General features: G+C 33.8%; 18 protein-coding genes, 1 long non-coding RNA gene and 1 other non-coding gene across 24 annotated transcripts in view; 10 read left to right on the top strand and 10 right to left on the bottom strand.

Moving 5' to 3' along the window:
* LOC126666805 (beta-amyrin 6-beta-monooxygenase-like) overlaps nucleotides 1-1323 on the top strand; it is a 2756-nt gene extending 1433 nt beyond the window's left edge. Inside the window, exons 2-3 of the mRNA XM_050359680.2 lie at nucleotides 382-569; nucleotides 885-1323. Coding sequence (XP_050215637.1) covers nucleotides 382-569; nucleotides 885-1178 — 482 coding nt within the window. The 3' untranslated portion in view covers nucleotides 1179-1323. The remainder of the gene's footprint in view (nucleotides 1-381; nucleotides 570-884) is intronic.
* Nucleotides 1324-1857: 534 nt separating this feature from the next.
* LOC126670257 (uncharacterized) lies at nucleotides 1858-8639 on the top strand. The gene is made up of 13 exons (XM_050363948.2): nucleotides 1858-2118; nucleotides 2201-2285; nucleotides 2360-2430; nucleotides 3248-3362; nucleotides 3519-3598; nucleotides 4145-4229; nucleotides 4325-4405; nucleotides 6265-6359; nucleotides 6496-6546; nucleotides 7170-7250; nucleotides 7546-7618; nucleotides 7699-7776; nucleotides 8279-8639. Exons 1-13 carry the CDS (start codon nucleotides 2009-2011, stop codon nucleotides 8324-8326), a joined length of 1053 nt encoding a protein of 350 aa, XP_050219905.1. The 5' UTR covers nucleotides 1858-2008; the 3' UTR covers nucleotides 8327-8639.
* Nucleotides 8640-8927: 288 nt separating this feature from the next.
* On the bottom strand, nucleotides 8928-12327 carry LOC126670422 (uncharacterized). Its single transcript, XM_050364144.2, has 4 exons — nucleotides 12175-12327; nucleotides 11973-12090; nucleotides 11732-11884; nucleotides 8928-9335 (listed from the first exon to the last, which is right to left on the bottom strand). Exons 1-4 carry the CDS (start codon nucleotides 12180-12182, stop codon nucleotides 9180-9182), a joined length of 435 nt encoding a protein of 144 aa, XP_050220101.1. The 5' UTR covers nucleotides 12183-12327; the 3' UTR covers nucleotides 8928-9179.
* A 314-nt stretch (nucleotides 12328-12641) lies between these two features.
* LOC126670421 (pentatricopeptide repeat-containing protein At5g61990, mitochondrial-like) lies at nucleotides 12642-16818 on the top strand. Of its 3 annotated transcripts, none has more exons than XM_050364142.2 (4): nucleotides 12642-14289; nucleotides 16112-16226; nucleotides 16381-16444; nucleotides 16533-16818. In XM_050364142.2, the coding sequence occupies exon 1, from the start codon at nucleotides 12830-12832 to the stop codon at nucleotides 14282-14284; it is 1455 nt and encodes a 484-aa protein (XP_050220099.1). In that variant the 5' UTR covers nucleotides 12642-12829; the 3' UTR covers nucleotides 14285-14289; nucleotides 16112-16226; nucleotides 16381-16444; nucleotides 16533-16818. The 3 variants fall into 3 exon arrangements, with proteins under 3 accessions (XP_050220099.1, XP_050220098.1, XP_050220100.1); XM_050364141.2 differs by having other exon boundaries at nucleotides 16525-16818; XM_050364143.2 differs by having other exon boundaries at nucleotides 12792-14289; nucleotides 16051-16226; nucleotides 16525-16818.
* Nucleotides 16819-20498: 3680 nt separating this feature from the next.
* Nucleotides 20499-22130, top strand: LOC126666916 (U11/U12 small nuclear ribonucleoprotein 25 kDa protein). The gene is made up of 4 exons (XM_050359833.2): nucleotides 20499-20915; nucleotides 21009-21114; nucleotides 21201-21300; nucleotides 21619-22130. Exons 1-4 carry the CDS (start codon nucleotides 20699-20701, stop codon nucleotides 21712-21714), a joined length of 519 nt encoding a protein of 172 aa, XP_050215790.1. The 5' UTR covers nucleotides 20499-20698; the 3' UTR covers nucleotides 21715-22130.
* Nucleotides 22131-32101: 9971 nt separating this feature from the next.
* On the bottom strand, nucleotides 32102-32738 carry LOC126670446 (ethylene-responsive transcription factor ERF022-like). Its single transcript, XM_050364179.2, has one exon. The coding sequence runs from the start codon at nucleotides 32664-32666 to the stop codon at nucleotides 32133-32135; it is 534 nt and encodes a 177-aa protein (XP_050220136.1). The 5' UTR covers nucleotides 32667-32738; the 3' UTR covers nucleotides 32102-32132.
* A 21486-nt stretch (nucleotides 32739-54224) lies between these two features.
* LOC126668624 (ethylene-responsive transcription factor ERF021-like) lies at nucleotides 54225-54756 on the bottom strand. The gene has a single exon (XM_050361813.2). It carries the CDS (start codon nucleotides 54754-54756, stop codon nucleotides 54247-54249), a length of 510 nt encoding a protein of 169 aa, XP_050217770.1. The 3' UTR covers nucleotides 54225-54246.
* Nucleotides 54757-59420: 4664 nt separating this feature from the next.
* LOC126668623 (mitogen-activated protein kinase kinase kinase 17-like) lies at nucleotides 59421-60851 on the bottom strand. Its single transcript, XM_050361812.1, has 4 exons — nucleotides 60829-60851; nucleotides 60631-60772; nucleotides 60008-60097; nucleotides 59421-59969 (listed from the first exon to the last, which is right to left on the bottom strand). The coding sequence occupies exons 1-4, from the start codon at nucleotides 60849-60851 to the stop codon at nucleotides 59421-59423; spliced, it is 804 nt and encodes a 267-aa protein (XP_050217769.1).
* A 1031-nt stretch (nucleotides 60852-61882) lies between these two features.
* Nucleotides 61883-69843, bottom strand: LOC126670061 (uncharacterized). Its single transcript, XM_050363716.2, has 13 exons — nucleotides 69505-69843; nucleotides 69276-69416; nucleotides 69157-69183; nucleotides 68848-68938; nucleotides 68095-68138; nucleotides 67666-67764; nucleotides 66537-66594; nucleotides 66399-66451; nucleotides 65289-65390; nucleotides 63826-63891; nucleotides 62704-62822; nucleotides 62433-62604; nucleotides 61883-62284 (listed from the first exon to the last, which is right to left on the bottom strand). Exons 1-13 carry the CDS (start codon nucleotides 69634-69636, stop codon nucleotides 62216-62218), a joined length of 1173 nt encoding a protein of 390 aa, XP_050219673.1. The 5' UTR covers nucleotides 69637-69843; the 3' UTR covers nucleotides 61883-62215.
* A 536-nt stretch (nucleotides 69844-70379) lies between these two features.
* LOC126668365 (pentatricopeptide repeat-containing protein At1g71490) lies at nucleotides 70380-76575 on the top strand. Of its 3 annotated transcripts, XR_007638345.2 has the most exons (5): nucleotides 70380-70605; nucleotides 71194-73887; nucleotides 74644-74687; nucleotides 75001-75066; nucleotides 76005-76575. XR_007638345.2 is itself a non-coding variant. In XM_050361570.2 (2 exons), exon 2 carries the CDS (start codon nucleotides 71406-71408, stop codon nucleotides 73590-73592), a length of 2187 nt encoding a protein of 728 aa, XP_050217527.1. In that variant the 5' UTR covers nucleotides 70380-70605; nucleotides 71194-71405; the 3' UTR covers nucleotides 73593-74566. The 3 variants fall into 3 exon arrangements, 1 of the variants encoding a protein (XP_050217527.1); XR_007638346.2 differs by lacking the exon at nucleotides 74644-74687; XM_050361570.2 differs by lacking the exons at nucleotides 74644-74687; nucleotides 75001-75066; nucleotides 76005-76575 and having other exon boundaries at nucleotides 71194-74566.
* On the bottom strand, nucleotides 75824-77844 carry LOC126668366 (uncharacterized). The gene is made up of 5 exons (XM_050361573.2): nucleotides 77333-77844; nucleotides 76656-76770; nucleotides 76498-76579; nucleotides 76188-76239; nucleotides 75824-76061 (listed from the first exon to the last, which is right to left on the bottom strand). The coding sequence occupies exons 1-5, from the start codon at nucleotides 77717-77719 to the stop codon at nucleotides 75996-75998; spliced, it is 702 nt and encodes a 233-aa protein (XP_050217530.1). The 5' UTR covers nucleotides 77720-77844; the 3' UTR covers nucleotides 75824-75995.
* Nucleotides 77845-79180: 1336 nt separating this feature from the next.
* On the top strand, nucleotides 79181-84410 carry LOC126668965 (uncharacterized). The gene is made up of 2 exons (XR_007638403.2): nucleotides 79181-79790; nucleotides 84030-84410. It is a non-coding gene; the product is annotated as an uncharacterized LOC126668965 (long non-coding RNA).
* On the bottom strand, nucleotides 79998-84173 carry LOC126668964 (TMV resistance protein N-like). Its single transcript, XM_050362228.1, has 5 exons — nucleotides 83689-84173; nucleotides 82484-83579; nucleotides 81996-82370; nucleotides 80787-81887; nucleotides 79998-80679 (listed from the first exon to the last, which is right to left on the bottom strand). The coding sequence occupies exons 1-5, from the start codon at nucleotides 84171-84173 to the stop codon at nucleotides 80095-80097; spliced, it is 3642 nt and encodes a 1213-aa protein (XP_050218185.1). The 3' UTR covers nucleotides 79998-80094.
* Nucleotides 84411-89574: 5164 nt separating the features above from the next.
* On the top strand, nucleotides 89575-91896 carry LOC126670752 (pentatricopeptide repeat-containing protein At1g71460, chloroplastic). The gene has a single exon (XM_050364572.2). It carries the CDS (start codon nucleotides 89639-89641, stop codon nucleotides 91727-91729), a length of 2091 nt encoding a protein of 696 aa, XP_050220529.1. The 5' UTR covers nucleotides 89575-89638; the 3' UTR covers nucleotides 91730-91896.
* A 5832-nt stretch (nucleotides 91897-97728) lies between these two features.
* LOC126668622 (uncharacterized) lies at nucleotides 97729-112778 on the bottom strand. Its single transcript, XM_056104684.1, has 9 exons — nucleotides 107729-112778; nucleotides 106610-107593; nucleotides 105954-106235; nucleotides 104387-105858; nucleotides 102976-103072; nucleotides 102793-102865; nucleotides 98300-101705; nucleotides 98081-98096; nucleotides 97729-98016 (listed from the first exon to the last, which is right to left on the bottom strand). The coding sequence occupies exons 1-9, from the start codon at nucleotides 112352-112354 to the stop codon at nucleotides 97729-97731; spliced, it is 11244 nt and encodes a 3747-aa protein (XP_055960659.1). The 5' UTR covers nucleotides 112355-112778.
* Nucleotides 112779-113402: 624 nt separating this feature from the next.
* LOC126668621 (uncharacterized) lies at nucleotides 113403-117250 on the bottom strand. Its single transcript, XM_050361810.1, has 4 exons — nucleotides 117108-117250; nucleotides 115528-115543; nucleotides 113538-115348; nucleotides 113403-113457 (listed from the first exon to the last, which is right to left on the bottom strand). Exons 1-4 carry the CDS (start codon nucleotides 117248-117250, stop codon nucleotides 113403-113405), a joined length of 2025 nt encoding a protein of 674 aa, XP_050217767.1.
* LOC126670805 (small nucleolar RNA R71) lies at nucleotides 114834-114940 on the top strand. The gene has a single exon (XR_007638801.1). It is a non-coding gene; the product is annotated as a small nucleolar RNA R71 (small nucleolar RNA).
* Nucleotides 117251-118564: 1314 nt separating the features above from the next.
* LOC126666913 (mitogen-activated protein kinase kinase kinase 17-like) lies at nucleotides 118565-119646 on the top strand. Its single transcript, XM_050359830.2, has one exon. The coding sequence runs from the start codon at nucleotides 118633-118635 to the stop codon at nucleotides 119635-119637; it is 1005 nt and encodes a 334-aa protein (XP_050215787.1). The 5' UTR covers nucleotides 118565-118632; the 3' UTR covers nucleotides 119638-119646.
* A 1775-nt stretch (nucleotides 119647-121421) lies between these two features.
* On the top strand, nucleotides 121422-122841 carry LOC126666912 (signal recognition particle subunit SRP54 3-like). Its single transcript, XM_050359829.2, has one exon. The coding sequence runs from the start codon at nucleotides 121464-121466 to the stop codon at nucleotides 122799-122801; it is 1338 nt and encodes a 445-aa protein (XP_050215786.1). The 5' UTR covers nucleotides 121422-121463; the 3' UTR covers nucleotides 122802-122841.
* Nucleotides 122842-128820: 5979 nt separating this feature from the next.
* On the bottom strand, nucleotides 128821-131738 carry LOC126666865 (uncharacterized). The gene is made up of 3 exons (XM_050359747.2): nucleotides 131398-131738; nucleotides 130391-130616; nucleotides 128821-129402 (listed from the first exon to the last, which is right to left on the bottom strand). The coding sequence occupies exons 1-3, from the start codon at nucleotides 131629-131631 to the stop codon at nucleotides 129035-129037; spliced, it is 828 nt and encodes a 275-aa protein (XP_050215704.1). The 5' UTR covers nucleotides 131632-131738; the 3' UTR covers nucleotides 128821-129034.
* Between the last annotated feature and the right edge of the window lie 9605 nt (nucleotides 131739-141343).

The following is a 141343-nucleotide window of genomic DNA, read 5'->3' as shown; positions in this document are numbered from 1 at the left end:
TAATCGTTTTGTAAACGTGCTATAATTCGGTAGCCGTTTTATATCTTTTTATAGCTTGGTAACCGTTTTAAAAATAATTATTTCTGTAATCATTTTATAATGTCTAACCCTAAATATTCACATAGTAAATCGACTGAAATATATTCTTAAAATATATATATTGCTAAATCTGTTGTCATGTTGAAAGCCACTTTAAGAAAATAATAATATGACAACGGATATGTTGTTATATTTTTAGAATATATTTCAGTTAATTATCACATCAATTTAATTTAAACGGAAAATGTTGAGATACTTTAAATAAAAATTGAATATATCATAAAGTTTAGGTACCACCTTCATTTCACATAAATCTTAATTATTTATCTTATCCTCTCGTAGAGCAAATGGAGATTGCAGGGTCGAAAGGGCCAGATGAATTGTTGAATTGGGAAGACATTCAGAAAATGAAATATTCATGGTGTGTAGCTTGTGAGACAATGAGACTAATGCCCCCATCTCAAGGAGCATTCAGAGAGGCCATAACTGACTTCACTTATGCAGGTTTTACAATTCCAAAGGGCTGGAAGGTATGTAAATACATGAGCATTCAGTTCGAACCAAATTGAATCAAATTGAAAATTTATTTTTTTAAATCAAACCGGACCGAACTTACAAGAATATAAAAAGAAATTGAACATGTCGGTTCAGTCGATATTTTGGTTAGGTTAAGTTTGTACTAAAACTTAACTGTTTAAAACCGAACCAAACAAAAGTTTTTAAAGCATCAAAATGAACCAAACTAAACTGGTTGATTCAATTTGATTTTCTATTTGGTTCGATTTTTGCACAGGCCTATGGACAAGTGTACTCATTAGTAAATGTTTTGGTATTTTGATTTGCAGACTCACTGGACAGTGCATTCAACTCATAAAAATCCAAAATACTTTGAAGATCCAGAAAAGTTCGACCCGAGCAGATTTGAAGGAAACGGACCAGCCCCCTACACTTTTGTACCATTTGGAGGAGGACCTTTGATGTGTCCAGGAAAAGAATATGCTCGACTGGAGATTCTTATTTTCATGCATAATGTGGTCACCAAATTCAAGTGGAAGAAACTGATTCCAAATGAAAAAATCATTTATGATCCTTCTCCAGTTCCAGTCCATGGATTGCCAATTCTGCTTGAACCTCTTTAGAACTCCATTGCTTTCTTTATGTTATATTTTGTAGAATTTCTTGCATGCAAATAAATTCTCAACTTGTAAGAAAATGCTTCATCTTTTTTGCGTTAATACAAGTGGTTTGGTGAGGAGGTCAGCCAGCTGATCTGTTGTACTGATATGAGAAACTGTTAGAACCCTTTGCGACCAATGTTGTTACCGTAAAGAGTCGATAACAACATTGGATTCTTCCTTCTAGTCTCGATTTTTCGTTTCGTACAGTTTGATATGGTTTTTGTTCTTCTTCATCAGTTAAAGAATTTCGAACATCAAATATGATTTAAGCCGATTTAATAGAAAAGGTGTTTGTTTATATAGATGTAAAAATGGTTCGATTTTCAGTTCAGATTTGGAAATTTGCAAAACTCGTGCACATTCCTAGTTTAATGCAGTCCTTTGTATTTTGGCCCGTTTCCTTGGGTTATTTTCTGGTGATAATAGAACCGGATTGGACCGGCCTGTTGACCCAGAACTGGCTTACCGTATGGCCCAAAAATGCAAAAATACCAAAAATTTGATCAAGCCGAATTGAAGCGGATCAATTCCGCAGTCAAACCAGCAACGAAACTGGTTAAACCGCCAATTGAACCGGTTAAACTGGACGAAGAGAATTGGTACGGATTTCTGGCTAAATTTTTATTTTTCCAAAATTTTACTTAAGAACAGGTTAAACCGGAAACCGGTGATTCGGTTTCTAATACAATTTTAGTTTGTTTCAATTTGATTATCTGGTGGTGCTGCCGCTGAAAGTGTAATAAAATGGCTGTTTTAAGTTGAATTGAATGGATTGATTGAAATAAAGAAAAATGGATTCATCGGAAAACCTAACCGCACTTCCAGAAGAGGATCTTGAAAACGAACAAGAAGTAATTTCTGCTTTCAACTCAGTTCCTCAACGCCCTCCTCCGCCTGCTCAGTTGAGTTACTTTATCGATTCTCATTAACCTGACTCATCAGCCAAATTCGCTCACTTATTGACTTTTTTTTTGAAATTGCAGAAGCTCATTGCACAAGTACTCTCCTCTAGACTGGAAACAGTACTTTGATCGAGAGGAGGATATTTCCATCCCTGATTCTAATGACGTTAGTGTTTTGTTTTTTGGTTCTTTAATGATTTGATCAGATGTTGTGTTTGAATGTTTGTTATTGTATTATAGGTGTTTCATGTGTATATAGCAGGAACTGAAGGCCCTGTTGTTTTTTGTCTTCATGGTGGTGGCTATACTGGGTATGTCTTGTTGTTTTCTCGCCCGGATTTTATGTTTTGTACAATTGTGTTTTTCTACAAGGGAATTGAACATGTAATCCTTGATAATTTTTATTATAAGTGCAATCGTTATTTTTGTTATGGCGTGTGATGCCGGAATTCGAGTTTAATGATGATAGTAATAGTAATACTGGTTTACTGTTATAAAAGAGGATTGAGAAAAGGCAAATGCCTTTTGAGTGTTTGCTGCTGCTGTCGTTATTGTCATTTATTCTTCAGCCACCATATTCTTTCTCAAAGCCTGTAGTCACGGCCTTTTCAGTTTAATTTCATTATTTTGTGTAGTCACTCAAGAGTTGATCCAGGTTCGAAGAGCTGCTCATTTTCTTTTCTATTTTTCCATTGTCAATCAAGCTGTTAGGACAAAACAGGCTCAGTATAGAAAGACTAATGTTACTAGGATCATCATGCTTTCTGGCAGGGTGATCCAAGTATGATCTAAATTTGCCAATTACTGTTTGCGGTGGAAGCATTATATGCAAATTTGTCTTTGTAGCTGCATGGGATGCTTTTAGTGAATTGTTTCATACTTCATAGGTACATCATATACTAGAAACCATTATATGGTTGATGTCGCCCCTAGAAGCAGGACTAAGTTATACAATATTCTTCTGTATTAGTGTGATATGTGCTAGAACTTTTTTGCCTGGTATTTTGATCAGCATTATTCATGTACGAGATCTTTCAGAATTTACATCATTGTGGACTTCATAATAATCAAAACAAAATTCAATCTGTTTTAAGGTATTCAACAAGTTTGAGTTGCATACTTTGTCAGGCTATCATTTGCACTTTCCGCGAGTAAAATGAAGGAGAAAGCCCGGATAGTTGCACTCGACTTGAGAGGACATGGAAAAACGTCCACAGAAAATGATCTTAATTTATCCATTGAGGTACTTGATTTGTAATAGTCTATTTAACTTAAAGAGGTTGCTTCTTGCTACAAATATAATTTTTTCTCCCCAGTTATTTTCATTTTTCAATTTTTTTTCTTGTGAATGACAAGATTTTGTAAATGGTCATCTGTAAGTGTTCTCTTACATGTGCAGACCATGTGCAATGATGTTTTGGCTGTACTGAAGGAGATGTATAGAGACAATTTTCCTGCAATTGTACTTGTTGGCCACAGGTTGTATTCTGTATGCTAACTTTCTTAGAAGACTGTTGTATGCTAGAAGTCTTAGCTATGTCTCTATTTCATATGCATGCTCTCCTTTCTTTCTTTCTTTTCCTTTATCTGGATGATTGTGGCTTTGTGCGACTATGGGGGAGAGGAGCTATGTTTAGACTCTAGATTATCTTCTGAATGATATAAAGGACTCTCGATCTTTTACAAACTAAATATTTTTGTCATCTTTTTGAGCCCTATCTTGAACTTGACATTCAACAGCAACTGGTAATGAATGCTATGGTTGATCATGAAGTAATGCACTCATAGAGCTTCTAGCTTCTAACATAGAATAAATTATGAATCATTTTGTTCAGCCATCTCTATGTTCTTTTCCTTATGTACACGTGGATGCAAGTTTTAGATTGTGGTTTTTCTATTTATAGTCTGCTTCATTTTAAGAATATAAAAAAAGTTGATTCTTTTATGCAATCTATTTTTCTGTTTTTGTATTTTTCTCTGTCTGTTCTTCTGTTTGCTGACTGAATTCATGGCATTGTAATGCAGCATGGGTGGCTCAGTTGCTGTCCATGTTGCAGCTAAGAAAGTATTACCTAGTTTGGCTGGGCTGATAGTTGTAGATGTTGTAGAGGTTTGTTTTTATATAATTAACTTTTCTTCATTACTCCGAACATTTGTTTATTAATGATATTTATAGCTCTTATTTGGTATGTGATTGAATTTCAGGGAACAGCTATGTCTTCTTTGGTTCACATGCAGAAAATCTTGTCAAACAGGATGCAACATTTTTCAAGCATAGAAAAAGCGGTATATACACTTCCTTTTGAATATCAATCACTTCTATATATTAGTTCTTTGACTGCACTTCTTTTACCTGCTTTTTGTCATACTCTGTGAAGAATCAAATTCAAATTCTATAATCAACTGATTCGGTGCAAATTTCAAATTCAATTAGTCACTTGTATTCTTGTAATGTTGTATGCTTATACATGTCATATGCATTATCAACATTTTAATTAATTTTTAATAGATATAATTAAACTATGCTAGCAAACATATAGAGATGAATACTCGAGGTAGTTTGATACCAAAACTTTTTTGCTTTCATTTTACAAGTCATGTATGCATGTGTAGGCAACATCAGTTTATTACAGTAAGTTTCCTTTTTTTACGGGTCGCCAATCAATGAATTTTCGCGTCTCTATCAAGCACTTCTATCTTGATACTCTATGTCTAGTATTAAGATAGTGGAGCTTTGTATTTTATGTGTTCGTCATCCTTATAATACGTTTAAGACCAAAGTACAATATACTTGTAAACACTATTGTTAGACTCGTACTAGTCACGAGTTGAGTAACGAAGGAAACGAGCAGACTCCATAAGGGGAATCAAAATTAGTGCCGAATCGGTCCTGAATCGTTGGAATCAGACTGACTCGGTCGATTCAGTGGTTCTTGTAAAAAGCTTTAAAAACAATATGATTCCAACAAAAAGAAGATCGAAAGGTGAATATTTGCAAAATTTAAAGGTAGAAAACGTAGAGAAAAGAAAAACACAGAGCATGGTTATGGAGGTGAAGTAGAGGTTGAAGATGAGAGGAATACGAAGAGAGGGATAGGAAAAGTTTTAAAAGTGTAAACCTTTGGAAAGTAAGAAACATATCATGTGGATCAATATTTTAGAATAGTAAAGTTTTATAAAGTTGGGACTTGGGAACATATCACTGTCACGTGGGCGAATATTGTCTTGTGTGCGTATAGTGCCGCGACTCATTTTACCTTTTCAAATTGTAAATAGTTAACGAATCCATCTTAAAATGTACTCCTAATTTAGTTGGGTTAGGTTTTTAAATTTTCTATGAGAACTCAACTATAAGATTTTTTTCTTTTTATGTTTATTATTTAATACCTATTTCTATAATTTATTTATTATTAATATTTATTAATTTAAACCAAATCTTATGATTCTCGATTCATGATTCTAAAAATTTAAATATCGATTGTCGATTCGGATTTTGACAATTATGCTTATAAATCCATAGTAGAACTATTTTCTTTAAAAGGAAAAGAAGAATGAATAAACTAATGGAAATGAGTGAGTTTATGGAAAATAAGGGGAAAGAGACATTGGGCAGAATAATCAATTTGGATAGAGGATATGAAGAGAGTGATCAACAAAGAGTGAAAATAATTGGAAAAGGATAAAGATGTCTATTGCATTATTTATTTAAAACTGTGTGAATTTAAAACTGAATGGAGTCTGTAATTCATCATTTTCATCTATGACTTCTCTTTTTCCTTTTCCAAGCTTGATACAAGTAGTTTGGTTGCTTCAATTGAATTAAATGGTTCACTTCAACTTGTAAATCAAGCAATTACTTACCTAATCGATTGTTTTATTAGCTGACACATAAAAATATTTTGATATTTCGCTGTTCTTGCAGTATTGTGAACTATTTAAACAGTTTTTATATTGCTTAGTACACTGTATTACTGGTTTATGCACCATGTTCATTCATCGGTTACGTGGATCGTTTTTTTTTACGTCTTGATATTCTAGGTTCTAGTTCTGACTCTGGGAAAAATAAGTTTTATGATGATAATTTCTCAGTGAAGCATACTGGTGATGTTTTCAGGCCTTTAGTGGAAACTGATGCTTTTATGCAGATAGAATGGAGTGTCAAGGGAGGTACTTTAAGAAACATTGATTCTGCTCGCATATCTGTGCCTACCACTTTAAAGTATGATGACTCAAAGAAATGGTAAGCACTTCTGCCAGTTTTTCAAATATTTTTCTTGAAACTTTGTAGTTGCTGTAATTTAATGTTCTAGAGCAGCTACTGCTTTTAGTAGTAAGCAAGATAGTCAATCACTGAAATTCGTTAATTTGTGTTGCAGCTATGTTTATCGATCACTTCTACAAGAAACAGAACAATATTGGAGAGAATGGTAGGGTTAAATCTGGAAGTAACATTTACTTCTTTAATGGCACTATGATGAGGATTTACTTTTTAATTCTTACATTAGAATGAAGCCTGTGCAGTACATGATCTGATTGCGCGTAATTGATTCTATTTCCTCGGATACAATTTTATCAGCAACCTGGATGCTCCTTTCTAGTTTGTGCACTTGCTAATTAATTATTGGACATGCTCAAAGGTTTCTTAGATCGCAAACCACTAGTATAGAGGTCAAAATTCGGCTGAAGGAATCTCACTTTTTCTTGGGCCTGCTATTTGTTGAACCAATTGGATTTCTCATTGTCTCATGCTCAAAAAGGTTATTTGCTTAGATGTGCAAACCACTAGTATAGAGGTCAACATTCAGCTAAAGAAATCTTACATTTTCTTGGGCCAGCTATATGTTGAACCAATTGGAATTTCACACTTTCTCAAAAGTCATCCTTGTCGATCTTTTGAAACATGCTTCCTTTCAGATGATAATACGAGGACTATAACAGGAAACCCAAAAGAAGATAGATAGACTTGAGAAAGATGCTTTAGCTCTTTCTTGGTTTATTGCTAGCAGACATTGATTTGTACAAGTTACTTACAACTATCTATTACTTGTAGGTATGAGGGCCTTTCAGAAAAGTTTCTATCATCTCCAGTTCCAAAACTCTTGCTTTTAGCGGGAACAGACAGACTGGACAGGTCATGTTCATGAACTTGCAGATTATAGAAGATTCCAAATAGTTCTGTTTACACATCGCTTCATAATACTTGGCAGTGAACCGGTATTTGAGATTTGATTAATGAAGCCATGTGGTTATGCAAAGATTACTTCATCTTTTTAGCTGCATTTAGACATCAACTTGTCAATTAATAGTATCGTCTTGAAACCTGGTTTTTTAGGCATTTACTCTTCAGTAATGACATGTATTATGTGATGTGTTCTGGAATTATTACGAATTTTTTCTGAGTTTTTTTGTGCTCTGTTTTGCAACAGAACTCTTACAATTGGCCAAATGCAAGGCAAGTTCCAAATGGTAGTTGTCAGACATACCGGGCATGCTATACAGGTGGCGATATGTTATGCATTCATTTTGAATTTTATTTTCTTCTGTCTATTTTATAAAAATTGAAACTGGTGCATTTTCAGGAAGATGTACCTGATGAATTTGCAGCACTTGTTCTTAATTTTATATCTCGCAATCGCATAGGGCCTCATGGAGTTGAGGTTGGTATTTGTACACCTACTTGCATGAAATAAATTTATAGTAGGTTTATAGCAATGTTATTAAAACAGACATAAATGATAATAGGTGAAATAAATTTTCTTTGGTTCAACCGGGTGAGCTATTGATCAAAGGTTGAACCACTCGTTCTTTTAATAATAATAAGTAATTATAAGCATAAAGCTGTTTGTAGATATTTACATTAGATGCATCTGTAACTCGTAGTTTTACATTTCAATATGATGATAAATGCTTTCATTTCTATAGAAAGTCAGACATAATTCTTTTTCTTTAATTTGAAATTTTATTAAAGAACAAAAGTTTGTAGATAGTCATTGGTGCATTTTGTGTGTGTCAATTGCAGGTCATACAGCTTAACTGCTGATTTGTTTTATTTTAATTACCAACCTGATTCTTTTTTTCGGCCAAATTCAGAGTCACTCTGCTTTTGATAACAGTGGCTTATAGTAGCACTATCTTATATGAAAATACTATCTGTTGCAGATACCTGGACTCCGTCGGCCATCACAGACATCACAGCCACAGCATTGAGTAATATGAGGACTCGTTAGTACAGAGGCCTGTCTATTTTTTAGGATACCTCAGATGCCAAATCTTTAGTTAATGTGTAGAGGATGTTTGTGGGCTTCCTTTCTATAAGCATGCTTAAATCCTGTAATCCAGGCTTCTGATTTTGAAAATTATGTTGAAGCTGTCGTATAAAAAAATGGTTTTTTTTTACAGTAATATGCGGCGGCTAAAGTTTGTACAAGTCAGGTTTTTGTTGTTGATCTGAATTTAGAAGGATGCACCTGTAATAGATATGGCATAACCTTTAGCATTCAACCTTTTTTACATTTTTGTCCTTGATTTTGCCAATTATATATTCTTATTTTAACGGATTACAAAATCGACAATGATAATGTGATCACCCTACAATTTGATAGTAACAATATAACTTTAGGAGACACCATTTTGCTTAAATGTGTAGAGGGTGTATTTTTGAATAGGCAAAAGCCAAGATCCCAGTCTAGATTTTATAGGTTCAAGGTCAGATTCAAGGTCAGGTTTAAGGTTGGGAACAAGAGCAAAATGAAAATGAAAATTATTAATTTTATGTTGTTTGGTTGAATAAGAGAAATGATGGTGAAAATTTAAGAAAAATGAGAATGAATGACATTTCTATTTCTGATGTAATTTTCCCCAATAAAATACAATGAAAATCATTCTCATTCTTACAAAATTTAGTAAATCAAGCGACTTCTAAACGAGTATTTGATATAGCTTATCCCTTGCTATGCACAGAAGCGAGATAATAATAAAAAGAATCAAAAGTTATGAGTGCCTCTCTCTCACCGTTCATCTTCGAAATTGCAGTGCGAAATGAGGTCTAAAGCTCTATTAACTATGACTCATCCGTTTGATCTTGTTCCTCATGTCCATTTTCTTCATTATTCGTATTCTCTTCCTCAGCTAGCGGAGGAGGTGGAAATACATTGCTAACCAAGACTGTTAATTCTTCCAGCTCCTCTCCATAACGAGCTTCAGGGTTCTCTATAATCTGTTCAACACAATAACCTAAACTGTGAATCATGCATTTTTCTTAACCCAACATTAGACTCATGATATTTAATTCAGTTTCAGGCTGACCAATTCAATAGTGAAATTCTTTTTTTATTTTTTCATTTCTAACTAATGTATGCAAACAGTAGATCCGAATTCTCTTTAAATTAGTTGTAACAGCTAAATTGCAGTCTCTCAACAACTTCTAATTCTTTGAAGATCAATCTTAATCGTTTCCACCTTTGAACTTCAACATTGCTTAGAAAGTATAATAGTGTACACAACAGCATTTAATGAAAAGATTACAGAAAAACTTTAGACCCTGTTAATAGTTTTCAGATTCAATAATAACACATGGTAGAGGGATCTTAGTAACTAGTTGAAGTGCAATGATAAACTGAAATAGAAGACAAAAAAAACAGACAAAAATATTGAGATTTGAGACTTGCGAGTGGCCGTGTGCAAACATCGAACTAAACCGAATAACCGACCAGACAAATTAGTTCATTTTAGATTTATACAAAATTCATTTTTCAAGTCCATTCGCTTTAGAAGTAAAACCATTTCAATTCATACCAAATATAACCAAAAACCAACCATATTAATTAGCTTGGTTCAATTTAAAAAAAAATCAAAATTTTAATTCGCTTCGATTTGGACTGAGTGCATACCCCTGCTTAAGAGTAAGAATAAACAAAATTGAAAGTTGAAAACCAAAAAAGAGAAATATAATGAATATAAATGACCATAACCATAAGAGTGCAAAATGCAGAAGGCCAACGAAGGGACAAAAGGATCACAATGCTGATGCCGAGACTTGAAAAAAGCTTTAAGAGCTGAAGTAGTTCAAAGCAAAAGAATGATGTATGATTCTCAAATGGAAAATGTAATATTTTTAAACAAGATAAAAAAACATAACAGAAAACATCTTAATCAGTTCTTCAGAGCCTAATAGCATTATTGGATATCAAGAAATTTGCTTGCTAATCTATATTTATCACTTTTTTTCCTGCTTCCTTGAGAAACATTTTGCAAAAAAGAAGCTTAGCATTCTCTGAGTGGACGTTCCCTAAATTTTACATATTTTAAATATTAGAAAAATAACAGAAAAGGAAAGCACGTGCAGCTTCCGACACCTTAGATTTCTTAACAGATGTAAAATCATATATTCGTGTGTCTATAAGTGTATTATGAATTAACATTTCTATCAACCACCCTCCTTTTTCAACAACACATGACCCCATGGTGGACTCAGATCTCACAGGGTTAGGTGATACCATAATTGCAGTAAAGCTGAAGTTCCGTGCCATTGGTAATACATTGAATATCATATGTTAGAAAGAGGTCGATAATTCAAGATGAATGCCTATTTTGAACTTCTATTACTAGATAAATTAATAAACACCTAAATAATAGTTTTACACCTCACAAAATTCATACTAATCTTCTTGTTTAAATCATGCACCATCATCATCTGAACTATTCCATAACTCTTCGGTTCAAAAAGGAAAAAAGAAAAAACTATTCTATATCTTGACACTAAAATGTATCAAAATCATGAATAATTAATTGATCAAAAACATTCTACTTGGTGAAAAGTGAAACCACTTTTTAAACAGCACGACAGAGATCAGAACTAGTTATTGGCCCCCATCATCAATTATTAAAAGTTATCTTTTCTTTCTGCCCTGCCATTTTCATAGTTTTGATAGTGTTAAGAGACTACTTATGATTAAGGTAGTGTTTCTATCATAAAACTTAATTAAGTTAATGAAGGCAAGAGAAGATACATATATCTCTCCTTACGGAAAGTCTAACACCATTTGCAGATTAAAGTCTAAATTATTTCTGGCTCCAACCAAAGCACCTTGTTTGAAATGATAACAGACAACTAGATCATAAAGGCTATTCTAAAGTGCTTAAGACAAAAGTCTCCCCAGACTCTAAATAACTGGGAAATAATATACTACAGGACAACCGCGAACTTAAATCTTAAACCATGTCAGCCAAAGCTCTGACCCGCAGAAGAATAAAAAATAAATCACATAGTCTTCGACTAACCAATTTTTATAAGATGGGAAAAGCATTTATCATAACTTTCATGTTGCAACGCACACCCATCTACAGATTTGTACATAACTTTTACCATTTATAACCAATACAAGGGTAGGTTTCTATTCTTTCTACGATCCAAAATGCTAAATCAAAACACACTTCAAAATATAGCTTCTCGCAAAATGTAATGAAATAAAGCACATACTTAACTGAGAACTATTATGAAGAGAACGACCAAGTAAATCGGGAAGGTCACACAAAATGAATCACATGCCTAGGTATTAATTTTAAGCTAACAATTGGAGAAATAGGAAAGAGACGAGATGGTAATGGATTTACCGGGTCAAGTTCCACTAATGCACGCGGAGCAAGGTTAATAATATTGAGGATCTCAGCTTTCGCAAGATTGTACGTCTTACACTTCCCCATAAACTCGTTTATTTGCGCTTTGGTTTGCCTGCAAGCCGGAGTCTCCATTATATAATCAAATACCTACAACAGAAACAGCACATTTTATCAATACCCACAACAATCTTAGACTTCTTTAATCCATTAAAATCTGAACATTAGACAAAACAACCTTGTACTCCGATGGTGCCACGGGAGCAATAACCCTGGAATTATCCTTTGCAGCACCTCTTGATTTCAGAAACTCTAGTACTTCAAAATTAGTAAGTGGCCCAGCATTTGGATTCTTTCTGCACATTACATTACCCCAAAGTATTATTGCACATCCAAGACAAGATTTTCATTAAATTAAAAATAGTGTGCCAAGTACTTACATCTTCATTTTATTATGATTCCTGAATTTGCACAAACGAGTGCCAATTCCGATTCTTTGTAATCTACTTCTCTACTAAAACTGCAAAAGAGTATAGGTAAATTCAACCAATCAAAAAACTGAGTAACTTAAACAATTACAAAAGAATTTGGTACCAAAAGAAAGCAACATCTACAGTGGTAAAGAGATCACATTAAGTAAGTCATATAAAAACGTAAAATAAATATCAGTCAAGAACGAGAAAGAAGTATGATGAGCACAATAAGAAGACAGCGCTGTCAGCTGCAGCGACGGAGACGGAAATCAGCACTGGCGGCTACGGTTGGACACAATATTAGCAGCGGCGGAGGGAGGAAAGAACATTGGCACCGGCGACGAGCGGAAGATCACTGGAAGAGGAAAATTCTTGACTCAAATAAAGGATTATAAATTAGTTATTTATTTTAAACTATTTATCTATTTGACGATGGAGGGAATAAACCTCTGAAAGAAAACATAAAAACTACTGCATTGCAAGGGTTTAAGGGGTTCTGTAATCATTTTCCACAAAAGCAAAGCAGTCTTGTATCCAAAACGACGTAGCTTTAAGACCGGTCCGGTCCAAATTTGCACTTTAGTCTAAAATAGAGGCGGTCTCTGAAAATTTGGAGGTGACGATGAAAACCTCAAATCTTACAAAGATTAATGTAAGGTACCTCTCAACTTCCTGTATTTGCCCCTGTTCCCCTCATGCTCAAACCCTAATTTCATCATCTAGGCCGTTATTACACAATCGAAAACTTAATTATTCACATTCTTTGATTTCATCATCTGGGTCTTACTCATATTTTCACCACAGTTTTAGAAAATTTTCTGCTTGTTCTATATCATGCCCGTGGACTCAATCTTTAAATTGTTTAAGTTTTAGTAGATTTAGTTTAAGATTCTTTTCTCTGTCTGCTTCTCAGTGTAATAAATTGCATGCTCATCACCTTAGACCTGAAGCAACTCGAAACCAAGTGTCTGTTATTATTGGTTTACTCATTACAGAAGATAAAGATTTGAAAACTAAGCTGAATAGTTTGAGTTTTGGATTGTCTATTGCTGATGTGAGTTGGGTTTTTAATTTTTTGGATAGTAAGAAAAAACCCGCGTTGGATTTTTTTCATTGGATTAGGCGTTGGCAGCCGGAATTAGAACGGAATTCGCACGTTTGTAGTATGGTTGTTCGTAACTGCGGTTGTTTAAATGACTATGATGCCATGCGATGCTTATTGAAGGATTTTTCTTTGAATGGATTGTTTATAAGTAAAAAGGCTTTCGAGTATTTGAATGTTATATCTGCAAATGAGGATTTGCTTAGGAAATGTACTAGTGATGTGGTTGGTATTTTGCAAGAAGTTGGGGGAACGTCGTATGGTTCCGGAGTTTACTCATTGATTGAAATGTTTAGCGAGTTGGGATTTTTTGACATGGCATTGTTCGTGATTGGGAAGACGGAGAGAAAGTTATCTTACTACAATGTCTTGATTAAAGTAGTGTCGCAAAGATGTGATGTGAAAGCAGCGAGAAATCTGATGGATGAGATGAGGAAGGAAGGATGCAATCCAAATGCACAAACTTACAATTATGTGATTAGTGGTTTGCTCAAAAATGGAAAATATGGTGATGCTTGCAACGTTTTTAAGGAAATGAAAGAGAGAGGCTGTCCTCCTGATGCATTAACTTTTGAAATTTTTATTTATAAGTCTTGTAATGGTGGAAAGTTGGATAAGGCTTGTGAGTTTTTGAATGAGATGGTGGCAACGGGTCTTGAACCTCGGCTGTTAACACATGCTGCTTTCATCAAAGGGTTTGTTAACGCTCAGCAATATGAGAAAGCATATAAGTATGTTGTGGATTCAGCTGATAAGCACTCAAGCAATGTGAATTACAGTCTGCTTGCAGACCTCCATCAGAAAAGGGGAAATTTGGTTGATGCTGTTAATATTCTTTCTGAAATGATTCAGAAGGGCCTTCGACCGAATTTGAAGGTGTATATGAGAGTTAAAAACCATATTCAGAAGTCAGGCAACACAAAGTTGGCATTAGATTTACAGAAGAAGTTTCACCAGCTTGATTTTAGAGCTTAGAACAGGTATTGCTTGGACTTCATTTTTTCTTAGTCTTTTTTATGTTGTGCTATCTGCTACTTCTTTTGAAATATGTACATTTCTAACCATCTAAACCAAGCATTTAGGACTCGGGATAAATTCTAGCTGAAACAGCTATTGTGTTTTGAGATATTTAATTAAGGGAATTAAGCAGAAAAGCTCCTTTCATCTCCTTGGCTTTTTGCTTGTGAATATTGTTGATTATCATGTTATTTTATCTCCCTTCGAATATGATGATTTAAGACGTTTTAAACAATTAAGTAATCTTCTGTTTTCTACAGTGAGTCTCACCATTTTAGATGAAGCTTTCTAGAGATAATTGAGAATAAGAATGACACTAATGGGATCAGTTGATACTTTCCTTTTGGATTAGGATGGCCGTTCTTTCTAGTTTGAAGTTTACCTGCAAAATGTGTGTGTTGTTTGGTAATTTTTGGCAACTGATCGATTAAAACTTGAATTGATTTGGTTACAGGTGTCTAGATGTGTACTGCAATTGCAACTTAATTTTCAATAAATTTGATTGATTGGTTCAATTGTTCTTCTAAAGCTTGACAATTTATTAACACAATTGTATACGTTCCAATAATTTGTAACAACCACTATTAATGTGATTGACCAATTTGTACCGAGATTGTTTACATACTAATGAGATACGGTTTCCAGTGTGCTTTTATGCTTTTTTATCTGACGGATATCTTGAATACTCTGGCTGAGTTTTGATTATCATATATACACTAAGTCTCAGCCAGAGCATCATTAAGTTGATGCTGTAAAAATAACATCACCTGTAGTTGCTTTCTTTCTTTTTTATTTTTTTTGTCTAGTTAAATTCTCATAATGACATACACCGGTTACCAAGTAGAGAATGTTTTCTGTAGTTCTACCTTTTCGGCTGCCAAAACAAAATGAACTGTGGGAAAAAAGGATGGAGTAGGGGTAAAGAAGGATGGGAGTATGTAGTGTCTGAAAATCTCTGATTCTTTGTTTCTGAGTTATTGTGAGAATTGTGATAAATCCTCTGTTCAGTTTATATATGTTGCTTGATCGTTCTTTTGAGGTCTTTTAATCACATCTTTTGCGCAATCAATGATTAATAGCATTTTGATTTGCATTGTACTTAAAGTCATTCATGAAGTTTTTATTTTTGCTTGCATACTATTAATATTGGTTTTGCTGACATTATTTTGAAATATCAGAGTTCCAACTTTATACATTCTTATTATATTCCAACGGTCATTAATCTCTTAAATTAGTTTTGTGGCCTCACTATTGTCATATAAGTATAATATGCATAAACGCGATTTTATCTATTTTGTATGATCTATTTCTATTGGAACCATGGAGACAATGGACTTTAATTCTTTGTGGCGTTTGAACATTTTATCTGCAAATTGATGAATGTCTTCGAGTTTTCAAGTTGTTCACATAGGTTTTCATGTACATGTAGTGTGACACTTTCACATTGATTCAACCAAAAACTGTAACAAGTAGATTTTAATTCCTCCGATAATAATTTTTAGTCATATATTAATAATGAATCTTGACGCATCTCAGCCTTTTCCATTCTTCCAAGTTCACTACTAGAATGAGTTTCTTTTCCTGTAGGAATTAATGAGTTTAAATTATTAATTGTAGCTGTACTTTAAATTTATTTAAGCTACTATATTGAATTATTGTTTTAGCTAGCATCTGTCAGATTATCTGCATACTTTATAATTATTCCTAGTATTTTTTATTTGTAGAAGTGCATGTTACACTAAGGATGTCAACAGTTTTGTGAGTATCTGACTGGACATGATGCAGGGTGGAGTAAACAAGAATAGGACCTGGTGACATGGTTGGAACTCGAAACAGTCGCACAATTCCTTGAGAATGAAGCAAATGGCTTTTATCATCTCACAAGTTTCTCTAATAAGAGGTGGTTTTGTTTTCTTGATAGCAGTACTCATCATTTACAAGAATGAGGAAAATTCAACATCAAGAAATTAGAAAGCTGCTTGTGTGCACTATAATGTTCTCTGTCTAGCTTTCGGAATAATTAAAAGCTTATTAATAAAGGTTGTTTATTGCAGCATTACTGAACTGTGAAAGCTGGAGGATTTTGACATGGGTGCACAAGCTTGGTAGTTAAAGGCTGTAAGTTTTCCCTCAACTTATGACATTTGTTATCTCAACAGAAACAAACTGCCAAATACCTTACTGATGTACTTCCTTAGGAGTGTAGCTGAGTCTAGAAACAACAGCAGCTGTGAAGGGAACAACGCCGACCTGAAGTCTGATGACAGTTCCTGGATCAACAGTGGCAGGGCATGATTATAACAATTTACAAGTTCCAGAAAACGTAGACTTTAATCAATATATGGAAGACTTGAAACAAATAATCGAAAAGATGTTGATGTTTATGCCATTTGAGTGCATCGATAGTGCTTCGGCCGGATAAAATGGTTTTCTTGTTATAATATTTTAATATTAGTTCAATTAAAATGCTACAAAGGCAATTCTCTTTTCAATTATTAAGTTTTGATATCAAATTCTTTTTATGCACCAATAGAAGTTGAATAGATATACGAGTGCACTGGTTTCATTGATCTATATGTACTCATCAAAAGTGTTAGCTGAAGCTTTATAGCTAATTGAGAAATAGTAGCAGTGCACTCTTTAATCGGTGAAAGTCCGCTTTTTCTAGTCGTATCAACCTTCACCTAGAATTACTCTGAGGCCATGTTGGTTCATGAAATAGGTTCGGAATATAATAGCTATTCCATAATGATTAATTATACCTCACTTTAGTTCATGGAATAGTAACTCCATGGAATTGCTATTTCATAATTTTGTGGAATAACTACTCCTTTTAAAAAGTAAAGAATAGCTATTCCATTTCTCACGGAATAGTTATTCCATTCCATGCTATTTCATTCTATAAATCAAATGATTTCGAGAACTTCAACAATACAAAAGAAATAACTCTATCTGCTTTCGAAGTCTGATGAAATATTTTTCATGGATAAACTGGTTCGTTGAAAATAATTATTGAAGAGTTTATCATGTCGCATTCCGAGTTTTTATTTAAAGTACTTTTGTTGTTAGGGCATCTCCAACCCAACTCTAAAAAAGAGTTGGGTTCCACCATTTAGAGTTGGGCAACTCCAACCCAACTCTAAAATCCCACTTTTTTTAGAGTTTTTGAATAGTAAACTCTACATGTAGAGTTTCACTATTAACATCTCTATAAGGACTATTTTGTACTTTTTCATGTTTACCAATTACTAGTTTAACCCATTAACTTTAATTTATACAATTATGTCCTACTATATTCAAATATTAAAAATTTAAGTTTTTATTGTTATAATTTTTATATGATTTCTAATAAAATTATAAATATTAAAAAATCGCATATATTATAAATTAATAATATATAAAATTAACAAAAAATATATTTTAATAAATAATACAAACAATCATAAAAATAACAACAACAATAATAAAAAAATAATAACCACCATAATAATAATAATAGTAGTAATAATAATCTAATTTTCGTGTGAGCCACTTCCGCCTCCAACATTAGTATAGTATTCACCAAAAAAATGGGGAACGGAAAATTATCGTCGAGATTGTTGGGCTCTTTTTTCTAAAATTCGTGCTTGTTCACTTTTAATATGAGCACGAATTTTAGAATTTTAAATAGCGTTCAAGATATATATTATTAAAAATATTAATACTTTATTCAATTTTATTTAATAAAATATTTATTATTATATAATAAAAATATTTATTTAAATTTTATTATTTTACTATTGATAAAAAATATATTTTTTTATTTTTAGGATGAATATGTAAAAAAAGTTTTAATTTGAGTTAAGTTGTTAAAATAATAAAAAATGTAGTTTTAAAATATTGTTTTAGAGTTAAAGATAGAGTTTGTGGTTGGAGAAAAATTTGTTTAGAGATAGAGATAGAGTTTGTGATTAGAGAAAAACTTACTCTATCTCTAAAAAATAGAGTTTCAATTATAGAGTGGGTTGGAGATGGCCTTAAATGCTTCACCTTATTGCCTACTTTTCCACTTGTGTAATATTTTAAACATTTCATCATTACTATTATCTATTACATTAAAAAGAGAATAAAATTCATTAAGAAATAAAGTCAACGCTCCATTAGATAAAGACAAGTGTATATTTTTATAAAATTATTTATTTTGCATAGATTTATAAAATTTCTTAATGTATGCTATCAATTAGGGACGGAAAGAGTATATAAAAAAAAAGTTGAAAGAAAAGAAAAAAATAAGGCACATTATACTATACATTAAAGCTAAGAGTCATACGACATGAAGAGTCAAACGGCAGAAGCTGAAATAGCAATATCAAATTGATAATGGCTTGGGCAAAGAGTAGATGTAGAAAGTAGAATAAATCAAATTATAGAGTGTAACCGTAGTTAGTACTAAAGTCAACAAAACACACTAGATAATGATTATTATAATATTATCTCTACTAATAATGCCTAATAAATCAAATTAGATGGAGAATAATATATTTGGTTCTTTTATATATTAAAAGTTACATTTTAATTCTTAAATTCTATTTGTTAATTATTTCATTTTTAGAAAATTAATTACTTAATATTATAAAATCTTAGTAATATAATACCAAATAAATAAATTCTATTACTGTGGAATGATAAAATAATTATTATAGAAAATGAATGCAGCAGTAAATTTAAAACTTAAAATTTATAAAATACTTAATTTTAATTTTGAACTTTATAATTTTTTTATTATATAATTATGATAAAGTGATGAAAGTAACTAAAATAATTTCGGCAAATAACGGGCTTAACGAACTTTTCATGCATTTTATATTTTCAAAATAATAGTAAAAGTATAAATTATAATAAAATTGGAAGTGCAAATATAACTAGGAAAAACACATAAGAAAAAAGATACACGTATTAGACATATACTCCGTCCCAAAATAATAATCCTATTCTTAAAAACAAACATATTAAAAAATATGATTGTTATAGTTTTAACTTACAATGGTGCAATTTTTCAATTTTCAAAAATTCAAATATTAAATAATTATTAAAAAGTACAAAATTAAATTAATAATTGTCAATATCAATAATTTATAACCATTTTTATAGTTAAAAAAATCAACAAAATGAGTTTTTGAAATATTTTATTTAATGCATTATGTTTTTCAAGTATTTCACTTAACAATATTCCAACAAAAATAATATCATAACTAAGGGCAATATAAAGGTAATACAAGAATAATTACAACAAAAAGTTAAATATGACTATTATTTTGGAACATATGAAAATGGCAAATGAGACTAATGTTTTCATTACCTTTTCTTATAAATTAAAATTTCACAGTAATTTGTCTTTTTCAGCTCATTTTTATCATAATTTGTTAATTTTAAAGCTCTTTTAATTCATGAGTGTTTTCTATCACTATTTAATTGTCAAAAAATAAAAAACTAAAGTACAATTTAAATTAAATACAAATTAAGAATAGAAAAAAAAATAACTGTGACCAAAATGGTTCAATTTGATATCATTCTATAATATATAAATATTAATTTAGACAAGTAAAGAATAAAAAAATTACATGTTGCTGCTAAAATGTAAATTTTTTTTTTCACAAAAATAAATGTAAATAAATTCTTATATTAGAAACTTTATTTCTCATATTAGTTAAAAGAATTTAAAATAAAATAAATATTCTCTACATAGTAACATCAAATATCAATTTAAAAAAAATTTCAACACCATAATTAAATTATTATAAACAAATAATATATTATTTTCCAAAAAGTAATGCATTTTTAATGTATAAAATTTTACAAGTTAATAATTTTTTACTAATTAATATTTTGTGAATATAATAATATACATTTTACAATACTTTTATGATTTTAACTTCTTTAATATGTAATTTAAATTAGAAATTTTAAACATGATACTCTTAAATAGATTTTGTAGTATGCATAATTTTTTTTTACTTTAATTTAATAATTTTTTATTAATGCAACCCTTAACGATGTATTTTTTTTTAATAAAATGTGTTAAAAATTCAAATGTTTATTAATAAGAATTTACTTAAAACATAATATATTAATTCAATTTTAATTATTTGATTAGTCGGAAAGAGTCAAAGCAACGCTCGACCATTTTTGCTAGTTTACATGAGTTGAGTGAGTGGGAGTGTAGGGTGAATTTTTTTGTTTTATGAAAAGATCCCAGTTTTGAATTGTAATCGGCGGTTCCAGTTGCGATTCCAAGCAATGTGTTAATAAACTTCAGATTCTATCAACAGACCACTCAACATCCAGCAGCTCTGAAGCTAGTTTCTGTGGATCAAACAAGAAACACAACAAACAATGGAATCAAATCCAAAGGCCGAAGATGAAATTGGGTACAACAGTAGCAACGTTAAGAGAGCAAAACTACTGTCAACACTCACAGCTCTCTTAGACGATCCAATTCTTGCCGATGTACCCAAGAAACCAACTCTATCCGATGTCGACACACTCATCAACCTTGAATTCGGCAGTGCCATGCGAATTTCTGTCCTCAAATTAGACGGCACCTCTTTTGGTAAGCCTTTTACTATATATTTTCTCATTGCGGCATTTTCACATACAGGTTATGTGCATTGTCTAACTGTGGCTAAATATTTCTGCTAAAAAGATGTGGCCGTGATGAATTCAGCAAATTTCAAGGATTTAAAGATTGCAATCAAGAACAAAGTGACTGAAATGGAACAATCTCAGATGGGTCATCGCCACATTTCATGGTCATACAATGTTATTAAAGATGTATGATTGTCTGGTTCATGTTTAAAACTATTTGTTTAATTATTTTTTCTTTTTGAGTTTACAGGAAGCATGTATGGGCTAATTTTACTCTGTCCTATCAAAAGGAAAAGCTCCTAGATGACAATACCTCACTTCAGGATTTCGGCATACGAAATAATTCTCAGGTTTTAACTAATTCTATTTCTTGAGTTTAACATAGGCTAAATGTGCTTGTTCACCTGGTTTTCAGAGCTTTCTTTACTCATATTATATAACTCACGATTCATTATATATAAAGAAATGTTTTACCTTCACAGTTTTCACCCCTCCGACGATTTAGCTTACTGATTGAGAATCTTTTTGAGGAACATTACACTGCACCATCCACATTTTCTAATCCATTGAAAATTATTCCTTGAATGACCTCTCTTTTGATGTGGATACTGCTTTATGTTGTATTTACATTTAATATAACTATGATGGTATATCTGGCTCCTATGCAGGTGCAATTTGTGCCCCACGTCATGTCAAAGAGCTTTGGAGGGCATTCCACGCGGAGAAAGCACCGTTTCTTTCACGGCCTTAACAAACGTGCTTAAGGACTGAATTCGTACAATTTCATGATAGGATATTGCAGCATGGGAAACTATGAATCCCAAAAGTATGTGATAGTGTGCCTTTATTTGTTAAATTGCAGTATAGTTGGACTCGGCATGGTTGATTATCTAACTTGCTTATCCATGATAGCAAAAACATTGCATAATTGTAAAGATTTCCCATTTAGATTAATTTTAACCTTTTACATCTTCCTACATTTTCACTAAGTACCTGGTGTACTCTAAAATCTTCAAGTGACCATCCTGTATTAGATGGCTTAGGAGTTCTTGTGTTAAGACAACTGTTTAAAGCAGAAGATATAGACAATTTGCCTGTTTGCAAACTGCAACCATCTTTCGAAACAAGTCTAGCGCTGTATCATGCACTAGTGTAAATGATAATACTGCGTGTTTATGTTTGTTTGCGCTTGTACAGTTCTGTGTTTGAGTTTCTGCAGACTAAATTTACTCTTGATTCTTGTAACACCTATATCATTATGGTTTTTGAGTGTTCTTAATTTTTCCATTACGAATACTTTTAGTTTGTCATGGAAGTGAAGTTTTGATGTTTGTGATAAATCACTGTGGAACAGTCGGTGGGCAGAGTTCTTCTGCTATTGCGCTGGTAATGGTACTCGTTCCCTTATGTAACTTTTGACCGTGCGAACTCTTAATATTTTTGGGCATTTTATCTAAATGCCTTCAAACTCCGGTGATTGTAAATTGCTCTCTATCATCTGAAATCATTGGCTTGGCAGAAATGTTTGCCATTCGTTTACATTTTCTTTTTCGGCTTAATACATAGTTTGACCCCTGAACTTGTACCCTTTTACCCATTTAACCTCCAAACTTAACGTCTCACCTATTGAACCCCTGAACTTGTTAAATAACTCGATTTGACCCCCAAACTTGATAAATACGTAAACATTGAACCCCTCCGTAAACAATTTCTTCTAGAACGTTTCAAGTGACAGGTGGACACGAAGGGTTCAATATTTGCATATTTATCAAGTTCAGGGGTCAAATCGGATTATTTAACAAGTTCATAGGTTCGATAGGTGAGACGTTAAGTTTAGGGGTTAGATGGGTAAAAGGGTACAAGTTCAGAGGTCAAACTATGTATTAAGCCTTTCTTTTTCCAAGAGCAGAAGTGAACATTTATCCCAAGTTCTCAGCACATAAGATCAAGACTAATGTATTTTTACTGCCAATCTAGTGACTATGGTGCCTAGCTTTATGCTTTCTCCCACTTTTAGACCTGTCTTTATTCTAGGACTTAAGTGGTAATAGGCCCCCTGAACTTGTAAGCAATGGGCAATTAACACATATATTAACTTTGTGGGTAAATTAGTACGCGAACTTGGTGATTATGGACAATTTGTCCCATTTTGGGAATTTGCCCTCTCAATTTGTAAGTTAATTGTCTCTTAAATTGCAATTTACTCCTTAACTTGTAAGTTAATTTGCCAAAATGGGAATTTGCATATAATCACCAAGTTCGTGTACTAATTTGCCAACAAAGTTAATTTATGTGTTAATTGCCCATTACTTACAAGTTGAAGGGGCAAATTGCTACTTAAGTCTTTATTCTAGTGACTATGGTACATATGTGTATGTGTACGTACATATGTATATATATATGCGTACATATATATATGTGGTATGTCCCTGAATGTTAATTATTTAATCCATCATTGATTGGAATGCATTATAGAAATTAGACATCCAAACAAATGTTGATTCAATTGACTGCCGAAATTGAAAAATAGAAGCAAAAGTTTTTCTTTATCATTCAAAACTTGCTTATCAAAACCTTAAACTTATATATAAATATCAAAATTAGTGAAACATGATATGATTAAAAGGAAATCATAGGCGGAAATTATTAAAAATAAACATAGCTAGTTTAAAATATAAATCGCAGTTTTAAAGGTGTAAATGATTAAATTTGGTTCAAAAGCAACGAACATCATAAGCGAAGGTGATATATATCGATCACTGGTCTGTTTTCAATAATTTAGGTCCATAAATTATCTAAATTGTACATCTCGAACTTGGACAGAATATAAAACTGTCATTATCCCGATTTTCGATCCATTTTTTTTCCTTTCAAAAACTCCAATTCTGCAGACACACTTGCATCACAAAAGGAAATGTGAAACCAATATATACGAGCAACATCTTGGCCATCATAGATACAGGATGAATGATACCAAAAGTACCATAAGCTACACGAATTTGGCTCGGAAATTCAGTAACCGTTGTATTTTTTAATTGCTCAGCTTTGATAATTAATTTTAGTTTTTAGTGCTATATTATGCTGATGAAATTTTGGCATATATATTAGTACGTTGGAATGCACGTCCAAGTACTAACTAGTCCAAGCAATGATGAATTGCGGCAAATGCTCTAGTCCTCTAATAAGCTCAATATTGTGCATCGGCAAGGAGAAATAATTCCAGTAGCTTTGAGTAATATTTGGTTCCTCATTTTCTTCGACCATTATTTCTCCTTGTAGACTGTTATAACTCTAGTTTTGACTTTATTTTGTTTTTCCCAACTGCATGAACTTTGTTTATGACGGTTAAAAATAACGTGGATATTTTTTAGTTTAAAGAAAAAAGATTATTCATGTGTATAAAATCTTCACTTTTAGAGGTTGTAACGATTTTAGACTTTACATTTCATAATTTATTGCCATTTTCTGGCTGTTGGAAGCATATGTGGCAAATAAAATTGGGCAGGATTTAATATGTAAATAATCTCGAAAAGAGATGACAAAATGTTGCAGGGTTGACATGCGGTTGTTGCTCTATTTTACCACATAGGCTTCGAACAAAAGAATAACAACAATGAGCTATACAATGCTAACTTTAAAAAGCTTGGAATGTAAGATGACCTATATTCTAATTAAACATAAATGTTATTAAATTTACAAAAACACCATCTCTTTAAAAAAAAATCAACTAATTATAAAAAATTAAAAATCCCGAAAAAACCGTCGTCCGCCGCCGCCGCGTGTTCCTCCATGGAAAGAGAAACACTGTTCCTCCTTCCATGGAGGAACAGATGTGTTCCTCCAAAATGGAGGAATAGATTCTGTTCCTCCATTTTGGAGGAACAGCTATTTGTTCCTCCATTTTGGAGGAACAACGAACTGTTCCTCCAAAATGGAGGAACAGCTATCTGTTCCTCCATTTTGGAGGAACAGATCAGTTCCTCCATGGATGGAGGAATAGTGTTCCTCCTTCCATGGAGGAACATGAAGCTCCTCCTTTTCCGGATGGGGGACGGCGGCTCCGGCGAAGGTGTCCAAAAATAAAAAAAAATTAATTTTTTTGTTTAAATTTAGTGACGGATCGGAGAAGTATGATGGTAGATCGAAAAGTTTTTTTAATAATTTAATTTTTTAATAAATTTTTAAAAGTAATTAATTATGTGGACTTATTTAAACTTTTTGAAAGTTGAAGGACTTATTTGTATTTTTCCAAATATGGTAAAATCCTTCTATTTACACTACTAGAAAACAGTCATTTAGCGACGGATTTTTCCGTCGCTAAATGACCAAAATCCGTATTTGCGACAGAAACAGTCCGTCGACGGGAAAAAAATTTTGCGACGGATTTTGGTCTCCGTTTTAGCGACGGAATTTTAAATCCGTTGCTAATTAGTGACGGATTTAGCGACGGATTTAAATCCGTCACTAATTTTAAAAAAATTTAAAAATTTAAAAATTACATCGTAATTTTTTTTTTTTATTTAATCAATCCCTCATCCGCGCCCTCCGTCACTCACCCACCCGAGTTAAATCAACCATCCGCATCCACCTGTTAATTTTCGCTAACTTTCCAGTAGGTCACCCATCCTTCCATTACTCCCACTCAAGACTCTTTAACCTTGTAGTTCTCCCGCGCACAACTCCATCTTAACCAGCTCATATTCATGTTATATATTTATGTATATTATAATTAAATGTTAACTAAAAACAACAAATATTTGTTTTCATAATTTAAACCCGCATTCTAAGATAATTTTTTTATAATTAATAATTTTATTAAAATATTTATATACTTTAAATAAATAAATAATATATAATTATTATTTCATAAATAATATTTAATTATTATTTTATAAATAAAAACGTTATATTATAATAATATAAATTTAATTAAAAAATTAATAATTATTTTTTATTAAATACTATCCTAAATAATATTAGATGCCTTTTAATTTTTTTTGACATTGAAAATTAGCGACGGATTTGAAATCCGTCACTAAATTCCGTCGCAAAAGGCATAATTTAGCGACGGATTTTAAAATCCGTCGCTAATTGCGAAAAAAATAAAAGGCGGGAGTATTCCCGCCAGTAATTAGCGATGGATTTTAAAATCCGTCGCTAAATTTTATCAAAACAATTGGCGGGACTACTCCCGCCAACATTAGTGACGGAAAATCCGTCGCTAAAGTTGGCGGGATCATTCCCGCCAATTTAATGTGGTGTTTAGCGACAGATGTTAGATCCGTCGCTAAATCCGTCGCTAATCGAAAAAATAGCGACGGATTTTAGATCCGTCACTAAAATCCGTCGCTAAAACGCTGTTTTCTAGTAGTGTTAATTGTTATTAACGTTTTTATCTTTAAAATATTTAAATTATTAATTGTACCCTTAGTTGGGGTAGAGTTGAAAACGAAAAACCCAAAATAAGGTACAATTGAAAATTTTCCTAAATCGGGGTATAAACGAAAAAAAATTACAACGTGGGGTGTTTTTAAGTAATTAGGCCTATTTTATAAGGCTGTTTAAATGAGGTACAAATTTAAGATTTCAAATAAATTTTGAATATTAGAAATTATATTCATATTCTAAATAAAAATGATAAAGGAATTAATTAAAAAAAATTAGTCTTTTAATTTATTTTTATAATAGTTGTTAGTGATATGCACTAGGTCATTCATGTTTGACCATGTTTTGACTTTATCATTTTGTTATTTATTGATTGACAGTTTTTATCATTTTATATTAATGATTAAAATACTTGAATGATTAATTATTTCTAAGGTCATCAAGTATGTGACTTTATATTAGAACCCTTAGGTTTTGTAAAAGAATTATATTCCATCTATCTCTAATCTTAATGGAACACTGAGACTAGTATGATGTTGACTGTTGATTATGTTTTACTAATTATGTATATGAGATATTAAGTCAAATCATAGGTGCTATTTGAGAAATAAGGCACTGGATGGCCCACTATGAGAATACTACATAGATCACATTCATAAGTAATTCTCATTACAGTTGTATTAGTATAATCTTTTGATCTTGGAATCATCATGGATTTCTACATAGATATTTCATATTTTGATACAATCTTCCATTATCTTTAACAGGATAATGGAATAGATTGTCATTGGATATGAAAGTAACTATGTGAGAAATGTGAGTGACTGAGAAGAAATTTGTCCCTCATTTATTTGAGAAAGATATCTATGGGCCCCTTGAAGAAGATAGACTGAAGGAAATGTATGTCCATACTAAATGAATTGATAAGGAGTTATCATTTTCAGTCTACTTAGAATCATGAAACTAATGATTGAATATTATAAGGATGACAAGACTATGCTTTATATTCAATCTGGATATCGAGAGACAAATGGATTAAAATATTATTGTAAATGGTTAAATCGGATTGTCGATATTCGTATAAATTGGGTAGTCATAATGTCTTGCTAGAGGCCACTTATGACTTGTGGGCTGAAATAGGGATTTCGGCCTACTGCCAGCGTTATATGAACCTATAGGGTCGCACACTAAGAACAGGCCCAAAACAGTTATGGGTTGTACAAGCCCAATGTGATTAAGTGATTAATTATTATATATATATATATATATATATATATATATATATATATATATATATATATATATATATATATATATATATATATATTATTAATATATATATATATATATATATAAAATTCGTAATATATATATATATATATATATATATATATATTAATTCAAAATTTAAGGATAATTATTTTTCTTAATTTATTATTTTTGAAGATAATAAATATAATAATTAATATATATATGGATGATTATCAAGAAGGAGTTTTTGATAAATATAAACTTGTAAGAGTTGCAATGAGATTGAAATACGAATTTGTCTCAAACCCTATTGTTATTGTATGACTATAAATACACATTAAGGAATAGGTTTGAGAATCACGAAATTCATTATTGACTAAATCACTAAAATTCGAAATTGCTTGTGAAGTAAAAGTGCTAGCACACAAGCACTAATTTTGGCTAAGGTGTGTTCATGTGGATACTCGTAGAGGACGCATTCTTTTGGAGGCGTTTCTGATCCGAGGCCAGGTATCACCAAAAGTGCTTCCTACATTGCTGTTGAATTCGACATACAAGTAAGTATTAATTCTGTTGTTAATTTATTTATTCGAATTACATGGATCTTGGTTTGAGTTTTAGATAATTTTTTTTAAAATTCCGCTACGTTATGAACCTAGAAAACCCAACAATAGCTTGGTTCATAATTGAGGAAAGAATCATCTTGTTTAGAAAGCATCTATTTAATTTTAGGCCTACTTAAAAACCATTCACGCTGAAACTTTTTTTTTTATACCCCGGCGTAGGAAAAAGAACTGTTTGTACCCTTTTTTGGGTGATCGGTTTTACCTCTACTCAAGACAAGGGTACAATTAACGATTTAATTAATTTAAGGATTAAAATATTTAAAACAACTAAATAGAAGGATTATATTGTATTTATTTCTATTTAAAAAAATACAAACAAGTCTTTTAACTTTAAAAATGTTCAAATAAACCTAGTAAGTAATTAATTATTAATTTTTTATTAGATAAATTAAAAAATTATTTCCGACCAACCCCACCCTGCCACACCGAAAGTGCTGCCGTTACTGCTTCTCAGATCGAAGAAGGAGTTGCTCGCTCCTTTTCCAGATCTGGAGAAGGCGTGAGCTGCTCCTTCTCCTTCTCCGAGCAGCTTCTTCTTCGGAGGGCTTTCATAATTAATTTTTTTTCTGTTAAAATGTGTTTTTTTTGGTTTTAATTTTAAAGAATTATTGATAATTAATATAAATTTAAATAAAATAATAATTATTGTTTTATTTTTTTTAAAAAAGAAAGTGTTATTATATAATTAATAACATTAACATTTAATTAGAATATGGGTTAAAAATAAAGGATTATTTTGAACTTTTTTTCAAATAAAAAAGATCAATTTAATGCTTTGGGGTAAAGGTGAAACATAAAAATCCAAAAAAGGCCACAATTGTTTTTTTCCCCTACATCAGGGTATAAATGAAAAAAAAAATAGGCGATTTTAAATGATTAGGCCTTAATCTTATGAAAACTTGTATATTATTAATAAAATAGTTTTATTACTATCAAAAACATTATACATATATCTTCAAATATGAACAAAATTATTGTAAAAGTAATTTGAATACTGAATTATATTTTATTCATATTAGTTAGACTTTTTTTTGATATAATTTTTATAATTTGTAAAATTAAGGGTTAACATGCAAATGCATACATCAACTTTAGCATAATTTGCAATTACAACATAAACCTTTAAACTTGACAATGTCGGTAATGAACTTTACACTTTTGACAAACCGATACACCAATATTTTTCTGGGATATTTTTTGCTGAGTTGGAAGTCGCTATTTTTTATTTTATTTAAAAGATCCTAAACTTTGCCCCACGAAAAAGGCGATGACTCGCAAACTAAAAAACAATCTCGTTTGTCAAAATGAGCTCGAGATGTGCAGCGTCCTGTGACGCAAAAAAAAAATTGACAGGGAAAAACCAATATATAGCAGTCTCAAACAAAGGAGCCGGACTATGTAGGCACCTTGCCGTTCAGAAGTAGTGGAAGCTGGACTAGTAAAAGAGGAGAGAATTTACAATTTTACATCGTTTCTTTTGTCTTATTTTTCTACAATTGTTTTAATGGAAAATACCTTCTTATTTTTTTAATTTTACAAATACCTTTTCACTTTTTAATGATTTATTTTATTTTTTAATAGATTTTTTTTGCTATTTTTATTTTTTTATCGTGTTTTTTTAGTGTAATTATGGTGTATTATAGTGTATTTATTGTGTGTTTTTAATGTAACCATGGTGTTTTTATAGTGTAACAATAATATATATATAGTGTATCTATGATGTTTTTGTAGTTTTTTTATAGTGTATACCACAAAAACACTATAAATACACCATAAATATTGCAAATACACCATAAAAATATAGATACACTACAAAAATATCAGAATTACACAATAAATACACCAGAAAAATATAGATACACAAGAAAATATTAGAATTACACTATAAATACGCCAGAAATACGCTACACTATAACAACAATACAAATACACCACACAACAATTATTTTTACAAAATCAGTAACAGCAAAATAAAAGAACAAATCTATGAAAAAAAAAGACAAAATAATTCGATGAATAATAGAAGAATTTTATAAACACAAAAATAATAGATCTATAACAATCTCTTTACAAAAAAAATCTAATTTATCACAAAAAAGCCACAAAAATATAAAATATCTAAAAACGACGTTGAGGAATCCATCAAAAGAAACATGGCGACGAGAAAATTATTGAAAAAATCGCGACGATGAGAAATTGAAAAAATGCGACGGAGATAAAAATATGACGGAAAATCCACCGAAAGACGTGCGACGGTGAGATGAAAGAAAGCAGCGATTGGAAAAGAAGAAAAGAGAAAGAAAAAATTTGATAGGGAGAAATGTGAAAAGAAAGAAGAATTAGAGAGAAAGAGAAAATTTATGTGAGAAGATAAAAAAGTATGTTGGATATGAGAATTAAATGACCTAAAATGAGGTAAAAATCTAATATATAATAGAGTATTTTTGATATTATATTTTAAATAAGGATAGAGAGGGAAATTATAAAAAGATGAGTGAGAAACTATAAATGCATTTTAAAATAAGGTATTTTGAAAATGAGTACACCTTAAATATACAATTAGTTTTCACTGTCATAGTATCCGCTCTCAACCTTTATAATATTTCACTTGAAATAATAACAATAACAATAATAACGATAATAATACTAACTATTATACCAACCATAATGAATTGATTATATTGACTTTGAGGTCAAACTTTTGGTGGTTACTATCTAGCTATCTGCAACTTTTAATTATTTACTAATAATGATAATTGCTTCTAATAAAAGCACCTCTAATGGACTTTGAATTTAGATTGAATATTTTAATAAAGAGTATATATCAAAATTTCAATGTGTTGTTTTATTAATTTAATATGCATGTAGAGCCGAGCTTTATTATTAATTCTATTTTATATTAACTGGTTCGATATGCTTTTTAATCCGGAGATGATTTTTAATTTTGATTAGGGAACATGGTTTTTTTATTATAATTACAACTTAAAGGACTATTTAAAATATTTGTTAAAATATTGAAGTGTTGAGAAAGAGGCCAATATTTGGAGGTTAATTCAAATCAAAAGGTGTAAATTTTAATATTTGAGGGTGCAATTGAATTAGAAGGTGTGCATTTAAATTTAATATCGGCGATTTTACAACGTTTAGAATGCAAATGAAAAGAGTTTAAAAGATAGAAGTTTTTTCAAACCATTTTTAAATTGACTCATTTAGGCCTTCAAACTTAGCACGGTTAGAGACATATATGACTCTTTTCCGAAAATATTAGTGATTTAAGTGAGACTTTAGAAACGTTAGGAGTATATAATATATATGCACTTTTTCAAACTATAAGGATATAAATGAACCCGAGGCCAAACATTAGGGATATATATATGTCCCATTTAGATTAAAACTTTTACAGTTCATAATAAGAATGGTTTTTTTAGAGAAAAAAAAAACTATCTAAAATAAAGTGTAACATTAAAGATAGTCTAACAGTTCTTAAAAAAATGCTAAATATTTATCAATGTTCAAAATATTTTTTTTTTTTAAATTAATGTGGGCTAATAATCAATTCAAGTATAATTCATAATTTGAATATCAATTGAGTTCAATGCACACAATATATCTTACACCTTTTAAAAATTTGTAAATGTACTTAAACAGTAAAATTCTTTTATATAGAAAATATTGTACAACTACTTCAATTATAAAGACTAAATGTAAATAATTTCATTAATAGAAACGGTTAATACAGAAAGGTCATGGGTTCAACATTCAAATTAGTTTTACCCCAATAACCCAAAAAAAAAAAAAAACAAGTGCGAATGTTAAATTAAATAATTAATTTACCGCAAACGATCAAAAATTGTTTGATTTAAAATATTTTATTAGAAAGAATTGTATGATTGTATAACTTCTGTACCTATAAACTTTGTCTAATAGTCCCAAATTGAGGTGTCTAGATCAAAATCTTCAAACTCAAAATCATCTGTAGTTACCATAGGCTCTGCCAACAACAAAGCCCCAGCCAATTCCATCCACATCTTTGGTGAATCCAACGGTGTCTCATTAATAGCTTGAATCTGACTAGGTGACAGCCCAATTCTGACCGGACCCAAACCACCACTGGAGCCGCCGCCTACGCTCGTCATGTCCGAACATTTGACGGGCCCTCTAAAGCGCGTAGCCGCCTCCTGCGCTGCCATTTGAACATCCTCCGCACTAGAGGTCGCGGGGCGAGGTAAGGTATGGGCTAATTGAGGGAAGTTCAAGTGAGGTCCATTTCCTCTGAAATGAAATGCAGCTACATCATATGCAGCTGCAGCCATCTCTGCTGACTCGTAACTTCCGAGCCAAATACGCGTTTTCTTGCCCGGTTCTCTGATTTCGGATACCCATTTCCCCCATTTTCTTTGACGAACGCCTCGATAGCGTTGAGGAGCTATCGTCATGCTTGTACTTCCCTCCATGACTCAATCAAAGTAATTGGCTTTATAGTAGAAACTTATATTGCACGAAAACTTCTCGAGCGTTAATTCGGAGCTTTATCTCGGGTAAGCGAGAGAGTATGTATGAATGTGTGTGGTGATTTATATAAATATAGAAGGAGAAGGATGGATATGTGGGGATTATGGGAGTGAAGCATTGAAGAATGGAGAGTTTTGTATAAAAGAGAAGCAGTTTCCAAGTAGCTACGTAAGTGGGAAGACGCTGGCAATGCATTGCATGTACACTTTTTTCTCTTATTTTGCTCACTCTTCTATCTCACTATTATTATTATTATGTCTTGCCACGTGGTTTCCTTTTCTTTTTTTAATATTTGGAAAATACATAAAAAGATTTAGAGCAAATTATTTTAAAATTTTCCACATATGTTATAATTCATATTTTGATCCATTTTATTTGAAAATCAAATGATTTGATTCCTCACTTTTAATTTTATCAACTATTTAATCCCTTTATCTATTTTTGGTGTTAGTCAAACAAATCAAAAAACTTAGGGTAAATTAATTTCAAATTTAAGGAGCGAAATTATAGACAAAAATAAAAGTGATGGACTAAATTGTTTTTTTATTTAATCCTTTAACTCTGTTGACTAACATTAAAAATAAGTAGAAGGATTAAATTGTTTACAGAATCAACAATGAGGATACAATCGTTTGATTATTAAAAACAAGAGACTAAAGTGTAAATTATAATAAATATAGGCTTCAGAGTAATTTGCTCAAAAAATAATAGTGGCGTCTAAAATTTTATAAATATGCTGTTTTAGTATGGAAATTTTTGCTTTGTTTAATTACATTAAGAATTCAATTTTTCAAAATTCCTTACTTTTTGCTATTCGATCACACTACAAATTCTAGAAGATTAGTATGATTATCTCCGATTTAACCAATTTCTAATTCTAATTAGTTAATTATGTAATGTCTCTTATAATTATGGTCTAATGGTAAAAAAAATCCAAACCTTTACGACTTGTTGCAATTATATCCAAATCTTTTAATTTTGCAATAATATCCAAATTGCATTTTTTTTGTTGCAATAATATCCAAATTGCACTTTTTGTAGCAATAATAGTCAAATTGATGGCTAAACTTGTTGTTTTCAATTAAGATATTAAGCTATTATTATGTTTTGATGTATAATAATATAGTAAAAATTCCAAAAAAATGGCAAAAAACTCAAAAATATTCACATAAAAAGTGCAATTTGGATATTATTGCAACAAAATAATGCAATTTGGATATTATTGCAAAAATTAAAAGATTTGGATATAATTGCAACAAGTCGTAAAAGGTTGGGTTTTTTTTGCTGTTAAGCCTATAATTATTTACTCATATGTGTTTCTTAGACTTTAGGATCAAGTTTTAAAACTTCTTGAAAAGGCCATGTACTCGTCTCTACAAACTAATATACAAAATTTATGTTTTGAAATTGTATCATGATATTATAGCATATTGCATATATTTACACAAAAAAATTTCAATATGAATAAGTTAGTATGTCATTTGAAACTGTTGATACAGATTGTAAAAAGGATAGAATTACCGAGCGATGTTACTGCTGAATCGCAAATTATGTAACTTTTTTACAATATTTTATGGTTCTATTTCTTTGGTGCAAGCAGTCGTATTATCATATCATTTTCAAAATAAAACAAACTGTAACCCCCTTCTCGAAAAAAATATGAAAAACTATATATCATAAAATCATAAATTAAAATGAAATATCAAAAATATATTTATTTTATCATTTATTTAAGATCTCAAAATAATACAAATTCATTAAATTTACAAATGTCAATTTAAAATCAGAAAGCCAAATGTTAATTTCAAAAACAAAACTTAATTGTTCGAATAAAATTTAAAACTTAGATTTACGGTAAAATCTAAACTACGATGACATTGTTGACCCCACCTAACCAAACCAACTGATTGATTGCACGAACCTAGATGGATGAGTCACTGCAGTCTATACCCTGAAAAATAGGTGGCAAGGGGTGAGCTGCCTACTCAATAGAATATAGCTAATTATATTTATATATATATATATATGACAACAACAAACGGAACAAACAACAGAATATCATTTAATCAAACCATAAACCCATCAACTCTCATATATCCTCCCAAATATACAATCAGACAAATTAAATCATTATATATTTTATTTCTTTAATTAGGGCCCTGCTTAATCTAGCTGAATCATACCCAATGGTTTGCCGGCCATCACAATCACATTAATAATATATATCGCACAAGATACCAAATACATTAGTATCCCGACACCACCCCAGTGTCTAGCAAAACGCACAGGATATTCTATGCTTCCAAGAATATCCCGGCACCGAAGTGCCTAGCAAAACTTTGATCACATCCTTTATCTCATCATTTGACAATTTAATTGTCGCATCTCTAAACCATTGGATATAATCAGTTCTAGATAAGCAAACTGTCACTTTCTTAAATCAAAATTTATTTATAACTACCTCATTAAACATAACCAATTACTGACAAACACATATCCAGCCTTTTCATACTTCTCAAGTTTCACAAATGTATTTCATGAAAACAAAACAAACAGACATTCCTATACTCGTTCAGACCACTAACATATAATAATCATGTACCACAATAAATGACAGTCACATAGTAAAATAACTCACGTTTAGCAACCAATTAATATACATAAATATAATTAACTATACTTACCTCAATCGCCCAATAAATTACTTTCACGATGGTGCTATTCAACAATCTACTCTATTTTATCCACGTCTCCTAAAAATATATAGTGCGCATATAACTCATTAATTTTATATTCTAGAAAAATAATATAATAAAATATACATTATTATTATGATTATTATTTTAATAAAACATATATTAGCTATAATATATTTTGTCAAACGTTTTAAAGAAAATATACATAATTACTATATTAGAATGTGTATGAATTAAAGTGTTAGCTTTTGAACTTTAAGAGATAAATATTTTTCTGTAAAAAGAGTTGGATGTCCATAAAAATTAAATCTTATAAATTGAACCCAAATAAAAAGAAAACTATAGCATCGTAAAACGTAAAAATAATAGGCTGATTTATGTGTAAAGTGGAGAAAATTATACTTTCATTTGGTATCATCAATATCAAACTTCCATCTCAACTATCCACGTCAAATTCCAAAAGAATTATTCCCGTATTTAAGTAAAACTTCAAATTTGAACAATTTAAATTGTTCGCAGCAGAGTACACAGTAAAGAAACAAAAACGTTTTCAATTTTTTTTTTTTTTTATATATATAATTTAGTGCTGAGTATAATTGAATTACACTACCAATAAAGAAAGATAACAAAAAAATAAGTGTTGAGAAGAATACCTTCAATGTATATTCAGAAATTTCATTGAAAATCCATGTATTGTGAATTTTAAATCTTTAAATGACGGCTAAGCTTTTGTTTTTGTTATAACTTCAATTAGTATTGATCAGCCTCTTTTAAATAGGCTGAGATTAGCTTTAGGGTTTTATTTAAGATAATAAAATAAAATTACTACCTTGCCCATGATGTCATAATTGTATTGTTTTTTTTATTTATTTATTTTTAAATCTCCGGATGTTACACAAACACTCTCTGCAACGAATATTAAACTGTGCTAATCGGTATATTATTTTTTTTATTGCTCAAGAATTCAGGTTATAATTGTGTAAGAAATTATACATCGGTTGATGTTCGTAGGGTTTGAAATCGTATTTGTCAAATGAGGAAGACATACTGTATATAAAAAATTGCAATTAACCCCAAGGCGTAGATGAGTTGGTAAGGCACTCTTCTAGCTTAAGTGAGGTCGCGGGTTCGAACCGTACTCATGTATGCAGCCGTTTAAAATTTGGGGCCAGAGCTTTGCCTCCCGAAAGGGACCTACCCGGCTCGAGTGGGGATTAGTCTGAATGTGGAAGGCTTAAAGGTGCAGTCTCATAGTTGAGACCCGTTCAGGACATCTCATGTACCCTGTACCAAAAAAAAAAATTGTAATTAAAATGGTAATATGAATAAAGGCAGTAAATTCATTTCCAAAATTAAACATAATCAAAATGTTTTCAAATTCAAAAGTGGTGGAGGAAATTAAGAGATTATGTTGAATTCAACAATCCCCACTTGATTTTTTTTTAAATATATTTCTCGATCAATTAGATTGAGTATAAAAAATAGGTATCTTTCGACTTTTGAATCTTTGCCTTTTGCATAAGATTCTGATTCAACAACAATGACTCGTCGTCTTGAACTCTATCTCGAATATCAAATCACGCACAATCTTTTCATAATGGTCCTGCACCTCTATCCTAATTTAGTGAACGTTCTAGACATTTTGCCCCAAAATTCATAAGAAGTGGCTTCACTTCCACATTTATAAAAGTGAAACTATCAAGATTATATCTTTAGATAGGTACTCCACTCCATAGGAAGTATAGTCACTTCATTAATCATGCTTTTTGGCTCGTATTTCATAACTTTTTATTACTCATTGAACCTATTTCTTGTAATCTCCAGTTATTTATGTTGGGTTCTTATTATAAATGATTCATTCTATAAGAAATAGTCTCATTCCTTCAAGAATTCAATGTATTTTTTCTCTAGCCAATCCTTTCGTCAAAAGATTTGATAAGTTATCATTAGTGCGTACGTAATCCACTCCAACAACCCTTATTGAGATGAATTCTCTAACAATGTTATGTTTACGATGTATCTGTCGTTTCTCATTATTATTGTAGCAATTTTTGATTTTTGCAATAGCTGCAGTACTATCACAATAGATCAACACATCTGTTAGTAAAAACCGCAAGTAATCGTATCGCGCAAGCAGTAAACTTGGAACACCAAGTATTGATCCCATAGAGACTAATAGACTTAATCACTAATTTCACATATTCTTTAATTGGCTAGCTAAGAAAATTTTTTTGGAGTTGTATAACTAAAATTTAATAATTAAATCAAACCAAACTAATAATTAAATTTAAACTAATTAAAAGGTACAATTTCAAAACAAATGATAACTTAGGATTTAAAACAATATAATTAAAATGTCTAAGGGTTGATATTTTCACATAACAAATAAAAATATGGATAATGAATTTCTTAGTAGTTTTATTGAGAATCGAATTTATTCTAAACCACCGAATCTTGCTCTCTTAAGTCTAGGAACGATAGAATCATAACCTAATCAATCAATCAATAAATAACTAGCTCTCACGACATTAAAATCTAAATTAATTAATTAAATCTCTGAAAGAAAATCCAACTATTACTGTAATGCTTCGTATTTTTAGGGTTATTAAGTGGTGTCGCGTGTCCTAAATTGCGATGATTAAAGTCAAGGAGGTTGATAATAAATTAAAATATTTTGGATTTAGACCGAAAAAATATCTATATAAATTATCAAAAATTGATAAGTTAAATTGGAAATTTTATTGGTAAACTGCGAAATTAACGGACTCAAGAAAAATTGGAAATAAGAGATATTAAAATAAAATAAATTAAGATTTTGGGCTAATTTTTATTATGCCAAATTCGGTTAATTATTATTAAAAAAATATCGTCAAAGTTTCGTTAAATTACAAAATTAGTTTGGATCAAAGTGAAAGAAAAGTTAAATTTTGGAGTTAGTTGAAAAATTTGATTTCTTTAGTCACTTACATGTAATATTAGGACACTCAAGATTACCTATAAATAAGACCCTCCACTCACCTCATCTCATCTTCTTCATTTCTTAAGATAGAAAAAAATTAAACCTAAGCTCCTCAGTCTCACCATTACCGTGCACCTCCACTCCATAACCATTAAATCACCATTTTTCTTAGAGCAATAAGGACGGCGGAGCTCGGTTCTTTATTTTTCGACATCCGCTTTCGGTAATTCAAGCTCGATTGGGGAGCTAACTCACTCACCCTCAAGGTATAATTTATGGATTTGATTCTGGTTTAGTATTTAGTGAGTTATGATTAAATTTAAGTGAGTTAATTTTCTTGTTTTGTGAGTGAGATTGAGCTGAATTTATATTACGTTTGGAGGTCCTTTTATGGCGTTTTCTTGTCGAACATTTGTCGGGTATGGCGTGAACACGTTAGGATAGGTCCCCACAAGCTCGGTTCTACTACGAGGAGCAAAATCAGGCTTGTTTGTTGAGCTGGTAGCAGCCCCGTTTAGGGACTGTTTGTGCAGCCCCTAAACCAGCCTGAGGAAGCGGCTTCTGTGCTAGTTTCCGACATCTTCATGTGCTATTTTCAGTTCGAGGTCTAAACAATTGTAGGCGACGTTCTGAACTATAAAAATGTCAATTTTATTTAGTATTTGGATTGTTTTATGTTAACGTTTTGATAGTCCAAAGTTGGCTCAAAAACAGTTTTCGAAAAGTTAATTTTTAACTAGGAATTTTATTAGCTCAATAATTTATCGGTTAATCAGACGTTTTGAGATAAAATTAATTATAATAATAGGAAAAATAGTTTAATAAATTAATTATCGTATTAGCTCGATAATGAATTTATTTTAACTAATTTGGATAGCTAATTAGATAACATTCGGAAAATATTATTTAACGACATAATTGTTATAATTAAAGATTATCGATTTATATCGAGGCGAGTACGACGCAATATAATATAACTTATTTGTTATGTGTTTTGTGACTAGAATGTTGTTAGAGAATCAATTCTAATTACATTTTATTATTGTTTTCTATCTAGATTCGACGAGACAACTACCGGCGGAATCCGGAGTTCAAGGAGTTTTATGGAGTTGCTTTACGTGTTTGGTTTTGGATAAAAAAATCGCGAGTCTACTATTTACTTTGCGTATTATATTTATAAGTTGATTGGTGTGTTGCTAGTTTGATTAATTTAAATGCATTGGATATAAAGTGGTTTTGATAAGATGTTCGTGATATAGTAGATGTTTGCAAAGTGTGATGTTTGGCTTAGCGATCCGTAGAAACGAGCTACCAATTGGGCGTTAATAGAAATGTGTCATCACCAATGTTGTTAAGAGTCTAAATGTTTATATTTAGAAATGTTTGGTTTGAGCTTGTTATATGCTGATTATGTTTGGAAACGGAAACGGAAAGGAGGTTTATGTTTGGTAGATACGAAGTTAAATCGGTGGAACTATCTCGGGACCATATCTAGTGAGTTAACTCAGTTCAACTATCTCGGGACTCCCACCTTGGGTATAAGATGTGACATGAGTTAATTCGGTGGAATTATATCGGGACTAGTCACATGGTAACGATTAACTCAGTTGAACTATCTCGAGACCGCACGATATGAATTTATTTCGATTAATATGTTTTGATACAAATTTATATTTTGCAGTAAGTGTTCTTAAGATTAGGTTTGGATCTGATCGAATTGTGGATTTGCTTTGATGTTTGTTTTCGGATTGGCTATTAGTTTGCGTTCTATTTATACAAATTATATTTACAATACCTTGTGTAAATACGAACTCACTCAGTGCCGACTGATCTTTCCATAATGTGTCTATTTCAAGTTTGCTTTGGTGTTACGTGGTCGAGCTTTCATTTCATATTTTGAAAATCTCACTGCAAATCATTCATGGAAAGTATTAAGTTTAAATATAAAAATAGATTTATTTTAATTCAAAAAAATATAAGTAAATTCTTTATTTTTTTGAAACTAACTAAAAGCCATAATCAAATTAAAGCTAATTTAAATTCTTAATTAATTTAATTAAATTTAAATAAATTTTAAACACATACAATTAATATATACTAGACATTAAAAATGTTTTTGAATTTTTTTTAGAAATAAAAAAGACGTTAATTTAATATTTCAGAATAAAATCGAAATATAAAATGTAAAATAAATAAAATTAATCAGTTTTTAATATTAAAAAAAAAATTAAAAGAATTTAAGAGGTCGGATTTTTTTAAAGCATAATGCGAAAAAATAATTAAAAAACAACGCAAGAACTTGAGACTTAAATTATCATGATGTTGATTTATTTTTTGGCAGGGTTGTTACGTTGACCAAATAAGTAAAGACGCACGTGGTCCAATGACAGTGGAGTACCATAATATAAGGTGTCTTTTTCATTACGCGGTTTACTGCCACGTGGTCATCAGGTGGAAGAAATAATTGTTTCAAATTTTCCGGAATGTCTGAAAAACATGTCAGCAAAGTATGTCACCTGTTGGCCCCACATTTCCCACGTGGACTTGACATCGTGTATACTCCCTCCGTCCCATTCTAATTGAACACTATTTTCTTTTTGGGTGTCCCATTCTAATTGACACTTTCCATTTATAGAGTAGTTTTTACACTACTTTTTTCTTTATACTCTCTTCAATTAATGCATTTAGAAAGCATATTTTTGAAAAGTTGTGATGCATTTAATGTAATGTAAGGATATAAAAGTAATGTTACTAAAATTTCTTAAATAATGTGCAATTGAAATTTTCTCAATTAGAATGGGACGGAGGGAGTACATACTAAATCAATACTAAATACTCCTTCTGTCCCAAATTGATCAACAGCTAAGGATAAATTCGAATATTAAAAAATATATGAATCCTAAATAAAATGAGTTATTATATGATAAAATATCATACTTGCCCTCATTTAATATAATAGTAGTTTTAATTTTTTTGTTTTAATTTTTTTTGTGTTTTCAGGATATTTCCTATAATTAATAAAGGTATACTTGACAATTACTTATTTAAATAAATATCTAATACCTATAATTTGGTACAAAAAAATTTAAAATAGTGTCTATCAATTTAGGATGGAGGGGGTATTAAATTACGAAAAATTGTGTCAAAAAAAGTCTGAAATTTAATTTTGTATTCAAAAAAATCTAATATTTTGGATACAGTAACTCTCTAATAGCTAATATTTAATAAATTAATGAATTAATAATTTTAATGAATTAATAGAAAATTATGTGAAACCAACTTCATTTCACGTAATTAATAATCTATTATTTAATAATTAATAAAATTTAAAATTTAAAATTTAAAATATATTCTATATAAATATTAATTATTAGAGAAATTTTTCTTAAAAAATATATAACAATTGATGATTTATTTGGAATAACACTAATCTTGATACGTAAAATGGAAGTTAAAATCCATCAAATTACAATTTTCGTGTTCATTTGAGAAAATTTTAAAAGAAGTTATTAGATGAGAAACTAAAAGTAAGTGAAGCATCCCGAGTACAAAAAGATATTAGAAGTCATTTTACTTCATTAATACAGTTTCTTGATAATTAATTTCTAATTTAATACCAAGTTAATATTTTTATAAAATGAATATAATTTTTTTTAGATTAATTGATTGTGAAAAGTATTTAATTGGTTTTTTTATAATACAATATTATTATTAGGTCTACGAAGGCATATGCTTTAAAATATATTTTATACTTTTTATAATTTTTTCTTGCATATACTTTAAAATATATTTTATATTTTTTATAATTTTTTTTATACAAATTCAATGAATTAATAATTCTACTAATTAATAAATTTTAAATCCACCATCTATATTAATTATTTGAGAGTCGACTGTGTGTCTATTTTGCAATATTACATTATTCGAGTGCTTCTGTTTCTGGAACCGAAATTAAGAAATAATCAAAGAAAAAAAAATTAAGGATTTTAAGAATCAAACATTAAATAATAAAATGAATCTTAATTTTTTGACATATTTTAAAATTACACTCAGTCAACCTCATATAAAAGCTAAAAAATGTTACATTTGCTCCTTAATATTACAAAACAAAGTTCAAATTGCTTAAAATTGAATTCCTTTGTAATTCAATTGTTTAGTCTATAATATTAATAAAAAAATTAAACAGGTCGGTTCAGTCGATTCAATTAGACTTACTAGACTAGACAGCTGGCTAGTTCCTAATTCAATTAACTGGATCAAATAGTTGCCAATTTTTGGTTCAATGAGTTGAACTGGTCGGTCCATCCGGTTCTTTAATCATAACATATAATTCTTGTTGATATGAATTCTAAAAATGCCATTATGCTTTAGTTATAGTGGGTACACTTGGCTATCCAAAATTTTCACTATAGTGCTTTTGAAAGGGATACTTTTAAAGGATATTTTAAGTTAAATATAAACATATGCATTGCTTCCGCCCGATCCGAATTTATAGGTCATTTTATAGGCCGATTCAGTTCGTGAAACGATATAATCAAACTCGGTCTAAAACCGATTAAATTTTGAACTGGGCTAAAATTGGCTTGGAGAGGAGGCTGATTCTGAGCCCGTTTCAAACTTTTTGGAACTGGAATGGAAAATTCCTGTTTTAAAAGAATGTCCAGTTCCAAAAAATTAGAACCAGCCCGGAACTGACATTCCTACAGATCCAAGCCAAGTTTAATATGGTTCAAGATTTGACTTGTTTCAGACTAGTCTTGAGCGCGTTGATTCACGAGCTGAACTCGCCCATAAAATGACTTATCCTTTTAACGGTTCCAGTTCCAACCCTGTGAAAAAACAAAAGTTTTAAATAACCTACTATGCATATACATTATTAAATATTAACTATTCTACTATATTTATTTTTAATATATATATATATATATATATATATATATATATATATATATATATATACATATATATACACACACATATATACATATTTATACACATCATTTATACTATATATAATTAATTATTAAAATCTATTTTTTCTATTAATTGATGGATCCGTGCATCTCAACGGCTTATTCTACAAAACAGTGTAGATGACTAATCGGACGGTAGTTGCCTGATTAGCTGTCTGATGCTTAAATTAGTATTGAGTTTAAGGGCGAATAATTGTACTCAATGTAGTTATGTTATGTGTTTAGGCATACCTCAAACTCCTTATATAATAGTAGTGAGGAAATTTCTTATAGAGTCAAAATAGGAAAGGGATTCCTATGCTACGAAAAGGATTCATATTTGGCATGTAATTCTGTTTAGGAATGAGTCTCCTGAATAGGATTATACTTCTTGATTAGGAATACGATCCTGAATAGAAATATATTCCTCGTTCTTCTAGAAGGTCCGAGTCTTTTACAATCTCCTTTATTAGCGATTATTGTAGTTCGAATTATATGCAGATTACATTTTTGAATATCCATATTCGGATCATGGGATTTGATCTTTTTCCTGTTTGGTTGAATACTCATGGATTCATCTTAGCTTGAACATGGTTCTTTGACGTACCATTTTTCGGCGCGTTCGAGGTACGATTCGGTGGGCGACTGCCACATCTCGATTCATAATATCTATATGGAATTCGATTTTCATTATTAGCTCCCCCCACCGCAAGTAAGCTAATATCTGGTATTTATACCTTATTTGATTTTTTGCTTATACCGTTTGACACGTGTTCATGATGAATCACATATCTTTTCATTTTGAAATCTTTTCTTCTTTATTACTGCATTGCTCCTTACTGTTCATTTGTTTTGTCAAATTTTATCTTCTGGCACTTGATCTTCATTGATTGGATTTGAAATTTCTTGTTTATTTATCTTCATTTAACGAAGCGGCAAAGTTAACATCTTTAGGGTGAAATTCGTATTTTGAGCAAAGCCACCTTTTTTTGGTGAAACCCTTTTTTGGGAGAATCTTTATCGTGGGTGGAGCCCTAATATTGGGAAAACCCTTATCTTTGGGTTTCTCAGGAGTCCACTTTAGTGGGCGAAGTCCTCGTGTTTGAGCAACATTATTTTTCTTTAAACATTGTTAACTTTCTTAACATACTGAGCTTTTTACCACGTGTCATAATTGTAACACATTTTTCTTTTATGTTAAGCGTGTCGTTCTACTCACTTATTTGGTTGTTTGTCGCTTTTATCTTTATCTTCAAGTTTGTAGCCCATAATTTTGATGGCATCTTTAAATTCTAGTCTTCTCATTTTTTTTAATATAATATTTCTTTATTTTGAAAATTTTTACTTTCTTGACATTCTTTTTGGAAATCAGTCTTTCAAACTTCTCCATAAGTATACTGATCTCAGAGAGTATTTATGCCCGTTTTACGATCTGGTATTTTATGATATTTCTTATTTATTTTTTGCTATTTTCTCGTGGAATCTGTAACACTTTGTTTTGGTGATGCTTTACTTTAAAGCTGTCATAGGTAGAGTTTTATATTTCAGATGATTCCTTTTTTTTTTCTTCCCCTTAAGGCGATTCATTTAAGATAGATCTATACCTACTTTTTCTTTCTCTTTGTGCAAAAACTTTGTATTTTATTTTTTGAATTTTCAGAGTCAATATAAAATGTTAGATTTTAAGGTTAATCTAAATCTTTTAGGATTTTTATTCAAGGTTCGGGATAACCTATATTTTTTCCTCTTGGAGTTTTATTCAAGGTTCGGGGTTCCCTATCTCTTTTTTCCCTCTTGGAATTTTTGTTTAAGATTTAGGTGAATCTATTTGTTTTTTCCCTCTTGGGGTTTTAATTCAAGATTCGAGTGAACTTATCTCTTTTTTCCCTTTTAGGGTTTTTATACAAGTTTCGGATGAACCTATCTCTTTTTCTCCTTCTTGGGGTTTTTATTAAAGATTCAAGTGAACCTATCTTTCTGTCCTTTTTGGGGTTTTTATTCAATGTTCGAGTGAACTCTTTTTTTCCTCTTGCTGTTTTTATTCAAGGTTCGGGAGAACCTATCTCTTTATTCTTTTGGGGTTTAATTTAGGGTTCGGGCAAAGCTATCTCTTTTTCGCTCTTGGAATTTTTATTCAAGGTTCCGGCGAACCTATCTCTTTGCATTATTTCGCTCTCCATATTTCAGATGGTGTTTTCTTTATTTTCTTGATTTCTTTCTCTATCTTCATTATTGTTCTGGATAAAATTCTTTTTATTTCCTATTTTGTCTGCTTTCCTATCTTATCCAAATTTTCTTAAAAAATTTCCAGCAACTTCATTAAGTCTTTGATAATAAATTCTGATTAGTCAATCCCGGCCGTGGTCCTGATGATTCCATAGGATCCTCTGCCGGGATGCAGTGTTTTTGTTGGAGTCTTTTCCAAACTCTCAAGATTAAGCATATCTGATATATTTGTTTGTTTATTCTTAGAATTAGTCCCGCCAGATGCCATCCTCCAATGAGATTTTACTTGGTTCGCAGAAAAGTTTTTTCGATTAGAAGTTTATGAGCTTTCCCCATAGACGGCGCTAATTGACAGATCCGGACATCTCGACGGCTTAACATTGAAAACAGTGAAGATGGCTAATCAGACGATGGTTCTCCGATTAACTCTCCAATGGTTAAGTTAGAGTTGAGCTTAAGAAAGATATTTGCATTCAATGTACTTATGTTGTGTGTTTAGTCATACCTCAACCTCTTTATATAGTAGTGAGGGAATACTTTGTAGAGTCAAAATAGCAATGCAATTCCTATTTAGCATATGAAATCCAAATACGAAAAGGATTTCTATTTAGTATGTAAGTCTATTTAGAAATGAGACTAGTCAATATATTTAATATCAAAAGTAATAATAAAAAAATCAATTATTAATTTATTATCTATATGTAGAATATTGCAAAAGGATAGAATTAAGAAGATAAATAAAAAATCAACTTTAACTAATTTAATTACTATTCTTTAGTATTTATGTTTATTTAGATGTTCTGTTATTTTTGAAGCGAATAATACATACTTTATAATACAATGAAAAAAAAATGACAAATTTCCGCTCTCATCATCAAAAGAATAAAGTAACGCGATTCAGTGCAAAACTTTACGCTAAAAATCACTTATTGTCTTAGGCTTTCGAGCCTTTTAACACCACTGTCTTTAAAAATAAATTTCAGTCTAAATATTTTATGGTCTTGGAATTTGATAGCCATTGTACTCCATGTTGTTAGTTTTTGCTTCACATTATAAATAATTGTTGACATTTTAAAAATAAAAATAATTAAAACACACTTAATATCATCTGATACGTCATTAAAGTATCTTAAAATTTTAAAATACCTAAAATTCCCATAAATTCAAAAAAATCTATTTGAAAAAAAAAATTATCTAGCCACTTCCGCCGCCGTTCTGCCACACCCGCCGTTGCCCTTAGACGAAGACGAGTTGTTTGAGTCCTTAGAGTCAGCTTGAGGAAGATGAATCCATGTAGAATTGTCTTCCTCTAACGAACTCAGTTTGTCTAAGGACGACTCCGGGTTCGTCGGCCTCAAAGTTCGTCTTAGGACGAGTCATCTGTCTATGTCTTCTTAGACGAACTCGGTTCGTTTTGATGATGAACCTGTTAGAATTATTCCTAAAATTCTAATTAGTTTAGGACTTAAATTTATCCTAATATGTGTTGGATACTTATTATATCTATGATTGGTCTGTGTAGGAAAAGGAAGTCTAAATCCTTTTTGGATTTGAACTCCTTATTTCTTTGACCTATTCAGAACTCTATAAATTGAAAAGTTATGGCTTAGAGAATTTAAAAGTGTGAGGTAGATTAGTACGACCAAAGCATTATTAGGTTTTATTGTTTGGTTTGGGCATTAGAAAAATCTCTACCGTTCTTTTATATTCTTCATCTATTAGTGAATAAAACTCGTTCCTTTGCCCGTGGAGTTGTCATTGACGAACCACGTAAATCTTGTGTTTGTTTTTAGTTCGATTCTTTATTTTGCCATAAGCTTGATTTCTTAATTTATTTTCTGCTATTCCGCTGCGACTAATCTCACAATAAGTGGTATCAGAGCGATAGTTCGATTTTCGGGATTTATTTGGAAAATTTTCTTCTATGGCTATGACAAAATTTAAAATTGAGAAGTTTGATCGCACCAAGAGTTTTGTCCTATGGAAAATCAAGATGCATGACTGTTTGACATAAGCTGGATTGCAAAACGCATTATTGGAGAAGGAGAAGCTGTTAGAGAAGATGATTGAAGACGAGATTGAAGATTTGGATGAGAGAGCTCTATCTACCATCCAACTATGTTTATCTGATGATATTTTGCGTGAAGTTCTACGCGAAAAATCCGCTTTGGATTTGTGGAAGAAACTTGAAGCACAGTTCTTGAAGAGATCTCACAAGCAAACTTGTTGTCAAAAACCGTCGACATATACTGCATATGGCTGAAGGTACGTCTTTGAAAACACACCTTGGGGAATCCAATTTCATTATAATGGATTTGGAGAGTCTGGATATTAAATATGATGAAGAAGATCTGCCTCTCATGTTGCTTCGTTCATTACCTTCTGATTATAAGCAATTTCGTGAAAATTTAATATTTAATCATGATACGCTTTATGTTGAGGGAGTTAAATCTGCCCTATTTTCGAAGGAGCTAATTGGGAATGCTAGTCAGATGTTTGATACTGCATTTACAATTAGTACTAGCATGAAGACATATTATGATAACAAGTGTCTGAAACACAAAAACTCCACTTGTAATTATTGCAAGAAGAAGGGGCATCTAAAGATTGATTGGTGGAAAAATCCAAAAAGCAAAAACTACCGAAAGCCTAAAGTTCAAGCCAATATTGTTGAAGATGAATCGGATGAGGACCATGAAGATGTGTTAGTAGTTTGTATTCAGGTTTTAGGGGGAGTCGGTTCTACAACCGGTTTAACCCAGAGAACCGGCTTGGTCCAAAAGTACAGCAGAAATCTATAAGTTTGAAAATTTATACATATTCAGGTTGTTCATATCACATTTGTTCAAATTTTGATTGGTTTTCCGAATACAACAGAGTTGATAGTGAAGTTGTAGTTATGGGTAATGGTTGAACTTGCATAATTTTGGACATTGATTCAGTCAAGATCAAGATGCATGATGGAAAAGTTAGAACTGCCGTTCGACATGTTCTTGAAATGCGTAAGAATCTCATCTCTCTATCTACTTTGGAAATGAGTTTTATGGCTGGAATGGGGTTTTGTATATTGTGAAAGATGAAGTGGTGTTACTGAAAGCTCATAGAGTTGGTCGTTTGAATGAGATTGATGGATTATTTACGACTTCATCTCTTTCGCCAGATTCTACTGAGGACATTGCCAAGATCAAGGCCAACAAATTTGCATCTGCGTGCCAATTGGTTGATAAGTTATTTGATTTATCTATTGTGTCATTTTGCATTGACAAGTTCAAGAGGTTTTTGGGCTTGTTTGGAATTTCTCAACTGTAATAACCACTTATGGTGAAGTGTAGAAAGTGGAGTTTGATTATCATTCCAACTCAAAATGCAAGAGAATTCTAGTGAAGGGTGAGATTGTTAGGATTATTCTTAGAATTTTAATTAGTTTAGGACTTAGATGTATCCTAATATGTGTTTTTTTTAACAGAGATAGATATTACATACTACTACTACAAACAAATCTAAAAAGCTACAAACAAAGCTATATATATACATACTACCCTTTTTACAAATATGTGAAAATTCGCCATTCACGCCATCCACACCGTTTACGTAATGCATCGCCGAGCTCGCCAAGATGACGGAATGATGCCGCAGCCGCTGCTTCTGACGCTTCTGACGTGTGAGCCTGCTCCAGATGTCTTCTCCATAAATCTTCTTCTTTTTCTTCCTTTTTGTCCGCAAGGGGGCCCGAACTCAGGACCCTTGGAACTTTATGCCTCACTCCTTAGCCAACTGAGTTAGAGATCATTGGCGTATCCTAATATGTGTTGGATACTTATTATATCTATGATTGGTCTGTATAGGAAAAGAAAGTCTAAATCTTTTTTGGATTTGAACTCCTTATTTCTTCGACCTATTTATAACTCTATAAATAGACAAGTTATAACTTGTAGAATTTAAGAGTGTGAGATAAATTAGTACGATCAAAACATTATCTGGATTTATTAATGAATAAAACTTGTTGCTTCGCGCGTAGAGCTATTGACGAACCACATAAATTTTGTGTTTATTTTTAGTTCGGTTTTTTATTTTACCATAAACTTAAATTTTTAATTTATTTTCTGCTATTCCGCTGCGACTAGTCTCACAACATAACCTCAAACGAACATTGTTGGTGAATTCAAACCAAATTAATAGTATAAAATTATAAAGTTAATAAAGAGTCCCAAATATTTGAAGTCGAGAAGAAGAAAAACAAATGTCAAAACACATAAAGAGGTGGTTAGGCACCCAGCTGTATGTAATTCATTTTAACATCTTAATGTTCTGTCCTCCATTTTCTCTTTTAGTGACGTTTTTTCTTTCTTTTTCTCGGGAAAATGATAGTTTTCTTTTCAACCTTTTAAATACACCGCCACCGCCCCCCTTCCCATACCGTACTCTACTTTGTTGTACGATTCCCGCGTCGTCCACCGGCGGCAGCTTACGACCCATTTTTTAATCTTTTTATATTAGGAACCTACTTTTATTATTATCCTATTATATATTTCACAGTTACAAATTCAGTTTGACCTCTCAATGTTTACCATGTGTTACCTAAAGTTTACGGAATTCTTTTTTTTTTTTAGTAAGCCCATCCGGTTTCCAAGGCTTCGCCCTAACTAATCCGGATCCGACCCGTGTCGCGCACCTGGCATGGTGGGTGAGTCTTCCAGTGGGAATTTTTTGCATTCACAAGGACTCGAACCTGAGACCTTGCTTAAGCGATACCAAGCCACTTACCACTTGGACCAACTCCCATTGGTAAAGTTTACGGAATTCTAATAAAGAGTTACTAGTAACTAGCGTGCCAAATAATTAAAATTAAATTAATTATGACTTACTTTGAAACTTAAAGTATCTAAAAATTTGTGATTGCTTCAAAAATATCAAACATTATAAGAAACGAAAAGATTAAAGTTTAAAAAAATTGAAATTCTTTCAAGTTGAAGTGAACTTAAAGGACCATATTCAATGAGTTTATATCTTTTATCAATAAATGGTCCACTTTCTTCAAAAATTTAATTAAATGAAAACCTAAATTTAATTAAATGAATCTCCACTATTTATTTTTATAATAAATGGTGTAGATTGGACAACACGACTCCTCAAATTTACTTCAACTTAAGAAAATCCTAAAATATCTATACTATATATAAAAGCACGGATGAGAGATAGGGGGAGGGGATAGATACATTTACGTTCATGTCTTTTTTACTTTATAAAATATAATTATTAAATTTATAATAATTATTAGAGTTAGGATACTAACTAAAATAAATTATTTATAATATTATATGGAAATTTAGTAAAATAATGGTTTCCGATTACAAAATGGCATGAATATTTCCGATGATTGCTTGATGAATTACTTATAAAATCTTGCAATTTTCTCCAACAAATGATCAATAAATGGTCCACTTTCTTCTCTCTTTTTTATCCCATATAATTGTTTATGTTTGGGGAGGGAGAGAGCTTGTGGGAGGATTTGAACCCACGACCTTGGCATTTACAGCTCAGCGCTTATACCATTTGAGCTACATCTCATTGGTCAAATCACAATTTAAAGTGTTGATTTTTTTATATTATCTTTATTTAAAGTCTACTATTTAATGCTATCAGTATAAAGAGTAAATTAGTCATAACATTTAAATTGCACCCTAAATGGAAAACTTTAGACGATGTTATTACTATAAACATGAAAATATTTAAAGCAACTAAATTTAATAGTAATATCATACTTTCTTCTACTTGGACAAATTCAAACAAGTCCTGTATCTGAAAAAATTCAATTAAGTTATAAATGAGAAATTAATTAGATATATAATTAAACTTTTATAATTTTATTAAAAATTAAATAAAATAAAAATTGATATTTGAATGACTTCGACTACCCTCCAACCCCACCGCTGCTTTCGGACCAGCCAAACTGGATTTTGTTCGTCTTCTTTCATATAAGACAAACCAGATCTAGTTTTTTTTTTTAGAATAACCAGATCTAGTTCATATTCCTTCATGGGAGACGAACCAAGTTGTCTTTTATAGGAGTATAATACTCCTATTATTCAAGTCGTTTTGTATCACTTTGTTATATTTTATCATGCGTTTATAAGTTATTATGTGCCTTATTACGTGTGTGAGCGTTTCAGGTAAAACAGAGAGTTTGCGAGACTTTTTGGGTTCAAATGCACAAAGTATTGAAGATATCATGAAGTCGGAAGTTAGAACGAAGAAGTGATGCAAAAGAAGGCTCAAACCTTGTCTCTTTAGAGAAGCCAAGCTTTGAAATCGAGAAGCACCAGTTTGTGCTTGTCTCGATAGAGAAGCTCATTTACAAAGACTTCTCGATCGATATAAAAAGTAAAAATAAAAATTGGAAAAACAAGCTTCTCGATCGAGAAGCTCATGTTTAATGAACTTCTCGATTGAGACATGAAAAAAAATCAGGAAAATATCAGTTTTGAATTTCGATCCTTAATTACTTGTTTCATTTTCTTTTTTGGCCCAACACATTTGTATTGGGATGTTTTTTATTAATTATGTTTTTTTGTATATGAGGCACTTTATCTTGTTTTTAGGATTATCCAATTTAAAAAAAACAATCATAACTTTAACATATTCCTTTAGTTGTTTCTTTGTAGAGATTTGAATGTTCTTCATATTCATCAATTAATTTTCATATTTTAGGATTGTTCTTCAAGTGCTTCATTTGATACAAGTATTGTTATTTTATTTTAAAGCTTCATTATCTTAATAATGGTTTTAATATTCATTAATTATTTCAAAGTAACTATTCTCCACTAAATGCTTAAATTCTATTTTTTCATTTAATTAGTTTTACAAAGCTAGTTATGAGTAGGTAAATATCTAATTTAGGGGTTGTTAATAATTGTCATGTTATGGATTAGATGATTAAGGTTGGTTTGTGATTAGAGTTTATTATGTTTATTAGACTTCATGCTTAGATTAAAGGGATCTCTTAATATATATTTTGTGTTTAATTAATTGAACGAGAGTTATTTAATTAAACGGATCTAGTTAGACACAATCTTAGAGTTCAATCACGCGAGAGCGGTTTAGGGCTTAAGTGGTTGCTATTAATCGTGTTTGGTTAGTATTATCGAAATCTAATTACGCAAGAGCGAGTTAGATTTCAGTGTATTAATCAAATTTCTGTGCTTTCAATTTTAAAATTAAAAGAGCGGAATTGATACCTTCGCATGACTTGACCCTAACCGATATCACTGATCGACCTAATTACCTACGATTCGCTGTGGCATGTTTAGTAACCTTTAGATGCCTTTTATCTAGACTTGTTCATGGGTCGGGTTTGGGTGGGTTCGGGCCGGGCTTAGGCGGGCTTGACTTTTTTAAAGGCAAGCTTTAGCCCATCCAAGCTCGGTTCGGACTTTAAATATACTATCTAAGTCCGGTCCTAATTCACTATTTTTATGGGCTCGGACCGGGTTTGGATGGGCTTACGTTGTTATTTTAAATATTAAAAGTCCGAACCCGCCCATAAAAAATCAGACTTTTGTCGGGCTCGGACTCGGGCCGGATTTGAAACCAAAAATTAGTGTTCAAGTCCGATCCTAAGAGGACGGGCCTAGACGGACCGGCCGGATACCCAAGTCCATAAACATGTTTACTTGGACTTGTTTTAATTGTTAATTGCCTTTAGTTTGATTAACTGCTTTTCTAGTTATTAAATTGGTTGTTTGTTTGTTTGGATCTTGCCTTTAATTTGATTAATTGCTTGTCTAGCTATTAAATTGCTTGTCTAGTTATTAAATTGCAAAGTCTTCGTGTGCTAATCAAATTGAGATTCTTTTACAATTCATTCTCATCAAATCATTTCATCCTCGTAGGTTCGATACTCAAACTTTTGTCCACTTTGTTATGAGTTGCAAATGACCCACAATTTTCTATGGAGGAAGACAAACTGTTGGCCAGAGTTGGAATATGCCGATGAAGTCAAAATAAGAGTTGGAATATGCCGTTAAAATATCGAGTTGAATATAAATATAATATCATTAATTTTTATTAAATAATTAAGGTATCGTTATTTATAAGTGTTATTTTTTGAATTTTTAAAGAGGAAGATTTTTTTATTATATTTATAATATTAAAGACTATTTAAAATATATGTTAAATATGAAGAAATTAAATTGAATATTATCCAAATAAAAAAAAGTTTAATTTAATCTTTTAGGATGCAATAAGTAAAAAATACAAAATAGGGTAAAATTAATCGTATTTAAAATCAGGGGTGCAATTGAAAAGAAGATTAAAAATTGTTAGTTTTGAGACTATGAAGGCTAAAAAATAAACTAGATAATTGTTTTTAGAAGGAGAGTATGACAAATCATTGTAAATTTAGTACTCTTCCGTCTCAAATTGATAAACACTATTTTAAATTTTTTTGTCCCAAATTATAGGCTATAATTTATTGCTTGAATGTCTAAATGATATATAAATTAGCCTTATTAATTATAATATATTATATAAAAAAAAAGCAAAATATTAAGAAATAAAGTAAACACCGCATTAAATAAGGACAAATGTGATATGTTTTTATAAAATTACTCATTTCAATTTATAATTGTCTTAAACTGTCAATTAATTTGAAAAACATTAATCGACAAAAAGTATAAATAGGATTACAAAGTTAAGGGTCCCAAAGAGAATGATCATCCCACTCATCATTGTCAAAAACCATGCACTCTTCCACCATTCCCATCTCCATCCACATCTTCGGTGAGTCCAAAGGAGACTCGTTGATGGCTTCAATCTCTTGTTGCGACAGGGTAACCGTGACCGGACCAACCATGGTCGAACTCGAACCACCGCCACCAGTAACACTACCACTTTCAGGGTGGCCAATAGGCGGTCTAAGGCGAATAGCAGCTTCATGAGCCGCCATGCGAATATCATCAGCATTAGAACTTGCAGGCTTAGGATAGTCCAAATGAGGAAAGTTAAGTTTAGCTTCATCCCCTCTTAGATATAAAGCAGCAACATCATAAGCAGTTGCTGCCATTTCAGCTGTCTCAAAACTACCTAACCAAATCCTCGTTTTCTTGCCCGGCTCGCGTATTTCCGACACCCATTTCCCCCATTTTCGCTTACGTACGCCTCGATAGCTAGAGGGGATACCACCGCGATTCGCACTACTCATCGGTAATTAATTTAAACAATAAGTTATTGATTAATAGTTAATCAAGGAGTAATGTGATCGGTCCAGTTATAGGTATTTATAACTATAACTCGACAATGAACAAGAAAACAAAGTGAGGTTCCAAGCAGATGCATAAGTGTAACAACAATCGAAAAAAAAAAATCTAAAGCATGATGATTATTATGTTTTACTTAAGTTTGAAAAATTAATCCTAGAACAGTAAAAGATTTTTTAAAGATTGAACGAATCATAAAATGGCACTAAATTGTATGTAATGAAAAATTAAGTTTTAGATTTGGTGGGGGCAAGCCATATTAAAATGATATAAACGCGGTTTTGATAGCAGGTGGAATAGAAGAAGACGAGGGTCCACTTTATTATGTTTAGATCAGTCTAGAGAAGAAGTATTGCAACATAAACAACTTCTTTAATGGTTGTAATGGCATTTGCCTAGCTCCCACAACCTCGCATTAGTAAAATCGCTTTCATCCTCATCTTAGAGGGTAAATTATAAAAATAATATTACGAATTTTAATGTGTTTTATAATTATAATATAAAACTTAAAATTTTAAAATATTAGTCATCAATTTTTATTTTTTGACAAATTTAAACACTAATCTATTATATTTTGAAAAAAAAAATACTAAAGTGGTTGTCCGAAAAATATATATTTTATTGTTTATATTAGCGTTTTTCAATAAAAAATAGTTTGATACATTAGCTAATGCAACGTGATAATAATGTGTTTTTTTTAACTTTTAGGCTTAATTATTTAAAAACCACCCACCTTATAACTTTTTTTCATTTATACCATGATCTAGGAAAATGTTCAATTGTACCCTATTTTTGATTTTTATGTTTCATTTGTATCCCAAAATTAAAAAATTTGATAATCTAATTAATTTAAGGATGAAAATATAAAAAACAAGATACATAAATGATTAACATTAACGTTTTATCAGAATATAGGTTAAAAATGAAGGATTAATTTAAACTCTTTTTTTCAAAAGAAAATAGGTCAATTCAACTCAATAGGGTAGAGATAAAACATAAAAATCGAAAATAGGGTACAATTGAAAATTTTCCTAAATCATGGTATAAATGAAAAAAAGTTATAAGGTGGGTGATTTTTAAGTGATTAGGCCTAACTTTTAACATGTCATATGAGTAATTGGCAGTCACTTTAGAGATATGAGAGGGTATCACTACAAAAGAGACGGTATTATTGTAACACTAAAACAGATTGTTGAATCTTTGGTTCCAATTGTCGTGATCGGTTCGTGACCTGATTGGTATGTGTAGCGGAATCGAAACCATTCGATAACTATTTAATTATCGATTTGATCAACAAAAATAATATAACAAAATAAACAAATAACACAAGAGATTTACGTGGTTCGGCATTAAATCATACATCTACGGGCGAATAAATCGGGACATTCATTAATCATTAAAAGGAGTACAAAATTAATGGAAAATCAAATAGAGAAATCTCTAATAAATATGCCATCAGAAAAAAAAAACTCAAAAAATGTTTAACTGTTTACTAGGAGTAACTCAAAAGAATTAAGATTAACTTATATTCCTCACATCACACCTAAGAAACACGGAAACTTCGACAAATTTGCGTGTCCCGTTTCGGAAACGTTTCAGAAACCGAAAACTATCAGAGACTCTCGAAAACTCATAAGGAAACGTTTCGGGCCGTTTCCGTAGATAAAAAAATTATATAGGTAGAAAAAAACCTAAAACATTCTCAACTAATAATCTTTTTGAATCAATTACTCACAATTTTTATTGTTTACTTTATCTACAATAAAACTTATCTTCTTTTTTTATTGGATTTAATTATATTTGATTTATTTTATTAATTGGCATAAATGTATAAATAAAATTTAATATATATAATTTTTTATAATTTTTAATATTATAAATATATCCCTATGTTTTTTATTATTTACACGTTTCCCCCATGTTTCGTATCCTTCATTTTAAATATTTTCCGTTTTCCCGTGCCTATTTCGTGTTGTTTCTGTTTCCCCTTTCCGTTTTCGTGCTACCTAGCATCACACACATCCCATTTTCCCTTTATTCACATAAATGTTTATATTATATGTTCGGTTTTTTTGGTTCTAAAAAATATTTTAAATGATGAATGAGATAGTGTATTTATAGTGAATAGATAATCCATATAACATTAAGAATATTGATCCTAATTGGATTATATTTTCTAATTAGCCAATAATTATAAAATTATCATTCTCCCAAATACTTCACTAATAAAATCATAATACAAATAGGAATTTTATGCATATTCCAACAAATTCTATATAAACTTAAATTTTCCAATAAACTATGATTACTGTCGTGTTACACTTTCTCCAATTTAAGTCCAAACCAAACTTATTCCAAAAGAAATATTTCAGGAGGACCATACAAACTTTAAGAATTTTGTAGATATGAGTTTTACATACAAATTTTAAGAAATTTGTGAATATGAATTTTATGGCAGAAATGAGGTTTTAAATATTGTAAAAGATGTTGTGGTTTTATTGAAAGCTCATAGAGTTGATCGTTTGCATCAGATTGATTAATCAGTTACGACTTCGTCTCTTTCGCTAGATTCTACCGATGACAATGCCAAGATCAAGGCCAACAAATTTACAGCTACATGCCAATTGGTTGATAAGTTAATTGATTTATCTTTTGTGTCATTTTTCATTGACAAGTTCAAGAGATTTTTTGGCTTGTTTGGAATTCCTCAATTACGGTTACAGTGGAGTTTGATTTTTATTCTAATTTATTGAAAGCGCAATAGAATTCTAGTTAAGGGAGAGATTGTAAGAATTATTTTTAAGACTCTAATTAGTTTAGGACTTTAATATGTCCTAATATGTATTGGATCAATTTACCAATTATTGGTTTTTGCATAGGAAGAGAATTAGAATTAGACTCTTTATTCCCTTGAATTAATTTGAACTCTATAAATAGACAAGTCTCGTGGATTTATTTAATAGTGAGAGGCAGATTAATACGACCAAAAAAATCGCTACCATTCTTTTATAATTTTGATTTATTAGTGAATAAAATTTGTACATTCACTCGTGGAGTAGTTTTTGATGCACCATGTAAATCTTGTGTTTATTTTAATTTGATTCTATATTTCGTTATAAACTTGATATTTTTTTAATTAATTTTCTGCTAATCTTTTGCATGCTTGCATTACTCTGTTTTTCTGCTACATTGGAAATGCCACTCTTTCTTTAGGAACCCATGATTTCTGTAATTTTATTAGTTCAACTAAAAAACGCTATAAGCAATGGTGTCAACTTCAATGAAGAAACCTTGATACTTCCATTAGGAAACTGCACATTTCTGGCAATTTACCAAAGAATCTCACTAATTTGATCAAACTTCAACATCTTGATATACATTACAATAAATTTACAATAGACTTTCTCTCTGAAATATCCTCTCTTCAACTTCTAAACTTCAGAAACAACTCTCTCACAGCTTCCAGTGGCGTAGCCAGAAATCAAAATTAAGGGGGGCAAAATAATTTTTTTTTATATAATATACAAAATTTGAAAATTTATTAAAATTAAGGGGGTCAATATATAATAATTGTCTAAATAACGTGATAATTTTTTTAAAAATTACTTAGAAAATTTGTCTTTTTGGAAAAATAAGAGGGGCAAATGCCCCTCTTACTCTCCACGTGGCTCCGCCACTGACAGCTTCCGTTCCTGATGAAATTTCCAAGCTTAGAAGTCGCTGAGAAGCAGCACGATATGAAAAAGCAAGCATCACAAGTTTCAGCAAGTCTGTTGTAAAGAAGGGCTGCTGCAACACTTTTTGAATGAAGGGCGAGCAAATAAAACCACCAGTTATTCAGTAGTTTTACTAATCCTGTTAAAAACTTAGGCATATTAGACATAATGCAATTAGATTCCCTTAATTCTAGTCTAGTGATCAGCTACCTATCTAGTTAAGGAAAATATAGTTTTCAAGTAAAACCATTTTGATTTTTGACACGAAATGAACCACCTCCTTACTAATTTCTATAATATCCTCATTGTATCCCATTTGCAACTTATGCTTATACTTTCTAAATAACGGAAAGTAATGTGCCTATTTTACCCTCATATCATATTGAATTAATTCTCCTCTTCGTGAGGTATTACATTCCGTAGCTAATTATATTTCTTTTGCAGAGAAAAGATTTATGCAAATGATGTTTCACATGAAGAATTTTTATCTGTATCTTCTGTCATGGATGCAGATTTTGATTTAACTAGAACGTCTGACGTGATGTCTGCAGTTGAAGGTAACTAAAGAAAAATCTTTGCATCGCATTCAATATTTTTTATGAAGGTTCTACTAATGAAGGGAGTGGTATATTAATATGTAATGCAACGGAACAAAAATTTTAATGTCCGAGACTTTTATAAACCAACAATATATAAATAAGTTCAGCTTGTGATTTTGTATATAATTTTCAGTTCAGAAACTTCTCAACTCCTCTGCTTAACTAAGCATAAGATTTGAAAAAAAAAAACAGAAACCCTTGCATCATAATTCAAAAACAAAAACAGAAACCTTGCATCATAAGTCACAAAAAAAAACTTGATTATAAATATGCATAATTGTGCAAATTACATAGTCATATAGATAAAAATGGGTGGTCTAGCAGCATCTCAGCAGACCATCTAAAACCAGCATTACGACACAAACACCGACCGAAGAAATCAGTAGCATCCTCCGATTCACAAATACTACTTGGAAGATTAGGCAATTCATCAGATTCTCCAATCACATACAAAAGATCCTCAACATCAGAATAGTCCCATGCTGATTTTCCAGTCATCATCTCCACCAGAGTGCACCCGAAAGCCCAAATATCGGCCGGAAAGTCAACTACTTTACTCTCCACAAGCTCCGGAGACATGAACATATAAGTTCCTCTCAGCTCAGAATCAGCCAATCCATCAGCAACCTTCGCCAATCCAAAATCTGCAAGTTTTGCTACAAACTTTCTACCCCTTTTCCCTTCACCAGCGGGAACAAGCAAGATATTATCCGGTTTAATATCGCAGTGAATGTATCCTCGTGAATGAACATATGCGAGTCCTTCAAGAACGTCCCTTGCATAACATTTTACGTCTGAATCCGATAGCCGGCCACCGGGTGATATTCTGATTGTCCTTTCAAGCTAAGCCCGCCGCAGAACTCCAGAAGCAAATCATAAACCTGATTTCCATCACCCATTTGAGTAATCTCATCTCCGTAACAATGCACCACGTGAGGACTGTCCTGAAGTTCGGAGAGAATTTGTTTCTCCTACTGTAACGAAGAAGAATCATCCATGAGAGCAGATTTAACGGCCATTTGAGGAGGAAGATGAGATTTTAAAATTGTAAAACTCTAAAATATAATCTCATATTATCATTTTTTATTGATTATAGAATTGGTTTATCTAATTTCATTATAGAATTAGTTATCTAATCTAAATTAATTTGTTTGTAAAAAAATTAATTCTAGAATATAATTAAATCAAAAATGGTAGATTTCTACAGTTTGTAGGGGCGGTTTAAACCGCCCCTATACCCAAATTTGACCGCCTCTGTAGATTCAATTTCTTGTAGTGTGAGTTTCAATACTATTACAAAGATCATGTAAAAAGTTTAGGCCAAACCCATTGTGAGTAATGTACGTAACAATTGGGTGAATTATTTGATTCAGAACATAGGAGAACGTTCACCTCAAGCTCAACGGTCCTTGGTTAAGTATTTTATGCCTAATGTGGATAATGCCAAATATGGCTATTTTGCACCTCCTATCAACGCCAACAATTTTAAGATAAAGTTAGGAACCATCATCATTCTCCTTAAGAAGCTAGCACTGCCAATTTCATGAAAAATAGAGTAAGGATTCCGATAGTCACAGCAAAATTTATGGAAATTTGTAACACTTTCGAAATCAATGGCGTTCCGGAGGACCAAATCAAATCTTCCCCTGGAGGGATAAAGTAAAGGTGTGGATTTAGTCGCTTCTAAAACTGCGATAACTACCTAGAGGCGGTTGGCTCATACATTTCTTGTCAAGTATTTTTCATTGGCAAAAACAGTTATGTATTGATTAAAGACATTATCAATTTCCAGTAGTTCGACAGAATTGTTAAATGAAGTCAGTGAACGATTCGAAGAATTGTAGAAAAATTGTCCTCAGTCGTAATCTTCCGAAAAATAAATCTCATGCAAATATCTTAAAACGCTACTACAATACCAAATAGGGCTACTATTTTAAGCTCTCAACAAAAATCAAATTAATGCCTCAAACTTTTTATTTGATTAAAAAATTATTAAATTAAGATATTAGGTACGAAAATAAAATATCAAAAAATGTAGTTTTATTAGATAAATTTTATTAGATAAAAACAGTATAATTTTTACTTTATTTAAAAATGATATAATAATAAAATATTGAATTTCTTAAATTTCTTAATTAAAATACTAGAACGATAATAAGAATTGACAATTTATTGAACTTTTATAAATTCAAGGACCTGTTGAGATTGACCATCACATAAAAGGTTGATTTTTTTTTTTTTGTAATTTTTCCTTAAAAGTAGATGTTTTCTTTTTAATTCATATTTATGACTATCTTTAAACTACGTGGTTCTAATAATATCCATATTTTATTGAACTATAATAACAGAATCTCTAAACCAAATCACCGAAAAATAAAATTTTCAAATCGAACACAATTTTGGTCAGTTTTGAGGATCCCATTTTCGAAATCCCCAACTTTTAATTTTTTTTTTGACCAAAACCCAAAATTTTAAATTGGTTTTATATTTTATCAATTTCCGAGTTCTCCCAAACTGCTCACACCTCTGCTCCATAGGGAAGCTTTTCTATAAAAGCCACTTTTTATGGTTTAGTTTCTAATAAAAGTATTCAATTCAAAGTATGATTACAGAATAAACTTAAATACAAAGATTTGATACTCTCCTAAGAATTTGACCAAAGATTTAATCCTCCCTTCAGACATAACCAGTATGATTTGCTGTAATTATCAATCATTATGGTCACCGATTTGTATACAATTAGAAAAATCAAAACAGATAAAACATACATACAGTTATATAACAGGATGATTATACACAAAAGACCATAAATATTTCATAGCTTCTAACACTGATACTCTGATAAGAATCCAGCAGACCCTAATTGAAATTCCCACTCCATTTTCATGATACAAAATTACAGAAGAACCTACTCAAATAAAATTCTTGCAGTTTCAGGTTTCTGGATGCAAGATATCCTCATGGTAACATGTAATTAAAATATGATTTGCTAAGGATATGCAATCAAGCAAAAAGAATTAACTACTCCTAATGGTGCAGCTTCATTTTGTGCAATTTGTACTCCACCATACAAAATGTCTCACCTACCTTCAGCTTCCGAAACCTTGAAAAGAAGATGAAAGAATTCTGAAGAGTCCATCTGGGTTATCCGTATGTACCTATCAAAAGATTACCCCAGCCTGAGTTACTTATCATGGCATTCTTCGACATTATATTCATGACCATCTAGTTTTTAACCTACACCTGCCCACTAAGTGAAGATGCATAAAAGTGGCCTCTTAATTAAATCATGTAATAGCAACATACCCAGTGACCGGCATCTTCAAGAACATGCATTTCCACTCCACCTCCCTCCTCAGCAGCCATATCTTCCGCAGCATGAATGCGCTGCAGATCTTTAAGTGCCCACCTGTGCAAACTCCTCTCCGCCTTTAGAAAATTGATATGTACACCTCGTGGCAAACTTTCGACAAAGTTCCTGGATTATTTCAGTGGAATACACACAGATTTCAGATTAACATCTAGGAAAAAAGACAAGAAAACTTCACAATCCTAATTTGAATCCCTTAAAAATTACCATAAATTTGTTTCTTCATAAGATTGATACATTTCTGCAATCCCCTCAAGGTCAAACACCCATGAGAAGCCTGAGGATGAGCCCGGGAAACTTTTTGGTTGAAGGTTAGTTATCACCCACTGAAATTGAAAAGAAGAAAGAAAAAAAGAAATAGCATTAAAAATGCACTGAAGTATGATAAACACAACAAAGAAATAGTTTAAGAAAAAATGTGACAGTCTATTCACTAATACTAACACCACATGATGAGGTAGGGACTTTTCAGCAGCCCATCAATATGCAAATGCCAAGTATCAAGTTACTCATTTAACAATGGCTCTCAATGAATTGGATGTAGAGATTCACATAGAAAGATGCCATCTCTGTAATCCCCCACTATTACCACTTACCACCACATTTAAAATGGAGTACCTAGTCTGCCTTTGCATATTTCATATGGAAAAATGAGGTTGCTTTTTAACCTACCTTATTCTTTTAAAATGGGCTGTATCAAGCACTGTATTTTATGCATGATATTTGGTGTAGCATATATCAGTCATAAAATCAACGCTCTGATCTTTGCGTATTGGCCAAGGGTAGAACTAGGTGGATCTAATGTGTGACTATCACTGCAGAAAACGGTGACATTGAATATGTCATAAGTAATATTCTTTTTTTTTTATCAAGTTCAGATAAATATTCTTATATGTCCATAAAGATATATTCCAGGAACTTTAGTGCTGGTAAAAAGGCGCGGTGGATTCTCATTCGTGATCATCCAAGGGGAAAGGGATAGCATAGAATCATTAGAATGTCTTTTTAGTAAGAAAAAAGCATTTTAAAAAATTGTGAAATAATTTCAACATGAGCTGAACAATTTAAAGTGAAGATGATACAGGAATAATACAGAGGTCATTTGAACATCTTTATGTATAAAATCAATTTCCGGACAAAACCAGAAATAAACAGGGGTTATTGTTAATCATTTGATACATGTTCCTTAATAAAGAGAAACATGTTATGGACACCTACCCTTTTCTTTAGAAGATAAAAAATAATCAGGCCCAATAAAAATGCACAATGCTCAAACTAACTATCAAGATATAATACAAGTATCACAATTAAGTTGGATATGAGATATACCTGCGCGACATCATTAGAAAACCCCTCTCGAAGAAGAGCATTCACAACCTCTCGCTTAGAAGAGACCTTCCTTAAAGGAATACATAAACAAGGTGTTCATTATCATGTCCAAAAATTAAATAACAAAAAGAGAGAAACGCGCGTGAGCGTACACATACACACACACACACACACACAGAGAGAGAGGGCGATCATTTGCACCCCCACGTTGCAAAATCACCAATTTTACCCAAATCTGCACTTTTTGTTTTCAATTCCACCCTCCAATATTAAAATTCACACCTTTTAGTTTCAATTGCACCCTGAAGCATTAAATTGACCTCTTTTTCAATACTTCACATTTCAACATATATCTTAATTAGTCCTCAATATTATATTTAAACCAAAAAACTCATCTTCTTTAAAAAAATTATTAATAATTTTTTATTTAATACAAATAATTATTATTATGTTATAAAAATTCACTTTTTCAATACTTCACATTATTATGCTATAAAAATACAATCAAATAAAAAGAATAAAAAGAATTTACCACGGCATTTAATGAATATGTATTAAAATAAATCAACTTTTTAAGATCATAAGTGGTAAAATGCTTTCAACAAGCAGACAACGTAAGCCTATTCATTTTTCTTTGATTTTGCATTCTATCACTCTTTCTCTGCTTCGTCAATTGCTTTGCTTGTTTCAGTTTATTTACTTGAGGCTTATTGATCCGCCGTTTTTGAAGGAAACACCAGGCCCGTTAATGTTGATGCCCTGAAGCGACTCCGACCACCACTCGTAGGGCGGAATTCCGAGCCTTGTAACTCCTGATGCATTGTCTGATAACTGTTTGATTCTTTTAGATGGGTTAGGATTGAAATTAGTGGGTTAGGTCTTTGTGGATATTGGTAAAGATTGGTTACAGAAGGTGTGAGAATTATGGAGTGGCGGCTGACTGGAGACGGTGTAGTGGATGGGCAAGGGCTGAGATTTGTTAAGAGTACTATTAATTTTTGAAATTTTAGGAAAGATGGGATTTTTGTTTTAAATATAACATTGAGGACTATTTAGAATATATGTTAAAAAGTGAAGGTTATATTAAATATATTTTTTAGTGAAAAGAGGTTAATTTGATACTTAAGGGTGGAATTGAAAATAAAAGGTGCAGATTTGGGTAAAATTGGCGATTTTGCAACGTGAGGGTGCAAATGAAAAGGGGCTAGATGGAGGTTTTTTCAGGAGATTAGCCTTTAAAAAATAAACCAAGACTTCATCAATAAAATACATAAATATTGTGTGTTTGCATATATGTATTAGACAGAGAGGAAATGTGCTTGAATGAGTATTCTAAGATTGCTATTTCAATTAAAGATAAAAGAATTAGGACACAAATTAGAACATCAAGATAAAAATACCAAGCACATACACTAGAAGAAGAAACATAACAATCTCAAGAACTTTAATTTAAGAAAACATACCTCCTTTGGAAGCTTACTAAGGAAAGATATTAATTCTGCTGGATGATCTTCCCCATCTCCACCAGCTCTAACTTTTCCAGGAGTTGCATCTAAAACCCAAGCCTGTGGTTGGTAAAAAAATATAAGAACGAAAAAAAGAGAAAAGATGCAAGAATAATTCCAAAGGATGGGGTACAAAGTCAAGCCACTTGGAATCCACTCACACAATCTTCAGTTCAGCTCAAGTGCAAGCAAGATGAACTTAAATTTAACAATTTTTTAAATTTAATTAGGCATCAAGTTTATATATGAGTAGATTCTATGCTATATAATATTACATTAACAACTATTATTACTGCCATTTTACCTCAAAAATACAAAACTATAAGCCAATTTGAGGTCATTTAAATCCAGCTTTGATTTGACATCGGTTAACACTTGAATTGTTTAATGAAAATAAACGCGAGTCAAACCACGCATCAGTATGTCAAGTACCAAATAGGGTAGAGTCCGAGTATGAACTCAAGAGCAATATCGGCTAGTTAGTGTAAAAAACACAGACAGCTCAACTTGATAAGATATTGTACTTCTTGATACCAGACAGTAGAATAGTTGCTTTTGATGCATTTGCTCTGTAATATTTTAATTGAAATCAAGAGATAAATTAGGGGTTTGAAAGTGTATGGCAGTGGTAAAAGATGGTGGCAACAGAAAACGTTGGCCGTGGTACCATTTGGAGTAAGACCTTACATTCTGATCTAAAATGCATATACACACTCAGCAGAGAATAAAATAATACCAAAAGTAAATTATATATTAAGATTCTGAAATTTATATTGGTAAGATTCCTACAAAGAAAAGCATTGCAGCTAAAGTGTCCTACAGTGCAAGATAAGCTCAAGTGGCAATTAGAAGGCAAATTTCATCTATAGTGAGGAAATGGACTCTGAATGAAAAAAATGTTTCAGACAATCATAATTTACTCATTTTTCCAAGTATAAGACATAGTAAGCTTGACTCAGTATTAAATTCAAAACTTTTTTAGAATTCCTATTAATTAATAAAATCTATGTAACCGACATTTTAACACTTCCAAATTCAAAATCAATTTACATTTAGCAAAAAACATACTCTCACTGGTCGGGCTAGAGGCTTTGCAGCTTGTTCCACCATGCTCAGGACAACTGCATGTATTATTAGGAAGTACATTAACCTTTCTAACATATAATGTAAACCGCCGCAAGTTACCCTACAAATCTGCAGAACTACCTTTTCCACCAAAGCTGTGGCCTATAAGAACCCGGGGAGTAATTCTGAGCTTTGCTACCTACTCCAACCAAAAACACAATGAAAAAGAATTCAGGAATATATAAAAGAGGATAAAATTAGATACTTAATTCTGATGAAACTTACAAGAATTCTTATCTAAATAAAAAAATGCTCAATATCTTTTTAGACACTATGGTTGCCTACAGTTGCTACAATTGCAATCTGAGAACAAAGATATCAGTGTGCAATGTATTGAACATATTCCTGCCATACCAAATGAGGCAGATAAACATAAATCTTATTTTTCATTTCCAGAACTTCTCTGATGACTGCCAAAAAAAAAGTAACATTCTCTATATTACAAATGAGCATCAGCATATTGTAATCATTTACTTGAGCTAGACATGATCAGTCTTTGACATGTATCAAATATTCTATTTATAGAGAGAGAGGAAGAGAGTACACTATAATATTTTTAGTTCATAACAAATATGAAAGGAAGAAGGGACTTGAAGCAAACATATATAGGTTCCCACAAGCCCATTAACAAAAGACAAACTCAGCCTGACTAAGCCTCAATATATATTTAGGGAAGCCACCAGGTTGCTTTTCCTCTGTTCTAGTCAGACTACCGATATAAAAATATAGTTGAAGAAAAAGGAAGAAATTTATGTATTGTAACCACATCAAAGTAGCAAAGAGCAGTAGAACCCATGGAGCCCAGTGAAATTAGTTTTGTTTTCCCTTTACGGTTAACGAAATAAGAGCTTCAAGGTCCTCACAGGAAACCTATAATGTCGCAGTTAAAATATTGTAACCAAGCAACAAATGAAAGTCATATGTGCGCATTTTCCAACAGGAAACATAAGTACACTCCACTTGGAGAAACTTAAAGCTCCTGACCAGGAAACATAATTTATAATTTTGCCCTGTACTTTGAGGAAATGCGCCTGATCTTTAAGTGGCACATACAGGAAAAGAACACAGCCATATTTTTTATCGTCCAGCAAAATGAGAACTGACATAATCCTAGGATGCATAATCAAGCGAATGAAGTAACAGATTCATCAGCAATGCAAAGAGGACATCAAGCAAAAGAATTGATAGGCAGTGCAAAGAAGTTACAGACTAGCTTTAAAACATCCAAAGCTGTTGAGGCAACAGTGTGTGGCCGCCTCTTATCTATTGCTGCTGAATCACCATGGCATCGCAAGTCTACCAAAAGAAACTGCATCAAATACATCCCAGCAATTAATAGCAAGTTAACCCAAAAATGAGGAGTTAAATAAATTAACTTCATAAGTGCAAAGTAAAACTTGAAACCAATTACTACAACGGCATGGTCTTCATTCTATATCTCACACTACTTTGATTAATTGATTAAAAAATTAAGACTTTCAAATACTTGCCAAATATTGCGTATTACAGAGACGGGCCCATAAACATAACCTTATTTCTATCCAACCTTTATAGAGAGAGCTGTCCGCTCAACCAAACATTTCATTTTATTGTGGCAATCATATATAATAAAAAAATATAAAAAAACATGAAGCAGTACCTGCCACATAGGAAACTCTCTTGCCAATCTCCGAGTAAATGTTCCTGTCATAATTCAAATTAAACTAATGATAATGCCAACCGGTAGCTTAAACAAGATGACATTGTAAAGAATAAAAATCAAGGCATAAGTGTATGCAGGAGAGAATAAATAAACAGCTCAATCATCTCCGGTGGCATTGGAATGCAAAAGCTCAATTCGTCTAAAGTATAGCAGTTTATACCTATGAAGAACTGATACAGGTATAGGTATGGGACACCAGTACGGGTACAGGGAACGGCATTTGTAAAAAGAATAGGACACGGGTATGACGGAGACAGGGATAATTCATTTTCTTAAAGAAATACTATATACTTACTCATATAGAAGCTTCTAAAATTGCAAACACAATGAATATTATGTCATAGCACACATTATTTGTCAATAGGTAAGTTGAACTACAATTACAAAATAAGTTCAACTTACATATTGACAAATTATGCATGTTATAACATAATGTTCATTATTTTTACATCTTTAAAGCTTTTATATGAGTAAATAAATATATTCTACAAAACAATAATTTACCGTGTCCCCTCCGTACCCGTGTTCTATTTTTTTGTCGTTCCCCATACCCGTATCGGTACTTTATAGGTTCTAGTGCATGAAGTCTGATTTGTTAGTTCAGGAGTATTTTGAACATTAATCGCAAAGTCAAACAGATGAATAATGACATATGATTAAAGGTAGCTTAAACGACTAAATAATACCTACCCCAGTTCTTCCGGCTACCTAGAATACCATGTAGAAGTACAGCCGTTGGTGGATCTGGCATCGACTTGTCCATGGCAGAACTCCATTTTACCTGCACGAAAAATTAATTTCCATGAGGAATTTATTATCCCATCAAACCAACTAAATGAAATACAGATATAAATTCAGTAGCATGTCCATACAGAAAACGCACAATGTGCCAAAACCAAGGTTATGAATGAAATTAATTAAGAAAAACAAAGCACTTTTTACCAGTAAGATGTGATCTGCACATCTAAATCAAATAATGAAAACTTTAATTTCACTTACAAGTGCTCCTTGAACAAGATCATAAGCCTGCAAATAAAACATAATCGTCAAATAAAATTCTAGAAGGACTGCTTGTGAGCTTGCACAAATCAATTAAAACAAGATGAACCATTGATTACCAGGACACCAACAGGTGACGGAAGTTCGGATGCATTAGTGCCATTTGATGCAATCCTCTCGTCTACCAATGCCATGCGTATTACACTACTTCTTACATTGGATGTGCTACAGTTACCCATACCTAACCGTAATCTCCTACTCTACAATCACGACAAACAGCAAAAATGAACAAACACAATAACATCCAATAATCATAATCATGATAAATATCAGAAATCAGATTAATACCTGTGGCGGCATTGAGATCCTTGAAGAGGTGCTGGTCGTTGATTTCCTCCAATTCGAATTCCGGTTAAAAGAATTAACCGCGGCGGCGGTGGATGTTTCACCGGAAGAAGTGAAGTGAGAAACGGAAGACATGTTTAAGTAATGTGGAACGTAGAACAATGAGAATTAGGGTTTAATTATTAGTTGTTGAGGAAACGGAGAAAATATATGAAGAGAAATTAGTGGCGGAGAGATCGAAGTGTGTTTGAAAGAAAGTTGAAGCGCGTCTCCTGTGGCCAGCAAAGACAGTTGAAGACAAAGGCGCCTTTTTTTGGTTGTCAACTGTCAATTTTATTGCAACTTGCTTAATTTTGATCTAACGAAGGATCAAATTGTAAAGAAAAATTATTGCACGCAACCGTTGCGTCATGTCATTCGTGCAACAAACCAATGGTGCGTTAGCCATGTGGAAAAATTCATAATAAAAAAATTAAGTAATAAATGAAAGATTCCCTATCGCAAATTTTCATTGGCTTGTTGTAATTATGACATGGCACAACCAATGCATGGGATAAACACTCAATTGTAAAATGTTTAATTTATGGTTCTTAAATAATTTTTTTTATCCTTTCATTTAGCAAAAATATATGTTTGAATTTTTGAATAACGAAAATGATGCCGTTTCTATTCTATTCGAAAATGAATATTTTTTATCTCAAACGATGTTATTTTTGTTATTTAAGAATTTAAACGTGCGTTATAGCTAAATTAAAGGATAAAAAAGTAAAATATAAGACTACATAATTAAAACTGGCATAATTTAGATACTTTAAAATGGATTAATCCTAATCTATTTGAAAAGTTCATAAAATCTAAAATTATGTGGTCTAAAATTGTAAAATGTTAAATTTTATGATTTTTAAAGCAACTAATTTTAAGAAAAAATTGATAATAAATATTGCTCCTTAATTATTTTAAAACATTGAAGCCAAAAATCAAAAACCCTTTGAGCAGCCTTAAACCCCAGACAGTCGCAACTTCACGGCAAATCTGAAACAGAAGCTCGAACCACAACAAACAGCGAAGCTCCAGTTCTGGGTTTTGCAGTTGTGCTTTGTCAATGTAAGCCAAATCTCTGTCTTTGATTTTTTTTTTTTTGTCTTATCTAATTAACTGGGTTTTGTTCACATTCTTGTGTCTACGTTCCATAACTTCAAAGTTCTTGTTTTCTCAAATTGCAAATTTTTCTGTTTCTTGATTAGAAATGAAATTAACTTATGGATAATAATAGAGCATAAAAATTAACTATCCAATCTTATTCTTACAAGAAATGAGGATTCATTCTAGTGAAATTACGTTTAATTCGTGGGAAGCAGTGATGTATAATAATACTACTGTTAATAACCGTTAAGAGTTAAAATCCCAATTAATTTTGCTTGCTTTGAGCAATGCTCTATAGCAGAACAGAACATAATTGAAAGCCAAGTTCTTGCATACTTAGCTTTGCCTTCTCGGGTCTTTGCAAAAGAGTTTTCGATGGAAATTTTATATGTGTGTTGAACTTGGTTTGATTATTATGCCTATATAATTTGGTTTCTAATTCTTATGTTTAACGAATGTAACTCTTAGATTAATTTGCATACTTACTCAGTTGAAGCTATCCACTTATTTTGGGATTTCCTAACTTGATTCTTCACTTGTGTATTTCAGTTATTGCAGACGTAGTACGAAATAGTGCAACAAGGTGATGGCTCATCTGTACTCTTTATTCTGATATGACTTATCGCGTTACCGTTGATTAAGAAGCAAAAATTGGGTCACCTCTTGGGAATTTTCTTTTTTTCCGGTCTGCATTTAGCAAATGTGGGTCAAGCCATGCGGTCAGCTCACACACATCATGCTATTATACAGAGCTATAGTGCATGCCATCTTCTTCATCTTGTTATGTGCTGAGAGGTCTTTCTCTGAGTCATATTCAGAAGTTCATTCCTAAAAAATGGAAAGAAACTGCCGAAGAAATCAGTAACAGTCGCCCTATACTGGGACAGCGTTCACTTGGCAATGAATCTATGATAGATAACCTTTTTAATTCTCTCAAAGACTTAGCAAGGCGAGGAAATTTATTAAACTCATTCAAAACCTTTTCTCTGCTCCAGCATCATGTCTCCGGCACTACTTCTTGCGAACTTGTCCTGCATTCCATATCTTCTCTTCTTTTATCATGTGTCAACCTTAAATCATTCTCACAGGGTAAGCAGCTCCATGCCCTCATTATCTCGTTGGGGTTTGAGCAACATCCTATACTTGTTCCTAAGCTTGTCACTTTCTACTCAAACATTGATCTATTAGCCGATGCTCGCACCATTACCGAAAATTCAAATATCTTGCATCCTTTGCCATGGAATCTACTTATATCTTCCTATGTTAGAAATGGATTACATGGAGAGGCTCTGTCTGTTTACAGACAGATGATACGTAAAGGTGTTAGACCTGATAATTTCACTTACCCATCTGTCCTTAAGGCTTGTGGCGAAAAATTAGATATAGCCTTTGGGAAAGAGGTTCATGAATCCATTAATGCTAGCTGCCTTGGATTTAATTTGTTTGTCCATAATTCATTAGTTTCCATGTATGCAAAAACTAAGGAATTGGGTATGGCACGTATCTTATTTGAAAATATGCCAGAAAGAGATGATGTTTCCTGGAATACTATGATCTCTGGTTATGCAAACAAGGGCATGTGGAAAGAGGCATTTGAGCTATTTGAAAAAATGAGGGCAGAAGGTGTTGAAGCAAACATCATAACTTGGAACACTATAGCTGGAGGGTGCTCACAATCGGGCAATTATAAATTGGCACTTCAGTTGCTTTCTCAGATGAGAAGTTCTGGCATCCATTTTGACTCAGTGGCAGTGATTATTGGTCTGGGTGCATGTTCACATATTGGGGCCATTAGATTAGGTAGAGAGATTCATGGTTCTGCAGTTCGCAGTTTTTACGATGGAGTTGATAATGTTAAAAATGCACTAATCACTATGTATTCCAGATGCCAAGACCTTAGACATGCCTACATGTTGTTTCAATCAATGAGAACTAAGAATATTATTACTTGGAACTCCATGCTTTCTGGATACACCCACATGGACAGATCTGAGGAAGCATCCTTCCTATTTAGAGAGATGTTGTTTTCTGGCCTTGAGCCAACTCATGTGACTCTAGCGAGCATTCTCCCCTTATGTGCTCGTACGGCAAACCTACATCACGGAAAGGAGTTCCACTGTTACATATTGAGGCATGCAGGATTTAAGGACTATTTGCTGCTTTGGAACTCTCTTATTGACATGTATGCAAGATCTGGAAAGGTTTTAGAAGCAAAAAGACTATTTCATTCGATGAGCAGGAGGGATGAAGTGACTTATACATCCTTGATTGCGGGGTATGGAATACAAGGAGAGGGACAAGCAGCACTAAAACTTTTTGATGAAATGAACAAGCGTGGTATTAAACCAGACCATGTAACCATGGTGGCAGTTCTATCAGCTTGTAGCCATTCAGGTCTATTGACTGAAGGTATTATGTTGTTCGAAAGGATGTCTACTGCTTACGGCATAACTCCACGTTTGGAACACTTTGCCTGCATGGTAGACCTATTTGGCAGGGCTGGTTTGTTACATAAAGCAAAGGATATGATTACAAGGATGCCATACAGGCCAAGTTCTGCGATGTGGGCCACACTTCTAGGAGCCTGTTGTAAACATCAAAATAGAGAGATAGGGGAATGGGCTTCCGAGAAACTGCTGGAATTGAGGCCTGAAAATTCAGGTTACTATAAGTTGATTGCTAATATGCATGGTGCTGCAGGTTGCTGGAACAAGTTAGCAAATGTAAGGACTTATATTAGAGATTTGAATGTGAGGAAGGAACCCGGCTATTCCTCAGTGGATGCGGGCACTGGCTCTGTCCAATTTCTGGCGGGTGATACTTCAAAACCTCATGCAAATGAGCTGTATCCATTATTGGATGGGTTGACTGAGCTAATGAAAGATGACTTGTATGCTGGCAGGGAAAATTATGGTTCAGTTGATGATGTACTGGAGGAAATGGGATAATATGTTTTGTTATGTACAAGCCCCTTTCTGTTATAAAAGAATTTTTCTCAAGTAGGGAAGAGTTATAGTCTACCTAAAATCAATTTCAGGTCGAGGCTACACAATAATTTCAACACAAGACTAACCAAAGATGTGTTGGAGGAACCAATGTGACCTTAAGCTGTTTGCATTGGAGACTTGAATTTTACAACATTCTCATCTGTACATAGAGATTGATATTCTTTTTAGCAGGTCTGCGTTACTCTAGGACGAGGCGTTATTTTCTTTGTCAATACAAGTACTATACACTTAACAGGTTTGACTCAAGGGTTATTTATATCAGAATTGTTTTTGCATATGTGAGTGGGTGTGGATTCACATTTGCTTCAAGTTCATGCTTCCTCAAAAAAGAATGCTAGAATGAGAGGGAAAAAAATGAATTGCCTTGTTTTTGCATAGTATTCTAGGGGATATATTCCTGTTATCTTTCTTGTAAGAAATTTAAGGGTTAATTCCTAAAAAAATCACGAACTTTACACGAAGTTTCATTTTAATCATGACCTTTAAAAGTTCTCATTTAAAGGCACGAACTTTCATATTGTTTCAAATTCATCATTTCAGTGTATTTTTATTGACTAAATTCTTCACTAAACCATTAATTAAAGACCAAAATTATTAATCAACATCAAATCTTATTATCTTTCGGTTAGAGTATCTAGGATTAGGATTTTTAGTCAGATAAAATACACCGAATTTTACTTTGTTCGTGCCTTTAAATGACAACTTTTAAAAGGTCATGATTAAAATAAAACTTCGTGTAAAGTTCGTGTTTTTTTAGAAATTAACCCGAAATTTAATTGATAGTCTTTTTATGTCTCTAGGGAAGTCCCTGTTTCTCTCTGTACTTCTGTTAGTTCTGCACATTTACCCTAAAGTTCTGATGGGTGTGCATTTAATCATTTTGTTACAGAATAAAACAAGTGTTTGCTTGCTAACATTACTTTTTTCTGTCTTCATGTTGTACATTTAAAGATGATGAAATTCTTTTTACTTATTGTCCTCTCTTAAACAGACACACAGTACAGACTTGTGCACAGAACCCTAAACCAAAAATCTGTAAGTTTAAGTTATCTCCAATAAGTTTAAATCATTTCTGCTATTCATAAAATGGTTGAACTATCAGCTAGTTTTTGGGTGTAAATACAGAAGCCTGATGGTGGCAGAGCATTTGCATAATTACAAGTTTCTTAAGGCTAAGTTAGAGTTGTTTTCTTCTGTCTAATGACGAGGAGCCCTAATCTATATGCTAGTAGCCTAGTAGTGTGTTGGAAACTGAAATAAAATGATCTCTCTCTTGCTATGTATGCGTGTTTAATTTATGTGTAAATACTAGTGACTGAAGTCATCTACATTACTCTTGAGATTACAGGTACTTAATTTGTGTTGCGGCAAAAGGGCATCTCCTCTCAGGTCGTTGATGTCGGAAAATCTTGAGGTGATTCTAACTACTGTGGCTAGCGTTTTACTGTTTTTTATTATTTTTTATTCTCTAAAAATGTATTACAACTGGTATGGCCATGTTTATTGTGTCTTAAGTTACATGTATCTTAGATGGTGCATTCAATTATTCTGTATTAATCGAATCATCGACACCTGCAGCTGCAATTAAGCTTTGATATAATTATTTCAAAACGAGTCATGTGAAGTGCAAATTATTGTAGGTCGAAGGAGTTGTGCAAATCAACAACAATTAATAACATACAGATTAGCAGTTGTGGTTAACTTTGAAATTTTCTTAATAATTAGGGTTATGTAGGGTGATAGAAATGTGTTTCTAAGCATCTAGGAGAACGCATGCATTAAGAACATGGATAAAGCAACAGGATGTAGAACACCTTTGTTAGTAATTCAATTCAGGGACTTTACAGAATTTTAAGAGGTAGTGTATAATACATCTATCTAGTTAAACCAACATGTAGTTTGATGAGGTCTAATGTGGGGAGATTCCAGTGCAGGAAAGTTGTGAAAATTGTGGAAGAAGAAATTCTATATAGCTGTTGTTTTCACCTAAGATTAATTTATCTGGTCTGGTATCCTCCTCAAGGAAATAGAATAAGATTTAACCTGTTCCCGTAACAGTAATAGTTACAATGAGTTGGCAAAAAATAGTTTCCGAGAAAGTTTGATTTGATATGGTGACGAACACTCATCCACATATGACTTTAGTTGAATACATTTTGAGAAAAATCATCTGAGAAACGAAAAAGAGGCCTACCATATACTGTATTTATCATTATTTAAAATAACAATATATCAATCTGTGTTTCCAGGGCTTGTGCTGTGCAGTTGAGTCTATGAATTTTGTCTTTATGGCTGCTAATTGCCAACTAAAGGCTAACATATCTTGCTGTGTCTTTATTTCTTTCATTTCAGCTGATCTGCTAGCTGAGGAAATCGTTGAAATAACCAAGTAACAGCCTTGATGATAACCTGAAGATTCAAAAAGGAATTACACATTATAATTATCAATCAAACCGTTAACGATGAATAAATGCACATCTGTTTTTTTGGTGCATAGTTTCAACGGGGATGTTGATGTGAGACTGATGTACATACCAGAGCTCCCTCTCCAGGTTTGATTGCAGGCTCAACACTGTCCCGTGCATAACTGTTAAACCACAGAGACACTCACGTTTTGTTCAGACAAAAAGAAAGTTTCACTTCATCAAGAAAGCTTAGAAACTTCAGACATATGGTCGCTTTCTTTTTTGGAGAGAAACTGGTGATAAAAATGAGAGATTCTTTTTTCAGGCACAAATAGGGGTGTGCAATCCATTTTTGGTTCGGTTCTAAAGTAAATTGATAATAAATGAACTGAATTGATCAATTTTGGTTCGGAACGGTTTTAAATTGATAATAAACTTACATTATTTGTTTTCTGTTGTTGAAGAGCTGCAGTTTGTAAAAGCTGCATCCTTTACTAAATGGGAATGGCTTGCCCTTCCATTCTGTTGCAGTGAACAAGACTTAGTAATATTCATAGAAAAAAGGCAAAGTAAAGGTATTATTGTTCTCTGTAAATACCTAAATGCCATGTAACTCCAATTGCTAAAGAATCTTCAGCTGATATATCATCAATAACAAACTGGAGTTCTTTGCCGATGGAATCAATGAATTTATTGAAGAACTCCAAGATAGCCTGCCTCATTTTACTAAAATGTTAATCCCACTCTGCTTAAAGGAGCTACTTAGCAGGACATTCGAAGTCATAAAAAGATGGAACATTTTTCACGAGTTTTTGATTTATTTATTTTTTCAATTTTTTATTAGAAATATTACTATTTATAAGATTATTTAATTTTAAGTTAAAATTATAATTTATTTAAATAATAAATTATCAATTTTTATCAATTGTTTATTTTATTATAAAAAGTATCGTTTTTAAAAGTATCTAATTTTACAATTGATATAACTTTAAAGTTTAAATTTATATCAAATCATGAGTTTTTAATTTTAAAAATTACTTATTTTACTTTAATTTTTCTATTATAAGGTTTTTGTTGCTTAAATTATTTAATTATAAAATTGATATAAATTCATTATTTAACTATTTATAAATTGATATAATTCTTCAAAAGAAACTATTTATAATAAACTAATGAATAGAATTATATAATTTTTAATATTTTATTGTTCAAGCCGAATCCAAGTCAGCACTTAGTGGTAGCCTAACTAACAGAGAAAGAAATATGTAAATTTACCTGGCGACCAACGAAGGGACGTGGAAAAATAAGGTCCTCATACACACACTTTTCCGCGATGAGCTCCTCCACTGCGGCAATATCATGGTCGTTGATTCCATCGTAGAATCTCCTCACTATATCACACGCCGACTCTATTGCTGCTGCTTTACCAACATCGTTGTCGTCTTTGCTCGTTATAGACGACGGTGTGACCGTCGCCGTTTGATTATCTGAAGATGAGGCATTGATAATTGCTGTTTTTAGTGACGTTCGTCTACCTTTATTTCTTGTACTACTACAGAAAAAACTTTTCGAGTTGGTTTGCAAGCAGCAAGGAGGAGTCGTTTTATTGTAGTGGTAATTAAGGTAAGACGCCGGCGAATATGATAAATTGGAGGTCATCATGATTTACACAAGATGATGACTGCTGAAGAGAAAAATGATGAATTTAATTAATGACAATCTAGAATCATATATATATATACCATTAGAATTATTATTATTCCGAAGAGAAAAATTATTTGAAATTAAGGGAAAAATCGAGGAAATTTCCTCCCGTATACTATTTTATATTTTATTTTTAAATTTTGAAATATATTTATATGTCGTATTTTTTTAATTTCAAAAAATACCTTATCTACATGTGTTGGACGAGACATGGCTTCTCTCGGACGAGACGTATTTTTAAGATGCTTTTTTATGGTGTTTTTATGGTGTTTTTATGAATAAAGCAATGTACCGTTTGAGACCTTCCACTCGAATGTCTCGAATGCGACGTGAGTTAAAAAAAGGTATTTTTTAAAAAAAAATTTTAATTATGGATGCCGAATGACATTAACAAAACATGGTTGAAAAAAGTGTAAATATATTTCAAAAGAAGTACTTTAAAAATAATCTCAAAAAAATTTCATCATCAATTATTATTTTTATTTATAAGGATTATTCATTCAAAAATGTCAAAATTAATTTATATTTTAAATTATAACCAAATTTTTTTAATTTCAGTATAATCTTGATCTCTAAATACACGTTTAAAATTTATTTAATTAAAAAAATTAAAAACAAGTCATTTAATCTCGAAACATAAATTTAAAAATTTGTAATTGATTATAAATATTAAAAATCAGGCAAAAAGCATAAAAAATCTTCTTAATTTTTCTAAAAATATATAAGTTATAAGAAAAAAATTGAACATTATTTAAAGGGGTTTACTATTCGCCGTCCAAAATTACTACCCACCGCCCAACTTTTGACTGAAATGCCCTAACATAATTTCAATTCAAAAACAAAAAAACAAAAATCCTCTCAACTCAAAAATCTCTCAAACTCAACTTAAAATTCTGACGATAACCGGAGCCGATTCATGTCGGAATCGACAAATAAAAACGGGAACCTCCAGTAATTAATTTTGTTTCCTTTTTAATTGTTTTAATAAAAAAATATTTTTTTAAGGGCATCGCCGGTCCTGTGCACCATCGCCTAGCGATGGCGATGGTGTAGAGGGACAACTGTCCCCGAGTGGTCCATAGCCAAACATTGGCGATGGGGCCTATGGGCCATCGTCATCGTTTGGCGATGGCCCAGAGGCGCCATCGCCATTGTTTGGCAATGGACCCCTGGGACAGTCGTCCCTCTGCACCATCGCCATCGCCAGGCGATGGTGCATAGGGCCATCGCCGGGCGATGACCCTTAAAAAAATAAAATACAAATTATTTTTTATTAAAACAGTTAAAAACAAAAAGAAATTAATTATCGGAGGTCCCGTCTTTTATCTTTCGTCGATTCCGACATAAATCGGCTCCAGTTATCGTCAGGATTTTAGGTTGAGTTTGAGAGATTTTTGAGTTGAGAGGATTTTTGTTTTTTTGTTTTTAAATTAAAATTATGTTAGGGCCATTTCAGTTAAAAGTTGGGCGGTAAATAGTAGTCCACTATTTAAACTCACGTGGTTTCTAAATTAGACAATTACTCCCTCCGGTCCATAATATTTGTCGCATTTGAGAATTTTTTTTGGTCCATAATATTTGTCACATTAGAATTTTAAGAAAGCATTAATTGCTATTTTTCCAAAATTATCCCTAGTAATAAATTACTTTATAAGATTAAAAAAACTAGTCAAACATAAAACAAGTGGTAATTAATATAGACAATTTAGTAAAACTATACACAAATCAAGACATATTTATTATTTTCTTAATTTATGTGAAATAGTCTAATGCGATAAATATTATGGAGCGGAGGGAGTAATTTTTACACCTTTTTACACCTTTATTTAACCTCGAGATTTAAATTAAAATAAATTCAAGGTCGGATTTTCCATTCTTTCAACAACAAAAAATTGTACCCCCTGAATTCAATTCCTATGAACGTAAAGATGATGGTGGCGAAGGCTTTGATGGGTTTATCAGAGTATAAATTGAACATAAATTTATGATACCGTAGGAAAATCCATCAGAGTATTTGCAGGAGAATTAGGTATGAGGCCCTGTGATTTTATCTTATTTTTGCAAAGAATTTGCATCATCATTTTTGTTTTGATTAAATTATTTGATATTTGCATGTCATGTGTAAATGGTTTTTGTGTATGCTTTCAATTCTCTTTACTGAAATAGTAAATTAGAATTCAACATGATTTGAGATGGCAGATTAGATTGGATGGGTTATTATGTTAATTTTCTTGGATTTGTTAGAATAGATTTGATAGATAGTTGTTTGTTATTAATGTTACATCAATTTATGATACAAGGTCTCGACTGCTCTACGTTCTTTGCATATCGGGTTATCTAGTTGAGAAACAACCAAGTCCAAAGCAAGAAAGAAATTTGCAAACATAGTCTATTATCCTAGTTTCTGTAATGCTTTTTGAAGATACATTCAATTCCGGCAAAGCTGTTGGACTATTAGGTAGCTCATCAATTTCTTCTACATCTCTAGTTGCATCGAATATTAACCGAGCTCCGAATGCTTTCACCTCTAGGCCTTGACTATCATGTATGTACGAAACCTTAATATAGCCACCAGTGTCAACCCAGTCTTTGATAATATGCTGACATGAACCATAGGATAGCCAAAGATGATCTGACTCTATGAATGTTCCATCATAAAATTCAGTGTTGAAAGCACACCCACGTTTCCCTTCATTTAATTGAATATAAATATCGAGCCAATGAGCATTTTCTTTGGCTAGATGGTTATGAACCGTAAAATTAACACAAACAGCCAATCCCATTAACTTAGCAGTAGACAGGCCGCAAGGAGGAAGGTGGATGGTGAGTGAAGATTCTGAAGTTTGATGGCTAAACCAGCTTGGTATATCACTTACAGGAAGTAAAAAGTCAATTTGAACTGGTCGACGTGAGAGACCCTGCATGTGAAAGGAAAAACATCATATTGAAAGTTAATGTATATATATATTTGTATCTCTGTATGTTTGTGTGTGCATTTGTGTTTAAGAGAGAAAGAGAAAAAGACCTGACGCTGTCTTTGTAACAATAACTGAAGTTCACTTTTTAGTAGTTCTAGTATTCTACCGTTCTTCCCTTGCTCTTCAGCCATTTTAAAGCAATTTGTCAGGAAGAAGGATCTTCCACCTCGTACTTGACTAGATGAAGCACCTGAGAAAGTATTCAGTGATATACAATTTTGAGCATTCATATAACTAATACTTCCTGGAAGCTCTGGTAATGATTGAAGGTGAGTGCAATAGCTCAAGTTTAGATTCTGTAGCTTAGAGAGTAGAGTGATGCTTGAGGGTAGGCTGATGAAATCATTGTTTCGCAAACCTAAATTGGTCAATGAGGATAAGGAGCCAAGATTGCTGGGGATTGCTTCTTCCTGTAGATTGCAAAAGCTAAGATCGAGATGTTCTAAATTATGGAAACCTAAGAAAGTAGGTAACTTTAATCCTTGGAACTCTGTTGAGCTAAGGAACCACAAAGTTGACTGCCAAAATTTGGGTGGCGGTCCTTTACATGCTCGAAAGGATAATTCATTAAGGTTCTCCATGTGCTCAAAAGAGTTTGGTAGTTCTTTTATAGAAGTTCCACCTACATCAAGCGTTTCCAAATTCTTTAATAGCCCCAAGTTCTCCGGCAAATCCTCAAGTTTTAAGCAACCACTTAGAATAAGAACTCTTAGAAAATTTATATTGCATAAACTGTTCGGAAGGCTTGTTAGGTTTTTGCAGTTTGTCAAATCCAACAAAACAAGTCCAACTAGATGCTCAATTGATGAGGGTAGATCTCTAAGAGCAGTCCCATCCAAATAAAGAGTTGATAGATGTTCCATTTTTTGTGCTACCATTGGGAACTTCACAAAATTTGAGCAATCAGATAGAATAAGAATCTCAAGAGATTCCAACCTAAGATCACTTGGAATGTTTTTGAGACTTTTGCATCCTTTGAGGCATAAAAAAGTAAGTTTCTTAAGACTACCAATGGATGAATGGACTTCAATCAAACTAGTACAGCTTTCAAGAATCAGACTCTTAAGATTTGGAACTCCATCAAAGTTTGGCGTTTTAATCAAGCTTTTGGAGTAACTTAAATCGATGAATTCCAACTTCGTTAGAAACTGCTAATACCAAAGTTATAAATAAAAGTTAAACAAATTATAAGATTTAAGGAACAATACTTGAACATCCATCAAGTAAAGACTATAATGATAGAGAGAGAATTTTACCTTCTTCCCATCCCATAGTTGTTTAATATGGCTGTATGACATGTCAAGTTCAAGCAAGTTCTTGGGATAAAAGCTTGATGGCAAAGATTTTAGAGGGTAGCCATGCCAATAGAAACACCTCAGCTCATTAGAAATAAATCTGAAATCCCCTGAAAGGTGAATTTTATTATGACTTAGTTCTTCAAACCCATTAGAGTGAGCACCAATTCTTAGAAACGAGTTTCTTGTATGATGGCATTCGGTGACTTTAGAAAGGCTTGCATTACAAACTATGAGCAATCTTAAATTTTTCATGTTAGCGAATGCCTCGGTGTGGATATGTATCTCTTCTGATTTAGACAAATCTAGAATCAAACCTTGAACCTTTTCTGTCCCCTATAAATAGAGAGCTACAGTTAAAGCAATGAACATGCAGGGTCTATTCAAAATCAATCGTGTTTTTATGCTTAATATAGTAAATAAAAAAGAAGGTTAACTCATCTGCTTACTGATTTATGTGTTAATACATGATATATGTCATCATAGATCCACAACCTGCTTCGTTTCCCTGGCTCTATAAGTGATTCCTTCTGAACTATGTCCCGTCCCATTTCTTGTAGTAAATCATGCATCTGAATCTTGCCACCAAAAATGCTTATAAAGCATTTTTCTATGAGAACTTCTAATCCTGCAATTGGAAAGAGGCCACAACTGTGAAGTAATTTTGTTACATACCCTTTGTCTTCTCCTTTATAGAAACATGCAATATCAAGAAATATATCCTTCTGATTTTGTTGTAACCCATCATAACTTACTCGAAGAATGTCTAGAATTTCCATATCTGGAGTTGATTTCCATTCTTCTAGTTTTTCTTCCCATTGAGGTTTTCCTCGACTAAAAAGAAATGAACCCAAAACTTTAAGTGCTAACGGTAGGCCTTTAGCATACTTTATTGCAGAACGTGAAAGATCCATAAATTCTTCTAGTGGTTGGATTTTCTTGAAGGCAAAGTTACTGAAAAGCTTAAGAGCATTTTCATTATTCAATGTTTTAACCTCATGTATGCCATTAACTCCATGTAAAGTTAGCAGGTGTTTGTTTCTAGTTGTAATGATTACTCTGCTTCCTAGCCCGAACCAATCATGCTTTTCTGCTAAGGCATTAAGTTGGTCTTGATGATTCACATCATCAAGAACAATTAGCACCTTTTTCCGCCAGAGCTTTCTCTTGATCTCGCCAGAACTAGCACCTGAAGGCCCTTTACTTAGGTTGCCTTCCTGTAGGATTTGGCAAAGAAGTTCGTGTTGTAAAGGACCTGGAGAAGGATATCTACTCCAACTCTCTTTAACATTTTCCAGAAAGCAACAGCCCGAAAACTTACTATAGAGTTGGTCATAGATAACCTTGGCAATAGTTGTTTTACCTATGCCGCCCATGCCCCAAATTCCTATAAAGTGAACCTTAGGAACTTCAAGACATAGTAGCGGCATGATTTCTTTTATATTTGAATCAATTCCAACCAAGTTTTCGCCTCCGCTTGAGACACAATGTGGCAGTTGTTTTGCAATTACTTGAATGATATCCCTGATAAGCTCTGTTTCTTCCCTGACAAATTAATGCAAAATTAGGAATAATTAGACATGTTTTTGACACGGAGATAGTCAATATATTTGTTTCGGAAAAGTAACACTTATTATTAGTTCCTGATTATTACCAGTTACGAGAGTCCCACCCCACAATGTTCTCTGCCTTCTGTAGAGTTGATTTCCACTCCTCCAGTTTCTTCATGTTCGTTTCATTGCCTTTGAAACCCTCTTCATATTTTGCTAAAGCTTCAGCGTAGCTTCCTGTTTGCGAATTCAAAATAGACGGATCTATCTCGTAGAAAATAGGCAAAACGGTTTGTCCCTTTGCTTCCATGCACTCTAGGCACTGCACAAGCTCATCCAAGCACCATTCAGAATTAGCATAATTTTCTGAGAATATAACAATGGAGAACCTTGAATCTGTAATTGCTTGTAGGATATCAGGGCTAATATGTTGTCCTTTTTGTAGCTCTTTGTCATCTTTGAAGGTGTATATTCCTTTCTGATCCAAAGTATTGTGGAGATGGCTAACAAAACTTCTTCGAACATCTAAACCTCGAAAGCTCAAAAAGACATCATATATCCAACAAGTTGAAGACGACGATGAAGCCATTAAGAGATGGATCAACGACTAGCTTGTATGATTGTTAAGAGTAGGAGAATGTATTTATATATCCAGAACTGAAAGACTTTAATTTGTAACTGAGAAAGCATCAACGGACATGTTTGGTATGTATATAAAGGCAGCTACTTATTGAGTTTTTGATTCTCTTAGGGGCTGTAAACATCACTTGAAGCTAGTTGGCCCTATGATAAATACATATTGATGCAACAGAGTAGACTTTTTTGAGTTTGGAACAAGTCAACAATCTTTTTTAGTTGTACATTGCTAATACTGTGTCCTTTTTTGAGTATTTTATTTTGTATCTAAATAGTTGTTCATTTTTAATTTTAGTGATAAATTTTAAAATAATTTCCATTGTTGCATTTTACTTTAATTTGTGGAGTAGAAGTAGTACTTGTTAACATATTGACTTTTAGGCCTCGCTTGGTTGGGAGTAAATAGACTAGGGAAGTTTTACTTCCCGGAAAGTAGCAAATATTTTTTACTTGGTTCAATTTATATATTCTACTTCCCGGGAAGTTGGATGTTTGACTTCCCTTGGACTAGGGAAGTAACTTCCCTAGCAAAACCTAAGGAAGTAGAGCTTCTCTAACACTTTTGTTGTATTTTTCTAATTTAACCTTAACTTTTTGTTTTTTTTTCCTTTTTAAATTTATATAAAAATTATCATAGGACATTTTTGTCTTTTAATTAAAAATTAGTTTCGTACTTCCCGGAAAGTAAAAATCAAAACAAGCAATATTTATCAACTTGCTGAGAAGTTAACTTCCTAGAAACTATACTTTTCGGGAAGTTAACTTTCCGGAAATTGCTATAAAATGAACCAAGCGAGGCCTTAATATATCTATATTAAGTATTTTCATCATTGAATTAATTATTTATTCATGTGTGCTTCCTTAAAAAAAAATAATCAAAAGGGTACGAAAGAATTGTATCTTAAAAGAAATAGGCTGATTCTAGTACAACATAAAAATATGGTTTAGGCACATCTTGATATTCACTACAATATTTGGTATCATTTGACACAGTTTTTTGTACTAGATATTATGTTTTTCTTTTATCTGTATTTTTAATGATTTTGAAAATGGCTTTTGGAAGAAGCTTGATTTCTAACTTCTCTCGAAAATTCAACTTTTTAAAAAAGTAGTTTTTTCAATTATGCCAAACAATGTAGAGAAAAATACAAAAGTGAAACATAACTGGGGAAAGAAATGTTAAAGCTTTAATAAAATTCCACTTGCCAAGTCAACTGATCCCATTGAGTATAAATTTTGTTGTTGTTGTTGTTGTGCAAAATGGAAATATCATATGTGATGAGGGATGCGTGAATTAACAATGTCATCGTTGTGTTTGCGTAATTTAACTAGATGGATATTCGCGTTGTATAGTTAAAATTAAATAATAAAATAATTTTATAATAATTGTTTTTTAAAATTTAAAAATTTATATTATAAAAAATATTTTATTACTTTTTCTTCAAGTTTTCTTTAATATAATAGATGGATTAGGAGATAATTCTAAAACTATCTTATTTTTTAATATAAGAATTTTACCCATATTTTGCTAATTTCACTAGATATTCACTTTTGAAAAATAACTTCAAAAATAACCCTTTTTTAACTCATGTTTCGAAAAAGATGTTTTTGAATTAGAAATATATGAGATGCGAAAGGATAAAAGAAATTCATATATCGGTGAAATTAAGTTTCAAAAATACGATATTTTATAAGTAATTCCTTGAATTAGTTAATATAAGATATATTTTAAAATTAACTAAATGTAATCAAATAAAAATTAAATTAGAATATATTGATTGCTTTCAAATTTATTTTTTATATTTTTCACTTTATAAATATAAATGAAATTTTGTAATTAATTGATATAACATTATATTATTAATTTATTGATTGGATATTGTATCACTATATTTATTCAACAATTTACAAATATGTCAATATATTAAAACTCTTTATATACAATACCTTAATTGTTATTTTAATTAAAATATACTGATTTGGTTGAAAAATTCTTTCAGTTATTCAATTTATTGATAAAATTTTATTATTTTATTAATATAATATAATATTATTATATTTATTGATCGAGTATAGTATAACTCTTCATATTTAATAATTTATAAGCATGTTTATTTATTAATGGAACACTATAAAATCCAAAAGTCTCACTTCGCTAAAGAGAGGAACGCCACACAGAGAAGCCTATGTAAGGAAATAGTCTCGCTCCTTATTTTCTATGTGCATTTATGATACCTATTTATTACTCCAGTAACTTAAGCATCAGAGTGAATTCGAAGTTCAAAACGCAAAGTTCCCCTTTCACTACTTCTAATATATCTCTTCCGCAGATAGACCAACTCACTCCCATACCGCATCCGGATCCATTGGAAATTATTATAAACCATCTCTTCAGATCCATCATGTGGCACTGTCTATTGAAACATATTTTTAATAAAAAAAATTAGTGATTGTATCCCAGGATGATAGAAAGAATCAAAAGCCCATCAAACCTTACAACCAAAGAAAAACCCACTAGCCCAAGACTTTTGAGACACGCGTGACGATAGTTCTTACACACCAATAGTCCCACCACCAACGGCAAGATCATCACACGTCCACTTCCAAAGGTTCCAAAAGGCCAAATTTGAGCAGGAGAGAGAATTTTGACTCAACCCTGCAGGAAATAATCAACCAGATCATCAACGGCGTGTTGAGGCAATTTCGATCAGACATAGCCACGGTAACAAGAAAGCCACCAGTACACTAGTATCCCAAACTCCAGCAAAAAGAACAGAAGGAAACTAAAGGGGGGAAGTAAGAGAAAGAGGAACTGACGATGATAAAAAACACAAGACCAACCGGACAAGGCAAAGATACAAGCGGACATGAAACAGAGGGAGTAAACAACGTAATCGGAGAAAAGGAACCAACGAAAATACTACCTGGGCCGACTAGGAGAAGATTGTCAGAAACAGCAACGGAAGGAGTAGATCTAATAGATGTGCGGAGGTTGATAGACGAAGCCATACAATCGGCGATAGAGAGCAAGGTGAGGGAACACATCAATACTAGAAGTTTGACACGAGGAAAGTCATCACTGACTGCAAGCATCTAGACGGAAAAACTATCTGAAAGGTTCAAAATACCGAATTTCAACAACTTCGATGGAACTGGATGTCCGGACATGTAACCAAGTTCTACAACAAGATGGTCCTTGTGGACGTTAATGATGCCACACTATACAAGACGTTCGCGACCACTCTGAGTGACATGGCGCAACGCTGGTTCAACAGCCTAGAAGCATGGACGATAACAACCTGGAAGCAGCTGAACCAAGAGTTCATAATGAGATTCTTCACAAACATCCCACCCAAGAAAAGCTTGGAGAATCTTTTGGATAATTTATCTCATAAAATGCTTACTGCCAATGGTGATTTCCCTCGTGTCAGGCTTCCGGTGTTGATGTGTTCTCTCGCCTTGTTTTTTGCCGCCGATTACATGGCTTTGACTATTAACATATATACTTCTATCAGGTCAACTCCCTCCATTGCTATCTCCGATTGTTTTCTTCTTGTCGATCCTGATGGGGTTTTTGCTGGGGTTTTTTTCTTTGTTTGGGTGGTAGCCGCTTCTTCATCTGTTCCTTGTTCTCTTGAATCTTATGTATTGTCCTGTTGATCTCGTGCCTTCGTCACCGGTGGTTTTTCCCTCTCTCACTTCCTCTTCTTAGTTTCCTTATATTCTTCTTGCTGGTGTTTTGGATCTTAGCGTGCTAGTGGCTTCCTCGATTACCTTAGCTATGTTCGATCGGAATTTTCTTAACGCGTCATCAATATTGTGATTGATCACCTCCTACAGGGTTGAGTTAGAGCTCTCTCTTTAGCTGAGATCGGGTGTTCCAAATCTTTAGAAGTGGACATGCGATGACTTTCCCATTTGTGGAGGGGCCATCAGGGTGAAGGGGTTATTGTTGGGTGTTTCCCAGACATCCTGGTTCAACGGTCTTTCTCTCTAGTTGTGGGGTTTGGTGGGTTTTTCTTGGTTTCTGTCATCTTGGGATCCAATCACTAATTTTTTTTTATCAAAAACAGATTTTCTACAGACGGCGCCAAATGATGGATCCGGAGATACTCGTATGTGGTTTATGGACGAGCTGAATCTCCTATGAAAGATAGATAATGGAGACGGCAATAGGGGATCTTTGAGCTTTAGGCCCTGAGTTTACTCTATTGCTTAAGTTAGTAGGGTGCTGAATGGAGGTAATAAATGTATCTGAAAATGCAAATGAGTGAAACATTTATCTTTTTATAGACTTTTCTGTGTGATATCTCTTTAGTGATATGGAACTTTTGAATTTTATAGTCTTCCATCAGTTACCAATTAAAATATATGGAAAAACAATAATTAATAAATATATTAAATAAAATTACATTAAAAAAATTATAAAAATTTATAATTTAATCATGAAATTGCTATTGAGAATTTGAGATTATAGATATAAACAGGCTAAACTCATCTCGAAGCTCATATACTTTCATTTTTTATTTATCTAATCCTTTTGACTTAATGCCTTAAAAACTTCTGACCTTTGTCAATTTTACCATGACGTTGAAAATTTGTCAATTTTACCCTATTTTATATTTTTTTCATGTCAATTGTATCTTGAGGCATAAAATTGACCTTTATTTGTTTGAAAAAAAGTTCAATTTTTTTTTTTCAAAAATGGTAAATTTAATATAAAAAGTTAATTTAATACAAAAAAGATCAATTTAGAGAATATTTTTTGAACTTTTGCCAAATAAAAAAGGTCAATTTTATGTTTCAGGGTACAATAGAATTGAAAAAAAAATACAAAATAGGATAAAATTGACTGATTTTCAACGTCAGAGTATTGAAACGGAGATAAAAGGTCGGGTTTTTTTAAAGACAGTAGGCCAATCCTTTTTTAATGTTTTCTATTCATTAGGTTCACACGTGTGTTCAGTTGCCGTTACCATTACCATGTGGAAAACGATTAAGTGAATTTGAGTTAAAAGATCTAGTTTTTTTATTCAATAGGTTTTTGTATTTTTAAGTTTTTATTTATCTGATCCTTACACTTTTAAAGTTTTATTTATCTATTCCTCGTACATTCAAATTTTTATTTATCTAATTCTTATACTTTTAATTTTTTTTTATTTAATCTTTCTTCAAGTTCGGCCTCACACATGTTTCATGGCGAGTGTAGTGTACACTTTTTTTCCATCCAAAAAAGGGCTTAAAAATTCAAAACAAAGTTAATACATGGACTAGATAAAGATAGAATTTTAAAAAAGAACTCGATAAATAAGAAAAAGTAAAAGTACAGGGGCCTCAAAACGAGTTTGGCCATGTAAAAAAAAAGTTGAAGCAAGCAGCACCTATTTCATTCCCTCCCTTGCAAAGCACACATCCGAAATGGAAAGCGTAAAATCTTCTCCTTGTCTCTATTTTCCTCTAAACTTCCATGCTTTACCTCCAAATCCGTTCCGTAACAACACCTCCGAACAATTCTTCAAATTCAAATCCTACGCTAATAATAATCAAACTAGATATCCCACCAAACACTTTACCCGAACATCGTTTCCTAGACGCCGCAACAAAAAGAAGAAATTCCAAGAAAAAGATGCATTCCCATCGTCACTACCACTCCACACAAAAAACCCAGTCGCCATTTACAAAGACATCAAAACATTCGCCAGGGAAAACAAGCTCGACAAAGCTCTCATTATCATGGACTACTTAGAACACGAAGGCATACCCGTGAACGCCACTACATTCTCCGCTCTCATTGCAGCTTGCATTCGATCAAAGTCTTTAACTCAAGCTAAACAAATACACACCCATGTCCGTATTAACGGCCTCGAAAACAACGAGTTTTTGAGGACCAAATTGGTGTCCATGTATACATCCTGTGGGTCGGTCGAAGATGCGCAAAGGGTGTTCGACGAATGTTCTTCTAGTGGTATCAGTGTGTATCCGTGGAATGCTTTGCTTAGAGGTACTGTGATTTATGGGAGTAAAGGTTATAATGATGTGGTATCTGCTTATAATAAAATGAGAGAGTTGGGAGTTGATTTGAATGTGTATAGTTTCTCTAGTGTTATTAAGAGCTTTGCTGGTGCATCAGCTCTTAAACAAGGGTTAAAGACTCATGCCCTTTTGGTAAAAAATGGATTTGGTGATAATTCAATTCTTAAAACTAGTTTGATTGATTTTTACTTTAAGTGTGGTAAGATCAGGCTTGCGTACAAGGTGTTCGAAGAAATGCCTGACAGAGATGTTGATATTGTTGTCTGGGGTGCGATGATTGCTGGCTTCGCGCATAATAGGCGGCAGTGGGAAGCGTTGGACTATTTGAGATGGATGGTAAGCGAAGGGATATATCCAAACTCGGTTATACTAACTTCGGTACTTCCTGTCGTGGGAGAAGTCTGGGCGAGGAAGTTGGGGCAAGAGGTTCATGGGTATGTTTTGAAGACGAAAAGATATTCGAATCAGTTGACGATTCAGTGTGGATTAATTGATATGTATTGCAAATGTGGGGATATGGATTCAAGTAGACGGGTGTTTTATGGTTCAATGGAGAGGAATGCTATAACTTGGACCGCTTTGATGTCTGGTTATGCATCAAATGGGAGGCTCGAGCAGGCTTTGAGATCGGTAGCTTGGATGCAGCAAGAAGGGTTTAGGCCTGATGTTGTCACAGCTGCTACTATTATTCCAGTTTGCGGAGAGTTGAAGGCATTGAAGCACGGGAAGGAAATTCATGCTTATGCTGTCAAGAATTTGTTCTTTCCTAATGTATCCGTAACGACTTCTTTAATAAAGATGTACTCTAAATGCAGGGTCTTGGAAAACTCTGTTAACTTGTTTGATACTATGGAGAATAGGAACGTGATCTCTTGGACGGCCATGATTGATTCATACGTAGAAAATGGGTGTATAGACGGAGCATTACACGTGTTTAGGTCAATGCAGTTCTCAAAACACAGACCGGATTCTGTTTTGACTGGTAGGATGCTGAGCATATGCAGCAAAATTAAAGCTTTGAAACTTGGAAAGGAGATTCACGGGCATACCTTGAAGAAAAATTTCGAATCAGTCCCTTTTGTTTCATCAGAAATTGTCAAGATGTATGGGAAGTGTGGATTGATTGATTGTGCAAACTCAGTTTTTAATGCAATTCCTGTAAAGGGTTCAATGGCATGGACTGCCATTATAGAAGCTTATGGATGTAATAATCTATGGCAAGATGCAATCCACCTGTTTCGTGAGATGATAGCTGGTGATTTTACTCCCACACATTTCACTTTCAAAGTTGTGCTATCGATTTGTGATCAAGCTGGATTTGCAGATGATGCTTGCCGGATCTTTGAATTAATGACTCGAAGGTATAAAATTAACGCGACTGAAGAACATTATTCTATCATCATTGGACTTCTGTCCCGTAGCGACCGCATTGCGGAAGCTGAGAAGTTTTTACGGATGAGTTCTTCCTTGACATGAATTTAAAAAGAAAAAGAGAGATGTTCATCTAACCTCTTTACTATTAGTTGAGAACTTGTGGGCAATTGTATAGAATTGTTGTAACATTATGTATCATATGCTCAGAAACTTAAAGAATGAACATGTTCATATCAGATTTAATATATACAATTGACTAGTTATTATTAGTAGTTATAATTTTAAGTATTTTAAATTAAGTATTTTTAGAAATAATAATTTAATAAAAAGTTAAAAATTTATCTATACTATATATAAAAGCACGGATTGGGGGGGGGATAGGCAAATTTACTGAATAATCCTTTTCAGTTTACTACTAAATAAAGGTTTTATAGTCATTAACTAATTAGTTATTTAATTAATCACTATTATAATTAAAGTCCTAATTAGAATAGCTAGCTAAATTATCTCCAAAACTAAATTGTCTCCAAATTAGTATAGGAATACCTAATTTTTAGTTTGATTGAACTACAAAATTAAAATACTGTATTTGGTTAACATATTATTATTTAAATTTCTATCTTATTATTTTTAAAGATATTATTAATAAAATTAAGTTAATTATTTAATTATGGTTATTATAAAACCAAAAGAAAAATAAATTCAGTATGGAATAAAAAATTTAAACCGAATATATTGTATTTACTTTTACAAAAAATCTTAACTAATTTAATATTAATTATAAATAAAAAAATCGATATAACTATAATAAATTTACTAATATGTTCATTGAGGAGTTACGTTACGAGCCACGTGCATAGCACGTAATGCGAAACTAGTATATTATAAACTCATAAAACTTAAAAAGTTTACAAATTTAAATAAATTTGGTGTAGTAAAAGAACATTAAGCAAGTTATTTATATAAATTGAAAACAAATAAAATTTATCTATTAATTGTAGTTTTTAAAATTAAATAAATATTTTATTCAAACCAAGCAAAATTGTGGGTTCAAATCCTCCCACAAACACTTCCCGTTCCTATTAGGGGAAAAAAGTATATTATTCAAGTTCAAAAACTAATAAGAATTATCTATTAATAATAACTTTTAAAATTAATTAATTATTTTATCTAAATTGGAAACTCAGTATTATCGAGAAATCACTTCATCATTATATTTTCATACTTCATTTATTAAAATTTAGTCTATTAAAAAAAAATCTTGTTGTTGGTAAAAATACGCAAGCGTACGTATGCCAACTTGTAATACAGACTGCGAAGTCCGGATATCGTACCCACAGAGAAAGCTTCTAAAGACAACCAGTTAAGGAACTCGATTCGAATAGCCGAAAAGATAGTTTTTGTTGTTTTGTAATTAAAAGGCAGAAATTAACAATTGTAATTTAAAGTAACTAAAGCTGTAATTCAAACGGTGTTTTAACAATAATGGGAAAGGCAGGGATTATTAATCTTCGTTATGCTGTTTACTTGATTTGGGTTATGGACTGTATTGTTCTGATGAGGTTCGAACTAATCTAAAGCACCTAGAATTCTCTCTCGAGCAATTACAGGCAAAAGCATTAAACTTACTAATACTAGATTAATTATTCACTCTCGCACAATGATTAACCTATGTATAAATCAATTTAATGGTTGTTAAGCAAATTCAAGGAACCCGCACTCGTTAATTCACTCTCGCACAATTAACTCCTGCGTTCTTAATTATATTGTTCTATTCCAATTTTACTCTCTCGAGCTAAAACTAAAACAAAAGGCATAGACTAAGTGATCAGTTTAGGCTAAGCGTTAAGCACAATAATTAAAACCCATCTAGAACAAAAACCCATAAATTCAATTCAATTAAACAAGCATAATTTAGATTAGTAATCCCCAATGAAGGGTTTAGCTAGACATAATAATAAAAAGACTTAAAGAAATAATTAAAGAAGTCATTCTGTAATAAAAATCAATACTGAATAGAGAATTAAGATCAATCGTACCTTGTTCGAATGTAAACTAATAATAATCGGCGAAACAATAATGAAATTATTCCAAGAACAAAGCGATGAAAAACTATAATCTATGAAACTAGGGTTTATGTCTAGAAAACGGTAAATTCGTCGAACCCTTTACAAGATGTGTTGTTAACTATTTGTACCCATGTGTGATTAGGGTCTAATCCCGATTTGTAGCTCTTTGAAGTGTCTAATATGCCCCTGGACTTCAATCTTTAAAACACAGCTCGCAGTGGCAAACTTGTAATAAACTCAGATTGCTGGAATCTGGGCTTCGCGACGTGCGTTTCATAATGCACGACGTGCAGAATTTTCCTAGGACTCACGTCGTGCGTTTCATCGTACGTTGATCGTGCAAATAATCTGTCAATTTTTCTTTTCCTTCTTCACTGTTGCACGACGTGCAACTCTTCTTTCGCGACGTGCGCCCAGTTTTTCGCGACGTGCACCTCATCGTGCTCAGCTCGTGCATTTCTTCTGGTCATCTCTTCTTTTCATCCTTCTTAATGCACGTCGTGAGAATCCATATGCACGTCGTGAGTCTCTAATTTCACCTCCAAACTGCTTTCAAACATGCTCTGAGATTTCCCAAGGGCTTCCTATGTCCAAAATGGTTTATTCAATCCCGAAATACACCGTTTTATGCACAAGTACCTGAAATACTCAAACATACCATTAAGTACCAAAACAAGATCAAATTTCGCACTAAAAGCGTATAAACCAATATTAACGACCCTCCGAAATAGGAGTAATTCTACTCCTATCAAACATCCTCACACTAACATTTTGATTGTCCTCAAGCAAATAAAGAATAATGTCCCATGCCAATCTCACACTACCAAGTTAGATAATGAAAATTAAAGCACTTTCACCCCCCCTAAATAATGAATCGATCAAATCTAAACCTTTGAGCTAAACAACAATGAAAGAATAACACTAAATAACAATGCCTAATGCCAAATCATGAATCAATAACACCGAGACTACACAGTTACACTTATTAAAACATGATTTCGAAATCATATTGATCATAAAAGCAATCCAATCAATTCCAGAAACAACACATGAAATTCGAGCAAATGAGCAAAATCACAAGCATGTATAATGAAATCACCAAGTAATTCCTCACACGGTAGTCTCTCGCACACAAGTGTAAAGGGTATAAAAATTAAGCTCTCACATCAATACATGTAATCTTGCCATAAGCTTGCCTGTAGTCCACAATTCCACTACTAAGTTAGGTCAAACAAAAAAAATCAAAATGGACTTTTAAAGGGTTGTAATGGGGTCTAGGTTAGGGTGTGGGAAAAGGTAAATAACAGGATGAGAAATGACTTGACAAATCAACAAACACAAACTAGAAACCATGTAAATAAAACTTTAGCTCTTTCTTTATATCAATCTCTATTTTATTTTATTTTTGTACTTTTCATGCCTTGAGTTCTTATTGTCAGATTTATATCTTTTAAGCTCAACTTTTCTCTTTTTTTTTTTTTTTTCTTTGCTTTCTTTTCTTCAAATTCTCTTTTATTTTTCGCTCTTTTCCTGAACTTCAAAAGGCAACACCAATCATATCAAACAAGAGACAATCAATCTAATATCATGAGCTGAGGATGTTATACATCCTCACACTAGTTTCCTGCATATCCATCAATCTGTCAAGTCAAAATAAGGTAGAAAAGAGGAAGATAAGAAAAGGTAAAGTGTGTAAAATGTGTGTAAGTAACAAAAATATGGCTAAGGCTCAAATTGGTTAAACTAAGGGAAAATGGGTAGGCTATTTAAAGTGGTCTAACGAATGGGTTATCCTAATTGCCATTTATCACTTTCAAATTATTCAACCTACAATGCAATTTTACTATGGACGCAAGGCAAGTTCTAGAAAATCAACATGTATCGACTCACACCACAATAAAATGAGACATAAAAAGTATGCTCGATAAGGCTCAAAAATCTCACAAAACTGGGTAAACACAAGGTGATTTAAAATACAAACCTGTTTAATTGCTCAAAATTTCAGAATTTACACAAGAGCTCGTGTCAAGATTTTCATGCCAAAATTCACAATATTCAACAGAAATACCATGTTTTTCAAAGTGTAAAATTTCACCTCAGTCCTATTAATTCATGCTGGCTAATTAGGCAACAGTTATTTAACTGTCATTCTCACAATGTTGTTCACACACAAAGACAATAATTAACCAACTCATTAAGTAGGGGGAATGTAAACACTAAAATTTCACACTTCTGACATTGGCAAGAAATAAGACATGGACATAAAAAAAAATGAGGACAACCCAATTTAAATGAAGTGCGAACATGTCAAACACATAACAACTAAAAACATCTGCAAAGAAGTTCGCTACATCAAATCCTACAAATCAAAAACACACAAAAGCGATAAAGACATAACATAAATCTAATCCTAAGGAAGTTTTCTGTCCTCCACCCTCACACTAGTTCATGCATTGTCCCCAATGCAATGAAGTATCAAAACAAAATAAAAGAAAACTGAAAAACAAATAAAACTGAAAATAAAACATAAATGAGGGTGAAAAGGAAAAAGAACTCTATTGATCGGCCGGTGGTGGTGGTGGCGGAGAAGGATAATCTCCCGTGCCTGTGCCTCTCAGATAGCCCCTCATCATCTGCTCGTGATACTGCTGAGAACTCCACATTTGCTGCTGCATAGCCCACATCTGATCCAACTGTCGCTGCATGGCCTGTGAGTCTGTCCTCTGCTCTGCCATCTGCCTCTCCATATCCCGCATCTGCTGACCCAACTGAGTCCAACCGTAATCAGCAGCTGGCTGATCAAACCCAGGTGGCAGCTCTGTACTAGGAATCTCGTGGTGTTCCTCCTGAGCCTCAGATGCTTCGCCCTGCTGATCCACGGAGTTCTCTCCGTGCTCAACCTGTGCATCCTGGTGACCTGATCCATATTTCTTCACCCATGCAGATCTCCTCTGAAAGGGAATGCTAACATCATCATTGTCGACAACATTGCACTTCCTGAGGTAGTCTAAATCCATATACTTGACCGGAACTTGCTCTAATTCCTTCAGCTCATCGTCTGTGTAGACATGTAGAATTTCTGCAATGGCAGACACAATCAGACCCATCCCCAGTGGACTAGACACCTTCTTCTGTTCTTGCATGCCCAGAAGTAAATCCAAAATTCTGTAGGACATGTTAACTTTCAAATCTCTGTCTTCAGGGTGTAGCAAGGAGCAGATATAAATCAGATCTTTCACCCCCACTTTGTTAGCCTCTTCAATTCCACAGATGTTATATTTGTACCATTTAAACGCCAATAGAACTGACACATCCTTGATCAGACTGGCCTTGGAATCTTTCACAAATTTATGCTCGCCAGATAACTGCCGCCACATTTTGTGCTTGTCAATATGCGGGGGTAGTATCCGGATTCCTCCACTGTGCATCTGAAAACTAGTTCGCACCCAAGCCATATCTATCTTGTATTCAACTCCTCTCAGTCTGAACGTATACTCTGGCTCAACAGAAGACCCTCTAGCTAGCGTCGTGAAGAACTCACGAGTCAAATCAACAAAAACAATATGGCTGCTACTACTCAAGTCAGAACAACCCCACCGTAGCATATGATCATCAAACTCCTCCATAATGCCCAAAGTTTCCATAGTTTGCTCCTCTACACGTCGACAACCTAATACTTTCCGCTTCACAATCACCTTAAATCGCTTCCCCTCCGCAGTCGTATAGATAGGAAAAGGAGCATCGTACCTATCTGAAATGTCTCTCCGAGGTTGAGCGCGTGGAGGACGCCTAGCAGCGGCAGCGGCGGTGGTGGCGGCATTGGTGTGAGCAGCGGCTGCACTAGTGTGAGCAGCGGCAGCGCTTGAACGTCCTCTCCGGAGCGGTGGAGATTCGGGAGCCACCTCTACGGACGCATCTTCAGGAAAATCAGCGACAGCCTCCCCAAAACTTGGATTTTTCGACCTAAAAGTCATCTTGTGGAATTTTTGGCCAGAAAATGGTGAAAAGGAGAGATGGGATAGTGAGGTAGGATTAGGAAGTAGTGATTGATGTTAAATTTTGTGATATGGAGAGTGAATTTGGGTAGGGTGATTTTTGGGTGATTTTCGGATTGAGGGAGGGGTAACTGGGTAGGGATTTGATTTTAGAACAAATGAGTGAAAAGAGGGAAGCTAGAGGTTTTAATCTGAATTTCCCGGCTGCACGTCGCGAAACCAGATTTTCGCGACGTGCGTCCTTCATCGCACGACGTGCATCAGGTCCTGCACGTCGTGCGCCAGTCTGCACCTGCAATGAAATTTCTAAACTTGCTCTTTGTACCTGCACAGGAAAACCAACCAAATACCGGGGTCATACTGAACTAAACAAACGAAAAGTGACAAACTAAACCACTATAAAAACTAAAAAAAAAAAATTCAAATAAAATAGACAAATCATAAAAAAAAATCAAATTAATAGCTTAAACTTAACTGATGCAGAAGATAAAATAAAACTTTAGTAAAACATAAATGCTTTGGAATTTAATCCAAAGATCGCTTGTTTTAGGTCGTTAGCGTTGACCGTATAGTACCTGATTCAGTTTGGAGCATCGAGAGTATAGCACTCTCTTCCTTTGTCTGTCAAAGGACCTAAATACGGCTTGCACCGCTGTCCATTGACTTTGAAAGTCTCCCCACTCGCATTTTCGAGCTCAATTGCGCCATGCTCAGCTACATGTCGCACCTTGAAAGGTCCGCTCCATCTCGACTTCAGCTTGCCCGGGAATAAACGCAAGCGAGAGTTATACAGTAGCACATGACTGCCTTCTGTAAACTGCTTAGGCACAATATGAGCATCGTGCCATTTCTTGGTCTTTTCCTTGTACAACTTGGCATTCTCATATGCCGACAGTCGAAACTCATCAAGTTCATTCAGTTGCAGGAGGCGCTTCTGCTTCGAGAGTCGAGGGTCAAAATTTAACTCTTTGATGGCCCAATATGCGCGATGCTCTAACTCCAAAGGTAAGTGACAAGCTTTCCCATAGACCAGTTTGTAAGGTGACATACCAGTTGGCGTTTTGAATGCTGTCCGATATGCCCACAACGCATCATCCAGTTTCTGAGACCAGTCTTTGCGCGAGCTATTCACTGTCTTTTCAAGAATGCGCTTCAACTCTCTATTGGACACTTCAACCTGTCCACTAGTCTGAGGGTGATATGGAGTCGCCACTCTGTGATACACATGGTATTTCCTCATCAGGGCGGAAAATTGCTGATTACAAAAGTGTGACCCTCCATCACTGATGATCGCCCGTGGCACACCAAATCTATTGATCAACTTCTTCAGGAACTTCAGGACTACTTTTCCATCATTAGTGGGCAAAGCAGCTGCTTCCACCCATTTCGACACATAGTCGACGCACACCAAGATGTATAAATTCCCACATGACACAGGGAATGGTCCCATGAAGTCTATACCCCAGACATCAAAAATCTCAACCTCCTGAATAGAAGAAAGAGGCATCTCGTCCCGCCTTGATATATTGCCAGTGCGCTGGCATCTGTCACAGTGCTGCACAAAATCTCTCACATCCCTGTGCAGTGTAGGCCAGTAGAAACCACTCTCTAGGACTCGTGCTGCTGTCCTACCCGAAGCATAGTGACCCCCATAATCTGAAGAATGGCACTGAGTCATAATGGCCAACATTTCTTCCTCTGCAACACATCTCCGGATCATCTCATCTGCACACACTCGAAATAGATATGGCTCATCCCACAGATATCGCTTAACATCAGAGAGGAACTTCTTGCGCTGGTGACTGCTCATGTCAGGAGGCATAATGTCAGCTGATAGATAGTTGGCGAAGTCTGCATACCATGGATTCATCGTCTCCTTAATGAGCATGAGAGCCTCATCAGGAAACCTTTCGTTGATGACTTCGCCTTCTATCACTGGTTCGGGGACCTCTAACCGTGACAAGTGGTCTGCTACTACATTCTCCGTGCCCTTCTTGTCTCTGATCTCCAAATCAAACTCTTGCAGGAGCAAGACCCACCGAATCAACCTAGGCTTTGCATCTTGCTTGGCAAAAAGGTATCGTAGCGCAGCATGATCAGTATAAATGATAACCTTTGAGCCAAGTAGATACTGCCTAAATTTATCCAGTGAAAACACTACCGCTAGCATTTCCTTCTCCGTGGTAGTGTAGTTCAGCTGAGCTCCTGTTAAAGTGCGACTCGCATAATAAATGACATGAAGCTTCTTGTCCTTCCTCTGCCCCAGAATGCTTCCCAACGCCTGATCGCTTGCATCGCACATGATCTCAAAGGGCAGATCCCAATCCGGACTAGAGATGACTGGGGCAGTGACCAATGCTTCCTTTAACCTGAGAAAAGAAGCTAAACAGGCATCAGTAAACAAAAAGGGCGCGTCCTTGACAAGTAATGTAGTCAAAGGACGCGCTATGGAAGAAAAATCCTTGATGAACCTGCGATAAAAACCTGCGTGCCCGAGGAAGGCACGGACTCCTTTCACTGTGATTGGAGGTGGAAGCTTCTCAATCACCTCTGTCTTTGCCCTGTCAACCTCGATACCCTCTCTGGATATCTTGTGCCCCAAAACAATGCCCTCCTCAACCATGAAGTGGTATTTTTCCCAGTTCAGCACCAGATTTGTCTCCTCGCATCTCTGCAGGACCCGGTCTAAATTACGAAGACAACACTCGAAGGAGTCTCCAAAGACTGAAAAGTCGTCCATGAACACTTCCATGATGTCTTCGATCATATCATTAAAGATCGAAGTCATGCACCTCTGAAATGTAGCAGGCGCATTGCAAAGACCGAACGGCATGCGGCGGTAGGCGAAAGTGCCATATGGACAAGTGAAGGTAGTCTTCTCTTGGTCCTCTGGGAAGATAATGATCTGATTGTACCCAGAGTAACCATCCAGAAAACAGTAAAACGCATGTCCTGCCACTCGCTCTAGCATCTGATCAATAAAAGGAAGCGGGAAGTGATCCTTCCTAGTTTCGGCATTGATCAGCTTCCTGTAGTCAATGCACACTCGCCACCCAGTAACCGTGCGAGTAGAAATCTGCTCCCCTTTCTCATTCTCTACAACTGTCATCCCGCCTTTCTTCGGCACACACTGAATTGGGCTCACCCATGAACTATCAGAAATGGGATAGATGATGCCCGCATCAAGTAGCTTCACAATCTCCTTGTGAACCACCTCTTTCATGTTAGGGTTCAGCCGTCTCTGTCTCTGCGCAGATGCCTTAGACTCATCCTCTAAATGAATCCGATGCATCACTACTGAAGGGCTGATCCCTCTGATATCTGAAATCTGCCACCCAATAGCCAAGATACGTCCCTTGACTACATCAATGACCCTCTGCTCTTGCTTCTTGGTGAGCTTGTTGCTGATGATAATTGGCAAAGTGTCATCGGCTCCCAAGAAAGCATATCGTAAATGTGCAGGCAAGGTCTTGAGCTCTACTTTTGGTGGCTTTTCTGAAGAGGGAGGAGTGATGTGCTTGTTCTTTAACAGTGGTTCGAGGACTGGTTCCTCTAAGTACTCCTCCCTTTCAGCATCTTCTTCTGTACTCAGCATAGACTGTATGATGGCTTTGTTTTCTGCTAGTTGTTCTTCTACTAACTCATCCACCATGTCTACCCGCATACATTCACCTCCAGAATTTGGATGGCGTGTGATCTTCCTCATATCAAACTCAACGCTTTCATCCCCAATTCTCAGAGTCAGCTTGCCATCATGAACGTCGATAAGAGCTCTGCCAGTGTTCATGAATGGTCGCCCCAATATCATCGGGCACTCCTTGTCCGCTGCGTAGTCAAGGACAACAAAATCCACAGGGAATATGAATTTGTTGACCTTTACTAGCACATCCTCCACAATCCCATGTGGCTTTTTCAGAGAGTGATCCGCTAGCTGCAACATCATCGGCGTAGCCTGTACCTGTTGATCACCAAACATACTACGAAAAAGGGATAAGGGCATTGTTGACAAAAATGCTCACGCAATAATGCCAACTCGTAGTAATCCGGAAGTCGGATGTCGATCCCACGAAGACAAGGGGTTTAAAGTGAATGAAATTGACTTTGATTTTCAATTCGGAAAGCAAAGAGTAGTTGGATTTTTGATTAAAAACAGCGGAACTAAAATTAAACAAACACTGATTAGACTAAGAAGCAATTAAGAATTAAACGATTAATTGATTACGGATTAAAAACGATAATTAAAAGCGCCTAAGGGTTGCTAATCATGATTAAAGTAAAAACAACAACTAAGCAATAGTAAATCATCATAATAAAAGTGAGAAAGCTTACCTCAAATAACAATGGAGAACAATAAAGCATGAACAAGATAATGAAGATTCAATAACTAAGCTTGTATTAAAGATGAATTCAAAACCCAAAATCTGGAAATAAAAGCTCCAAAATCCTTAACAATGGAGGAATCTCCAAGAACAAGTCACCAACTAAGGGAATAATTGCTAGAGTAATAAATGTTGCTACAAAAGAGGCTTACCCTAAAATGTGACATAAGGTGTCCTAATATAGTAAAGCCCAAAAAGGAAATAAAAAACATCCTATTACAAGCTTGTTTGTCCAAAAGTGGAAGTGGGCCAAGAGAGCACAAGACCCAAAACAGATTTGAAATGCTGAGTTCTAGCCCTTCTCGATCGAGAAGCTTCATTAAAGTCAGCTTCTCGATCGAGAAGCTTGATGTCCAAAATCCCTGCCAAATTTTACTCTTCTTCTCGATCGAGAAGCAAGGTGAAATTGTGCTTCTCGATCGAGACCATGCAGGAGAAGGGCGTCTTTGATCTTTTCTTCGCCCTTTGCTTCAATCTCTCTCTCGACTTCCACATATCATCGATTCTTTGCTCTTTTGGACTCAAAACCCTTCACATACGCTTCGTTTATCCTGAAACAGTAAAACACGTAATAAGCGATATAATCACTCAAAACATGCAACAAAAGTATACAAAGCGATGCGAAAGAGACTCGTAATATAGGAGTATTTTACTCCTATCAAACCTCCTCACACTAAACCTTGCTTGTCCTCAAGCAAGAAATGCATTAAACCACAACTAACTTAGAGACATTGGCAAGGTTGAACACACATCAATATTCATACTCCCATTACCAAATTGTACAAATGCAAATGTCTAATGTCAACAACTATAATCAATGCGAACAAATGAGCAATGCAATTTGTAATGACATAATGCGAAGGCAAAGAGAACACAATTGCATTAGTTTAACATTAATCTTGAACACTCAAGCCATCACCATCGTTTACGGGACATGCGATTATTTGGTTAAGCAACAATGTAGGGCAAGTCATGGCAATAATCAAACATAAACAATTGAACCTAGGCATCAAAATCCTCACTAGGTATCACTCTAACACACAAGTGTTTAGATAAGAAAATTAAGCACACAAACACGGAATTCCCATAGGTTTGCTCATAGTCCTAAACTCCACTACTTAGCTCGGTGATCAACAATTATCTCATGGGCTTGCACGGGTTGTAACGTGGCCAAGGTCGGGGTAGATCAAAGTTGATACTTTAGGCTAAAACTTGACTTGAAACTAGTTAAAACATTAATAAGAACTTGGGCTAGCTTGGACTTTTTATATTTTTGAACTCTTTTTGAACGCTTAACTCAATCTCATGCCTTTATATTATTTTCTTTTCTTTTCTTTTCTTTCTTTCTCTTTTTGGATTTTTCTTTTCTTTGCATATTTTTATATTTTTCTTTCTTCTTCTTTCTTAGGCACTAATTTCACTTTTAGTTCAAGTTCACTCTTCTTTATGTTCATCAAGCTATTACCCTCTCCTCCTCACACTAGTTGTCAAGTCAAGTTGGGTGAATGAAAGTGGAAGATTAAGAAAGGGATTGTGTTGTTAGCATGGTAATATCAACAAAAGTCTAAGCTCAAAATTGGCTATCTAAAGGTTAAAGGTAGGCTTTTTAAGCGGTCTCTAGAATGGTTACACCTAATGCCATAGTCATTTAATTATCAATCACTCAACAATGCAATTTTGAATGGACACCGAGCAAATTCTAGGAATTCCGGACAAGGCAACACTCACAAAGACAAGTAGGCTCGAAATAACTCAATATGAAAAATGTGGTGTTATGCCTATTGTTCAATCCCTATGTTTTCATGCCAATTATGCCCAAATTATGCCAACACAAATTTTTCACAATTTCGCACATCATGCAACCGTATTAAGTTTAAACCATCACATCCAAAGATTAATAACTAAAGATCAATTTAAACACTATCCCTTCACACATGTCATATCGAATTACATCCATTAAGCAAGCATTTAATCATAGTTGTTAAATTTAAACAAATGCATTATGGCAATAGGGCACAAGAGATAATACACATTGATATGGTTCAACACGTTGCCAAGTGACTAATTTTCATTTTCGATTCATTTCACATGCTTAGTACAAGAGCTTTAGTGGAGGCGACACGACAACCTAACTAAACTCTAGCAACTAAAATTAACAAAAATAAAACACAACATAAAGCAATAAAAGATAGAAACGAGATACAATTTCGCTACCCTCCTCAAACTATTTCTAGCTTAGTCCCTTAAGCAAGAAATAAAATAAAACAAGAAATTGTAAGAGATAGGGTTAGAAAATGCAAATCTCGCTAGTCGAACGCCGGGGGTTCGGGGGATGGAGTAGGTGACGGGTAGTGGGGCCCTCCTTGGGCATTGAAGTATGCTTGCAATTTTTCCGCTTCCCTTCTTTGCCTATGACGGAGCCGCTTCATTTCATATCTAGTTTCGTTCCAAATTCTCCTTTGCTCCGCCATAAATTGGCGTTGTTCATCCTCAAAGCTACTTCCCCCATGTGAGCTAGTGGCCCATGGTTGGCCCCATTGGGCCCCTTCTTCTTGAACCTCCGGTTCCTCCGTTGCTTTCTCTCTTCTTCTTACCGGCTCCTTTTCTCTTCTAGGTGCCGGTTGTTCTTGATCAAGCTCTTGATCACCCTCCTCGCCATGCTCTTCTTCTCCACCTTGACCTCCGAATTCCGCTTGTCTCGCCGCTTCTTGCCCGTGCGCCTTTAGCCATGGGCCTCGTTTGAAATAGGGAACAACATTCCCTTTGTGAACATACCCGGCCTTGTCAAGATGCTTGATATCAATGGAGCGAGACGGTATCGGTGTGAGTCCTTCGAACTTCTCGTTGGGGACACCAAATTCTTTTGCTATTCGGGTGACCAACCATCCAAAACCGAGCTTTGTGCCCGCCTCCGGAACATCGAGAAAAGTGGTAATGAGGCGGTTGGCGGAGTCAATCCGATAATCGGCCACCTCGGGATGCATCATAGCATTCATCATCACAACCTCGGTTTCCCCCACCTTGTTGTACTCGTGACGCCCCCCGAAAGTATGGCCAAGCCATTTCACCGCCACCACAAGAGCGGTATCCTTGATGTCGTTCACCTTGGCCGTCTTCGCTTGATAGCCCTCCAAGTCCGATACCTCTTTCCACACTCCTTTGTAGTCAAATTGCCTCGGGTTGGTGCGCAATCCATCCGCCTTCATTCCGTGCTTCCTTTTTAGAGCGGATACCCCTAATTCGTACTCCACTCCAAACAACCTTACGATTAACGAATTTGAGTACCCTTCCTCCAATTTAAGACTTGTGAAAAACTCCCAAGTCAATTCCTCATACCCCACCTCCGGCGCTTTAGCAAGTGTGAGCACACCCAACGGCTCCAAGAATTGCTCCACTTCTTCGATCAACCCCAAACGGCCCATATCTTCCCAATTAATTTGATAGGGAATGGCGAATTTTTGGCTCTTCAATTCTAGGAAACGCTTGCCTTCCTCGTCGGAGCGGATCTCGAAAGGTGCTTCATATTTCCTTGTGAGGGAACCCGGTGTGTTGGGTCCCACAACCGATGCACCGGAGGCGGTCTTCTTCTTTCCTCGGAGAGGTCTCGGAACGGGGGTGGGTGCGGTGGCGGCGGACTTTCCTTTGCTTGCCCTTGAGGTTCCGGCCATGATAACTATAGGCAAAAGGGTGGGTAAATATGTGTTTAGGTTGAAGTTTGGTGGTTGTTTAGGTGGTGAAAGGGGGTGGCCGAATTTTTGCTTGAAGAGAGAAGAAGTTATGGTGTTTTGCTTGAAATGGAAAAGATGAAGGAAGAAGATGAAGTGTAGGGGTTTTTTAAAGATGGAAATTCAATTTTGAATTTTGAATATTCCTTGAAAATGACATTCCTTTTCTTGTGCTTTGTGTTTGATGTATCCAAGGGCCTAGAATGCACCACCTCACACTCCCATGTGCAAATGTTGGACCTAGGGAAGACAAAATTGGCAAAAAATTCGAAATTCAAATTCAGAATCTTCATGCTTCTCGATCGAGAAGCACCATTTAAACTAGCTTCTCGATCGAGAAGCTCCTTGAAGGAATTCCCTGCCAATTTTCCCTTCTCTTCTCGATCGAGAAGCATGGGCAAAAATGGCTTCTCGATCGAGAAGCTCCTTGAAGAAATTCCCTGCCAATTTTCCCTTCTCTTCTCGATCGAGAAGCATAGGCAAAAATGGCTTCTCGATCGAGAAGCCCCTGATTTCTGCACAACTTCTTTCAAAACTTCATTAAGTCTTGTCCAATGCTTCCCAACTCAAATGAGCTCCGTGCTTTTCTATTTTCTACACATCAACAACATGAACACCCCGGCATTAAAGAGAACAAACGATATAAACAAAACTAAACTAATTCAAAAAAAAAAAAAAAATTGAAAATTTCCCAAAGTAAATAACTAAAACGAAAGAAATAAGTAAAAAGAAGGAAGAACTAACCGCTTGGGAATGCCTCCCAAGTGCGCTTGTTTTAAGTCAAAAGCTCGACCGTTCTTGCTTGTAGAACTCATGAGGCGGGGTCGAGATAACATTGTTCCCCCTTTTGATCCGTTAAAGGCCCCAAGTAAGGCTTGCAACGGTGTCCGTTGACCTTAAACGTTTCACCTCCTTGATTCTCCAACTCAATGGCACCATGATTCGCCACACTCCGAATCTTAAATGGTCCACTCCATCGGGACTTAAGCTTTCCCGGAAACAATCTCAACCTCGAATTATACACCAATACATACGTTCCAACTTCGAAAGTTTTAGGGGAAATGTGGGCATCGTGCCACCGCTTGGTCTTCTCCTTGTAAAGCTTCGCATTCTCATATGCCAAGAACCGGAATTCCTCCAATTCATTCAATTGCAACAAGCGTTTTTCCCCCGCCGCTTTTAGATCAAAATTCAACTTTTTAATCGCCCAATAGGCCCGGTGCTCTAATTCCAAAGGTAGATGACATGCTTTCCCATACACAATGCGATAAGGGGTCATACCTAATGGCGTTTTGAATGCCGTGCGATATGCCCATAATGCATCGTCAAGCTTCAAACTCCAATCCTTGCGAGTCCCATTCACCGTCTTCTCCAATATTCGCTTCAACTCCCGGTTAGAGACCTCAACTTGCCCACTTGTTTGCGGATGATAGGGGGTAGCAACCCGGTGATACACATTGTACTTCTTCATTAATGCATCGAATTGCCGGTTGCAAAAATGAGATCCACCGTCGCTAATAATAACTCGTGGGGTGCCGAACCGATTCATCAACCTCTTGAGGAACTTCAAAACTACCTTGGCGTCATTGGTAGGTAGAGCTTCCGCTTCCACCCATTTCGATACGTAACATACGCCAACTAAAATATATAAGTTCCCATGCGACATCGGAAAGGGACCCATGAAGTCAATCCCCCAAACATCGAAGATCTCTACCTCTTGCACCGAAGTTAACGGCATCTCATCCCTTTTAGAAATGTTCCCAACCCGTTGGCACCTATCACAATGGCTCACAAAGTCCTTAGCATCACGGAATAAGGTCGGCCAAAAGAATCCGCTCTCCAATACCTTAGCGGCGGTCCTCGCCACTCCATAATGACCGGCGTAATCGGATGTATGACAAGCCTCCAAGATGGGCATCATTTCCTTCAAAGCGACACAACGCCGCAACATTCCGTCTCCACACTCCTTAAACAAATACGGCTCATCCCAAAGAAACCTCTTAGCATCGGAAAGGAACTTCTTCCTTTGATGGTGCGTCAAATCCGGAGGCATTACCTTAGATGAAAGGAAATTAGCAATGTCGGCATACCATGGAGTTTCCATTTCCCGGATCACCATAAGCGTTTCGTCCGGAAACCACTCGTTGATTTCCATACCGAGAGGAATTGGCTCCGGATTCTCGAATCTTGACAAATGGTCCGCCACCACATTCTCCGTGCCCTTTTTATCCCGAATCTCGATGTCGAATTCTTGCATTAGGAGGATCCATCGGATTAGTCTTGGCTTGGCATCTTGCTTGGTAAAGAGGTATTTCAAAGCGGCATGGTCGGTGTAGATGATACACTTGGACCCAAGCAAGTATTGCCGAAATTTATCCAAAGCAAAAACTACCGCCAACATTTCCTTTTCGGTAGTGGTGTAGTTGAGTTGGGCCCCCGCCATTGTCCGACTTGCATAATAGATCACATGCACTTTCTTGTCCTTCCGTTGACCCAATACACATCCCAAGGCTTGATCGCTTGCATCACACATAAGCTCAAAAGGCAAGTTCCAATCCGGAGATGAAATAATAGGAGCGGTCACAAGGGCCTCCTTCAATTTCTCAAAAGCCTCTTGACACTCCTTGGTGAACTCAAACGGGGCATCCTTTACTAGCAAACTCGTTAATGGCCTCGCAATGGATGAGAAATCCTTGATGAACCGGCGATAGAAACCCGCGTGGCCCAAAAATGCCCGGACTCCTTTAACCGTCACCGGAGCCACCAACTTCTCTATAACCTCTGTCTTTGCCCTATCTACCTCAATACCCGCTTCCGAGATTCTATGCCCGAGCACAATTCCCTCTTCTACCATGAAATGGCATTTCTCCCAATTAAGCACCAAGTTGGTCTCCTCACACCGTGCTAGAACACGCTCAAGATTCGCCAAACAACCATCAAACGAGTCACCAAAAACGGAGAAATCGTCCATGAATACCTCCATTATATCTTCCACCATATCATTGAATATCGAGGTCATGCATCTTTGAAATGTGGCGGGTGCGTTGCATAAACCGAAGGGCATTCGTCGGTACGCAAAAGTACCATAGGGACATGTGAACGTTGTTTTCTCTTGGTCATCCGGAAAGATCAAGATTTGGTTGTAGCCGGAATATCCATCGAGAAAACAATAGTACTTGTGACCCGCCACCCTTTCAAGCATTTGATCGATGAATGGTAGCGGGTAGTGGTCCTTCCGAGTCTCCGCGTTCAACCTTCGATAGTCAATACAAACTCTCCACCCGGTAACCGTGCGTGTAGAGATTTGTTCCCCTTTCTCGTTCTCCACTACCGTCATTCCTCCCTTCTTAGGCACACATTGAACCGGACTAACCCAACCACTATCGGAGATCGGATAAATAATCCCGGCATCTAGAAGCTTTACTATTTCCTTGTGCACAACCTCCTTCATATTAGGGTTCAATCTTCTTTGCCTTTGAGTACAAGGCTTGGCTTCATCCTCAAGGTGGATCTTGTGCATCACCACTTGAGGACTTATGCCACGAATGTCGGAGATTTGCCACCCCATGGCTAACACATGCCCTTTCACCACTTGCACAACCCTCTTTTCTTGTTCCGTAGAAAGCTTGTTGGAGATGATTATCGGTAGGGTTTCATTCTCCCCCACAAAAGTATACCGGAGATGAGCCGGAAGCGGCTTCATTTCAACAATTGGTGGTAACTCGGAGGATGGAGGAGTCACACCATCGTTCTTGCTCAAATTCTCCGGCTTAGGTTCATCATCTTCGGTGTATGCATCACTAAGATCATCGGAATGGAAGACAACCTTTGAAACTTGCGACATCTTCCCCCTTCCTGAGCTTCTCGATCGAGAAGTGGACTGGGAGTTGCTTCTCGATCGAGAAGCTCTTGGTTGGAAATCCCTGCCAATTTCACCTCTTCTTCTCGATCGAGAAGCAAGGTGTAATTGTGCTTCTCGATCGAGAAGCTCCTTGTCATAGGTGAAATTGGCAAATTTTTCCAACGTTCCCCGGTTGAATGCTTCCACGTTTTCCTCGACTTGATCCCTCACAACTTCATCTACCAAATCAACCCTCATGCACTCTTCTTCCTCGATGGTACTCCTCATTGCTTTCTTCATATCGAACTCAACCGTTTCCTCATCGATTCGCAAGGTCAATTTTCCTCCATGCACATCAATCAAAGCTCTCCCGGTGTTCATAAAGGGCCGCCCTAAGATCATTGGGCAGTCCTTATCCACCGCATAATCCAAGATCACAAAATCAACCGGGAATATGAACTTATCCACTTTCACAAGCACATCCTCAACAATCCCATACGGCCTCTTCAATGAATGATCCGCTAGTTGGAGTACCATCGAGGTGCTCTTCACGGTTTGATCTCCACATAATTCCCTGAAAAGAGTTAGAGGCATAAGATTAATGCTAGCACCAAGATCACATAAGCAATTTATAGAACTCATAGTGCCAATAGTGCAAGGTATAGAAAAACTCCCTGGGTCCTTCAACTTAGCCGGTAAATCATTCAAAATGATTGAGCTACAAACTTCCGGAATGGGAACCGTTGCACCACTATCCCAACTCCGTTTGTTGGTAATGATATCCTTCAAGAATTTGGCATATTGCGGCATCTCCCGGAGTGCATCCGCCAAGCTAAGGTTAATTTGCAATTTCTTGAAAATCTCAAGGAACTTATGAAACTTTTCGTTCCCTTGAGCTTTCCTTAACCGGCTTGGAAATGGAACCGGTGGTACAAACGGTGGTGGCGGTGGCGGTCTCACATAAGGCTCTTCCACCTCAATAGCCACCTCCTCACGCTCCTTTGGTATTTCTTGGCTTGAGCTTGCTATATCAATCACAATTTGGGGTTCATCTTCCTCCACAACATGCTTCTTCCCATTTGCTTTCTCAAGGTTTCTCCCACTTCGGAGCTCTACCGCCTTAACATGTTCTCTAGGATTATTTTCCGTCGTGGATGGCAACCCTCCTTGAGTTCTACCTTGAAGTGAGATAGCCATTTGAGAAATTTGAGTTTCCAAATGGTGAATAGTGGAAGCTTGGTTCTTCTCCCTTTGCTCCATTTTCTCTAATTTCTCAAGCACCTTGGCAAGCACATTTCCCTCATCCGTATTCCGTGGTTGTTGAAAACCGGGAGGATGTTGTGGTCTTCCACCGTAATTGTTCCCATGGTTTGGGTTTCCTTGATAGTGACCTTGTTGTTGTGGAGGCCTATTATTGCTTTGGAAGCTTGAACCCGCTTGATTTGACCCTTGAGCATTGCCTTGCCCCTCTTGATTTCTCCACCCGAAGTTTGGATGATTCCTCCACCCGGGATTGTAGGTGTTGGAATAAGGATCATTTGCTTGTCTTTGACCCCCGACATAGTTTACTTGCTCACTCAAAGCTTGCCCCGTAACTAGACATTCTCCCCCCGAATGGTTGAAATCACCACAAAACTCACATCCGACTTGAACATAAGCCACCGGAGCATTTCTAGGCGCAACTTGTTTTTTCAAAGCATCCAATTGTGCTTGGAGTGAAGCATTTTTTTCCTTGATAGCCTCCATCTCTCTAACTTGGTCAAGCGTCATTACCGACTTTTGACTAGCCGGTGCCCTTCTTTCCGTGGGCCCCCATGTGCTACTAACCATGGCCAACTTTTCTACCAACTCAAGAGCCTCTTCATACGTCTTTTGCATCAAAGACCCCCCCGAAGCCGCATCAATAGTCGCTCTAGTGGTGACATTCGTTGCATCATAGAAAATCTGAATCACATGCTCCTTGTTAAGCTTATGATGGGGAACACTCCTTTGTAAATCCTTAAAACGCTCCCAAGCTTCATAGAGCGACTCCCCGTCGAATTGCACAAACTCAAGAATGTCTTTGGTTAGCTTCGTTGTCTTGCCATGTGGAAAGTACTTGTTAAGGAAAGCTTGAGCCAACTCCCTCCAAGTATGGATCGATTCATTGGGTAGAGATTGAAGCCACAAACTAGCCTTATCCCTCAAAGAAAAAGGGAACATCCGGAGCTTGATTTGGTCCGCGGTTATCCCATGAAGCTTGAACGTGTTAAGGACCCCCAAGAACTTGGCTATATGGGCATTTGGGTCCTCATGCTTCAACCCAAAGAAAGCACAACGGTTCTCCAAGAGTTGGATAGTACTCGGCTTGATCTCAAAAGTTGCCGCTTGAACCGGCATAGCAAAACATCCAAACGTGGCATTATCCACATCCGGCAAGAAGAACTCGCCCAAAGTTTGCCTCGGTTGATTTTGCACTTGCGGTTGCACTCGAGGGCGAACCTCCCTTGGTCGCTCTTGTTGCCTTTGTTGATTCACATTCTCAAGTGGAGGAGGGGGTGGATATTGTTGTTCCCCGTCATCCACTAGAGGATTGAATCCTTCCTCTACCTCATAACCATGTCCGTCACCCTCCATAACTAAAGGAATCCGGGCTCTTCTTCTCACGCCTCTTTCGTAACTACCGAGATCCTCTTGAAAAGGTTCTAGCGGGAAATTAGCACGCCGTGTATTATGCATACACAAAGGGTAAATTCCTACACAAACAACGACAAGAGAACCGAGCGTAAATCGCGAAAACGCAAGAACGAACAATAAAAGTAAAAACAGAAATTAACGCTAACTCGACCGAATTTCAAAATACTTTCAATCAATTAAACGCAACCTAGTCCCCGGCAACGGCGCCAAAAACTTGTTGACAAAAATGCTCACGCAATAATGCCAACTCGTAGTAATCCGGAAGTCGGATGTCGATCCCACGAAGACAAGGGGTTTAAAGTGAATGAAATTGACTTTGATTTTCAATTCGGAAAGCAAAGAGTAGTTGGATTTTTGATTAAAAACAGCGGAACTAAAATTAAACAAACACTGATTAGACTAAGAAGCAATTAAGAATTAAACGATTAATTGATTACGGATTAAAAACGATAATTAAAAGCGCCTAAGGGTTGCTAATCATGATTAAAGTAAAAACAACAACTAAGCAATAGTAAATCATCATAATAAAAGTGAGAAAGCTTACCTCAAATAACAATGGAGAACAATAAAGCATGAACAAGATAATGAAGATTCAATAACTAAGCTTGTATTAAAGATGAATTCAAAACCCAAAATCTGGAAATAAAAGCTCCAAAATCCTTAACAATGGAGGAATCTCCAAGAACAAGTCACCAACTAAGGGAATAATTGCTAGAGTAATAAATGTTGCTACAAAAGAGGCTTACCCTAAAATGTGACATAAGGTGTCCTAATATAGTAAAGCCCAAAAAGGAAATAAAAAACATCCTATTACAAGCTTGTTTGTCCAAAAGTGGAAGTGGGCCAAGAGAGCACAAGACCCAAAACAGATTTGAAATGCTGAGTTCTAGCCCTTCTCGATCGAGAAGCTTCATTAAAGTCAGCTTCTCGATCGAGAAGCTTGATGTCCAAAATCCCTGCCAAATTTTACTCTTCTTCTCGATCGAGAAGCAAGGTGAAATTGTGCTTCTCGATCGAGACCATGCAGGAGAAGGGCGTCTTTGATCTTTTCTTCGCCCTTTGCTTCAATCTCTCTCTCGACTTCCACATATCATCGATTCTTTGCTCTTTTGGACTCAAAACCCTTCACATACGCTTCGTTTATCCTGAAACAGTAAAACACGTAATAAGCGATATAATCACTCAAAACATGCAACAAAAGTATACAAAGCGATGCGAAAGAGACTCGTAATATAGGAGTATTTTACTCCTATCAGGCATCAAATTAATACTAGCACCTAAATCGCAAAGGCAATTAACAGATTGCATGTTACCGATAGTACAAGGGATAGTGAAACTCCCTGGATCCTTAAGCTTGGTCGGTAGACTGCTCAATATGATTGAGCTGCAGTTTTCTGTCATAGGTACCGGTCCCTCCGCATCCCAACTCCGCTTGTTGGTGATGATCTCCTTGAGAAACTTTGCATAGTGCGGCATCTCTCTCAATGCGTCTGCCAGACTGATATTAATCTGTAGCTTCTTGAAAGTTTCAAGAAATTTGTGAAACTTCCAAGTGTCCTGCGGCTTCTTCACTCTGTGTGGGAATGGCACCTTTGGCACAAAAGGAGGTGGTGGAGGTGGTTTATCAACTACCTTTTCAGGCTCGCCACCCTCACACTGATCCTTTTCTGCCTCAACTGTCGCACGTCCTGCGTATGGATCATCCAGCGCTTTCCCACTTCTCAACTCAATAGCCTTGAGATGCTCTCTGGGGTTTTCCTCAGTAGTGGATGGTAAACCCCCCTGACTTCTGCTTTGCAGAGCTTTAGCCATCTGCTGATTCTGCACCTCAAGATTATGGATGGTGGCAGCATGATTTTTAAATGTCTGCTGCGTCTCAGCGTCCTTCTTCATCATCATCTCCATCATCTTGTCAAACTTGCTATGGAGAGATTCGCCCTGCTCTCTCTGCTGGAAGCCAGGTGGATGTGGTGGCCTCTGTCCTCCTTGGAAACTTGGACCTGCCTGATTGTTGGCATTACTCCCATTATCCTTCCATGAGAAGTTCGGGTGATTCCTCCAGCCTGGGTTGTAAGTAGCAGCATATGGGTCATTACCCTGTCTCTGTCCTCCCACGAAATTGACCTGCTCATTAAAAGCTTGTCCCATCACATAGCATTCACTTGACACATGAGTAGGATCTCCACATACTTCACAGCTACTTTGAATTGCAGCCACATTTCCCATGTTCATCCCTGCAGTTTGCCTCATAAGAATATCCACCTGAGCCTGCAATGCAGCATTCTTTGCTTTCAGATTCTCCACAGCCGGATCAGCGGTGACTGCCATTACTCCTTTCTGCGCTGGTACTCTTGCCCTTTCATTCGGCCAAGTACACCCATTCATGGCCATCTCATCTAATAAAGCGAAGGCTTCATCAGTTGTTTTCCTCATCAGTGATCCGCCTGCAGCTACATCTATAGCGCTTCTACCCAACTCAGTGGATCCATTGTAAAAGTTCTGGATCAGATTTTCTCTGGTGATGTGATGATGGGGAACTTTCCTCTGCATCTCCTTGTAGCGCTCCCAAGCTTCATGTATCGATTCTCCATCATGTTGTTGATAGAGCATAATATCCCTTGTCAACTTCGCAGTCTTTGCCATGGAGAAATATTTGTGCATGAAAGCTTTTGCCAAATCTGCCCAAGTGTTCACCCCTGCTCTGGGCAACGCATGAATCCATTGCTTCGCCTTATCCCTCAGAGAAAATGGGAATAGGCGCAACCATACTTCATCTTTAGTCATGTTACTGATCTTGAAGGTACTGCACACCTCAAAAAAATTTGCCAGATGTGCATTCGGGTCTTCCGAAGGCAGACCATAGAACTGACAACGAGCCTCTAAGAGCTGGATGAAACTTGTTTTGATTTCATAGTGAGGTGTAAGCACAGGATGAGCAAAATGACCATGAGTCGTGTTGCCCACATTTGGCTGAAAGAATTCCATCAAAGTCGGCGCCCTCTGCCCATTGTTATTCTGGCCTTGTGCATTCTGATTCTGCGGGATCACTCTGTTATCACCCGCATTGATGAATCAAGGAGGAACATCATCATCGTTAGCCATATTAAGATTCCTTTGAGTCAAGTGTGTTGATTTCCTGACACTGCGCTCAAAGGTAGTGAGGTCCTGCTGAAACGGTTCTAGCGGTAGTCCTTTGCGTCGTGTATTATGCATACACTAGAAGAAGAAAACCTGAAACAACACAATCAACAAACCACACGCGTAAAACAGAAAAAATTAAAGACTAAAACAAGCCAAGCAATCTCAACTTAGTTGTTAAAGAAAACTTTCCCCGGCAACGGCGCCAAAAACTTGTTGGTAAAAATACGCAAGCGTACGTATGCCAACTTGTAATACAGACTGCGAAGTCCGGATATCGTACCCACAGAGAAAGCTTCTAAAGACAACCAGTTAAGGAACTCGATTCGAATAGCCGAAAAGATAGTTTTTGTTGTTTTGTAATTAAAAGGCAGAAATTAACAATTGTAATTTAAAGTAACTAAAGCTGTAATTCAAACGGTGTTTTAACAATAATGGGAAAGGCAGGGATTATTAATCTTCGTTATGCTGTTTACTTGATTTGGGTTATGGACTGTATTGTTCTGATGAGGTTCGAACTAATCTAAAGCACCTAGAATTCTCTCTCGAGCAATTACAGGCAAAAGCATTAAACTTACTAATACTAGATTAATTATTCACTCTCGCACAATGATTAACCTATGTATAAATCAATTTAATGGTTGTTAAGCAAATTCAAGGAACCCGCACTCGTTAATTCACTCTCGCACAATTAACTCCTGCGTTCTTAATTATATTGTTCTATTCCAATTTTACTCTCTCGAGCTAAAACTAAAACAAAAGGCATAGACTAAGTGATCAGTTTAGGCTAAGCGTTAAGCATAATAATTAAAACACATCTAGAACAAAAACCCATAAATTCAATTCAATTAAACAAGCATAATTTAGATTAGTAATCCCCAATGAAGGGTTTAGCTAGACATAATAATAAAAAGACTTAAAGAAATAATTAAAGAAGTCATTCTGTAATAAAAATCAATACTGAATAGAGAATTAAGATCAATCGTACCTTGTTCGAATGTAAACTAATAATAATCGGCGAAACAATAATGAAATTATTTCAAGAACAAAGCGATGAAAAACTATAATCTATGAAACTAGGGTTTATGTCTAGAAAACGGTAAATTCGTCGAACCCTTTACAAGATGTGTTGTTAACTATTTGTACCCATGTGTGATTAGGGTCTAATCCTGATTTGTAGCTCTTTGAAGTGTCTAATATGCCCCTGGACTTCAATCTTTAAAACACAGCTCGCAGTGGCAAACTTGTAATAAACTCAGATTGCTGGAATCTGGGCTTCGCGACGTGCGTTTCATAATGCACGACGTGCAGAATTTTCCTAGGACTCACGTCGTGCGTTTCATCGTACGTTGATCGTGCAAATAATCTGTCAATTTTTCTTTTCCTTCTTCACTGTTGCACGACGTGCAACTCTTCTTTCGCGACGTGCGCCCAGTTTTTCGCGACGTGCACCTCATCGTGCTCAGCTCGTGCATTTCTTCTGGTCATCTCTTCTTTTCATCCTTCTTAATGCACGTCGTGAGAATCCATATGCACGTCGTGAGTCTCTAATTTCACCTCCAAACTGCTTTCAAACATGCTCTGAGATTTCCCAAGGGCTTCCTATGTCCAAAATGGTTTATTCAATCCCGAAATACACCGTTTTATGCACAAGTACCTGAAATACTCAAACATACCATTAAGTACCAAAACAAGATCAAATTTCGCACTAAAAGCGTATAAACCAATATTAACGACCCTCCGAAATAGGAGTAATTCTACTCCTATCACTTGTCCTGTTAATTTTGAACCATTTTGCATAGACCCATCAATTCAATTTGCTTCATATTTTTTTTTTAAAGTAGATAAGAATGATTTCTTATAGAAATCATCGAATGAAATCATTCAAGTATTAATTCTATTATGACTAAACAAAATTTAATTGATTTTAGTAAGATAATTAGTATATGTATTCTAAAAAAAATTACACTCTATAACATAATAAAATAAAATATTTACAAACATGCTACCTTATACTTTCCCTTTACAAGAATGTTTTTTCTGAGTCGTAACCTTTAGTGTGCCACTTCTTGTGTATGTCACTTCTTATATGTGCCACTTCTTATGCGAAAACTTAAGAGTTAAGGTCTTTTTGCCACTTCTCGCAGCCTTTAATATACATATTATTCATAAAAAGAAAACAATCCTTAATCCTTTTGGAGTGCGGATGCTCTTCTGTATTACACCCGATCCTATCATCTTATAGGACTGCCAATAATATGATTATTAGATTAAGGATTTTTAAATAAATTAAAACTTAATTTTACATAGGTCGGTTTCTTAAATATAAGATAATTAGGGCATTTTTCTGTTTATTCTTTACACAAACACCCTTTGCAGTAAAGGATTTTAGTTTCTTAATTAATTTGAAAATAATATTTTTTACATTATCTTTGTAATAGTATCGAAATTCAACTGGTTATAATTTATAAATCTACCACATTTGAATTACTTATATTCTAGAATTAATTTTTTACAATCAAATTAATTTAGATTGGATAAGTAATTCTATAATGGCATTAGACAACCAATTCTATATAATAAATAATAAATGATAAATGAGATTATATTTTACTTGGTTTAATCACCAAAAAAAACCCTCATCTTTTAGCCTCTTTTCAGTTACACCCTGACGTTGTAATTTTGTCAGTTGCACCCTAATTCGCACCTTTGGGTTTCAATTCCACCCTTAAAATCAAATTGGACTTTTTTCATTCGGAAAAAATTCATAAAAACCCTTATAAAGTACTCGTTTGAACTCTTTTCCACATAAAAAGTTAAAAATTGATGACTTATTTTAATTTTTTTTCAAATGAAAAAAAGATCAATTCAGTATTTGAGGGTGTAATTGAAAATGAAAGGTGCGAATTAGGGTGCAGCTGAAAAAATTGCAACGTCAGGGTGCATTTGAAAAGGGGCTAGAAGGTCGGGGTTTTTTTGGTGATTAAGCCTATTTTACTTACAATTTTCCAGTTTAAGTAGACTCCTTAACCTAAGCCTACTCCTTTCGGAGTGCGGAAGTACTTGTGTAATACTCCCAAACCCATCAGGATTCTAAAAGTTCTACTATATATTACACCAACCAAGTACTAAACCAAACAAACCCTATTCTTTCTACTTCCATTCAAGAAAGAAATACCATAATGTCGCTTGCTGTTCAAGAAACTCCATCACCGCCCTCCCCATCGTCCTCTTCTTCTCCACCTCCCAAAAAACCCAAACGCTGTAGATATTGGACCGACTTGATCCCCAGGAGACGAAAAATTGTTGTTGCTGTTAGAACAACTGCCCCTCATCCTCACTCTTTAGAGTCCTCTCATGGACTTTCTTGGACTAGAGTTGGCTTGCTTGGCAAAGGCGCTTTCGGTTCCGTATATTTCGCCAAATCAAATCAAGATCAAAATTCTCATCTTCCTCTTCAGATGGCCGTTAAATCTGCTCTCACGGATGATTCTTCCTCCTTACAGTACGAGAAACAAATTCTCACCGAACTTCAGGACAGTCCTCACGTGGTGCATTGTTACGGAGATGAGATTACTCAAATGGGTGACGGAAATCAGGTTTATAATTTGCTTTTGGAGTTCTGCGGTGGGCTTAGCTTGAAACGGACGATCAGAATATCACCCGGTGGCCGGCTATCGGATTCAGACATAAAATGTTATGCAAGGGACGTTCTTGAAGGACTCGCATATGTTCATTCACGAGGATACATTCACTGCGATATTAAACCGGATAACATCTTGCTTGTTCCTGGCGGTGAAGGAAAAAAAGGTAGAAAATTTGTAGCAAAGCTTGCAGATTTTGGATTGGCTAAGGTCGCTGATGGATTGGCTGATTCTGAGCTGAGAGGAACTTACATGTTCATGTCTCCGGAGCTTGTGGAGAGTAAAGTAGTTGACTTTCCGGCCGATATTTGGGCTTTCGGTTGCACTCTGGTGGAGATGATGACTGGAAAATCAGCCTGGGACTATTCTGATGTTGAGGATCTTTTATATGTGATTGGAGAATCTGATGAATTGCCTAATCTTCCAAGTAGTATTTGTGAATCGGAAGATGCTACTGATTTCTTCGGTCGGTGTTTATGTCGTAATGCTAGTTTTAGATGGTCTGCTGAGATGCTGCTAGACCACCCATTTTTATCTATATGACTATGTAATTTGCACAATTATGCATATATATAATAAAGTTTTTCTATGCAAGGTTTTTTTTTTTTTTTAATTTAATCTTTATGTTTGGATAAGCAGTGGAGTTGTCAAGTTTTTGAACAGAAACCTACACACAAAATCACAAGCTGAAGTTTTTTATGTTGTCGGTCTATAGAAGTATCAATAGACAACTCCCTAACCTTTAAAAATTTGCCTAATACTAATGGTATGAACAAATCATACAAAAGATAGTCTCTTTTTCAAAACTCAAATTATTTAAGATGTTGGTTTGACACATAGAAAGCATAGGCATAGATTTCAAATAGGGTTACAATGAGGGAATGACAAAAAATTAGAAAGGAGATGGTTGACTTTCGTGGCAAAATGGTTTTACTTGAAACTATAGTTTACTTAAATACACAGGTAGCTGATCACTAGACTAGAATTAAGGGTATCTAAGTGCATTATGATTGAAGAACCGGTGCTTTAATTCGCTTGCCCTGCATTCAAAAAGTGTTGCTGCAGACCTTCTTTACAACAGACTTGTTGAATCTTGTGATGCTTGTTTTTTTCTTATCGTGCTGCTTCTCGACGACTTCTTCATCTGTGTTAGATTTATCTTAAACAGATCTTCTGGCTTTTGCTTTATTTCAAAGTCTGGTCAGCTTGAAGTAGCAAGAGAGTTGTTTCTTAAGTTTAGAACTTGAAGAGAGGAGACTACTGAGAGAAATTCTATGTTAATATTTTTTGTCATGAATTTCGAGATGTTGACATTTGATCAAATTAGTGAGATTATTTGGTAAATTGCTAGAATGTTTTGTTGTTTCCGGATGAAAGAATCGAGATTTATTTATAGGCGTTGACATGGATTTCACCTAAGAGCTCATTGGAAGAGAAATCAATGAATGTTAGTGTTGAAATAGGCTTATTTTTACTTCTTGTTATCCCACATTGCTTGGGAGGGGTCTTCCTTCAACTACAAGTAAACGAATAAGCATATTTCAACTGTTAGTACGAATTCGGTTTAATAAAATTGTAGATTTATCTCAATCGGTAACATTCTCAAATTGAGTCTGCCTCTATAAATAGTTGCATGCTTGCAAGAACTATAGTAAAGTTTGCAATGCTATGCAAAGAAGCATTATAGCAAAATAGGGTGTGTGTGTAACTTCATTCTACTTTTTCCTTTTACACGTATTAAAGCCAAAATGTAAATGTTGATTTCTGAGATAATTCTTATAGCTTTTTTTTGTTGGACTAATGAAATTACAGAAGATATGTTAGTTCTATTGCAATTTTTGTTGTCATGGTCCATGGATATGAAGATGTTGAAGTTTGATCAAAGGCTAAACCCATCTGGACATCCCTGTACTACATACGTTTTTTTCATATGGTCCCTGTACTAACTTTTCACTCGTCTGAGTCTCTTTACTTACCATTTTTTGTTTAAAAAGTCATTTTTTAACGGAATAGAGAAATTACTTATAGTTTCCACATCGTGGAGTTTGACAATAATATTGAACTTCTACTCAATATAGTGAGTCCTCGTTACCAAAAAAACAAAACAAATAAATAAATAAACTACTCACCTAATAATAATATAGTGAAATTCTTAAAGGAAAACAATAACTTATATCCTAATTAAATTAGGATAACTTGATTCTAATAGTGCCAACCTTGCTAACATACCTAATAATCTAGTAATCCATTTAGGACTCTAATTCTTTATCCCAAATCACACTCTCTATATAAAGCAGACCGGTAGTGTTGGTTTTGAACAATTAACATATATCAAGTTTCAGGAATCCACACACACAAAAACAAAAACAATGGTGCTAGCAGAGTTAGGAGGGAGCATAAGGCAAGCATTCCGGCAGATGAGCAATGCAACAGAAGTCGATGAAAATGTAATGAAGGATTGCCTAATCGATATCACTCGTGCTCTCCTTCAATCCGATGTTGAACTCACACTCGTCGCCCACCTGCAAAACAACATCAGAAACATTGTCAATCTTGAAAAACTCGCGGCCGGCCTCAACAAGCGGAAGATCATCGAGAAAGCTGTTTTCCACGAGCTCTGCCGGCTTTTAGATGCCGGAAAGCCGTGTTTTATTCCTGTCAAAAAGAAACAAAGTGTTGTGATGTTTGTGGGATTACAAGGATCAGGAAAAACTACAACATGTACTAAATATGCATCTTATTATCAGAATAAAGGCTTTCAACCTGCTTTAGTATGTGCTGATACATTCAGAGCTGGCGCTTTTGATCAACTCAAACAGAACGCTAACAAAGCCAACATTCCGTTTTACGGAAGCTATACGGAGTCCGATCCTGTCACGGTTGCTGTTCAAGGACTTGAATGTTTCAACAAACTGAACTACGATCTTATCGTTATTGATACTAGCGGTCGTCATAGACAGGAAGCTGCTCTTTTCGAAGAAATGCGACAGCTTTATAAGGCCACGAAGCCTGATCTTGTCGTTTTCGTTATGGATGGCAGTATTGGTAAAGCCGCATTCAGTCAAGCTCAAGCCTTCAAGCAGAGTGTTGCCGTTGGCGCTGTCATCGTCACTAAACTCGACGGTCACGCGAAAGGAGGCGGGGCATTAAGTGCAGTTGCCGCGACAAAAAGCCCTGTTATTTTTATCGGAACAGGAGAGCATATCAATGATTTTAAACAATTTGATGCTAATTCTTTTGTTGGTCGCCTTATAGGGTTACAAGGTCATGATTTGAGAGAATTAAAGGAAAAAGTTGACGAGATGGTTCCTGAGGAAAAACAGGTGGATCTTGCTGAAAGATTAATGAGCGGAAACCTGACACTGAGGAGCATGTATGATATGTACCACAACATGTTTCAAACCCGAAACTTATCATCATTGGGCGACGAGTTAAGGAAGATGAAGCATTACATGATAATTATGGATTCGATGACGGATAAAGAGTTGGATAATAGTGATCCGAAACTTTTAAATGAGTCGCGGATAATGAGGATTGCAAGGGGTTCTGGCAGTAAAATTCAACATGTAAAGGAGTTGATGGAAAAGCATAAACAATTGAGTAAAATGAAAGGGATTAAGAATCCACAACAATTGATCAAACGGGTTCCTCCACAGATTCTGCAGCAAATTGGTGGCATAGCTGCTCTGCAAAATTTTCGATTCTAATTTAGGAATTCTGTAAAGGTAGAAGTTTTATGCTATAGTTTTTTTTTTAATTAGAACATGATCTCGGTTTTAAGCTTTAGTCTTTTATATATATATATATATATATATATATATATATATATATATATATATATATATATATATATATATATATATATATATATGTTGGGCAGCACAGCGGAAATTCAATTAATTATGCTAGTGAATAACGTATTGTGCTAAATAATTATACCGGAAAAATTCCCAGGAAAGATTGGAGGGTCACGAGCGGACCACTTAAGTACCAACCTCCTAGACAGAATTCAACACGATATAACTAACTTCACAATAGGGAATTCCAACTAGCCTAATCGTTAGCGTCGAAAATAAATTAAGGACGGCAGAAACAAAATAATAAATGACACCGAGAATTTTTAACGTGGTTCACCCAAAATGCTGGATTACGTCCACGGGACAAAGTCCGAATAATTCTTCCACTATCTAAATAGCAGGCATACAAAGAGAGTAATTTTACAGAGAGATCTCACAAAATAATGACACTCAAGTGTTTCCCACACACCCGTAAACTCACTATTTTTATCTCTCAATTCTCTCACCCTTCACCCTTTAGAGAAAACGTTTCTCTAGCTCGCCTATTAGCTCGAAGCTAATACTCTCACTCACAAATGCTTGTGAATTTTGGTGATGTTGGTGTGTGTTTAATCCCTTTCACCCCTTTCCTATTTATAGGAAAAAGTGGAGTAGCCTCCAAGCCAAATTTGGCTTGGAGGTTACTCCAAGTAAATTAATTTCTATTTTTTTTTTTTTTTTTTTTTTTAACTTACTTGTGGGCCCACCATGTGGAGGGACCCACCCCAACAAATCTCCCCCTCCCGACTACATGGGAGGCACCACCATTCCGGCTGTCTGTCGACAATATTCAAACTTTCCCCGTGGAAGAGCTTTGGTTAACATGTCAGATCCATTTTCATCGGTATGGATCTTTTCCAGCTGTAGCAGCTTCATCTCCAATACATCTCGAATCCAGTGATATCGCACATCAATATGTTTAGATCTTGAATGAAAGGAGGAATTCTTCCCGAGGTGAATAGCGCTTTGACTATCACAAAACAGCTCGTACTTCGTCTGGTGGAAGCCAAGTTCACTTAAGAACTTCTTCATCCATAGCAACTCTTTACAAGCTTCAGTTGCTGCAATAAACTCTGCTTCTGTTGTTGAGAGCGCAACACATTTCTGTAGTCTCGATTGCCATGACACAGCTCCCCCTGCAAATGAAATCAGATATCCTGATGTAGACTTTCTCGAGTCAACATCGCCAGCCATATCTGCATCTGTGTAGCCAACTAACACAGGTTCTCCATCTCCAAAAGATAGACACATTCTTGATGTACCTTGAAGGTATCTAAGAATCCATTTCACTGCAGCCCAATGTTCTTTTCCAGGATTTGAAAGGAACCGACTCACTACTCCAACCGAGTGAGCAATATCTGGCCGTGTACATACCATGGCATACATCAAGCTCCCAACTGCTGAAGCATATGGAACTCTTTCCATCTCCTCCTTCTCTTTCTCAGTAGAAGGGCACTGTTCAGAACTCAGTCTAAAATGATTAGCAAGGGGGCAGCTAACCGCTTTAGCGTTATCCATGTTGAACCTTTGAAGTACTTTCTGAATGTACTTCTCCTGTGATAACCATAGCTTCTTGGAGCCTCTATCTCTGGTTATCTTCATGCCTAGAATTTGCCTTGCCGAGCCCAAGTTTTTCATTGCAAAAGACTTGCTCAACTGCTTTTTCAAGTTGTTGATTCTTGAAGTATTCTGGCCAACGATCAACATGTCATCCACATAGAGCAGAAGTATAATAAAATCCTCATCAGAGAATTTCTGCACGAAGACACAATGGTCTGAAGTAGTCTTCTTGTACCCTTGCTCCCCCATAACAGACTCAAACTTCTTGTACCATTGTCTCGGTGCTTGTTTTAAGCCATATAGACTTTTCTTCAACTTGCAGACGTACTGCTCTTTCCCCTTTTCTTCGAAACCCTCTGGCTGCTCCATGTATATCTCTTCCTCCAAATCACCATGAAGGAAGGCAGTCTTTACATCCATCTGCTCGATCTCCAGGTCGAGACTTGCTGCTAACCCTAGCACTGTACGAATGGATGTCATTTTCACCACTGGTGAAAAAATCTCATCAAAGTCAATTCCCTTTCTTTGGCCGAATCCCTTGACAACTAGTCTAGCTTTGAAACGTGGTTGGAGACCGTGTTCCTCATTCTTTATCCTGAACACCCACTTGTTCTTCAAAGCTCTCTTGCCTTTAGGCAACTTCACCAGCTTAAAAGTATTATTATCATGCAAGGACCTCATCTCATCTTGCATGGCTTCAATCCATTTCTGCTTGTGTTCATCATCCATAGCTTCTTCAAAGCTCTCAGGTTCTCCCCCGTCAGTTAATAACACATACTGATCTTCTGGGTATCTGGTAGATTGTTGTCGAACTCTATCAGATCTCCGCAGAACTGGAGAATCCACATCTGCTGGTGGTTGATGATGAGCACCATAGTCATCAGCATTACCTGGTTCATAATCAATGGGAGCATCTTGACCACCTATCCCCGGTTGGTCGCCTTCTTCATCTCCAACACGTCTATGAACCGTTGTTGGAGGAATCAATTCCAAGTCTGTTGAATCTCCATCGGATCCCTCAGAAACATTCTGAGCCTTTTTAATATCCTCAATGGTCTGACTTTCAACAAAGACGGCATCACGGCTTCTGATAAGCCTCTTATGGACTGGATCGTAGAATCTATAGCCAAACTGATCTTGACCATAACCCACAAACACGCATTCTCGTGTCTTAGCATCAAGCTTGGACCTCTCGTCTTTGGGAATATGCACAAATGCTTTGCACCCAAACACCCGCAGATGACCATAGGAAACTTCTTTTCCCGTCCACACTCTCTCTGGAGTATCAGACTGTAGAGGGATACACGTTGAAAGGTTAAGCACATACACTGCTGTCAGTAGAGCTTCACCCCAAAACATCTTAGGCAACTTTGCATGTGAGAGTAAACATCTAACTCTCTCCATCAAAGTCCTGTTCATCCTCTCAGCCAAACCATTCAACTGCGGCGTTTTAGGAGGTGTTGTTTGATGCCGAATACCATTATTTTTGCAATAAGCATCAAATGGTCCAATGTACTCTCCACCATTGTCTGTACGGATGCACTTCAGCTTCTTGCTGGTCTGTCTTTCCACCAGAGTTAAAAATTGCTTGAAAACTTCTAACACCTGGTCCTTCGTTTTCAAAAGATACACCCATGTCTTCCTTGAATGATCATCAATGAAAGTCACGAAGTATTGAGCACCACCAAGTGACTTTGGCATTGGTCCACACAAATCTGAGTGAATCAGATCTAAAACATTCTTCATTCGAGAAGGAGGGGTACTTTTGAAAGAAACTCTGTTCTGCTTCCCTGCCAGACAATCAGTACATTTCTCCAGATGGACTCGATCCAATCCATGCAACATATTTCTTTTGGCCAATATCGACATTCCTTTCTCACTCATGTGACCGAGTCGTCTATGCCACAACTCAACTATATCATCATTCTCCACTGTATTGACATCGTCATGGGAGAGCTTCGCCTGCATCATGTATAGTTTTGAATGTCGTTTTCCCCTGGCCACCACCAATGAACCTTTGGTAAGCTTCCATTGGCCATTGAAGAAGGTGCTGCAAAAACCTTCATCATCCAGATTTCCTGCCGAAATTAAATTCAGGCGCATATCTGGGACATGCCTGACATCCTTCAGGACTAATTGCGTACCATTCTCTGTTTCTAGAGAGACGTCACCTTTGCCTACGACTTTTGCAAAGTTCTCATTTCCCATTCTTACAGTGCCAAAATCGCCTGATGTGTAAGATGAGAAGAATTCCCTTCGAGATGAAGCATGAATGGTAGCTCCAGTGTCAATCACCCAACTCGTCTCGTGGATTGCAAGATTGACAATATCTTCATCATGGACTACGTTGAACTCCCCGACAACATTTGCTTGTTCATCATCACTGCTGTCATTTTTCCTCACATCTTTGCCTTTGTTCTTTTCTTGGTCTTGCTTCAACTTTCGACAGAACATTTTGATGTGGCCCTTCTTCTTGCAGTAATGGCACTCAGTATTGGCATATTTGTTTGACTTTCCTCTGCTTTTGTGTCTGGTTTTTGAACCCCTAGCTTCACTCCTCCCTCTAGATTCTGCAACAAAAACATCTGACTGTGATGAAGAAGAACCTTGTGATCTTCGTCTACTCTCTTCATTCAGGATGCCACTTTTAACAGCTTCCATATTGACTACTCCATTTGGTGCAGAATTTGTTAGTGAAATCTTCAAAGTCTCCCAAGACTCTGGTAGAGAGGCAAGCACGAGGAGAGCGAGCACCTCATCGTCAAACTTTATGCTCATACTTGATAACTGATCCACAATCCCTTGAATTGCATTCAGGTGATCAGCTATAGAAGTCCCTTCTCGATATTTTATCTGAATTAATTTTGTCAGATAAAATAGTTTGTTGTTGCCGGTTTTCGACGCGTACAGCTCCTCAAGCTTCTTCCATAATGTCTGAGCATGAGTTTCATTACAAATGTGGTTGTACACATTATCCTCGACGAACTGTCGAATGTAACCACACACCTGCTCATGCTCGAATTCCCATTCTTCATCCGTTTTTCCTTCGGGTTTATTCGTTGAAAACACCGGTAAATGCAGTTTCGTCACAAATAGGAGATCCTTCATCTTGTTTCTCCATATGTGGTAATTTGTGCCATTTAAACTGACCATCTTGCCAGTCTTTGCCTCCATATTTTCGACAAGTGCCCAGTACTATAAATATATCTAATTTATTTTCTGATGTGGAGGATCCACTATCTAGTGGCAACCACAGAGCATACGATAAATAGATATATAAAAACTCAAACCGGCTCTGATACCAGTTGTTGGGCAGCACAGCGGAAATTCAATTAATTATGCTAGTGAATAACGTATTGTGCTAAATAATTATACCGGAAAAATTCCCAGGAAAGATTGGAGGGTCACGAGCGGACCACTTAAGTACCAACCTCCTAGACAGAATTCAACACGATATAACTAACTTCACAATAGGGAATTCCAACTAGCCTAATCGTTAGCGTCGAAAATAAATTAAGGACGGCAGAAACAAAATAATAAATGACACCGAGAATTTTTAACGTGGTTCACCCAAAATGCTGGATTACGTCCACGGGACAAAGTCCGAATAATTCTTCCACTATCTAAATAGCAGGCATACAAAGAGAGTAATTTTACAGAGAGATCTCACAAAATAATGACACTCAAGTGTTTCCCACACACCCGTAAACTCACTATTTTTATCTCTCAATTCTCTCACCCTTCACCCTTTAGAGAAAACGTTTCTCTAGCTCGCCTATTAGCTCGAAGCTAATACTCTCACTCACAAATGCTTGTGAATTTTGGTGATGTTGGTGTGTGTTTAATCCCTTTCACCCCTTTCCTATTTATAGGAAAAAGTGGAGTAGCCTCCAAGCCAAATTTGGCTTGGAGGTTACTCCAAGTAAATTAATTTCTATTTTTTTTTTTTTTTTTTTTTTAACTTACTTGTGGGCCCACCATGTGGAGGGACCCACCCCAACAATATATATATATATATATATATATATATATATATATAAGTTTTAAGCTATTTCGATGATGCTAGAGGTGTCAAAATGTATTGGCGGGTCATTTTCTTGTCGTGTCGACCCACTTAGATTCAACACGAACACGATTTATTTATCTTGTCAAAATTCTCAACCCTAACATGACACGGTTTATTTATTTCGTGCTATAAACATATCAACACATTTTCCCCATGAACTTGCTAAAACTCAACATAGCTTCGCCAATTTCACTTGTTTGACGAATCGGGTTAGCCTATGATGATCCATTTTGACGGGGCCTAATTATACACTCCAAGAATTCCTGAGACACAAACATAAACATGCTCTCTATAAGCATTGCACATAAAAAAGTCCACATTACAGCTAAGATGTTGGCATAACTCATATTCGAGTCCTTGCATTCTAGTCCGAAATATCAAATCTCAACTCATCTCCTAAGCCGCCGTAAAAATTCAATTACAAATACTCATTTCAAACTCCTATCCAGCAAAATTTTTCTATCAAAATATTGCACTACTAAGTGACTGTCAATGTAGATAAATGCGAGCAAGAATCATGAGACTGCCTCGACGAAAATTCAGCAATAGGTGCCGAACAAGTCGATGACCATTTCATTTGCATAAAGCTCGTCTTTCGCCATGGACCCATATGGATTTTCTTCTCCTTCATTGATCTCTTTGCTGATTCACATACAACATTAACTATGGCACTAAGATAATCAGCTTTTCCTATGTAATATTTTGGTAATTGGGATATGAGTTTCTTGTATTCTTCACAAGCTTTTGCTATCTCAAATTGGTCCTGAAATTCCAATTCTATTATGTATGTAATTTGCTTCTTCCTCCCACTTGTGCTTACGGTCACTTCAATGTATTCGTGTTTCCCTGCAAAGAAACCACAAAATTTGTAAGCTATACCAGGATTTTTGAGTTAATTACACCATTTATTCACCATATCAAAAACAATTAGGACAATTAAGCATAAAATTGCACAATATGAACACGTTTAAGATAGAAAAATATTATTCTTAATTGATCTAAAAATAGAAAATATTGTCCTTAATAAATCAAAATGATTGAAATTGAGTTATTTAAGCCCGAATCACAAATTTGGAAAGTAGATTGAAGATTAACTCAAATTAAACCATAAAACAAGTTTAGTATATTTAGACTTTTAACCCCTAGCTAGTAGCTACCATGTCGCTCCCCGATCAACAACAAATGAGTTTATTACACATGGTATGACAAATAGGGGTGTAACTGAGTTGAGCTAACTCTTGAACTACTCGGGATTGACTCGAAAAATACTCGAAATCGACTCGATTCAAATCGAGTCGAGTTCGAGCTCCAAAATACTTGACTCGATGAGCTTGTGAGCCTAATCGAGCTTCGGTTATTTTACCATATTATTTATATATATTTATAACAGTACCTTTATTTTAATATTAAAATATAATTTTTAAATATTTATATTGATAATCGAGTCGAGTCGAGTCGAGTTTCGAGCTTAAGATTTTAGAGTCGAGTCGAGATCGGGTTTGTCAGTATTTTGACTCGACTCGGTTACACCCCTTATGACAAAACACTTATATAAACTTGGTTCGCTACGCATTTCACATCAATTAGTGGATAATTTATAATTTTACGTGACGAACTAGTTAGATTCATGCAAGTATTTCTAACTCTAAGTACCATATAGTTTTGTTTAACTTTCTAAAGCTACCATATTAAAACCTAAACAGAATTTTACATACCAAAATATTACAAATTCAGGTATCAATAAAATACGTTAGTTAAAATTAAGATACTAAAAAGTATGATGAACTTCAATAATATTTAACAATGAAAAATAAAAGATAGAAGAAGTTATTACCTCCTGGAAACTTTTTAGTGTGATTCCACTTAGAAGTGCAAAGAGTAGCATCTAATCCTTTTTGACAAAGCAAACGGACAACCCTTTGTCTTAAACAGGTAATAATACAAGCATTAGACTTGTGGTTATGGCAATTACAAATTGTGCTTTCTTTTGCTGATTCTATAATTTTATTAATCTCCTCCCTCAACTTTTTACCTGTTACACTAGAACGTTCCACAACTTCCTGCAAATTAAAACTATAATTAGTTTCTATTGAGAGAATCAGATTTATATTCTCCATTTGTCCTGATTTTATTTAGATATTATGCTTAATTTTTCAAAATTTAAATTCTATCAAAAGTGGGAAAAATCTCTATGGTTATAACAAAAGGCAAATGGTCCATTACAGCTATTTTTGACAAAGACATGCATAAGAAGAGAATCAAAGGTTCATTTTCCTCATCAAACTTGATATTACAAAAGATTAAATGAGGTTAAATTCGCTTTAAGAAGACAACTATTCAAATTTGATATTTTATCTCGTTTTATTCCTTCAAATAAGGTGTCAGAATACAAACTGAAGTTAAGGTGGCGATAAATTATTGGACAACTTGGAATTGAACTTCAAGTTTGAAGATGTTTAGTTTTTTTTTTTGTTCTTTCAAAGTCATAGAACTGATCTTATTTGATCTTTTGTGCCAAATTTGAGGAGTAAAATTAATTTTTATTGGAAAATCAATTTTATGTTATACAAATTTATCATTAATTATAAGTGAAGATTTGTTGCAAGCTAAGATATTATTGATTTTAAAAGAGTAATTATTAATGATTGCAAAAGATTATATACCCTTTGACAAAAAAAAAGATTATATATGATCCATTTCTTTAGTTTATGATCAAACTAATGATACCCTTTTCTTAAGTATTTATTTAAACCTGTAATTCAAATCCCATCTTCTTCCTTGGATTAAAAAATTATAAACAGAAAAGATAAAAAATATGATTATGCATATATATATATTTACCTGAAGCAAGGCCTGTTGTGATTCCCAAAACAAATCTCTTTCAATGGAGTAATCCTCAAAATTAGCATCACCAGATTCATCAAAACCACCATAATCCTCATAATCATCATCATCATTATCATTAATATTAGGTTCATCAAGAAACACAGAAACTTTCTCTTCAAGGCTATCTATCATCAATTTATGATTGTAATTATAAAGAGCCTTCTCCTCAATAACACTGTACTTACCCATCACTCCTTACAAATTTTTCTCTAAGGAAGAAGATAGATAAATTATGAGAAAAGAAAAGAAAAGAAAAGAAAAGAAAAGAAAACGAGAGAAAGTTGAAGAGAAGGCTCTTGTAAGAAATATGTGCATGAAAAATGCATTATTTATAGGGTTATTTTTTTCTTTTTCAAATTGACCCTTAGAGTTTGTAATTATGAAAAAATATACTATAGTTTTTCATGAATATTTATGTAAATCCAGATTATAATGGTAAGTTATTATGAAAAGGGTTCATAAAAGACACGGTATAGATAAATTATTTGTGTGGTTTTTGTACCATTAACTTTTTGGTGGCTTTGAATACTTAGTGGTCGTGGAAAAAAAGTCAATAATTTCTTGACTTGGTTTATCGTAATTTTTTTTTATTTTCTTTTAGTCCATAATATCCTTCCAATTTTAGCTGTTCTGTTTTTTTTTCTCTCTTTTCAGAGTTGTTGCATCAACTACTTTTATGCTCTTATTTTCATTAACTGTTTCGTTTTCTTTTTGTGACAATTTATGAAATTTTGTATAAAATACGATATTTTCTAAAAATATTTGTATAATACCTCACAAGGAAAAATTGAAAATAAAAATATCTTCATTTTATGATTTTATGTTGAAATTTATGTTGAATTTAAAAAGAATTTAAAAAGTATATTGTGTACGAGAGAGTAGAAACACTATACATATGTGAAATCTCATATTGGTTCGGTTCGGTTCCGTTCGAGTATTAATACTATTTTTAAATTTTTAGTTACTCAATTCTTTAATATTGTATGACCTTTCATTTTTGTAATTTTTATAACTCGTGTTATAATGGCTATATTTTTTATGCAATTGAATTTCATATTAATTGTTAATTAAATCTTTATCTCCTCTCTCTCTTCCTATAAATACTATCTTTGTTTTCATTCGCAAAACACAAAAAAAAATAGAGATCTCTCTGAATTAAGAAATACAAATAGTTTATGCTGATGAATATTGAACAACTTCTGCTAATTATTCTTTTACAATTTTTTGTGCAATATCATGGTGTACTTTGAACGGTGATGCAGTGCAATGATCATCATATGACAAATCCGAGTGGTTGTTTTATTCCGGGATGGTGTGGTTGATAGCTGTCTTGCATCTTTGAGCAGAGTAGTGAAACATCTTAAAGAGAGCGATATAGTCCGCGACTCAACCAAATTATTTTCATTGGTAATTCGTTCCAATTTTATATATACTGTTTAGACAATTTATCTAATTATTTAATTAATTGTTTAAACATTTCCAAGAATTTTATGAGGTTGTGTTTTGCGTTGAATACCGATGAATTTTTTTGTTCTGCGTCTTTCGCCACTACTGCTTTTTTAAAAATAGAGGTACGCCTATGAACAGTCAATTAATTATACCTTTTAAATTTGTTGAATTAATTGCCTTTTTTATTTTTTATGTATATCTTTCGTGGAAGAATTTAACTTGTTATATTAAATGTTTTATTAAGTATTATATGTCGGAAAATTTGTAAATTTAGTTTTTATTATTTTTATTACTAGTTTTATTTTTTATTATTTATCCTTCATGAAAGGTATTGCATATTAGTATTCTGTTATTATTAATATTTTATTTGTTGTCTTAGATCCTTAGTGGAATGATTATATATGTAATCTTTATTATTATTATTAGAAAGATCATTTAGTTTTTTTTAATGCGTCTATGTTTTGACAAAGAGGTTATTACACACAATTTTAATTGTGAAGTTCTCGTTGATTTATACAACAGTTTTATCAAAAAGTTTAAATCATATATTAAACTTATTGTGAAGCAAAAAAACAACCTATTAGAAATGATATTGAACAATTTGTGAGTTGCAACTGTAATAAACCCTGTCATATGACATGTAAGTGTCGGAAGAGTCTTAGTTTTGAATTACAAACTAATCTGATTGAAAAGTCATTCACGCTATGATGATATTTGAGATCAACATTATTGGTAGATCAAACGGCTGGCAGGTAGACTCTAGCGCATCTTGCCAATTCTGCTATGATCGTGTTATGTTCAATAAAGAAGTATTGCTGGGAGATTTCCGCATCACTACAGTTTCCGGATTTGGTGATGTAAAATTGAAGTTTACTTCAAAAAATAACTTAATATTGAAGGATTTGTTGCACATTCCTACAATGAGAAAAATACTGGTCTCTGTTTTTCTCCTGAATATAATTAGATTGACTAAACTACCGGAGATGATTTTACACCATCAATCTAGATGGTATATCTATTGGAAAGAGTTTTTCTGCTGACGATATGTTTAAATTAAATATTGATATTATTTTTTCATATGTTTACATATTATGTTATTTTAATATTTGGCATGCTAGACTTTGTCATGTTAATAAGAAAAAGAGTCGTTAATAATATGAGATCTTTGGGTTTATAATTAATACTTAAAATGTCATTGAATGATTCTAAAAAATGTGAATTTTGTTGTCAAGTAAAAAAAATTAAGATGTCACATAAAGCTATTGTTAGAGAATTTGAACAGTTTAATTTCATTCAATTTGATATATGTGAACGTGATGGAACATTAACTAGAAACTAAAAACGGTATTTTATCATTTTTATAGATAACTGCTCTAATTTTACCTATGTTTCAATCTCTTGTCTATGTTTTTGATTTCATCATATGTCTATGTGCAGCTAAACAACTCTAGGATTTTAACATTTTTTAGCATTTTTGTGATTATTTGTCTTGAATCATTTAATGGTTTTATTATTGATTTCATATTAATTAAAACTTGATTAATTTTAGTTAATTATTTATCTTGTGTTATTTATTGAAAAATGATAAAAAATCGACCTATGGAATTAAATTAATTTTTATTATTAATGAGACATTTTGATAATTGTTTCAATATTTGTATGATTGCTTAATCATTTGGTTTTTATTTGATTGTAAAAATTAATTAGTTAAATGAAAATGATTAATTAATTTTTTAATTGAATTGAATTGAGTTCAGTTTATTAATACTTGACAAAAGTTTATTAATGTTTTAAGATAGTTAGAACTTTAACCAATATAATTCATTGATTGTTAATTGCAGTTGTGTGAATGAGTGTTAAATATCGTTTTTATCATTATTGTTTTCATAAGGCCTAATGCTTTAAAAAGCCTGATCTTATAGCCCTTTTTTAATCCTACCATGACGTTGAAAATTTATCAATTTTACCCAATTTCGCATTTTATTATTTCAATTGTACCCCAATTTTTAATATTTGTCAATTTGTTTTTACTAAAATAATGAGATCATTCATTTAACCCTATAATATCCATAAATGGCTTGTTTTTAATAAGACATGGACATTATTATATGTAAATTCGGGCGCATGGTATACTTCAACATTTAAAGATAAAATAAATACATTTCTATTCAAAAAGTCCAAATAAGTCCTTTATTTTTGAAAACTAACTAAAAACCATAATCAAATTAAAACTAATTTAAATTCTTAATTAATTTAATTTAATCTAAATAAATTTCAAACATTTACAATTAATTCCAAATGAAATTGACGTCAATTTAATATTTCAGGATTTAATTGAAACGATAAAATGCAAAATAGGGTAAAATTGACAAGTTTTCAACCTTAAGATAGTATCGAAAAAGGATTATGAGGTCGGGATTTTTTTTAAGGTATTAGGCCTTTTCGTAATTTATTTAGTTTATAGTTTATGCAAATTAATTAGTTAGTTAAATTAGCCTACTTAACTCTTAATTTATTAGTTTTAACTAATAATTAGAATCGATAAACGGTTTTAAGTTATTTTTTGTTGGGATCTTTTTTACTCTTTATTGCTTGTACAATTTCATATGCTTGCGAAAATATTAATAATTTAGTATCTGGAAAATGATACTCTCTCTGTCTTAATAGAATTGTCCGATTTTTCTATTTTTTTCTCCCAAAATTATATATCCTACTAAAGGAATAATTTTAAAAGTTAATTTTTTCATATTGTCTTTATTTAAAATCCATTAATGAGCTAAAATTTATTTATATATAAGTAAATGATATTTTGTGATTATATTAAATAAAAATATTTAGAAAAGTAAAAAAATTGTAAAATTTATAATATTAATTATATATTTTAAAATTGTGTGATAATATGAAAATGGCAACTCTATTGAAAGAGAGAGTAATAGTTTTTCTAATTATTATAACATCAATGCAAGCAAATAAGTAGCTAGGGTTGTTCATCATGCTAAAATCCAATAGATGGTGGGGCAGGTTATTGAACTAAAGAATATGCTCTTTCTTAATTTTGAAAACACCTATCAAAATTTAAATTTAATGATTAGATCTATCTCGAGGATTTTTGTCTTTGTCTACCAATAAATTAATTTAAGTGGAGGAAAATAATTCATAATACTGATGGTCTTTATACACCACAAGGTTTGATTCTTTTCCTACCTTTTTAATGTTACATTTAGAATAATTGTAAGGAAATCTTATTAAATTTTTAAGAAACAGTTTGAATTATTAATTTGCGCCAATGCAAATAATTATAAACTGGCCTGGCCATCTACCCAGTAGAGCAGATAGATTATTCAATTTTTTTTTTCCTGATAGATTATTCAATTTAATAATTAGAATAATTTAAATCAAGAGGGCCTGTGAAAGTTCGCTCATTACCAAGATTTTAATATAAATACTTAATAAATAACATCTTAAAATTTGTTTAAAATACCCGTCGCCATGTTGAGATATATAAATCTAAAACAAATAATAGAAAAGTTAATGTTGAATATGATTATTTTAAATACATATATATAATGTGATTATGATGTGGAGGATACATTTTAAAAGATCGACAGTTACATTATCAAAATTAATCAGATTTTCAATTATTTAAATGAGATTAAGATATATTAGCACTTAAAAAGAAAAAAGAAAAACACATTTTTCACTTCTAAATCAAGTGCATAATTCGGAGATCTTACCGAAACTACCTTTATGATTATTTTATTTTGGTATAATTATCTCAACAGTGCACCATATATATGAAAAAATCATTAATATTTCACAGAATTTTATATAATCAAGGAATGTAATAAAAAAAAAAAGATGTTATCATTTTCATTTTCATTTTTTGGAGGTTTGTGAAGTTTAAGAAAATTATTTTCATTTGCAATAGAAATATGTACGTACTTTATCACATCTCTATTTAAAACACTATAAGTAGGATATCTTTTATTTATTATTAGGTCTAATAACTTAAACAAAAAACTCATCTTAAATTTTTTTTCGTTTATACCATAACCTTGTAAAAAAATTATTTGTACCCAATTTTAAATTTTTAGGTTTCATCTCTATCCAATACAAAAATATAATTGACAATTTAATAAATTAAAGGATAAAAAAATAAAAACAATTAAATAAAAGGTTATATTATACGTCTAATTAGTATATAAACATAAATTAAAGGATTATTTTAAATTTTTTCCAAGTGAAAAGAGACAATTTTAATACTTTTTGGTAGAGATGAAAGCTAAAATCCCAAAATTGAGTACAAATGATATTTTTATTAGTTCAGGGCATAAACAAAAAAAAAAATTTAAGGTGGGGTTTTTTTAAGTAATTAAATTTTATTACTATAGTATAACACTCGGCTGAAAACACTGTTGAAGGAACAATTATTTTGGGTGGAATTACAACTTTGTCCTTTGTTGGACACTAGCTCAATTTCATTTTCTTTTTTATTCACAATGCCAATCAATCAAATGACTCCTGCCACCCCTAAACAGATGTTTTTTTTTTCAATCCTCTAATATTAATTATTTAGTTAATTTTATTTTATAAATAAAAATAAAAATATTAAACATTAATAATATAAATTTAGTGGCGTCTGTAAAAATATTTTTTGTTTTATGTTATTTTTACAAATAATAGTAAATATATTAAATATTAATAAAAATAATGCATTTTTATTTTATTTTTTTATTGAGAAAATCACAAAAATACAACAAAAATAGCTCAACATTTCACACAATGTCACCTAACTCCAATATTTATCATTCCTACCACAAAAGCAAAAAAATTTACAACAAACATCATTTCATTAAATAGGTGACACATGGCAAGCATAACACCATCTTAATAAAAAGGAATAACAACAACTAGCACATGTGATTTCCGTGTCAGAGCGCGTCAGCGCGCGTCATAACGCGTCAGCACGTCAGAGCGCGTCAGCACCTATAGCAAGCAAGCATCAACAAATTATAAACACAGTTTTGTAAGATCATATGATACATCTCTGAGACATCATTGATACATTTTCCAAAAAAAAAATTGACAGTAATTTATTAATTTTTTAAAAAATATATGTTGATTATTTATAGTATTTTATTAATTCTGTATATTTACAAATATAAAAAAATCCACAAATTATTCAAAGTAATATTTACAAAAATTAAAAAGCTAGTTTAATTAATTACAATAAATAATTGTGTATGAATGATGTATCAAACAAATATATTAGTGATACATACCGAATACGGGTCCGATACATGAATAATATATTTTTCATGTATAAATTATGTATCAGAGATTTATCAAATATGTACTAAAAATAATTTTATTAATTATTTATCGAATATATTGTTCATACATACCGAACACGGATCTAATGCATGAATAATAATTTTCTCATGTTTAAATTATGTATCAAATATGTATCAAATATATATTAAAATAAATATATAATACATGTAATAAAATATTTGATACGTCGCAAAATGTATCAAATATGTATAAAAAATAAGTGTAAAACTGTATCTATCATGTATCTATTTAAATATATATCGTGTATAAATTTAATAAAAATGTATCTATCATGTATCTATTTAAATATATTTAAAAATATATCTATCTAGTATAAATTATGTATCAACGATGTATCTATTAAGTACATTTAAAAAATATATCTATCATGTTTAATATTTTTTTATAAATACCACGTATAAATTATGTATCGAAAATGTATCACGTATGTATCCAAGATGCATTAAATATATATCAGAGATGTATCAAATATTTATCGAATATTTTGCACTTATACTCGTCTTTCTCATTTCTTCCACCTTGGGACTTTCAGTCAAATCATGAAAACAAACCGATCAAATATTTATAAAACAATAAATATAATAATACTAATTATAAGTTTTTTTAAATTTAAAAACGAACCAATTGAATTAGTCAGTTAATTCAACTAATGTATCAAATATGTATCTATCATGTATAAATTGTGTATCAGAGATGTATTAAAAATATATTTGAATTACAATTAAATATAGTCGATTAGAATTAAATAAAATATGTATCAGAGATGTATCCATTTTTTAAAATATAATAACAAACAGATCTATTTAGTCGGTTGATTTAATTAAATCGATAAAAAAATAAAAAAAATGTCTAAACGATCTAAATTATATATCAGAGATGTATCGGAGATGTATCGAATATGTATCCAAATATGTATTAAAAATATTCACTAGCAAATTAAGGGTTATTTTTGCAATAGTTGTAAAATAATAAGAATAACCATTCTCATATTCACTAGCAAAGTAAGGATTATTTTCAATAAAAATATTAATTATTAACTAAAATATACCAACTCTAAATATTATGAATATGCACCAAACAACAAATATGTATCGGAATATATATATATTTAAAATATGTAACATAAGTAAAAAAATTATAAAATTAATTTGATAATAGTCTATTTAAATATCTCGAACTTAAAATTAATATTTTTAAAATTTTATATAAAATAAACAATTTTAATATGTTATATTTATAAATATAAAAATAAATTAATGATTTAATTTTTTAAAATATTTAACATTTAAATAAATATTTATATAAATATATATTATATATTTAATAAATAATATATGGGGACCTTTGGGAAAAAAAGTTCCCTTTTGTATATTAAGAGGTGCACCATGCACCTGTTTTCCAAACAATTGTGATGACAGGTGCATGGTGCACCTGTTGCACGCTCAGCAGGCCTGACGCGCGTCAGGCCTGCTGAAAAGAGGAGAATTAAAAAAAAAAAAAATTAAATTAGTGTTTATTTATAGGACACGTGATGTTAATAAGAAAAGATGGTGGTGGATGAAATAAAACACTCATAGTTGGTAACAAAGCAAACAAACTTAATAAAGTTGTATTGTGTGAAAAGTGAAGCATTTTTTCTTACTTTCTTATTATTTTCTCTTTTTTATTTTATGTTATTTTTACAAATAATAATAGATATATTAAATATTAATAAAAAAGGATAATGTCAAAAAAAAATCACGAACTTTACATGTTTTTTTTTATTTTAATCATCCAATTTAAATTTTATCATTTTCATGCGTGAACTACCATTTTTTTTTAAATTCATTCACGGTGCTGAGGTGTCACGGCTCTATTGATGTAATTTGCTGAGGTGGAGATCATTTTACACAAATGAATGAGTACCACCTCACTGTCGTGTATAAATTTGAAAAAAAAAATAGTAGTTCGTGCATAAAATGGCAAAATTTAAATTGCGTAATTAAAATAAAAAATATTACATTTTTTAAATAAAAATAACCAATTTTTCTTTTTAATTTTGAAATTTTATCATTTGACAAACTAAAATAGAGAAAAAAATGGGACTTTATAATTGAAGATAATCTTACACTTCATTTTATTAAGGTCTAATGTCTTAAAAAATTCAACTTTTGAGCCCTTTTCAATTTTACTATGACGTTAAAAACTGGTTAATTTTACCATATTTTGCATTTTATCGTTTTAATTGCACTTAATTTTTCAATTTTTATTAATTTTTTTTACTTAAATGATGAAAGCATTCAATTAACTAAGTTTAAAGATAAAATTAAATTCATTTTCATTTAGAAAAATACAAATAAGTCGTTTATTTTTAAAAACTAACTAAAAATCATAATCAAATTAAAACTAATTTAAATTTTTAATTAATTTACTTAAATCTAAATAAATTTTTAAAACATACAATTAATATATGCTAGATATAGAGAACGTTTTTGAATTTTTTTACCAAATAAAAAAGGTGTCAATTTAATATTTCATGTTACAATTGAAACACAAAAATGCGAAATAGGATAAAATTGGTAATTTTTCAACATCAGGGTAGGATCGAAAAGAGGCTAAAAGGTTAAGAGGTTTTAAGGCATTAAGCCTTTTATTAAATGTCTATTTATTTATTTATTCGTTAGATTTTAGTTAATTATTTTGTTAATCCCTTAGATTTTAATTCATTTTTTTGTTAATCCCGAAACAACGCGAGGGTGTTGTAATAGTACTTATATAAAAATAGCACAAATTGAGTGTTTATCTCGACCCATTAACTTTATTTCTAACACTAAATATAAAATATCTGTATATCTTATTTTTCAGTTGATTTTATATTTTTACCAAATAAAAACTGAGAATTATTTTATAAAAGAAAAAATATTTTAAACAATAGCATTTATATGGTTCTTATCAATTTAATGTGAAAATTACTAGCTGGATACGTTTTATATAAAAAAATATCGTTTATCCCATTTTTGGTGTTATTGAAAGTGGGCTAATATAGTTTATTGTGCATTCCATCCGTACTCCAATCTCTATCAAATTTTTTTAGAATTTCCAATTTTAATTCTGTTTA

This window comes from Mercurialis annua, linkage group LG2 (genome assembly GCF_937616625.2).
Source record: "Mercurialis annua linkage group LG2, ddMerAnnu1.2, whole genome shotgun sequence".
NCBI lineage: Eukaryota > Viridiplantae > Streptophyta > Magnoliopsida > Malpighiales > Euphorbiaceae > Mercurialis > Mercurialis annua.
Note: the sequence above shows the minus strand (reverse complement) of the source record. Positions and strands in the feature narration are given on the sequence as shown.

Excerpts from the sequence above, each read along its gene's own strand:
- LOC126670257 (XM_050363948.2), top strand. The coding sequence starts at position 2,009 with ATGGATTCATCGGAAAACCTAACCGCACTTCCAGAAGAGGATCTTGAA. Across the intron at positions 2,431-3,247 it reads CATGGTGGTGGCTATACTGG|GCTATCATTTGCACTTTCCG; the intron begins GTATGTCTTGTT and ends ATACTTTGTCAG. Across the intron at positions 6,547-7,169 it reads GAACAATATTGGAGAGAATG|GTATGAGGGCCTTTCAGAAA; the intron begins GTAGGGTTAAAT and ends TATTACTTGTAG.
- LOC126670422 (XM_050364144.2), bottom strand. Across the intron at positions 11,885-11,972 it reads TGGCACCATCGGAGTACAAG|GTATTTGATTATATAATGGA; the intron begins GTTGTTTTGTCT and ends TTTCTGTTGTAG. Across the intron at positions 9,336-11,731 it reads CATTAGTGGAACTTGACCCG|ATTATAGAGAACCCTGAAGC; the intron begins GTAAATCCATTA and ends TGTGTTGAACAG.
- LOC126670421 (XM_050364142.2), top strand. The coding sequence starts at position 12,830 with ATGAAAACCTCAAATCTTACAAAGATTAATGTAAGGTACCTCTCAACT.
- LOC126666916 (XM_050359833.2), top strand. The coding sequence starts at position 20,699 with ATGGAATCAAATCCAAAGGCCGAAGATGAAATTGGGTACAACAGTAGC. Across the intron at positions 20,916-21,008 it reads ATTAGACGGCACCTCTTTTG|ATGTGGCCGTGATGAATTCA; the intron begins GTAAGCCTTTTA and ends TCTGCTAAAAAG. Across the intron at positions 21,115-21,200 it reads GGTCATCGCCACATTTCATG|GAAGCATGTATGGGCTAATT; the intron begins GTCATACAATGT and ends TTGAGTTTACAG.
- LOC126670446 (XM_050364179.2), bottom strand. The coding sequence starts at position 32,666 with ATGGAGGGAAGTACAAGCATGACGATAGCTCCTCAACGCTATCGAGGC.
- LOC126668624 (XM_050361813.2), bottom strand. The coding sequence starts at position 54,756 with ATGAGTAGTGCGAATCGCGGTGGTATCCCCTCTAGCTATCGAGGCGTA.
- LOC126668623 (XM_050361812.1), bottom strand. The coding sequence starts at position 60,851 with ATGTATGAGCCAACCGCCTCTAG. Across the intron at positions 60,098-60,630 it reads TCTTAAGGAGAATGATGATG|GAGAAACAAATTCTCTCCGA; the intron begins GTTCCTAACTTT and ends TCGTTACAGTAG. Across the intron at positions 59,970-60,007 it reads AAATGGGTGATGGAAATCAG|CTTGAAAGGACAATCAGAAT; the intron begins GTTTATGATTTG and ends CGGCGGGCTTAG.
- LOC126670061 (XM_050363716.2), bottom strand. The coding sequence starts at position 69,636 with ATGTCTTCCGTTTCTCACTTCACTTCTTCCGGTGAAACATCCACCGCC. Across the intron at positions 69,417-69,504 it reads GGATCTCAATGCCGCCACAG|AGTAGGAGATTACGGTTAGG; the intron begins GTATTAATCTGA and ends TCGTGATTGTAG. Across the intron at positions 68,139-68,847 it reads AGGTAGCCGGAAGAACTGGG|GAACATTTACTCGGAGATTG; the intron begins GTAGGTATTATT and ends GAATTATGACAG.
- LOC126668365 (XM_050361570.2), top strand. The coding sequence starts at position 71,406 with ATGCCATCTTCTTCATCTTGTTATGTGCTGAGAGGTCTTTCTCTGAGT.
- LOC126668366 (XM_050361573.2), bottom strand. The coding sequence starts at position 77,719 with ATGATGACCTCCAATTTATCATATTCGCCGGCGTCTTACCTTAATTAC. Across the intron at positions 76,771-77,332 it reads GTCCCTTCGTTGGTCGCCAG|GCTATCTTGGAGTTCTTCAA; the intron begins GTAAATTTACAT and ends AAAATGAGGCAG. Across the intron at positions 76,240-76,497 it reads AACAACAGAAAACAAATAAT|TTATGCACGGGACAGTGTTG; the intron begins GTAAGTTTATTA and ends GTGGTTTAACAG.
- LOC126668964 (XM_050362228.1), bottom strand. The coding sequence starts at position 84,173 with ATGGCTTCATCGTCGTCTTCAACTTGTTGGATATATGATGTCTTTTTG. Across the intron at positions 82,371-82,483 it reads ATGTATTAACACATAAATCA|GGGACAGAAAAGGTTCAAGG; the intron begins GTAAGCAGATGA and ends CTCTATTTATAG. Across the intron at positions 81,888-81,995 it reads AACTATGGGATGGGAAGAAG|TTTCTAACGAAGTTGGAATT; the intron begins GTAAAATTCTCT and ends TGGTATTAGCAG.
- LOC126670752 (XM_050364572.2), top strand. The coding sequence starts at position 89,639 with ATGGAAAGCGTAAAATCTTCTCCTTGTCTCTATTTTCCTCTAAACTTC.
- LOC126668622 (XM_056104684.1), bottom strand. The coding sequence starts at position 112,354 with ATGCATAATACACGGCGTGCTAATTTCCCGCTAGAACCTTTTCAAGAG. Across the intron at positions 107,594-107,728 it reads GAATGTTGCGGCGTTGTGTC|GACTTTGTGAGCCATTGTGA; the intron begins GCTTTGAAGGAA and ends CGTGATGCTAAG. Across the intron at positions 106,236-106,609 it reads GTTATCTCGACCCCGCCTCA|GGAATTTCTTCAAGGAGCTT; the intron begins TGAGTTCTACAA and ends GAAAATTGGCAG.
- LOC126668621 (XM_050361810.1), bottom strand. The coding sequence starts at position 117,250 with ATGCAAAATGGTTCAAAATTAACAGGACAAGTGATAGGAGTAGAATTA. Across the intron at positions 113,458-113,537 it reads AAAATACTCCTATATTACGA|GATAAACGAAGCGTATGTGA; the intron begins GTCTCTTTCGCA and ends TTACTGTTTCAG.
- LOC126666913 (XM_050359830.2), top strand. The coding sequence starts at position 118,633 with ATGTCGCTTGCTGTTCAAGAAACTCCATCACCGCCCTCCCCATCGTCC.
- LOC126666912 (XM_050359829.2), top strand. The coding sequence starts at position 121,464 with ATGGTGCTAGCAGAGTTAGGAGGGAGCATAAGGCAAGCATTCCGGCAG.
- LOC126666865 (XM_050359747.2), bottom strand. The coding sequence starts at position 131,631 with ATGGGTAAGTACAGTGTTATTGAGGAGAAGGCTCTTTATAATTACAAT. Across the intron at positions 130,617-131,397 it reads CACAACAGGCCTTGCTTCAG|GAAGTTGTGGAACGTTCTAG; the intron begins GTAAATATATAT and ends TTTAATTTGCAG. Across the intron at positions 129,403-130,390 it reads CACTAAAAAGTTTCCAGGAG|GGAAACACGAATACATTGAA; the intron begins GTAATAACTTCT and ends GTTTCTTTGCAG.